The sequence below is a fragment of the Pogona vitticeps genome, chromosome 3 (genome assembly GCF_051106095.1).
Source record: "Pogona vitticeps strain Pit_001003342236 chromosome 3, PviZW2.1, whole genome shotgun sequence".
In the NCBI taxonomy this organism is placed as follows: domain Eukaryota; kingdom Metazoa; phylum Chordata; class Lepidosauria; order Squamata; family Agamidae; genus Pogona; species Pogona vitticeps.
The window spans coordinates 72,978,591-73,114,193 of record NC_135785.1 but is presented as its reverse complement, the minus strand read 5'-3'; the positions used below and the strand labels follow the sequence as shown (position 1 = coordinate 73,114,193).

At 39.7% G+C, this 135,603-nt stretch overlaps 3 protein-coding genes and 1 long non-coding RNA gene across 13 annotated transcripts; 1 reads left to right on the top strand and 3 right to left on the bottom strand.

Moving 5' to 3' along the window:
* Positions 1-27,963: 27,963 nt before the first annotated feature.
* Positions 27,964-45,265, bottom strand: BCCIP (BRCA2 and CDKN1A interacting protein). Its single transcript, XM_020791500.3, has 7 exons — positions 45,131-45,265; positions 42,827-42,901; positions 41,685-41,765; positions 38,882-38,968; positions 37,367-37,554; positions 35,769-35,943; positions 27,964-28,321 (listed from the first exon to the last, which is right to left on the bottom strand). Exons 1-7 carry the CDS (start codon positions 45,263-45,265, stop codon positions 28,151-28,153), a joined length of 912 nt encoding a protein of 303 aa, XP_020647159.3. The 3' UTR covers positions 27,964-28,150.
* Positions 45,264-74,796, top strand: UROS (uroporphyrinogen III synthase). Of its 8 annotated transcripts, XR_013543930.1 has the most exons (11): positions 45,264-45,446; positions 52,041-52,130; positions 53,705-53,788; positions 57,078-57,174; positions 57,726-57,816; positions 59,309-59,383; positions 63,059-63,133; positions 66,814-66,897; positions 69,628-69,713; positions 71,930-72,028; positions 73,602-74,796. XR_013543930.1 is itself a non-coding variant. In XM_020791496.3 (10 exons), the coding sequence occupies exons 1-10, from the start codon at positions 45,264-45,266 to the stop codon at positions 73,725-73,727; spliced, it is 999 nt and encodes a 332-aa protein (XP_020647155.3). In that variant the 3' UTR covers positions 73,728-74,796. The 8 variants fall into 8 exon arrangements, 7 of the variants coding, with proteins under 7 accessions (XP_020647155.3, XP_078247325.1, XP_020647157.3 ...); XM_020791496.3 differs by lacking the exon at positions 57,726-57,816; XM_078391199.1 differs by lacking the exon at positions 71,930-72,028.
* LOC144588390 (uncharacterized) lies at positions 74,376-77,886 on the bottom strand. The gene is made up of 2 exons (XR_013543931.1): positions 75,821-77,886; positions 74,376-75,754 (listed from the first exon to the last, which is right to left on the bottom strand). It is a non-coding gene; the product is annotated as an uncharacterized LOC144588390 (long non-coding RNA).
* Positions 77,887-80,588: 2,702 nt separating this feature from the next.
* EDRF1 (erythroid differentiation regulatory factor 1) lies at positions 80,589-133,703 on the bottom strand. Of its 3 annotated transcripts, XM_020791512.3 has the most exons (25): positions 133,463-133,703; positions 127,102-127,310; positions 125,582-125,648; positions 122,643-122,768; positions 121,547-121,671; positions 118,279-118,438; positions 115,346-115,447; positions 114,921-115,042; positions 113,576-113,687; positions 112,738-112,885; positions 112,319-112,427; positions 111,334-111,445; positions 109,628-109,891; positions 108,445-108,516; positions 108,179-108,329; positions 104,990-105,178; positions 103,679-103,879; positions 101,904-102,122; positions 98,311-98,534; positions 94,236-94,394; positions 91,800-91,949; positions 90,762-90,915; positions 90,414-90,529; positions 90,010-90,176; positions 80,589-81,354 (listed from the first exon to the last, which is right to left on the bottom strand). In XM_020791512.3, the coding sequence occupies exons 1-25, from the start codon at positions 133,574-133,576 to the stop codon at positions 81,183-81,185; spliced, it is 3,744 nt and encodes a 1,247-aa protein (XP_020647171.3). In that variant the 5' UTR covers positions 133,577-133,703; the 3' UTR covers positions 80,589-81,182. The 3 variants fall into 3 exon arrangements, with proteins under 3 accessions (XP_020647171.3, XP_020647174.3, XP_020647173.3); XM_020791515.3 differs by lacking the exon at positions 91,800-91,949; XM_020791514.3 differs by lacking the exon at positions 115,346-115,447.
* Positions 133,704-135,603: the final 1,900 nt, after the last annotated feature.

Sequence of the window (135,603 nt, the reverse complement as noted above, 5' to 3'; positions counted from 1 at the left end):
GTCAGTTGGAGTTGGCCAGCAGCTACATGAGATCTTGGGGAGAGCCCACTCAAAAGACATTGAGCTCACTTCTTCACTGTCTTTTCCCCTCCAGCAAGAGGTAATAAAATTCTGTTTAAATCATAAAACTCATTTCTGATTTTGCATTGGTACATACAGCCCTGACTTTTAGTGATCCATGTCCTTTTTTGATTACAAGGAGTGGACAAGTACCTACACCTCTGTAAACTCCACAATATCAGACAAAAGGAACACAGTGTAGAACTGGGAATTCACTACAGCAACATAGAATATTGCTCACGGGGTATTTAAGCTGAACCTAGGCTGCCCCAGAAGGCTCTGTTTTCAGGCATGTAGCCATGGAAGAGGAGCATGGAGGACTGTCCAAACATTCCTCTGCTTCTCAGTGCACAGACAAACTGCATTCTCGAAGGCTGCATTCTCGAAGGCTTTCACGGCCGGGATCTGATGGTTGTTGTGGGTTTTTCAGGCTCTTTCTGCCCTGCTAGAATGCATATTACTTTTCTGGTAAAGGATGTCATGCATATATAACAACTGTGTTCATGAGAACTATGCCTAACTTTTCATTTAATTACAGTGGGGTCTTGACTTGAGAACTTAATCCGTATTGGAAGGCGGTTCTCAAGTCAAAAAGTCTGTAAGTCAAGTCTCCATTGACCTACAGTGCATTGAAAACCGATTAATCCCGTAACAGGCCGTTTTTGTTCCATTTTGGTTTTTTTTCTGGTCTGTAAGTCAAATCTCAGTCTGCAAGTCAAACCTAAATTTTGCGGCCAGAGAAGTCTGTAACTCAAAAAGTCTGTAAGTCAAGCCGTCTGTAAGTCAAGGGTCCACTGTACGCAAGTCACTCCAACTCAAGTTGTTTGGTGGTTGTCACCGTTTTTATTTTACACTGCTCTTGCACGAATGGACAAATTGTCAAGGGGAATCTTTACCTTTTCCTTTATGGCAACTATTTCCACAGGTTTCTGTGGACGTAACAGGCCCCCGGGCAAACACATTTGAGCTTTCCAACAAAGAGAGCGTGCCATGAGTTTTGGATTACAATGCAGAGCAGAACGGGTATTTTTGTCTGATGATCAAAAAGGAGGCATGAATAGGTGTTGGCAATGTCTGGTGAAATCTAAGAAACCAAAGAAGCTCATGGTGGGGAATCTAAAAATGAATTTCTTGACTCAGTGATGGCTTTTCCTTTCCCCAAACCAGCAGAATACATTCATGCAGGTTAAGAGAGTGTGCATGATTTGGACAGATTGGAAAAATAAGCTTTTCTTTATGTTTAGCAATGTAGCCTTGTTCTTTCCAAGGAGCCCCTGCCCTTTTAACACATTGGTTTAGTCAAAGTCAGTGCAGAAGCAGGTGCCACACATGGGGGGGGGGGGGGGAGAGAGCTTGTGCCTTTTTCCTTAAAAGAACCCAAAGCGGTTTATATCATTAAAAGACAATATTTAAAACTAAAAATATAAGTATATACATACTAAAAAAGGCAAAACAAATACTACACTAAAAACCAGCAAACCAAAGCAACACAATTGAAGAAGTCATGCACAACAATCCACAACACTCAGGCAGCCAGTCACTAAGGGAAATCTTGCAGAAGAACAGCAAAGATGGGGCCAGTCTGGCCTTTGGAGGGAGTAAGTTCCAAAGTCTGGGAGCAGCAACAGAGAAGGCTCTCTCCCATATACTTTATTCTGCTCACTACCATTCACACTTGTTGAAAAACAGCCCTGACAATCCCATATTATAAACCAGAGGGTTTTTTTTTAAAAAAAAAATGAGATCCTATACTGTGGAATTCAAGGAGAGGTTTTTCAGCAAAGGTCTCACAATTGCATCATTTAATGCAGGCTGAAATCCTGCCCTGTTGGAAATATTAATGTAAACAAATTCATTACAGTGCTTTTTGCTGGTAATAAAACATGAAGGATAGATATGGGTTGTTTCACTTTATTTTTAGAATTATTTTACTCTGTTGATGGGAAGGAGATGGACAAGGAAAAATGGTGAGATATGGAGACGATTTAGAGATCAAACCTAATAGATTGCCTTCTCCTTCCATTAACACAAGCGTCTTAAAGGAGAGGAAATTTGTGTCTGGCAAGTGAAATATGCTTTGAGATAAAATCTATATCATCAACATATTGTGATTGTTGCAGCAAATACTATGACTGGCAAATGCTCCAAGTCAGCATTTTTTTACAGAGGACATATAGCACGATAAAAATTATACATATTTTTATTACATGCTTTATGCTGGATTATAAAAATAGTAAATATTTGCAATCTAATTCCAGATCTTTCCTTTTACAATTGTTATTCTATCAGATTGTCATCATGTTAGGTACTCCATTCTAAAGCATTATTTGCACAGTCACATTTTTCTATCACTTATGAAAGTGCAGGCTTTATACTTCACAGATTTTTAAAAAGCTCATGACACCTATATTGGGTGACTCAGTCTAATTTATTTATTGGATATTATGGACTGTGAAGGAGATCAGCATAGTGTGCCGTCCTCCGAGGAGAGCAAACAAGATATAGCTGGATGTGCAGTAGGAGAATTAATCAAAATAGAAGAGGAAGAAATGGGGAGGAATAAAGCTGTAGCAGTTTTCTTGGCAGAGAGCAGACAGAATAGAAAGTGGGAGGAGCTAGATTTAATGAGATGGGATGAGATAAAAGAGGAAGAAGTAGGGGGAGGAGGAGGAGAATGAGATGACAAGGAAAAGGAAGACAAGACTACTCAGACAAAGGGAAAAGGTACAAACATATTGAATTGGTGCAGGAGTTCCCCAACCTCAGAACAGGGGGAGGACTGTTACCTGACCCCCTCAAGTTCAGTAGAGAAGGATAAGATAAAGGGAAAACCAGGATGGAGTATGGTAGCGGTACCACGTGCACAGGATATCAGGAAGAAGGTGACCAATATTGGTACCACAAGCTATCTACCTTATCTAGAAGGAAATTACATGAAGCATCCCTGTTGCAGGATGATATGTGTAGCCTTGAGTTTCCCAACACGGAACAAAGCAGCGTCAAATCTGTCTGGGATGAAGGAGAGAAAGAGGGGGAAAACTAAGGACTTGAATAAGGTTAAAAGTTACTAGTTATTGCCTGAACTGAGTGGTTTAGATCCGTTTGGCACTGATGTTCCAGAAGTTAGAAAGAATAAAGAATCCTTGTTTGTACATTTCCATCTATTTTTCCCGCTGAAAAGAAGGACCTGCCTACCAACAGACAAAGAACCCAATCACATGGACCAATTTAAAATATCAAGATCTTTAAGGTACGGTAATAGTAGGCTGAATTTTAAAATTATGCTTTGGCCTTAGATGCTACCAATTAATGACCTTGGTTAAAGAAGCTAATGGCTATTTTGCCAAATAATGTTAGCATATTCAGTAATTTAGCAATGGAAAAAGACATAGACACAGAATTGGTGTGTTCGTAGAATGTTTTCCATAGTGACTTTTCAATTTCAGCAATGAAGAGATTCTAATTTAATGGCAGATTTTAAGAAACATTAGCCAGATTTTAAGAAACATTGTCTGATCTCTCTGCTGGTCTAGCACAAGCAAGGGCTAAGTTTATGATACGTATAGGAGAACAAGACACACAATTAAAAGCAAACAAGCAGTTCTGGAGAAAAAAGATGAGGGAAAAGTAGAGGTCAAATATATTTTTCATAGAAGAAAAACTATTTGATGGAGCTTACACTGACCCTGTAATAAAGGTCCCTTAAAGAACAAGGAGGTGGCTGGATAGCTCAGTGGCTTAGCCAGATTTTGGGAGTTCGATTCCCCACCATGCCTCCTGTGAGTACGACCAGCCTGTGTGGCTTTGGGAAAGGTACACAGGTCCCAGGATTCCCCCCCCCAGAAGGAGGGAATGGTAAACCACTTCTGAGTATTCTCTACCTGGAAAACCATTTAAAGGGTTGCCATAAGTCATACTGATTGTTAATTACAGTGGTACCTTGAGTTGCGAACTTAATTCGTTCCAGGATGATGGTTGTAACTCAAAGCACCATTTCCCATAGGAATACATTGAAACGTGATTAATCCGTTCCGGCTGTTTTTAAAGGTTTTAAAAAGGACAGGAAAGGAGAGAGGAAACAATGGGCAAAAGAGGAAAGAGAAGGTCATCACAGGGGTACACAGACCCCTCAGACAAAGGTTTGTGCTTTTAGGCACAAAAAGAGAGAGGATACAGAGAGAGAAGACAATGAGGGGGAGAGTTTGGAGTCTAAAACAAAACAAAACAAAAAACCCATTCCAGCATGGACTAAAAATGCTACCCTGCAAGACCCATCAAAGCACAGAAACATACCCCCCCTCAAATCAAACAAGCCCATTCCAGCAGTACCAGGCAGTCCGAAGCCTCTCTCAGAATGCACATTCTCTAACCACTAGGGCAAAGGAGCTACATAGAAGCAGCCTCTTGGCCAACCAATGGTTAGTAGTTTAAATTCCCTGCCTTTTCCCCCTGTGATGAGATGGGTTTTTGAGTTAAAATCTTTTAAGGCATATGGGTTTTGTAATTAAGAAATGAGCCAGAGAGGTTCCATCTTGTTTCTTTGTATAAAGTATCTTTGTTATGCTGACAAGTGTTTTCCAGGCGAGCCGAGAGAATGTTATTCTGAGAGCCTGAGAAAGGACTCTGTGTGATTAGATAGATGGGAATTGTTGTGACTCTTTGATAAACCACAGAAAACCCAAATAACATCTGGTGCGTATGGGAAGGAAGTCATGTGATGTAACAGGACTGTTTGCCTAGTAACGAACTCTGATTGGATGACATCGTGGGAAGGTGCATTAAGCCCTTGCCAGTTACTCTTGAAAAAGGAACTTTTTACCTATGGACATTGTCTTTCCAAGACCGACCTTTCAGTCTGGTGGCCTACCTACATGGACTGGTTCCTATGCTTTGCTGGATTACTTTTGGACTTATGGGATTTTTCCTAAGGACTGTGCATGGACTATTTTCTATGGACTAATACCTATGAAATATTCTTTATGGACTTCTTTTCTTGGAATACTCCATATGGACTATGCTCTTGTAATTTTGTAAGGACTATGGTATATTTACTGGATTTTTCTTTTCTAAGGACTATGGGACATATAATGGATTTTTACTTTTGTTTAGGGGTTTTTATTCTATAGTATCACTGAGGACTATAACCTTTTTATAACCTACTTGGATTATTTTGTTTTTACTAATGATTTCCTAGACTGGAACTGTTTTTATTCTTTTGAATGGCTTTTTTGTGTTTATGAAAGGTTTTTGAACTCTTTTATATTTTTCATGTTTTCTTTGCCTCACTACATCTGTGTAACTAAACAGCACAATGCTAGTTTATTTGTTTTGGTTTAATTTGGCTTTGATACTTAGTAACATGCTTTTTCTTTAATAAAATAAAGATTATAAAACTCAATTGGGTTTCCTGAACAGTACACTTGCCATAGGGTCATCTGAGAGTGCTGCCTCGGCCTAGCTTACCTAGAGTCCTGTCAGTGGTGCAAGTTAAGTCTAAGGACTACAAAGCCCACTTGACCTTTTAACAATAATATCTGAGAGTACCAGGGTGTTCTTATGTGGGCAGACCTGTGAGAAGGAGTGTTGTAGCATGGCTAGCTGAATTGGACTCTTTCAGCCCATTTTAGCATGTGCAAACTCCTGATTGCTCTCTGTCCAAGCTTACACGTGTGTTTTCGAACCCGTGTTTGCGACACCCCCATCTTTTTTTTTATCATATCTCAAAGGTCCGTTTGCAAGTCAAACCAAAATTTTGTAACTAGAGCCTAACTTGATTTGGTCGCAAGTCAGGATGGTCATAAGTCGAGGCACCACTGTATTTTTATTATCAGAGAGGAAGGAACAGGTTTTGTCCCCTGTACATTTTAATTGTTTGTTCATTTTCAAGCCTTTTCACTATCCACAGATTATTGAATCATATTATGTTAGAATTCCCCTAGAAGTGCTAGAGTTACAGTAATCAGTAAAAATAACCTTTCTACTTCAACTGCATTAACTTTGGCTGCTGTTTTCCTGGCAAACAGTCTTTTTGTGCTAAAATGTCTGAGCAAGTTCAGGACTTTAGGCAAGCTGGGTAGGAAGCATAGGCAGAGGATCTGGTCCTGGTCCTGACCTTGATCATCAGTATCTCTCACCCTGGTAAGCCAAGTAAGCAACCTTGTACTCAAGAATGATAAGGTTGATGTCCTTTTCTCCCCAGAGGCCATTCCTGTCACTTCTCTAATATACTCTATCTAATGCAGCTCAGAACAAGAAATTCCCAGAACTGCCTTTCACTTCATGTTTGACCACTTAACTGGCTTGGGGTCTTGACATTTATCCAAGCAGATAATTTCTTTTTATCGAACTCTTCAGTTGATAGTAGCCAGACAGCTAGCAAGCTACAGATGCTCACTTGAGGCAACTCTTGTAATAATAATACTGTATATTTTTTTAAAAAAACAATAACAGCTTGTGCACTCATTTGTGGGGATAGATTCATTCTTCTCTCTCTTTTGAAAGTGAAGTGCCTCAGTGGTGTGCCAAATATTCTCTTTCCTCCTATTTTCTACATGGAGTGATTATATGAATGCAAACACATAAACATACAGCAGTGTGGCTGGCATTAGAAGTAGCTAACAGACTTTCTCAAATGTCTATCATTCTATAGCATCACAGTTCAGTATGGACAGAAAACAAAACTTGTTAAAGGCTGGTGAAGATTAAATGGTAGCTATAATAGCTATCTTGATCTTCCATAGCTCTGTGAAAGAAAATAAAGTATTTGTAATGTGGGGTGTAGCTGGAGGAGAAACCAATCGCTGAAATTATTAAGAGAATGTAGACTTCAGACTTTCTCCTCTCCTGTTTGCCATCACATACTTATGCTAATACTCACGCTTCATGGAAAACCCACAACAACCACTCACACATCCCTTTTCTTTTTCCTCATATACTTGGCTATGTAGAAATGTAAAATATTGCATTTGGGAATACTGATGCAGTGACACTAAAATTGGACACCAGATGTCGCACTTCATTCCTGTACAGGATGCAGTGTGTTTCTCTGCACACACACACACACACACACACACACACACACACATACACACGTGTGTGTGTGTGTATGTGTATTCTTGATATTCCTGTACTGTGTTGTTATGCAGATGCACATCACTTGTCAGCAGCAAGCAATTTTTGGCATCGAGCATTTTCTCAGGATTCTGTTTCCTTAGGATTTCTGTGTCTAGAGATTACAGTGTCTCTGCAAACCAAAGAGTATTACGTAACTAATATATAGAGAGAGTACCAGATAGGGTCTGAAGCATTAACGCTCAACAAAATCCTTACTGCCCATCAATTATCTAGGTGTGATGGTTCTTGGATGGACTCCCTCCCATGTTCCCCCTCCAACAACGGCAACCCATCTTCTTGCTTTAAACAATCAACATTTATTAACAAGGGCCTAACCGGGGCATCTTCAACAGTCAAAACTCTTTCTGCTTCCAACAGGGAGAGGAAAGGACTCCAAACATTTTGGTCTAACCCAAGAGTCTTTACCCCTTCGCCAGTCCATGAATTTAAGTTACCTGTCTTTAGTTTTGGTACGGACCCTGGTGGCAACTGCATTGGCAACAAGGACATTTGAGTCACATCTCCGCAATTTGTCCCCTTCTGAGACTCCCCAGAAATCTTTATGTATTTATTCTATTCATATCCCACCTATCTGGTTCTCTGTTCTGCCCTGATGTAAGTCTCCTTTGAAGGGGTTCTTTGGTCACCTTTCCTCCACCCACCTTTTGCCAACCTCTCCTGGGTTAAGGCTTGCTCTCTCTTCCTTCTCTCCCTCCTTTCTCTCCCCCCCCCCCATATGAGGGTTTTTGAGGAACCTTCTACCATCTCCTTCTTTTTGCTTCTTCCAGGGGGATCATCAACTTCTCCCACTCCCCCAGTCCAGGGGTTCTCTATCCATTTCCCCCTCTCCTGTAGGATTTTCTCTCTCTTTCTTTTGACTCTCTTTCTGCCTTCCTCCTGATCACTCTCAGGCCATCCTGACTCCTCTAGCCCTCTTCCCCTTTATATTCTTCCATCTGAGTCTTCTCCGTCTCCTCCCTTTTTTCTCCCTCATTTCCTGCCTTTTCTTGCTTCCCTGGGTGACTTATTCCCTCCCTCCAGGGAATTTTTCTGTTCCCTATCAGAGGCCCTTCCCCCTTCTGCTTCAACATTTGCCCTCCCTTTTACAGGGTACAAGGAACAGCACATGCGCAGGATGAGGATTTCTTTCGCCCACTTTCTCACACTGATCCCACTGAATTTCCTCCGAAAGCAAAGTTAGCTGTCTGCTTCCTTTTTAGATTCTGTGTGAACAGATAAATTTACATTGAGTGAAGTCCAGGGAAATCTATGCTATTATAAAATGCAGCAGAAAGATTGTTGGATTAGAACTCAAGATACACACGGTCAAATCCCTGAACAGCCATGGAAACTCACTGAGAAATATCAATGGTAAACTACTCCTTGAACATCCCACACATTTCAACAAGTCTATTATGGTTGCCATAACTAGAATGTGATTTGACAGCAAAGAGCAAAGTCTTTAAGTTGCCGATAAAACTTTACTGTTTTAGTTTCATTACTGATTGACTGACTGACTGACATAGAAACTATTTTTCTTCTGTTCTTCTCACTCTAGCCTCAAGTACATTATGACCCCTGTATCCATAGGGGATCCATTCCATGATCTACCATGAATACCCATAACTATGGATGGTAATTAACATATATAGCATACAAGGAGGGGACAAATGCCACAAGATCACCCTCTTCTTCTTTGTATATAGGTTGCAATAAACTGCATATAACTGAAACTGCTGATCCCAGTCCTGTGGATATGGGGGTCCTGCTGTAGTGAATTCCTTTGGAAGAGAGGAAGAAAGGTAGGTCATCTCTGCCAATCATGTAAGTTTTCTTGGTCTATTCCCAATTCCAATTAAAATATAGTCAGATTGTTACTACCAATCAGCTGTCTATTGTAACCTCCTTGACAGATTCATCTCTAGGCACTTAGATTGAAATCTTTACTTGAAATTTTAGAAGAGAGGTAGGCAACCTCAGCAACTCTGGGGTTGAGTTCCATCTCATTGGATTTCACTTTGCCTTCCACATCTATACAGTGTTGGAATCTGGCAATACAGCAGCAACCAGAAATGAAAAAAGCCCCATGTGACTGGGTTCTTGAGAAGTCTTAGGCAGTTCCGATTTTGGCACAGGGATTGAAACAGCTGACTTGTTTAAACTATTAACGGATTTATTCAAATAAACTTGATTTCAGTTGTAAAAACCGCATAGAATTATTATAATTAACATCTCTTCTCAATACTGAGGAGCCGGGCTAAATCACCCCTTGTCCGTTGGATTTCTCATTGGGGCACTCCTCACTGCGCAAATGGTGCCACAGCATGGGTGGTGAGCCCAGTCCCCCTCCGGTGGTGGCTTGTTGTAGGTAGGATCTGGGCGCACCACCCTCTTCCAGTGACCTCATCCCCTGGGAAAGACTACCACCGTCCATTCTGATGTTTCAGTGATTGTCACTCCAGTTGTTCACATTTCTTTTCCTCTCTCTCCTTCTTGTTTGTAGAAATCCAAAAATCCCACTCTCCAGTTTCCTCTTTTATTTCCTCCTCCCACACGTCAATTCTCTGCTCTTCCTCCTTTCCCTTCCCCTCTTCTGTCAAGCAAACCTCTTTCTTCGCCAATCTTCTGCTCTTTCACCTCCCTCTCCCCTTCCTTGATCACCACGTCGTTGCTATCTGGAGGAGATGGGGCACTCTTGTCCACCTTTCCTTCACACCCCAACAGGTTTGGAGAAAACTATATTTTGATAGTAAAACCAGGCATGCAGGAAGCAGACATCTAATTTTACAGAAGAGCATGGTTTCTACAGTGTTTTGGCAATACTGTATACATTTGATAACCTCAGTCTAGTCTTATCATGATTTCCTCAGTCTAGTCTGGACCTTTAAAGCCAATTAAGATCCATGTAGCACACTGAAGATTAACAAGATCTGTAAAGATAAGAAAAAAAAATAGGCAATGGTTCCTTGTCATTCTGAAGGGGAGTGACAAATGCGGTGCCACTGGGTTCTGTCCTAGGCCCACAGTATCTTTGCAAATGACATGGGCAAGGGCATGGAATGGATGCTCATTAAATCTGCAGATGACTCCAAACTTGAAGGGGTAACGAATACATCAGAACATAGAATCACAATGGCCTTAAAAGATGAACAATACTGGGCCAATACATACAAAATGAATCTCAATAAGAAGAAATATAATATGATGGAGGTAGGCAGGAAAAAGCAGATGAATGGAAGCTAGCTTGGAAGTAGTATATATGAAAACAATCTAGCGGTCTTAGTAGATGACAGACTAAACATGAGCCAACAGTATGATATCGCAGCCTAGGAAACAAATGCTATACTAGTGTGTATCAACAGAAGTGTAGTGTCAAGATCAAGGGAAGTAATAGTACCACACTATTCTGCTTTGGTCAGACCTCACTTAGAGCCCAGTATCCATTTCTGACTACCCCAGTTTTAAAAGGCTATCAAGAAGCTGAAACATGTACTGAGGAGAGCAACCAGAATGGCCAGATAATTGGAAAGCAAGCCCTTTCAGCAAAGGTGCAGTACATTTAGCCTTGAGAAGGCTGAGGTGTGATATGATAGCTATCCTCAAGTATTTGAAGGGCTGTCTTGTGAAAGATAGAGCAGGTGACTTTATGTTTTGTTGCTCAGGACTATAGGACAAGAAGTAATGGATTCAAGTTAAAAGAAAGTAGATTTTGGCTAAACATTAGGAAGAACTTCCTAATAGTGAGAGCCAATGGAATTGACTGTCTCAGTGGGCAGTGGCCTCTCTTTGACTAAATATTTTTAAGCAGAGGTTGGACGGCTGTATATCAGGTATGCTTTAGCTGTGGGTTCCCTGCATAGGCAGCGGGCCTGGACTCCATGACCTTTGGGGTCCCTTCCAGCTCTGCAGTTCTGTTATTCTATAAAATATATGGCAGCATATGTTTCAATAACCTGTTTCAAGCTTGTTACAAATTCTTACAAATTCATTCCAACTGATCATTCAAAGTAAGATGAATGGGAAAGGAAATACAAGAAGCAACAGAATGTATCATCTGGAGAACCTGGGAGACTAATTTGGCTTGTTTACAGCTTCTTTCCCCAGAATTAAAACAACTATGTTGATGATGATGTCCAGCCTCCAGTAGAAAGAAACAACTAAAACTAAATAACAATATCCAGTGATGGCCCCTGCTCTGTCTGTTGTCCATGCCAATATATATAGACCTAAAATATTTATAGTCATTCTCCCCCATTTTTACAAAAACATACAGTATTATAGAAACTCAAATAAGGAGGTGGGTAGATGTACTGATCACGGTAGATGTACTGATCATGTGGGTAGATGTACTGATCACATGTCTATGCACCCATGTTTCTTGAGGTAATATACTAGCTTTCCTGATCTTTTTTGCTGTGCTGGACAGGGACGATAGGAATTCTTGTTCAACCTATCTGGAGAGCATCAAGTTGAGGAACGCTACGGTAGATCTTATGATGGTAGTTTTGCTTTCTATATGTAGCAAAAACTGTTGCTAAGAAGGGAAAGGGAGTAATCATCCAGCCCAGAATATTCTGTTTCTCAATATCACTTCAACTGTTTAGTACAAGATGTCATTTGAAGAAACTGAATAGTGAGCAGATGAGATACTTCAGACTTCAGCAGAGAAAAAAGTACATTTCAAACCACACTGCGCTCTATTCAGTCTTTTGCAAGGTAACTGACATTTTTTGGAATGTAAGGAGGCCAATGGCTTAACTGAAGAAAAGCTTCAGAGCTTATTTTCTTTTGTTGAACTTTTATATTTCTGTAATTTTAAATTCATAAACAATTGTCAATTAATAGTTTTTTTAATAACGCCCCCCCAGTTCATATGACACCCAGGGGAAAATGCTATAAAGTAAATTTACAATTCCCCTGTAAGTTCAAATATAATAATAGAAATAAAAAATAGTAGCTTTCGTGCATGGTTTATGGTACTTTTGATACTTTAAATTCTTACTGGCTTAAGAACATAATAGCAGTTTTCGAAGTTAACTAGATAGAGATTGTTCCAAATTAATTCTTACTATTTCTGGGCTGAGTGTGTGGAGAACACTGATATGGAAAATCAAACAGCTGTGCTATAATTTTTCAGTATTACTGTTCCAGCAGTCTGCTAACATATTGTTATGGATATTAGAGTGTCTGTCTGAGAGATTGGTCTCCAGCTATAATGGACTGTCAAATGGCAGAAATCTGTTCAGACAATAGCATTTCCGAAAACGGGCAGAAAAAAAAAGGCCCCTTCTTAGGATAAAATAAATTCCTCAAGAAACATAATTACAACATTATAGTATATGAGGTTTCTATGCATAGTTCTTCTGTTACCGTTTCCCCAATTTAATCAGCGTTATGACTGTTATAATTTTGCCATTGGAGCTTAACATAGAAATAAAATCCATTAAAAAGGGAGAATAGATTTGGAATTGGCATACTGAGTCTGTTTTAATGCTCCCTCACACAAAAAATATCTTTACTGCTCATAAGAAATTGGAAAGGCCTACCAGATTATTCAACAAAAGAAGTCTAATTTAAATGCTGATCTCACTGAATTGGTTCCTCAGGCCAAGGTAAAAAAGCCTTGCAAATATTACAGGAAGAGACTTTGCTGACTACAAGTGTTGGGGGATATTCACTTTGGATCACTATGTGCCCTTTATTAAAGATACAGGAAGAGATAAAAGAAAGATAAATAAAACAGAAGACCTACCAATGATATAAATCACATGTAGAAGATGAAGTTACATGTGCCCTTCTGTTTTAATCATGCAAAATGGAGGTGGCTGGGAGGTCTTTGGGCTTATTTAAAAGATTCTTACTGTCTTCTTTTTTAATTTCTTTTTTTCCAAATTGGCAATACAGTATGTATGTTTTTTTTAAGGGATGTAGGTGGTGCTGCGGGTTAAACCACAAAGCCTCTGGGCTGCAAAGTCGAAAGACCAGCAGTTTGAATCCACTCAACAGAGTGAGCTCCCATCGCTTGTCCCAGCTCCTGCCAACATAGCAGTTTGAAAGCATGTAAAAATTGTGAGTAGATAAATAGGTGCCACCACAGTGGGAAGGTAACAGCATTCCATGTCTAGTCGTGCTGGCCACGTAACCACGGAAACTGTCTATGGACAAACACTGGCTCTATGGCTTGGAAACAGGGATGAACACTGCCCCCTAGAGTTGGACACAACTGGACAATTTGTTTAGAAAAACTGCCCCCAAAAGTGTTATCTTGCATGGGAAAATTCAAATAAATTGTTCCGTTTTCACTTTGACCTTCACGTGGCCTATCCTTTAATAAGTACCAAAACTGTTTTTTGGCTATAGTTTAAAAATAAATTATAGCAACCATGACACTATATCTTGTTGTTGTTGTTTTATTTCTTTAAAAAAATTAAAGTCGGTCACTACCATTATAGCAATCTAGGGCTTAGTTCAGTGTTCAATGAGCAGCAGTTTTCATCATCCTGTTCTCTTCAGGAGCCTCCTGCTTCCTCACAGATCTGTTCTATAGGATCAATATGAAACAAATGGGGGGGGGGGAGAAGGAAAAGGGGAAACCAAGCCCAAATCTAAGAAATTTGTGTGGTTCCAGTATGAATAACAGGGCAGAGCATGCAATTGCCCCTGAGCCCCCACAAAGTAGAGCAACACCACAATAGATTATTTATATCCCATTCAGCATTTGTAGCATTCAAAAGATAGTCAGCAATTTGAATAGAAGACAGGTGAAACTGAAAATAATAGAGCAAAATGAGCTGGTGACAAAGCATCATTGTAGCCTAGGTCAGATAGTTTATATCTGAAGGATTTGAACACATTTGTCCCCTTGGGAAACCTGAGACCTTGAAAACATCTGTGCCTAACAATATCTTAGAATAGTGGGACTTGGAGGTATCCAATTAAAATGTGGGCTGAAGACTAAGGAAAGGCAAGATCCTCCCTCACAGAACATATTTAGACAATTCACTCCCAAATGTGATAGCCACTAGCTTACTTGGATTAAAAAAAAGGATTACATAAATTCATGTAGGATACATCTATCAACTGCTGAAGACCTAAATGGATTATCTTCTCCCACTAATTTATTGCTAAAGTTCCTTTTCCCATCTCTGGCTTGCCCCTCTCCCTGTTTGTTTGCTTTACTTCCTTTGCTTGTTAGTCTCCATCCTTTTCCTGACCTCCACACATGTAGCAGACATGGAGGATGTCTTGTTCATGTGTGGAGACTGACTGTAACTATAGACAGCAACTGCAAGTAAAGATACAGTGGTGCCTCGCTTAACGAGCGCCCCGTTTAATGATGAATCCGCATAGTGATTGAGTTTTTGCGATCGCAAAAGCGATCGCATAACGATGTTTTAGATAGGTAAAAATCGCTTTGCGATTGTCGCGGGGAAGCGCTTCCCCAGGATCATCCCAAAGGCCCCGCCAATCAGCTGTGTTGCGAGGGGTGAAGACAGCGAGCACTGAAGCACAGCTGATCGGCGGGGGGTTGCAAAGATCGCAGGGAAGCCGTCATCGCAAACCCCCGCCGATCAGCTGTGCTTCAGCTCTCTCTCTCTCTCTCTCTCTCTCTCTCAATCTCTCTCTCTCTCTCTCTCTCTCTCTCTCTCCCCTTGCTGCTCCAGCCTCGGCAGGGAGACTGAGGCGGCACTGCCACCCTGGCCGAGAAAGACCTTCTGCAGGCACAGAAGGTCTTTCTTGGCCAAGGTGGCGGCACGGTGCCTCAGTCTCCCTGCCGAGGCTGGAGCTGCGAGGGGTGGAGAGAGAGAGCGCCGAAGCACAGCTGATCGGTGGGGCTTTTGGGATGATCACCAGGAAACGCTCCCCCGGGATCATCCCAAAGGCTCCATTTTCGCACAGCTGATCGGCGGTTCCAAAATAGCCGCCTGCAGTGTTGCCTCACTTTAGAGGCACCGAAAATGGCTGCCCCTATGGAGGATTTTCACATAAGGTGAGTTTTTAAGTCCATAGGAACGCATTAAACGTGTTTTAATGAGTTCCTATGGGCTTTTTTGTTCCGCATAGCAACGAATCCGTATAGCGACAATTTTTTCGGAACAGATTATCGTCGCTATGCAGGGCACCACTGTATCTTTTTCCTTCTACTTAAAATTCTTCTGGAGTGATTTTTAACCTATAAAGCACTAGTCATTGTGAAAAGGAGCAGGGTACTGAGACTTAAGCTATACTCTCATGGTTTCTCTGTTGTTTTTCAGCTGTTGTTTTTGTACCTCATACTCTTCTAACTATAAAAGGAATTAACCAAATTCTCCAATATCAACACCTGTTAGTAATTATAGATAGGTAGTGTGCCACTGAATTGCAGTTCTTGAGGAAGAACAACATAGTGTAGTAGCTACAAGGTCTGAGCAGGACTGAGGATGTCCATTTAGCCATGAAGTTATTATGCATTCTTAGCCAGTCATGGCTTTCAGCATAATGTATTTCACAGAAAGCCTATTCTGGCATTATTCAAGCTGATGTCCTCTATATGTGTAGAAAGGAATACTTAGCTATACTCCCACCATCACTTTCTTCAAGCTTTCAGCACCCAACTGGAAGCAGATTGATTTCTGTTTGTCTATAAGCTTTATGTTTGAGCAAGGGGCAAAATTTTCTAGGGCTTTGTTCAGATATACAGTCTACTTGTACACTACATGCTTTGGTCACGTATAGAGTCTACAGTGAACCTTTAGACTGGAAGTGTAAATGTGGTGACAGAGGAGCAAAGGCTAGGTTTTAATATGCTTACATCATATTTAGTAATATCTGAATAGGCCTTCAGACATTCTGCGCTAAAATGGAAGGGGATGGAGCAGACTAAATAATCTTAAACACAAGGAAAGAATATTAAATTGCACTCCCTTATAATGTTTAATAATTATTTTGGTTTTAAAAAGAGTAAATTTGTGAATAAAAAGAAAGAGGAAAAATAATACTGCAGCAACTGTTGCTGCAAGCCACCTATCATTGATAACTTGAATGATCTTAACCATTTCATTTCAGACTTTCTTTGATGCCACAAAACAACCTTATTTGCTGTCTGTAGTTTTCAGTATTGTCTTTTAATGATGTTGACCACCATTCTATACTCATTCTTTTCAACATTAAATATTGTTGTTCATTGTTGCAAGATGCCTTGGCTCCTTTTCAAGGAGAAAGGCAGGATAAAAAATATGTTAAATACATAATAAATAAACAATCTATTATTTTCCCAAGAATAGGGGGAGGAGCAGGCAGAGTGGAATTAAGAAAGTGCATGATACCACACAAAATCTGAAATTCACAGATTTCAGTCTGAATTTCTATACCCTATTGAGTTATTCTGTACCCAGATAAACTCACCATACTTAGAAGAATACAACTAGTCCTTTTCTTCTCTGCCATCACTTTCTATACATAGAAAATGAGAAATCAGCTTCAAGACCTCCCTACTTGTGTGTTGGCCGTACACACCAGGAGGAACCCTGGTTTGCCAGGATTTTTGCTCACATGTAGAGTTTATCTGAGAACAGGAACATTTCCTCTGTAGACTTGTCACGTTCTCTTTGTAGAAAGCGGTGGCAGACAAGGGACAGGGACTAACACGTTTCCTCTAAGCATGGTGAGCTTATTTGAGTAGGGAATGACTAAGTAGTCTAAAAGAAAAGTGCCATTTTCCTAACAGAAAGAGATATTAGATGTGCTGCCTCACCTGTCAGTAGATTTGTTCTGGCACTAGGTACAGCTCCAGGGAAGAATTAGTGTCATAAATAAAGAAACAAGCAAATAATTAGAAGCAGAAAATGGCTGTTGTGTCCAAGCCTTGCTTGTTTGTTTCCTGGAGGCATCTTGTCTGCTATGGTAGTAAGCAAGATTCAGGATGGTAGATATTATCTAAGCCAGCAGGGATGTTCCACAGTGTGTTGCCTCAATTGCAGCACATCAAAACCTGGCAATTCCAAGGCAATAATTGCTTCAGCCGCTGTTTCTCTGGCCAGACTCCTCTGCAATGTCATTTTAGAGATCCATTGTAGTTATCATTCCACGTTCCAAGTCTACTTCATTTTTACTTTGCAGAAAATTGATTCACTCTCAGCCTTATTCATATACCAATGTTTACTTCCCTAGTGGAATTGCATTACTTCTATTTTTAATTTCTATGGTAAACCACTTCATATGTTCATTCTTGCATTCAGTAACCTACTTCTCTCTCTCTCTCTCTCTCTCTCTGTGTGTGTGTGTGTGTGTGTGTGTGTTTGTGTATGTGTACACACCATGAATATATCTTTTGGTATGTTGATGGAATACTTAGCAACAGAATTTTTACTACAGAAAGATATTCTTTAGAGTTTTCCTCCTCTGAAATGAATAATTTTTCCTTATAGACAATGTCTGAAGTAGGGCATAAAAAGTAGTAGATTTGTTGGGCTAGACTAAACCGTAGGTTTGTGGACTACGACAGAGGGTACTTCATGCTTACATTTTGAGGGGCTCATTCTCCAATCCAGTCACAAGCTATGACTGATATATGTTTTCCTGCAAGAAAATAAGTGGTATAAAATGGATCCCTATAAAAAACATGAAATGACATCTGGTCTCATTCAACTTCTCATTCAACTATTCAGTCTTGTATAGGATAACAATGGTGTAACATTATTACTCTCTCGGTTTCTCTGACCTGAATAGTCAATGATGTCAACAGAGCAAGGAAAATACTTATTTGGTCATCCTTGGAGCTGCTGTCTGAAAACTGTCCCTTCCAAGCACTAGAATGAGGACATTGTGCCACATCTCTTGCGACTTCCAATGAGACAATGATTATTTGTGTAGCCAGGTGTTACGATGCATTTTCCCCAGTAAATGTGCATATTGCTTTGTATATTAATTCTTCATGCATTATTTAAAAACTAAAAATGCATTAAAGAAATATTGTAAGCACTTTTTACAGGCAAAAGTATGCTAACTGAGCATTGTTTTGCTTTTACCTTTGAGGTTCAATGGAGAAAAACAGTGTAGTTTTGACTTGTTTTTAATGGCTAATTTCTTTTCAGTACAGTGTGCCTCTGAGGAAGCATTTGATTCACAAACTCTGCATAACGGCTGCCTTTTAGCTTCCTGTAGTACTGACCTTAGCAATCTAGACATAATAAAAAACAACACTGCATGTTGTTATAAGCTCCTTTTTATAAAACACTGGATGCCTGTTCCTTTAAAGAAAAACCTTTCAGAATTAAACATGGAAATTGCTTTTGTTTCTCTTAGTTACGGTGAGTTTTATTTAAATCTGAACAATCCTGTAAAGACTGAACCTTTACCATTTTTACGATGACTCTTTTATTGGCTGCATTCCTGGTTGCAAATACAGTATAATATCTGAAAATCCTATTCAAGGTTTCCTTTTGTTTTATTACTGTTCCTTCACCTGTATAATCTGCATTTATTAACTTGTCCTTTCCAATATAATAAAATACCAAACACCTTTTTAATGTAATATTGAAGCAAAAGCTGAGTTGTGATTCTCAGTGTCAGATCTACCAGCATAGAAATATAAAAATGCAATGCGGCAAGGTTCTCTAGGGACTAGAATTGGCTGTGGAGCCAGATGCTTTGAAGGACATTAGCCATATATTTACCTCACAATACAATATTGATTTATAGAAATTAGTTTGCCATGATTCCTGGGTAATTACTTTGAAGACTCAGTGGCCATTGTGTCCCCCACCCTTTAAATCTTGCATCCCTATTTTCTGTCACCAGCTCTTGGTTTCTCCCATTCATCAGCTGTTACTTTTCATTTCATGGCTCAGTGATAAAACTCTCAAACTTTCCCTCCTTTAAATGTCCAACCTGTTTTTTTCTCCAGCACTTTGACTTTCTCAAGGACTCATCTTTTATCACATTAAACCTTGCAGGCTAGCTAATAAATGTTCTCTCTTCTTCGTGATGTGGAGGCACCGATTTGAATTCTAATAAAATTAAACCAGATATCTACATAAACATCCAGGTAATCTTTGATGCCTAGTGTAGACACATTTGCCAGTGATGCAAGCTATTTAGAAACAGTCCTCAAATCCAACATGCAGTTCAGCATCAAGTGTGTTTATTTAGATGGTGGTCCCTCTGAATTCAGTGGGGTTTAATCCCAAATAAATACTGCATGCAGAAGTTTGCAACCTTTCAGGGAAATTCTGTGGTTCAGAATTGTGCTTACATTGGTGTATCTATGGTAGGACCAAGTACATTACGGAGAAAATGACACACCATTTCATCAACAACCACTGCTGTCAATCCATAGTTAGCATTAGCAGTACAACCTAGTTGTCCCCAATGCATGGTTAAAATCACCTGTCTTCTCCCTGGAGTTCTGATCAGCATTAACATTTGAAAGGCAGCTGGACCAGATGGAATCATGGGATGAGTTGTTAGGGGCTGCGCTGCAGAATTAGCTGGAGTTTTAACAGATATTTCCAATCTATCCTTGTTGCAGTGTTCTGTCCCCACTTGTCTGAAGACATTTATTATAGTGCCAGTCCCCAAGCAGTCAACTGTGGTATCTCTCAATGATTATAGACCAGTAGCTTTAACATCTGTTATTATGAAATGTTTTGAGAGATCGGTGCTAGATTACATTAAGGCTAGTCTTCCACCTTCCTTGGACCCATGGCAATTTGCATACAGGAGAAATAGATCTACTGATGATGCTGTGTCCATTGTACTCCATACTGTATTGAGTCACCTAGAACAACAGGGAAGCTGTTATTTGTGGATTCTGCTTTTAATACCATTCTACCCAATAGGTTGTTTTTTAAAATGATCAACCTGGGATTACCTCAGAAGATTTGCGTGTGGGTAAAGGACTTTCTGACAGATAGGTCACAGTCAGTAAGGATAGGATCTCACCATTCTTCTACCCTGATAGTAAGTACAGGAGCTCCCCAGGGCTGTGTGCTAAGTCCCTTCCACTATTCCCTGTACACACATGATTGCACCCCACTGTATACACCAACACAATTATTAAATTTGCAGATGATATGACAGTGGTGGGGCTCATAAATAAGAACAATGAGTCTGCTTACAGAAAGGAAATACAAGGGTTGATACTCTGGTGTAAAGAAAATAATCTTACACTTAACATCAAATTTTTTTTAAAAAAACCTCATATTTTAGAAGGAAGAGAAATGTACATTTACCACTGTACGTAAATGGCGAGGAAATGGAGAGAGCTGGTAGTTTTAAATTTCTGGGCACTTACATCTCAGAGGACCTCTCATGGGCTATAAATGCCAACATGCTAGTGAAGAAGGCTCAGAAGAGGCTGTATTTCCTAAGAATGCACAGGAAGTTAAATTTATTTCAGCATTTACTTCTGTCCTACTATTGTAGCACCATTGAGAGTGTCCTAACTTATGACATTCTGGTATGGTTTAAGAGTAGCTCTGTAGCGGACAAAAAAGCTCTACAAAGAACCATTAAAATTGTCCAGAATATCATCGGGCTCCAGCAATCACCCTGGATGACATCTTCACATCCCGCTGTCTGAGGAAGTTAAATAACATCCTGAGAGATTCTTCCCATCCTGCTTACAACTTTTTTGAACTGTTGCCATCTGGCAGAAGATATAGAACAATTAAGACTCGGACCACACATTTTCTGCATAGTTTTTATTCCAGAGCTATAATTGCACTTAATAATGAGCTTAAAGACCACCAGTAGTGAATAGTTGGACAGTGTCACTTAGCCTGCGGTGTAATGTTCGTATTCTTAGTGGAGGATTTTTAGTGCGTGGGGTGTGTCTGGGGATTTTTAATGTGTGTGCATGTGAGTCTGGTCTCTGGGTTTCTGTGTGAATTTTGTTGTATGGTTATATTATGTATATACTTACAATAACAATAAATTTATTTGATTTGACTAATTTTGACCTCATTTTTCTGCCATGTAATAAATGTGGCTGAGACATAGTGACCATGGCTTGGTTTTGCTGAATTGTTTTATATTATTTTCACACTTTTATTATTTATTTATTTATTTATTTAATTTATATGCCGCCCACACTACCCAAAGGTCTCTGGGCAGCTTACAACATTTAAAATACAATATAATTTAGAACAATTAAAATACAATTAAAATATATATAAAAATTGCCATCAGTCCCACAGCTAATATTATTTCAATTAAAAGCCTTCTGGAACAGGAAGGTTTTGACCTAGTGCCGAAATGTCGTCAGCGTCGGCACCAGACGAATCTCAGTCAGGAGGGCATTCCATAGTCTGGGGACAGCTGCCGAAAAGGCCCTTTGTCTACAAGCCGTCCATCTTACCTCCTTAAGGGACGGCTCTTTCAAAAGGGCCCCCTGGCTAGACCTTAACTGCCGGGTAGGTTCATATGGAAGGAGGCGGTCCTTCAGGTATCCAGGGCCCAAGCCGTTTAGGGCTTTATATGTCAAAACAAGCACTTTTAATTGGGCCCGCGCAGCAACTGGTAGCCAATAACTTACACAGAATCGGCTTGATATGTTCCCTGGCAGCTGCACCACTCACCAGCCACGCAGCTCGATTCTGGACCAGTTGCAGTCGCTGGACCGTCTTCAAAGGCAGTCCCACGTAAAGCGCATTGCAGTAATCTATGCGGGACGTTACCAGTGCATGTGTAACTGTCATGAGACTGCGCTTGTCCAGGTAGGGCCATAGCTGGTATAATTTCCGCAGCTGAAGGAAGGCGCCCCTGGCCACTGAGTCCACCTGGGCTTCCAGTGTTAGACTGGGATCCAGGAGCACCCCCAAGCTGCGGACCCTGTCCCTTAGGGGGAGTGTAACCCCACTCAGGGCAGGGAAATGGCCCTCCAGCCTGTCCAGTGAAGCACCCACTACCAGCACTTCCGTCTTTTCTGGATTGAGTTTCAATTTATTAACCCTCAATTTATTATTACTCGTATTCTGCTTTGAGATCTCCAGGACAGATATAGGGCACAAAAGGAATAGGTATTTTAATAAATAAAATTTAGTACTTTTCCTGCCAGTCTTTCTCTGACTAAAGCCGCCTAGAGTGGTCTTAATCGACTAGATAGGCGGGATATAAATAGAATAAATAAATAAATAAATAAATAAATAAATAAATAAATAAATAAATAGTTTTCTTTAGATTTACCTTTTACTTTTAGCAGCTGATGTCTAAACCTTTTTTTCTCAGCTACTCTCTTACCAATTTTCTTTCTCTGGCTTGTTCGTAAAAGTTTTCCTAGTCTCAACAAAGCACTTAAATTGATTCAGTTATTTTTGAACAATTGTAATAACCATTGAGTTTGGGTTGGTCTTTGGAGAGCAGGGTTAAAGTTTGGCTTTGTGAGAATCTATCTGAATCTGAATGTTACGCTAATGGCAGTGCAGTTTCTTCAGCGTTAATTGGTTTTGATGGCTTGGAACTGCAGATTGGCATTTCATAGGACTTGACAGAGGAACGTAAAAGCAAAACTTATTTTACTTTGCCTTAACCCATCTAAGCTTCTGAAAGTCTCACACAAACTTTGGAAGATCTGGATTATATAGCTCCCTTGACAATGATGGAAACCTTTCATAATTCGGAATAATAATGTTGGAACTTTCCATAGATCTACAGCTATTGAAGGCTATTTTAGCTTCATGTGAATTTGATTGTGTAGAAAAAATGCTCACAGTTGTTGCCATGGCAATATGTATTTTCGAAGTATTTGCGGCTTCTACTCAAGTCCGTATAATTAAAAATAAAAAATATATCCTACCAAGTGATTAGCTGATTCTCAATTTGTCTTTTAGACAAATAATAGATATGATTTAATTTAAATTTGACTAACCGATGACACTTTTTGATTGTTAAGTATCTTTTAATAATTCTTTCATTTCCTATTTCAGAAACTCATCTGCCCCAATATAACCTTGAACAAAGGCAATAGACCTGCCCTAAGTTGTATGGTTCAAAAATTAAAATAGACAAATTAATCAGCTAGACATTTTATTGATTAACCGGATTAAATTTTGATGCTCTTAAAATTACTCATTACCAACTAATGAAATGTAGAGTTAGAAGTTATCCACCCTACATTCTGCTTGGCACAAAATTTCAGTAGTATTTCATGCCATTTAATGAGAATAAAATTATATTAGTTATTATACCCTTTCTCTATTACACTGATGTCAAAGCTCCTTTTGTCTTATCACTTGACTATTTATGTCATGGCATTTTAAAGAACCCCAGGAATAAATGTGTTATACTGTATTTAATAATCTTATTTCCTATCTTCCTCTTTAGCTGTCACCAATTTTAGGTGCACCCATGTGTGTGCATTTGCACCTTCACTTAGGCCCTCAGAACATGCTCCACATAACCAGGCCTCAGGTACTGAGTTCAGTACCAATCAGCTTGAACAGAACTAATAAAGTTACCATATTTTTCAGTATATAAAATGACACTTTTCCCTAAAATAATTAGAGGAAAAATTTAGGGTCATTTTATGCATGGCAGGAGGCGGAGGCAAAGGTGCCACCGCGCTCAGCCGCCTCTCATGGCTGCCCACTGACGGCTGCCACTGCCGCCGGATCGCCTCCTCCAACGCACTCATGGGCTCCCTTCAGGTAGGAGACAAGGCGGCAACATGAGCTGGAGGTGAGCCCCAGCAGTTGCACTGGAGGAGGCGATTGGGTGACACAAGCAGCAGCAGCAGGAGACGGAGACAGAGGAGCAGCCATGCTCTGCTACCTCTATCAGCTGTCCATTGACTGCTACCTCCACCATCTGATCACCTCCTCCAGCACCACCACCGGGGCTCACCTCCAGGGGAAAATTAACCATGTCACTACCTATGTCGCTCGCTTTTTACATACCGCGATTCAAATCAGAGAGACCATCCCCCAGGCATAGTTGAATCACTCTCCCAACGTAATCTGGCCATGGCTCTATTACTCGCCACAGCCTTTTATTGATTTAAGATTTGCATTAAGCATTCCTAATCTACATGATGCAGTGGTCTACAACTACTGTATACCTTGAAACTATGTAATGCTTTATTCTGCCCGCATTGAAGCTTTTTGATCTGCTTTTTGATCTCCATCTATCTGAGGACCCCTGCTTGCTGTATGTTTTATGCCAATAAAGGTTATGATGACTGACTACTAGTTTTTTCAAAACGATGATTGAATGGGGTTTTATCGTTTGACAATGATCGGTTCCCTGCTTTGGGAACCAATTTTTCACTTAACGACGATCAAAAGAGCTGATCGTCGGGTCTTCAAAATGGCTGCCCCCTGTGCAAAATGGCTCCCCACTGTGTTTTGGGACGGATTCCTCACATTACAGGCAACGGAAAATGGCCGCCCTATGAAGGATCTTCGCTGGACGCTGAGGTATTTCGCCCATTGGAACGCATTGAACCGGTTTTCAATGCATTTCAATGGGCTTTTTACTTCCACTTGACGACAATTTCGTTCTACAGCGATTTTGCTGGAACGGATTATCCTCGTCAAGCAAGGCACCACTGTACATTGGGTGGTCATATACATGGAAAAATATGGTACAGTGGTGCCTCGCACAACGAGTGCCTCACACAACGATGAATTCACACAATGATGCCTTTTTCTGTCAAATTTGCTGCCTCACACAGCAATGTTTCCTATGGGGGATTTTCACACAACGATCTCCCTTTTCGCTCCTGTAAAAGTGTCTTACAATGTTTGGAAGCTGTTTTAAATGATTGCAATGGTTAGTCCACCTCCCGAAACCTATGCAAACTGATTTTGGTGTTGTTCTGACACTTCGTTAATTTATGATGATTTTTTGAATTTTCTCCATTGGAAACCATTGGATGGTCTGCCTAATGGTTTCCAATGGAAAAAAACAAAAAATCAATATGCTAACAAGTTTGGAAAACTCAACAGTGGCCAGAGGACTGGAAAAGATCAGTCTACATCCCAATACCAAAGAAGGGCAGTGCCAAAGAATGCTCCAACTACCGGACAATTGCACTCATCTCACACGCCAGCACGGTTATGCTCAAAATCATACAAGGTAGGCTTCAGCAGTATGTGGACCGAGAACTCCCAGAAGTACAAGCGGGATTCCGAAGGGGCAGAGGAACTCGAGACCAAATTGCCAACATGCGCTGGATTATGGAGAAAGCCAGAGAGTTCCAGAAAAACATCTACTTCTGCTTCATTGACTATGCAAAAGCCTTTGACTGTGTGGACCACAGCAAACTATGGCAAGTCCTAAAAGAAACGGGCGTGCCTGACCACCGTATCCATCTCCTGAGAAACCTGTATGTGGGACAGGAAGCAACAGTTAGAACTGGATATGGAACAACGGATTGGTTCAAAATTGGGAAAGGAGTACGACAAGGCTGTATATTGTCACCCTGCTTATTTAACTTATATGCAGAATACATCATGCGGAAGGCTGGACTGGAGGAATCCCAAACTGGAATTAAGATTGCAGGAAGAAATATCAACAACCTCCGATATGCAGATGATACCACTCTGATGGCGGAAAGTGAGGAGGAACTAAAGAACCTTGTAATGAGGGTGAAAGACGAGAGTGCAAAAAACGGTCTGAAACTCAACATCAAAAAAACTAAGATCATGGCCACTGGTCCCATCACCTCCTGGGAAATAGAAGGGGAAGATATGGAGGCAGTGACAAATTTTACTTTCTTGGGCTCCATGATCACTGCAGATGGAGACAGCAGCCCCGAAATTAAAAGACGCCTGCTTCTTGGGAGGAAAGCAATGACAAACCTTGACAGCATCTTAAAAAGCAGAGACATCACCTTGCCAACAAAAGTCCAAATAGTCAAAGCTATGGTTTTTCCTGTAGTGTTGTATGGAAGTGAGAGCTGGACCATAAAGAAAGCTGACCGCCGAAGAATTGATGCCTTTGAATTGTGGTGCTGGAAGAGACTCTTGAGAGTTCCCTGGACTGCAAAGAGAACAAACCTATCAATTCTAAAGGAAATCAGCCCCAAGTGCTCATTGGAAGGACAGATCCTGAAGCTGAGGCTCCAGTACTTTGGCCATCTCATGAGAAGAGAAGACTCCTTGGAAAATACTTTGATGTTGGGAAAGTGTGAAGGCAAGAGGAGAAGGGGACGACCGAGGATGAGATGGTTGGACAGTGTCATCGAAGCAACCAACATGAATTTGACACAACTCCGGGAGGCAGTGGAAGATAGGAGGGCCTGGCGTGCTCTGGTCCATGGGGTCACGAAGAGTCGGACACGACTAAACGACTGAACACACACACACACAATATGAAAATGATTACTATATAACATAAAGACATTAAGGACACTGCAAGTTATACCAAAAAAATGGCTGATATATTTATTTTGAATATATTGTAACCCAGCCTTTCTCCTTAAAATGACCCAAGGCAGCTTACATCATTAAACGACAGTACTGCAATATTTGATAAACCCTCAAATATTTCATAGTATTTAAGATAATTTTAATATCCAAATATATGAAAATTATCTTAAATACTTTGAAATATCCAATGTGTCTTCACGTTTTCACCTAAGAGGGATGTAACTTGTCTATTTATGGGCAAACTGCAGCCAGTAGCTCCAACCATTTAGAGTTCTGTGATGGTTTCATTCATGACAGGATACAATTCCTGTATACTATCTTTGTATACTGTCAAGTATGCAGTATTATCTTTGCAAATTGCCGACTGAACTAAAAAAATTAATGCTGCATTAATTAATTAGGAAAAAGCTGCTGTAAATAATACTGCAGAAAGCTACCTTCAGAATGCAGAATAGTCTGCTAAACACTAAACCTGTTTTTAGTGCAAGAAGGATTCAATATGCTGCCCTATGTAGAGTCAGACCATTGGTCCCTCTGTCTCAGTATGACTGGCAGGATGTAATGAGTCATGGCCCTCTTGGGTTAACACACATTCAAAGGAATAGTGATTTGGCTAAGATACACCCCAGTTTAAAATACAATCTGCAAAATATCAGAAGCAATTATTCAAGGATAGGGGAAGCATCCTAATTTGCAAAGATAATAGAATAAGCTTGTATGTACACTTCCTTTGGAAGATTTACTCTCTGCACCAAAATAAGCCTCCCCATAAGTATCTGTTGCATTAGTAATAAAACAGCTATAGAAAATATGAAGAAATATTTGTCTTATTTCCACCTATGTTTATTCTGTTTTTTATCAGATTTGCCAAGTGGGCACCTCACTTTAGTAATTTGCCTGCTAATTAGAGCAAGATTATTCAACATTTATCACCAGTTTAACAGCAAGGGATCTTTAAGGACAAGCAACAAAGAACAAAAAAACACAAGGTGAAGATAAATATATGAAAAATATCCTGAAAAACCTGCTCAACAATGTTGCATCACTGAAAATGTTTCATATTCCAAATTATGTTGAAATAGGTAAGCTTTACATATGATCCAATCCCAGTATCATTTTTTATAATATGGTGACTGGAATCATGTTACATTTGTTAGGCTGGCATAATTCAATCAGCATAAATGTTAGCGGTGAATTTCTGCCAAGAAGTCAGCACAGGCATTTGTTATTGTACAAATCATGTGACCCAACATGTAACAGCAAACACCTTGTGCCAACTTCTTAACTTCTAACAATTTGCAGTTGAGATTTAAACCTACTGGGTTATACTGCCAAATATGTGACCAATGAGGTATTTTACAAGAGAACAAGAAGAGAAGAACAAGTTTTTCTACCATCTTTGGCAATATGGAAATTGATAGCTAAGAAAAGTATTCAACAGTTATTTAATAATCATTAGAATATATTTATTGCACCATAAAGAATTTGCATGTGGCTAGTTGGATAACTGCTTTATTTTACAAAAAAATACAGAGACGGAGGGGATGCATAATCGATAGTCGACTCCAGACGTCCCTCAAATATCTCTTAAAGGATGACTGCACAAAACTATTAGCAGAGAAAATAGTTTAGACAGAAAGGTATTCTTTCAGTTTATCCATGATGGCATCCATCCTGTCACTGGGGATTACCATCACTGTTCGCAAAGGTTTCATGGGTACGTCTTCAAAAGACCATCTGCCTGCCAAACACGAATCACTTTCCTCTTCAACAGAATAACTGAACTTCAGAAGTGACTTCTGCAAGAACATAAGATGACTCTGGTTAAAAACACAGTACTTAATTTACAGCATGCTATCTTAACGCAAATATTGAAGAAAAAGTGTATACAGATATCCTGTGTTATAATAAATGTATATCATACCCCACTGAAAACTAAACAACAAATAGAAACTGAATGGAGGAATTTAGAATCTTATTTATGGCAAATAATTATAAAATATCCGAAGGCATTTCTTATAGTGGGAGGCGATTTCAATGCGAGAATTGGGCAAGATGATAGTAGCTTTTATAAGAGATATAAGTTATGCCCCTCTGAAGGTGGAAAAGCCTTGCTTCCCCTCCAAAGGAAGTCCAAAGATGGTAAGATAAACTACGCTGGTCATATGTTATTTCAGGTGGTAAATAAAATGAGTCTGTGTATACTAAACGGATCTTATCCAAATGACCACCCGGCTGAATTCACGTATTGGTCTGGGGAAAGGATGAGCCTTTTGGATTACATCATAGTTTCAGAAAAAATGGTGGGATGTATTCATTCATTTGAAGTTGGTGGATTTTTTGATAGTGATCATCTGCCCCTCAATATGCTTTTTCAGATACCGGGTTTTAATCCACGTATCAATGTTCAATACAATGAGGTTTTGACACGATGCAGAAATAGAGTGAGAGTGGTTAGATGGAACAAAAATACAGACAGTAGAATAGCCGAACTTTTAGGCTCAGAACACATGACTGAAATCTTAACAAAGGCTTTGGACCAAGTGAATGTGGATAGGTGTTTGGAGGGGTATGAACTTTTAACACAGGATATTTACAGGGTAATCAGCGAAGTGAATACTGCTGGCACTAGACAGGATAGTCATCGAGAGACCAGTTGGTTTGATAAGGACTGCAGAGAAGCCAAAAGAGAGTTGAGGAAAAGCTACCTTACTTATAGAACTAAACCAGAGGAATTTACATCCTCAGTTTTGAAACAACAAAAGGCACAGTATAAATCTCTCCTAAGAAAAAAGAAAAAAGAAGCAATAGGGCGAGCATGGAGACAATTAAGTGAAGCTGTAAGGTTAAAAAATTCCTCCTTGTTTTGGCGACTTGTTGCTGATTGTCCTAATAGCCCCCATTTAGTACTGAATGCACATATATTGCCAGAAACATGGGAATCTTTTTTCAAAACTAAATATACTAAGTCAGATATGGAAGAAGAAGGTAGTCCAGAGATAGGAGAGCTGCCACAATGGCCACCAGTGAGCACCACAGAAGTAAAACACCTGATTCAAACCCTGAAGATAGGTAAAGCGCCTGGCACTGATCTGATTACACCTGAATTAATTAAAAAACATCTTGATTGGTGGGTTCCGGTAATTGCAGCCTTATTTACAGCCATTGATAAAACCGGGAAAATTCCTAAGGATTGGGGTACTGCCATCATAATCCCTATATATAAAAGAGGCAACAAAGACCAACCCTCTAACTACAGGCCTATAAGTTTACTTAACGTGATAAGTAAACTATATGCTAGACACCTTCAGTGGAAACTGAAAGATTGGATTGACCAAGAGTCCCTTATGGCTAAGGAACAGGCTGGATTTAGAGAGGCCCATTCAACCTTGGACCAAAGTATGATCCTGGAGCACTTAATTATGAAATACTCCTCTAAAAATTCAGTGTCTCTGTATGCAGCTTTTATTGATTTTAAAGCTGCATTTGACTCTATTTCAAGAAACATACTGTGGAAAAAATTAGCTAATATTAACATTGATAAGCGTTTATTATTCTTGATTCAAGCTTTACATAATAATACATCAGTAAGAATTAGAGTTAATCCCCAAGGACACCTTACAGCACCTATTAAAACTGAAAAAGGGGTTAAACAGGGCTGCATTTTGGCGCCCTTGTTATTTAATCTTTATATAAATGATTTAGTAAAAAATCTAAATAATATGGACTTTTATCCCCCTAAGTTGGCAGATAAACACATTTCCATTTTATTATATGCCGACGATGCAGTACTACTCTCGAGAACCCCAAATGGATTAAAAAGAATGCTGCGGGCTCTTGCTGAATTTTGTCATCACAATCAATTAGAAGTAAACCATGACAAAACCAAGGTAATGGTATTTGCTAAAAGACCTAAAAAGTATATTTGGAAATTAAATGAGGTACGTATTGAGCAAGTACAATACTACAAATACTTGGGTCTGATATTCCAAGCAAATGGTAAGAGAAATGCACATATAAAACATGCAATAACAAATGCCCAAAAAAGCATGGGAGCTATACAAAAATTTTTCTGGACGCGGGGAGGAAAAAATGTCACAGCTGCTATTCGACTTTATACGATGAAATCATTAGCACAGATGACCTATGGAGCCCCATTTAGTATACCAGCTAACTTGGCTGTTTTGGAAAGACAGCAATCAAAATTTCTAAGAGCTATATTACAGCTTCCTACATGTGCATCAAATTCAGCCATAAGGTTGGAAGCTGGGCTAGTAACTGTTGAGGCCAGGCTGTGGATAGCTGCTGTAACATATTGGCTAAAACTGAATCATAATACCTCAGGGCTAGTCTATTTGACATTGCAAGATTGCTTTGTCCCAACATGGCGGAAAATGCTGGAACGTAAGCTGGGGTATTATGGATTTTCACAACAATATCTACTGTCAATGGATATGATCCAAGCAAAAAATTTGATTAAACAAAGGATCCTAGATATAGAAAGACAACATGATATAAAGAAGGCCAAAGGATTTATTAAAATAAACTCCCTGAATAGATTGCTACCTATGTCGTACTTAAATGATTTAGAGTATTCTGAAAATAGAAGGGCTTTCATGTTATTACGCATGGACTTGTTGCCATCTGCGGTGTTGCTGGGAAGGTACAATAATACCCCCTACGAGAGTCGGTTATGTATATGTGGTGAGGGGACTATAGAGACACTGAGTCATGTTATCCTAGAGTGTAAAATTTATGAGCAGATTCGGGAATGGCTCATAAAACCTTGTATACCCTCTTTGGATGGCAGAGATAGAAAGGAAATCCTTCAGAAGCTTCTGGAAGATAGGAATAAGGAGGTAACAAATAGAGTGGCCAAGTTTGGACGGCTAGCGATAAAATTAAGGGATAGCTGGTTGAATGATAATGATAGAATAGGAGGTACTGGAGATATGCTATAGAATATGGAGCTGATTAGAGTTTATTTGGCTATCAGATGTACAATATTACCACTGTTATGTCACCTTGTTGTGCATTTTAATGTATATGTACATGTCTGTCAGCGGATATAATCATTTTTGATGCTGTGGGAATACCTCATACCCCATTTGAGGACCCACCTGAAGTGACTTGGTTTTTAGAATTGAAATATGTGTACATTTTAATCCTCTTCTATTATGTTTTTAATTCAGCACTTTGTAGAAAGTATGTATTTGTACCTATACTTTTTAAACTTGCTAGTTCTGTGGATGTTCAGCTGGCTCCAAGCAAGTTTATATTTTTATATTTATACTTATGTTTTAAATCTGTGGATGCTGGATGACCAAAGTGGTCAAAACAATAAACAATACTGGTATACAGTGGTGGCCCACTTGACATTAATCCGTTCCGTTAAAATCGCTGTTAAGTGATACAGTGGACCCTTGACTTACAGACGGCTTGACTTACAGATTTTTTGAGTTACAGAATTTAGATTTGACTTGCAGACTGAGATTTGACTTACAGACCAGAAAAAAACCAAAATGGAACAAAAATGGCCTGTTACGGGATTAATCAGTTTTCAATGCACTGTAGGTCAATGGAGACTTGACTTACAGACTTTTTGACTTGAGAACCGCCTTCCAATACGGATTAAGTTCTCAAGTCAAGACCCCACTGTATTGTCATCAAGCGAAAGTAAAAAAAAAAAAAAAAAAAAAAAAAAAAAAAAAAAAGCACTGAAAACCGTTCAATGCGTTCCAATTGGTGAAATACCTCATTGTAAAGTGAAGATCCTCCATAGGGGAAGCCATTTTCGATAGCTCTTCCGGAAATAGGTCCGGAAAACAGCGGGCGGCCATTTTGAAAACCTGACCACCAGCTGTTTTTGATTGTTGGGAAGTGAAAAATTGGTTCCCGAAGCAGGGAACCGATCGTCGTGAAGCGGATTTTCCCCATTGAAATATCGTTTTGCGATCGCAATAAGCACTTTTCGTGAAGCGATTTCGTCTACCAGGGTAATTGTCAAGTGGGGCACCACTGTATAGCTTACAGTACCAATGAAGTAATTTCGTATCCTTTCCAAGAAATCATATTCATAAAGCCCAGGGGGGTTCTGAAAGCGGCGCTTTGCCAGGGTGGGTGGGGGTGTGGCAGGGGCAGGCCCGCCACCCCCCGCCACCCCAGAGCCCCCCTCTCGCCGCTTTCAGAAGCCTGCTGGGGCTTTTTCAGCAGTGAATATGCACCTCTGAAAGCCCCGCTTTGCCGCGGGGGTGGCATGAGGGGTGGCACTAGGGGTGGCGGGCCTGCCCCTGCCACACCCCCACCCACCCTGGCAAAGCGCAGGTTTCAGAGGCTTCCCTAGTGTATTTCCACTGCCTGTTTACCTGCTGGGCAAGCCTGGGGAAGCTTCTAAGACCAGCGCCAATCACCTGTGAGGCGGGGAGGGGCTGGAGCGGAGAAGATGGCTCCCGGCTCTTTTCTGGGACGGATTCCTCGAAAGAAGATCATGCGCCGCGCCGATCAGCTGTGTGAAAACGGGCGTTTGCGATGATCGCTTCCCTCCCCATCGCAAACGCCCCGTTTTCGCACAGCTCATCGGCGGGCGGGCCAATCAGCTGTGCGAAAATGGGGCGTTTGCAATGATGGGGGGGAAGCCATCATCGCAAAGCGATTTTTGATCGCAAAAGCGATTGCAAAATCTTCATTGCTATGAGGATTCATCGTTAAACTGGGTTTAAGCGAGGCACCACTGTATCTTCACTTTTCTCCACAAGACAAAGGACTATACACTTTAGTTTTTAAAATGCAGGTATCATTGTTATCATTTATAACAACAATATGTAGTCAAGTCAATTCTGACATGATTACAGTGGTGCCCTGCATAGCGAGGTTAATCCGTTCCGGATTAACCTTAGCTATGGGAAAACATCGTAAAACGGATCAAAAACCCCAATTGGAACGCATTAAACAAAGTTTAATGTGTTCCAAATGGGCCCAAAACTCACCGTTCTCCGATGTTTTCCCTTGTTCTGGCGGCCATCTTGGGTGTACTGCCGGCCATTTTGAGCATCCCGGCGGCCGTTTTGGGTGTACCGGTGCCCATTTTTGTGTTCTGGCGGCCATCTTGGGTGTACCAGTGGCCATTTTTTTTGTTCCGGCGACCATCTTGGGTGTTCCGGTGGCCATTTTTTGTTCCGGCGGCCATCTTGGGTGTACCAGCGGCCTTTTTTTTTTTGTTCCGGCGGCCATCTTGGGTGTACCGGCACCATTTTTTGTGTTCCTGCAGCCCTTTTGGAGCAGCAGAACAGCTGTTCCCCCATCGTAATGCGAGCGTGCCCTCGCATTAGCGATGGGGAAATCCGCATCGCAATGCGGATTCATCGTTCAACGGTGCACTCGTTATACGAGGCACCACTGTACTCTTTTCAGAGTTTTCCAGGTAGAAAATAGTCAGATGTGGTTTATCATTCCCTTCTTCTGGGGCAACCTGGGACTGTGCAGCTTGCCCAAGGCCACACAGGCTGGGCTCCTCTCCCTGGAGACACAATGGGGAATCAACCTCCCAGTCTCTGGCTCTTTATAGCCAGATACATAAACCACTGAACGTTCCAGCCAGTTAATTTTTATTTATACAGCATCTTATATTTGCATCATAACTGAAGTAGACTAACATAAAACAGCAGAATACAAGTAGTGAATTTATGTTCCTTGGCATTGCTGTAATCTAAGAGCAGTTTTGGAAGTTCTGAATCTACAGAAAGAGTACTGCTTTCTATATAGGAACACCACACTGGAATATCTGATGCATCTACATGTGCTTTACAGCAGAAAGTTACACAATATGAAATAGCACAAGCTGACAAAACAGCAAGCAATAAGTGAAAATATATAATGCTTATAGTAGACACTGAGGAATTTTAAACTGGGAGGGTAAGGTGAGGAGAAAAGGGGACAGGACAAGAAAAAAATCTACCAACAGGACAGATACGCTGTTTTCACAAAAAAAAAAAAAAAAAGAAAAGTCTCTTGCAACCATCCTGAAATTCTTGTTCATATGAATGTCCTCGACAGCAGAGAACAACATGTGGTCTTTTATCAAACAGACACAAGTCCACATGAGTACTTCAGAATGGAAGAGAAGAAAAAATCCAGCTCACACCCCATTTATCTCTAGGAGCAGCATGGCTGTCTTCTGTTCAAGACAGATACTTCCCTACAGGAACAAATCAATGGTAGAAGTAATACTTGTACTTCATATTCCAGATGTATTGGTTGGGATCAGAGAGAAAGTGATAAGATTCCTCCCTTTCTTTGCCCTGACTTTCTTCTCCATATATGCCTTTTTTCCAAAAAAAGTTGCTGGTTGTTTTGGACTAACCTTGAGATGATATTCCTCTATCAGGCCTTGAAATGCTAAAATATTAATTAATTAATGCACAATACTAAAAACACAATCAATTACAGATTAAAAAACAATTACACTACAATAATTTAAAATCCATCAAGTAATTAAAGCATTAGATACTTTAAAAACAAAATTAGAAAAACCACGATCAAGAGACTCAGTAATGGTTATTAAAAGCCTGCCTGAAGACATGGGTCTTCGAATGCTACAATAATGGGATACAATAATTTTAAAATTTATCTAAACATTTAAAACTTTAAAAATACCCTTAAAAGGAACATACACCCAGCACCCATGAGGAACCCAATCTTAGTTTTGAAAAGCATGCTTAAAGAAGCAGGTTTTTAACAGTCATTGGAAGGATAAAAAGGAGAGGCCAACTTAATCTCGTCATAGACAGAATTCCACAACCTGGGGGCATCCACAGAGAAGGCCCTCTTCTATATCTCTGTTGAATGCTCCTGTGATGGAAGTGGGCCCGAGAGAAGCCCTTTGTTAAAGATCTTAAGGGCCAGGAAGGTTCATATGGAGAGATCTAGTCCTTCAGATAGCACAGACCCAAACCAATAGGGCTTTATAGATCATAAACAGCACTTTGAATTGGGCACAGAAGTTGATCGAGGTGAAAACAAATTGCTTAGCACAGACAATAGCCATGACAATGAGGGTGAGATCCTTAATGATGCCATAACTTGGACCCAGCATACATCTGGTAACCCACGGCTTCAGGTGTTAGAAAAGGAACATGTCAACCACAACTTTGCACTAGAAAGAAAATAAAAAGGCCTCAAAACTTGGACGACCCCTACTGCAAGTAAAAGTGTACCAAGAACTTTCAGCAAAGAAAGACACAAACCGACCTCATAAAAGAATTCCTCTTCAGCATTTGAAAACATGAGCTCCTCTTTCTGGTGGGTACTACTTCCTTTTTTCTTAACACCACTCTTCTTATCGGTAAAGGTTTTGCTAATTAAAAGATAGTAGTAGCATCTTCCACAAGGTTTGTTTGTTCTCTGTGCTTCTATCAATTCTTTCCTAGAAAGAAAAACACGTTCACGTGAAAAGTTCCTTCATTCTCTGTTCAGAGCAATGCATAAAGGTCAAGTGTAAAGCGTTTGTATGGTACTCCATCCTCACACTAGTGCATCAAACACTGTCAGCCTATTTCTGAAATATTGGGTGCATTATTATTATTAGTTTTATTTATATGCTGCATTTCTCCCCATAAGAGAAATGCATTAGTACCACAGGGCTGTCTTGTGTGCTGATGCAATTCTTAGATGAGCCCATCAGCATATTTCTCTTCTATGCAAGGTGGGCAGAAAACATTCTGAGCACAAATTTTTTGTTGGGCAGAACATCATTACGGAGCATAAAAGTAAGGAAATACCTGTTTCTCCATCATGTTCACACTTGGAACCAGATTTAGTCAAGTGCAATTGGGTTAGCAGAAGCAGATTTTCCACCCACTCCTCCCCACAACAGCCCCATGGGAGCTCTGTGAGTATTATACAGAGGCTATGGCAGGGGTCCCCAAGGGGTGCCAGTCCATGGTCATGGCAGGACCGGGCCGCAGACAGATCTCCCACGCCCACCTGTGGGTGCCCCTCCCCTGCGTGAGCACATCCCTCCCCTCCACGCACAGATCCCACCCTCCCAACCAGTTCAGAAAAGGTTGGGGACCACTGGGCTATGGGGACCCTGCCGAATAGGATAAACTGTGGATGACAGTTGGGATGGGTATGGAATCCCCCTCCAATTTAGTGGAGGCACATTCTGAATGTAGAGTCCTTCCGACTGCTGGAAGGTAGATCCTACATTGTCTTTCTCCATCCTATCCTACCCTAGGAAATGAAGCTAATTTGTTGAAACAGAATGAAGAACAGAAAACAAATAAAAATCTTTTTTCAGTTGCTTCTAAGTTACTTTCACTAACTTACAGCAAAAGGAGGAATGGAAAGAAATTGTGAAGTTGTGAAGATTTCAAAAAATAATTCAAAGTTTCAGAAATGTTCAAATTAATTTCTAGAATCTCTCTCTCCTTCCAGTCAGAAAGAATAAGTTACTACATCAAAATATTAATGGTTAGGAAAATGTACACTTTTTTTAAAAAAAGAGGGAATTCTGTTCCACTTATAACCTCTCAAAACTGGTCTAAAAACACATCTGTTTAGACCCAATACATTTTTGCATAATTTTAAGCATAATTTTCAGTCTCTGTAAAGCGACCGCATATAAGTAAAACTATCAATTGATATTATGTGAAACAGTACATGTTTGTACCAAAGGCTACTACTTAAGACAAGACTATAATGCTGGTTTCTTCTTCCCAGGTTCTGTTCTTTATATCTACAGTTTTCTTTTATCCTCCCATTTTATACATTTCCATTTAAATAAGGTTACAGAGGCCATCCAAGGTAAAAATTGCAATTTAAAAAAGATCTTGGAAAGTCCTTACTGCAGTTGTTGGTGCATGGGCAGAGCGATCTGGGGAGGTACATTAATGAATCTTTCACTTAACAGTAAGCCCACAGGCTTGGAAGTGTCACTTAGTAGCTTATCCAGCTGTTCGACCACATTCTGTTCACAGTTCTTCTCACACTGGCTTAAAATCAGCTCTTTAATTTGCTCAGCACATTCAGTACCCTAGGAATCAAAGGACAGATTTTTTTTTGCAATATAGAATAATTATTTACATTAGTCAACTTGAGAAGAAAAAGCTCCTGGGCATTGTTTTATGGCACTTTTGGCAATGTCTTGCTGTGCCTTCTAATAATTTGTAGAAACTTGTTTTTAAAAAATTAGTTAATCCTTAGAAAAAGACATGGGGGGTACTGACAGGATGAATAAAATGATGAGCAAGTATCTGCTTTCTACTACTGCTCAGAGTCACAAAAACAGCCACATGAGTAATGCATACTGACCAAAAAAGGCTGAAATCCTGTTGCATAACATGCAAGGGGAGATTTTTGGTAATCAAAAACTACCATGTACTAAAAGAGTTTACACGAGAGTTGGAAAAGCTATGAGATAGACGTGGGAAGTTTTCTATTGCAGAAAATCATCCCCTGCTGGAGACATCATCACTCTTCCACAGGCATAACTTACACAACAGGATTTCAGTCTATATGAATGAACACACTGAATAAATTGACTAGCACAAATAAAAGTGACAAATAAATGCTCTTTAAAATGCTTTTTAAAAATTACAGTACTGCCAACCTGAACAAAAATATAACCCAAACGGGAAATGTATATGCTACTGGTAACAAGAAAAGAGCATCTATTTGTGTTACTGATCAGTTCTTTGTAAACAATACACAGTACTTATGTTTTGCTGTTACAAATGGGAATAAATACTGTACTTTCAAATTTTAAGAATTAAAAAATGCTTGGTTCTACTGAGTTTACTGATGACATCATTCTATTACCATCATAATCTTTCCTCACTGAAATAAACTTCTGTTCATCACAGTGATTTGCACAGCTCTTTTACTTAGGCACAGAAGGTTTAATGTACATTAGCAACATTGATGTCATTAAGAAAACAGTGCCATAATTCATTTAAGAGACTTACTCCAAGACCAAATTATACTCAACCATTAGTTCTTTGCAAAAATAAAAAGCCCATGACTATTTACATTTTTAGAAGCATTCTCTCCCCCCCCTCACTTTTGTAGTTTTCGCTTAACACTATCTGCATATGGTCAACTTCTTTTGTTTAACATACTGCTTTAGACTCCAAGCAAACTTAAGTCTTCTTATCTTCAAACAAAATTATATCTTAATGAGAAGAATTTCAAGTTGCAGAAGTTATATTTTTTAAAAATACTATAATCAGTTTTAAAATAATATAAATAAAAATGCAATATAATTTCATGTGTAAACTCACATATATTTGAAATGACCCATCTTCTGGATTATCAAAATAGGTTAATGATGCTTTTATCAGAAACACATTACTAATACTAACCTTTCTTTCAGTCAGGTTTAAGAGGCTTATAAAGCCAAAAATCTCATCATCATCTTCATCATCACTTTCTTCTAAAACTTCTGCCTGCTATTTAATAGAAGATAAAGGGGAAAAAATAAATAGATATTTATTCCCTTAAGCAGTCTATGAAGAATTTTACTCATCTAAAGAATTTTAGTATCATAACTGACTAGCACACAGTCTTACTTATTGTTATTATTTTTAATCTTGCTTTTACAGTAAAAAATACTGCTAAAGGTGACTAACAAACATCACTAAAACAAACTGAACAATAAAATATTTAAAGTCATCAAAATAATCAGCAAGAGGAACTTATTTTCTTCAGTAACACCTTTACTTAATAAAAGGAGTTAAATGCTATTTTTCCTGGCCATGCCTCAAAAAGCAACATATGATATAGGACCAGTATCTGAAAGGCGTATAATTATTGTGATAAAATTGCTCTCAATCACACTAGCCATTTATACTCTTCAGAAAGAATACAGAACAGAAAGCCCAGCCATGCAAGTAATGTGGGACAGCACCGTTTGTACAAGTGGTGATCCCTGTGAAGAAAACCTATCCAGCACTCACAAATGCAATGGCTAGACGTGATCCTGTGCTAGCATCATGTTTTGTTCAGTGGAAGTGCAACAAAATATTGTTTACATGCTTAACCAAATATAAATCATATTAAACACGGAGGAGCTTATGGCCACGTAAACATACATAAAATGGCACTTTTCTGCCTTCTTGCAGCATATTTCACATGAATAATACCATCTCCACCTTCAATCTTAACCACTTATTCTACAGCTCAAAAGTCAGCTAATATAGATAAGAATACTGTTAAATGCTGAGATAGCCCAGTTCCTGAAAAAGCAAGCTTTTAGAATATTTTTGTAAAAATGAAGACAGTATTTTCTACCAAGTGTTCATTTGTGATTCTACAGGTGCTTCATCAATTTTCTTCTAAACCAGTGATTCCCAACATTGGGTAACCCAGGTGTTCTTGGACTGCATTCCCCAGAAACCTTCACCACCAGCTGTGCTGGCTGGGATTTCTGGGAGTTGCAGTCCAAGAAAACCTGGAACCACTTAACTATATACTACTGTACACTTAAACAAGTGAATGTGCAACACAGTCAACTTGGTCTACTTCAGAACAGTGATGAATTTACCCTATTGTTCTACTAGTTACTTGAAATGGTAAAACCACAACTACATTCTTTACTTATGTAAAATATACCAAAATCTTGGTTCGGCCTCCTTGCTATTAATTGACTTTCTAGTTATCTTGCAAGAATCCCCTCTCTCTGAATAACACAAAAGCAATATAAAAGCAAAGCAGCAGGTTACCTCCTTAAGATGAATGGATATTTCTTATGTGTTTGTTCCAGGTGCCTACTGGACACTGTGTATGATGAGTTATAAGTCTATGCCTAAAGCAGGATGAGGATGGCTCTTCATATTATGTATGTGTGTTTTTCAGAAAATGAAAGTAAGGATGCACAAACATTAGTAGATACTTGAAAGATTGTCTCACCACACACGGGCCAGATGATTAAAGGTTTTGCTCTGTATCCCAGGACGGGTGACTGCTGAGATGTTAGAGGAGGCCTTCCTTGTGGCCACTCCCAATCCATGCCCAAGGGAAGTTTAGTAAGTTCTCTGTTTGTCTTTCACCACCTGGCTAAAACGCTGGCTTTTCTGAAAGTGCTGACCCTGTGGCATTGAGGACATTTTACAAAACAGCCCTTTTTAAGGGCTACTAAGAAACACTTGCTACCATTTATTTCTGCTTTAAAATGCTTTTTAGTGTTACAGTAGTTGTTTTTTTTTAAATATTCATGTAAGGTACACCACCCAACATAATGTAAGCCACAATCTTGAGTTTGCAAGAGATAAGCAGGACTATTAATGTCAGAACATCTTTGAAGCCACTTATTCCTATGATAATGGAATCAATTACCTTGGAAGGTGGTGAGATGCACTCAAGAGAAAATTAGACAATCATCTATCAGATCTGCTTTGATTTGGATTTCTGCACTGAGCAGGTGATTGCACTTGATGGCCTTATAAGCCTCTTCTAACTCAGTTATTCTGTGATTCTATAGGGTTGCCATAAGACAGAGGTGACTTAATGACACATAACAAGTCACTTTAACCACTGCTTAAAAATTAGAAGGGTAGAGTATAAGGGTATATTTTTTTTTGGAAAAATAAAACAAGTATACTTTGTGTTTTCCTTTAATCAATAACAACCTGTTTTCAATTTCCCTTAGAAATTAAAATGGACTAGACTAGGAGTTGTTTGAGAGGTTCTCCACTACAAACTAGTTCTTTGACCCCTAAAATGTGTTTCCACCTTTTATTCTTTGTTTTGCAACAATTAGTATGTTCCCAGTGCAGGATTAAGGCTACGGCTACAGCAACTGCAAAAAGGAAGGCCATTGTATTGTTCCTCAGAATATTTATGTCTACATTTTTTATTAAGATGGCCCCCCTTAAGAGCAAGCAGCCTAGTGTTCTTCAGGTGTTTTGGATTACAGCACTGAGAAGCCCCCAGATAGCACAGCCAATAGTCAGATATTATAGGTACTTGAATCAGAAAAACATAAGAGGGCACTAACTTGCCCACTCCTGGCCTGCATACAGCATGTGTGCTTCAGTCCCAAAGGCTATATTAGGGAAAATAGCGAGTGTACCTTGCTAACTCACCATAGATATGTGCTACAAATTATCACCATTCTACTGTAAAAAAACCAATGTACTAAAGAAAGACAATTAGAAGATAACTCACCTTGATAACACTCCCAATATGATTTTGTTGTATCAATATATCTGTCAGTTCACCTGTATTTACAGGAGCCTTTAGAAACAGCTGGAGGAGGGGAGAGAAGAACTCTGTAAAATTAACAGCGTACATTTTTTGTTGTAGAATACTTAATATGCTTCTGTTGTTTATGATATGCCAAATGTAATTATAACATTCTAGCTCTGACACTTAAAGACATACATAGCATTAAATCCATGGAAACAAAGTATTCACATACATTCTGGCCCAACTTGCTTAGGTTTCAAGTTCATCACATTTAGCCCCTCTTCTTATGACATGAATTCATTTACATTTTCTGCTCCTACAATATTAAACCAGTCACTTCTCTTTACATGCAGTCGTATTTTCTTATAGAATTTTGATTACAGCATTATCATGATCTGTAGTTGTGCAAAACCCATGAAAGATTATCTAGGGAAGATCAAACAATGTACTTCATGAATGCTTTTGTTTGAATCCCATGCTTGGGATCTGTGACATCTTTTTCTTTAGAAAGAACATCAGGATCCCTAATCAGGAGTACTTTCTCAATTTCCTCCTGAAAATCCACCTGCACACAGAAAATAACTTTAGAAGCAAACAGAAGCTGAAGCTGAGGTATATTTAATTTTCTGTGATCCCAGTGGAGAGCAAAGACAAGGTGCAGGGAAATCACAAGCACTGGAATGAAATATGTCTGTGACATGGGAGAGGCGCAACTGGTGGCCTTGTAGATGCTGACTGCAATTGTCTTTTGTCCCTCACTACTGACTACGTTGGTGAGAACTTGTGGGATATAGCCCAACAACATTTGGAAAAGCACAAGTTGTCCACCTTTGTTTTGACATAATGAGCAGTCAATTGTGCAAGACTGTTGAACTAGGATATAGACAATGTAAAGTATCTACTCCCGATAGTTTGTATTGTCTATATCCTAGTTCAGCCGTGGGCATGAATCACCAGTTTGATGGTTTGGTATCAGAACATGTAAATCAGAGTGCTTCAGTGGTTTGGATACATATGAATTCGCAAGAATTCCACCCCAGTAATTCACGATATATCATCTTATTTAATAATATTTCAATGTACAAAACTATAACCAAATGCTAGAAGATCAGACGCTGTACCTGTTGCAGCAATCTTTTAATTCCATTTTTATCATTATCAGATATTGCATGTGCTTCAAATTCAATATTTACTTCCTGTGGACAAACAATGAAGAGAAATTACACACAATTTTGCAAGTTTACTTCAGATGAATTATTTTTAAAAAAAAAGTCTTAAGAGTTATATACTGTAAGACATATGAGATAGATGCTTACCAGAGACAGTGAGGGTAGGTAGAAAATATACTGAACTTAAGTAGATCTATGATTTTCAATTTTTTTAAATAACAGAAACAAGAAGTTCCATCCCCTCCGCACCCCCTTAATATTACTGAAAATGAAAAAGTGAGATGGCATGAATTCACAGATTCTAAGGGGCTTCTAAGTTGGTGCTGAATTTGAGAGACCAAGTAAAAAACTAAGAACATTTTGCAAGTTTATTTTAGTGGGGCCTAAAATAAATGGTCAGCACTTCTGTACAGGCTAGTGAACCAGCTGAGTTCAGTATCTTCTCTCCAAAAAGATAAAAATATCAAAAGTGTATTCAAACAGCTTCACACAACGGAAGGCTCTACAGTTTGCTCTTCTGCTGCCACTGACCTGACTAAATGTTGTTGCTTTATTATCCTGCATCTGCTTTTATATTAGCATTGACGCTTTGATTAGTGGGCATGGTTAAGATTTTAAATTGTTATTTAAGTCCTTTAACTTAAGACTGAACAGCTCTAGAGAAAGGAGGTGGATTTTCCGGAGCAGAGAATGGCTCGAAGAAAGAAAAATAGGGAAATTTATAACTGGGATAGAAACGGATCGTCGTTGCCGTTTAGTCGTGTCCGACTCTTCATGACTCCATGGACCAGAGCACGCCAGGCCCTCCTATCTTCCACTGCCTCCTGTAGTTGTGTCAAATTAATGTTGGTCGCTTCGCAGACACTGTCCAGCCATCTCATCCTCTGTTGTCCTCTTCTCCTCTTGCCGTCACACTTTCCTAACATCAAGGTCTTTTCCAAGGAGTCTTCTCTTATGAGATGGCCAAAGTACTGGAGCCTCAGCTTCAGGATCTGTCCTTCCAGTGTGCACTCAGCATTGATTTCCTTTAGAATTGATAGGTTTGTTCTCCTTGCAGTCGAAGGGACTCTCAAGAGCCTTCTTCAGCACCACAATTCAAAGGCATCGATTCTTCGGCGGTCTGCTTTCTTTTTGGTCCAGCTCTCACTTCCCTACATCATGACAGGAAAAACCATAGCTTTGACTATTCGGGCTTTTGTTGGCAAGGTGATGTCTCTGCTTTTTAAGATGCTGTCAAGGTTTGTCATCGCTTTCCTCCCAAGAAGCAGGCATCTTTTAATTTCGTGGCTCCTGTCACCCTCTGCAGTGATCATGAAGCCCAAGAAACTAAAATCTGTCACTGCCTCCATATCTTCCCCTTCTATTTGCCAGGAGGTGATGGGACCAGTGGCCATGATCTTTGTTTTTTTTTTTTTTTATGTTGAGCTTCAGACCTTTTTTTGCACTCTCCTCTTTCACCCTCATTGAGAGGTTCTTTAGTTCCTTCTCACTTTCTGCCATCAGAGTGGTATCATCTGAATATCTGAGATTTTTGATATTTCTTCCAGCAATCTTAATTCCGGCTTGGGATTCCTCCAGTCCACCGTTTCGCATGATGTATTCTGCATATAAGTTAAATAAGCAGGGTGACAATATACAGCCTTGAAGTTTATTTTAGTGGGGCCTAAAATAAATGGCCAGCACTTCTGTACAGGCTAGTGAACCAGCTGAGTTCACTAGCCAAAAAGACAAAAATATCAAAAGTGTATTCAAACAGCTTCACACAACGGAAGGCTCTATAGTTTGCTTTTCTGCTGCCACTGACCTCACTAAATGTTGTTGCACTTTATTATGCTGCATTTGCTTTGATTAGTGGGCATGGTTAGATTTTAAATTGTTATTTAAGTCTTTTAACTTAAGACTGAACAGCTCTAGAGAAAGGAGGTGGATTTTCCGGAGCAGAGAATGGCTCGAAGAAAGAAAAACAGGGAAATTTATAACTGGGATAGAAACGGATCAGACCCTCTCAAATAGAGAAAGGGAAGCCTGGAGTGGATCTCCAGGTGCCACGGATCTCCCAGCGACATCCCCGCCCCCGAGAAGGGCATAGGAAAGAGGCTTGACGACAGAAAGGAGACCTTTTCACCGGGACAAGAAATTATGGGCAAACTGGGCAACCCTCCTTTTGGGAAAGGAGCCGGAAACAGGGCCTAGAGGAGAAACTGAAGTTACTCCAGAGAGGAGGCGATCAGAAAGGAACCGCGGCCCCTCACTCACCTCGTTAATCTCCTCCTCCCCCTCCTCGTCCTCGTCGCTCTCCAGGTCCGAGTCTGACTCCTCTTCCCCGCCGCCTTCCTCCTCCCGGCAATCGGGCGGGCCACCCGCTCGCCTCCGCTTAGCCCGAGAAGCCATGCTGCCGCCGCGGCTTTTGCCTGGATTCCTGTGCGCATGCGCCCCGGCAGCCGGAAAAGGTAGGCCGCGGCCATCCCGGCAGCGGACAAGACGAACGTGGGAATCGGACGGGGCGGTTGTCCCCCATCGTTACCACCCCTCGCCGCGCCCAAGCCTCTTCGCGAGCGGGCTCTCCGCGCAGGTGAGCGGAGCTGGTGTCGTCATCGAGAACTGACTTCACTCCGCTTCACGGCGGGCGGGGAATCGGATCTCGACACAGACAAGTTTAAACTCCCCCCCCCCCGGATCTTTGCACAGTGATTCCACACGACCCCGCAGGTTAGGCTGGGCGCCCGCGATGGGCTCTGCAGGTGGAGTGGAGCTTTGGCACCGACTACATGACCCATCTAGGAAGGGGTGGGTTCCTGCCCTTGGTTTGAACGCCGGAGTTGAACCCGAGGGTGTAGAGATGAAAGGAGTCGCAGAAACGACATCGGAGTAGCTCTGCCCTCCGGGTTTGTCAATGATCGCAGCCCTGCGGGTTCAAGGGTGGGTGTTCCGTATCCCTTGTGATTCTGTACATATATACAGGGGCTGCCCTGCTTGATTGCCTTTTTAAAATCAAAATGATATTGGATTTCAGCTTTGGTAGATAGTGTTCGGTTTGGGTTAGTACGCTCCTGGTTGAGTTTGAGGGCTCAGGCACCCATTTGGTAACTGAAATTGTCCTTTGATGAAATAGTTTGGCAGATTAAATAGGAAAGTTAAGTAACCCCTGTTATGGATAACTTTTTTTTTACTGATTTCTGAAAGAGAAATGGCCATGTGAGGTGCTGCTTTGCAATTTTTATAGGGCCATCCTGGCCAGCATCGATGAGATTTCCCATGACACACATTATCATATTCATAGTACATTACATACTTCTGAGGTACTTTTCTCACCTGTAGTGCGTACTGCATTGTGCTTTCAGGAAAAATGGTACACATTTATATAAGTGGTAATGTGTTTTCACTCTGGCTATGTCAAAGTTAAGCTGGCTGGATATTTTGCAGATTGAGATATTTTGGTTTTAGAGGCTGCCTTACCCATACATGTACACCACTTACATGCCTCTTGCCTTATTATTACATTGCTTGCCTATGCAAATAAGCCATCACACATTAACATTACAGATGGAAATTCAACATCTGGTAACAATTAAAATACAATGTTCTTGGCATAACTGGTTCACACATGCAGCTGCAGAGGGTACACATGCATGGGTAAATCAACCCACCTATGAAACACACATGTATGGAATCATCTCATGAGATGGTTCTCAGGCTATTTGTTTCAGAACAGTTCTGAAGCATAGTCAAAATTCAAAGTCTTCTACCCTATAAATCTGGGGTGAGAAGCATCTGGTTTGTGAGGTGTGTGGGCTGCACCTCCGTCATCTTTTATAATCCATTGTACTGGCTGGGATTTGGGGGAGATTTGAAGTCTAAACAATCTGTATGGGCAAAATTTGTCAATCCTGTTATAGATGTTAGTAACGGTGAATGCATGGTTATTTCTGTATGTGTTATTTCAAAGCTTTGACTTCAATATGTGGTCTGATAATCTGTGACCTGAGAATCATTGTTACTACCAAACCTCTGCTCACAGCTGTACAAACTATTATATATCCTGTGCTCATCCATCAATTAGATAGTGGAATTGAGAACTGTGCTCTTTCTGTATTCCTGAAAATTTGCATCTCATTGTTATTGGTTGTTTTTGTGTGTGAGTACTCTGCCACAATTTCTCTTTGATGTATACATGAGAAAAAGTGTTCATTTTCTGTTGGGGTCAGGTTATGACCATCTTTGTTAACTCTTTATTTCCTTTGTGCTGTGCACTCTGTGGCACTATTCTGTTTACATATAAATCCCACTATTTTCTGGGGGTTGCAATCCAGTTAATTGTTTAGGTCCAATCTTGGCTGGGATTACTGTTACTGGCTGCTGTGATGTGCAGTGTTGATGCAAGATCCTCATCAACACCCAGTTCTCCTTCCTGGTTTGTTGCCATGCTGTGCCATTCTCATTTCTTGTGGCATTGCTGGGCATCTCTTTTTGCTTGGCCCATCCTTCCTAAACACTGCCATTATGGCCATATTCTGTTTTCTTCTTGGAGATTATGAGATATTTCCCTATGTCTTGACCTGGTGGTGCTTCTTAAATGTGTGTGTGTTGAAGGTATTTATAGAACTTGATGTCAAGACTTCTTGGTTTCATGAGGAGGGTGGGATAATAAGATAGGCATTATATGATAACATTACCATAGTAAGGTCTATAATGCTCTCTTTCTCTGTGTGTGTACATATGCTTGTATCTGTGCTGCTTTTCTTATGGGACTGATACTAGTTTTTGTCTTGTTGTGAACAGCTTTGATAGATAAAATATAGACTCTGGTTTTATGAATTAAATGCTGACCAACGTCACCATGTACTTCTACCATATCCCTATATCCAACCACCTAGGGGCAATGCAAAGTTTTCATGGTGTCACCTAAGCTAAATATTTTCCTGTAGTTTTGATACGCAAGGAGTATCTTAGGTAGTAAAACTATTGAGGCTCTTAATTAGCTCATTATCCTACTTTCACGTGCTTTGGAAGCTCATAAGACTGGACTGGAAAGATTGCTACTTGAAATTATGTTATCATTTGTGTTTCTATTGGTGTACATTTGTATGAAGGATAATAGTGTAGTATAAATGAACTCCCCTTCACGGATTGTTGCCTTGTTGTGGCGAAGGGGCTTGAGTAATTCAGAGAAGCTGTGGGCTATTCCATGCAGGGACACCCAAGATGGACATGTCATAGTGGAGAGTTCTAACTAAACGCGATCCAGCTGGAGTAGGAACTGGCAAGCCACTCCAGTATCTTTGCCAAGAAAACCCCATAAACAGAAACAAAAGGCTAAAAGATATGTATGACACTGGAAGATGAGCCCCTCAGGTCGGAAGGTGTCCAACATGCTACTGAGGAAGAGCGGAGGACAAGTACAGGTAGTTACAGAGCTAATGAAGTGGTTGGGCCAAAGCCGAAAGGACGCTCAACTGCGGACGCACCTGGATGCTGGAAAGAAAAATAGTGCATGGGAACCTGGAATGTAAGATCTATGAACCTTGGTAAGCTGGATGTGGTCAAACAGGAGATGGCAGGAATAAACATTGACATCCTGGGTGTCAGTGAACTAAAATGGCCGGGAATAGGCGAATTCAATTCAGACAATTATCATATGTACTATTGTGTGCAAGAATCCCATAGAAGGAATGGAGTAGCCCTCATACTCAAGAAAAGAGTGGGAAAAGCTGTACTGGGATACAATCTCAAAAATGATAGAATGATTTCAATATGAATCCAAGGCAGACCTTTCAACATCACAATAATCCAAGTTTATGCACCAGCCACAGATGCTGAAAAGGCTGAAATTGACCAATTGTATGAAGACTTGCAACACTTTCTAGAACTGACACCAAAGAAAGATGTTCTTCTCATTCTAGGGGACTGGAATGCTAAAGTAGGGAGTCAAGAGATAAAAGGAACAACAGGTAAGTTTGGCCTTGGAGTTCAAAACAAATCTGGGCAAAGTCTAATAGAGTTTTGTCAAGAGAACAAGCCGCTCATCACAAACACTCTTTTCCAGCAACATAAGAGGCGACTCTACACATGGACATCACCAGATGGGCAATAGCGAAATCAGATTGATTATATTCTCTGCAGCCAAAGATGGAGAAGCTCTATACAGTCAGCAAAAACAAGACCTGGAGCTGATGTCGCTCTGATCATCAGCTTCTCATAGCAAAACTCAAGCTAAAACTGAAGAAAGTAGGAAAAACCACTGGGCTAGTCACAGTGGAAGTGAAGAACAGATTTAAGGAACTGGATTTGGTGGACAGAGTGGCGGAAGAACTATGGATGGAGGCTTGTAACATTGTACAGGAGGCAGCAACAAAAACCATCCGAAAGAAAAGGAAATGCAAGAAAGCAAAGTGGCTGTCCAACGAGGCCTTACAAATAGCAGAGAAGAGAAGAAAAGAAAAGAGAAGGAAAACAAAATGCAAGGGAGATAGGAAAAGTTACAGAAAATTGAATGCAGACTTCCAAAGAATAGCAAGGAGAGACAAGAGGGCCTTTTTAAATGGACAGTGCAAAGAAATAGAGGAAAATAATAGAAAGGGAAAAACCAGAGATCTGTTTAGGAAAATTAGAGATTTAAAGGAACATTTCATGCAGAGATGGACATGATAAACAACAAAAATGGTAGGGACATGACTTAACGACTAAACATCAAAAATAAATGAATATCTGTGTCAAACAAAAGGATTCACCTGACGAGTGTTCAGAAACAGTGCACCTGTATGAGTGAAAGATGTTCGTTATAACATACACTTTTCCTCAGGTATCTGTCTTGTATTTCATGATCTTTATTTTATTACTGCTAAATCACACTACTCTTTGGAAGCAAATCAGATTGCTAAGGGGCACATTGAAGAAATATTACTGGGAGTTAATGGGTGGAAATGAAAGGTCTCATTAATGTTTATATTGACCCTTGAGCTTTTAAAAATTAGTTTTTGATAAGAAACTATGTTAGTGTTATCTAGAAACATATACAATATACTGTATTAATATGTATGGAAAATGTTTCTTTATGCTAGACTTGGAAAACCACAACCTTTCCCCCACTGAATTGTTGATGTATTATTTTTTACATTTTGTGTGGTATTTGACATCTTTTGTATGGTAGATTGTTTTCATAGTTCAAAAAATGAGTGATGTAGCAACAGTGCAAAATAACTTTACAGTTATTTACAGTTAATTGTGAGTTTCGGGTGTGTTAAAATCTTGCACAAAATAGAAATACAATTGGAGAACAAGATAACTATTGTATTGAAAAATATATTACTGTATTGAAAAAAGTTTAAGATGCACCTGTATGTTTCAGTACCTAAGCACAGTAATTGACAGTAGTTTTTAGCTATTCTGGCTGAGAGCTTGCTCACTGAACATGTGTTTTGGCATATTCATAGGTGCTTATATTTATGTACATCTGCTAGGGTGGCAATATGCCCAGAGTTACAGTGCAGTGCTATGACAATTTCTGTAATGTGTTGTTGCTAAGAAAAAGAATTTTGTAGAATGAAGTGTCCAAATTGTAATAGCGCAGAGACTGTCTCAACTGTAGGATAGCATTACCATGTGAGGACGTCAGTGTGTTTGAAGCATTATGCCACTTTGAAATTGCTCACACATATTTGCTGTCTTTCACTTAAACCTGTCAGTGTTTGAAAAAAGAAGAATAATTTGTTCCTTCAGAAGCCTGTCATGAATGGCCAGAGGCAAAATAAATGTTTTGCTAGCTTGTGCACATTGTTTAGAACAGTATTTCCCAACCTTTTTCTAGCTGTGGTCTCCTTTTATAATAGCCAAATAACCTGTGGCTTTACTGCCATATTTGCCTTTAAAAGCATTTTTAATGCGGTAAACATATTTAAATAGACATTTCTGAATATAATTCCAACCTAATATATTAATATTAATATAGTAATACGTACATAATTATGGCGAGCTGTAAATCTTCCTCTAGAAGGAATAAAGTCAATACACAGAGAAGGACTCAGCTGGTATTGGCACCCCCTTTCCCAAAAGGATAAGTTCAAAGCTGAGAGGCTTCTGGATTTGACAGTATATTTGGAAGTCCAGGATTTGCTAGGAACCAGGAGTACCTCTTATTAGCTTTGGCTGATACATTAGTTGCAATACTATGTAGGAAAACCAAAAATAACAGTTATTAGACACAGAAAAATTATGTTGTAGGCCAGTGGTCCCGAACCTTGGGCTTCCAGATATTCTTGGACTTCATCTCCCAGAAATTGTGGCCAGTAGAGGTGGTGGTGAAGGCTTCTGGGAGTTGTAGTCCAAGAACATCTAGAGGCCCAAGGTTGGGGACCACTGTTGTAGGCTGTTTTGGGTTTCAGTTCCAGGGAAAGGCAGGATAAATCAACTAAATGAAGGAGTCTGAGGTGTATATACATTCTCACTGTTGGCCTCTTCCTTCCTGAGAGGTATATACTTGTCTCTATCTATTACTCTGCTTATTCTGTTTTATATTTTGTAAAAGAAAAAACAGAGAGAGAGAAAGAGAGAGATGTTGCTGGATGTGGATTTATCAGAGTTCCTTTGTCCCATGCGTTTTGAACAAAGAGAGGTGTCCCTGGGGGACCTGTTGCCTCTGCTGCAATGGATTTTGAACAAAACGTTACATGCTAACATTTAAGCTGAACTGGAGCTGTGCTCGAAATCCTGGCAGGTGATTCTGTTATGTGCATATCAGGATTGTTTGGATATTCTTTTTGCAAATATTTAAAATCATAGCTGCGTTGGAAAATAGTCGTTTTAACATTTTCACGGATTATTGCAGTACTTCTGCAGGTTTGGCAAAGTTCTAAGAAGGGGCTATCATTTTTAGTATACATTATTTTGTTGTAGACTAGAAGATATTTCTTTTAAGCCACATGTGTTTCTACTCTATCTTATTTGGCAGAGGGACCATATCATTTCAAACCAGCATGTACTTTGTTCGCCTTATCAGGGTAGATGTTCATTTCCAGAGAATGCACATTAACTGCTTACTCATTGAGCAGTGAAGCATTCTGTCTATGCAACTGTTAATTATCTTGTTTCTTGTGATGCTCAGCTGGTATAGCAATTGTACAGAGAAGAGTCCTCTAGATCTAATTTAGATATATTAACATTTGTGTTTCAGTATTCTCTAGCAATTCTCCAGAAAACAATGAAAGTCCTTTTGCTGAAAGATCCCAAAGAAAGTGAAAATGGACCAGATCCATATATAAAAGTAAGTAAACTTAAATAAACTTAGAAAACTTTAGTAAATTGTATTTGAATTATTCTCTAGTTTAAATCTAATTCTGCGTTTTAGCTTAATGGACTCATTTGGCTGTATCTTGTTTCAAAAATACAGTATATAGCTTAAGTAGATGATGTGAAACCAAGATATGATGTGAAACCAAGATATATTTCAAGACTATATAGATATAGATAGATATAGATATAGATATAGATAGTCTTAAGGAAATATATCTTGGTTTCACACCATACTTTCTAAAAGATCAAAGTTTCTAAAATGTGGTATTTTCCGACTTATACCCCTAACAATATCTTAAGTCTGTGCCATTACCACCACCATCATGTTTAAGTACAGAGTGACTGTTTGAAGTGCAGAGTCTCTGAGATGGATAGATTTGCCAAATCTATCCAAATCTTGCCAAATCTACGCCAAATCTTGAATCGGCTGAATTTTTTGAGCAATATCATTGCATGTTTTCTTTGTTTATTATTTATTTAAAATATTTATATGCTGCCTTTCTCCTAAAGGATCCAAGGTGACTTACAGTATTAAAAGAAACAAAGTTATAAGCTAAAATAATAAGATTACAATACAGTATTTAAAAAAAGTAAACAGATATCATATTAAAACTTACAAATAACATCAATTAACAATTGAGAGTCAACAATCTAAAATATGTAAGAAAATGTGCAACTATTTTTTTAACCTGCCAGAACCCTGTTGAAGATTTACACCAGCGTAGGTATAATTGCAGAAACTACAGTAGCAAATTGCTGATAGTCAAAGTGTTATTGCTCACATGCCAGCAGCTTGTTGATTAATTCCAGTTGGCATGGTGGTTTGCTTAATAGTTTAGGTATCTGGCTGCAGAGCCGGAGGTTGAGTTTGATTCACCACTGTGCCCCCCATGAGTAGATCCAGGCTGTGTGGCCATGAGGAAGCTGCACAGTCCCAGGACACCCTGAGAAGAAAGGAATGGTAAATCATTTCTGAATATTCTCTGTCTGTGAGACCCTGAAAAGGGTCACCATAAATCAGAATTGACTTGACAACACATGATTATTTTGTTGTAAGCTGCCTAGAGTGGTCTTAATTGACTAGATAGGCGGGATATAAATAAAATAAATAAAATAAAAAATATGATTATTTTATTTATTGCTCATTCACACACTTATATAAATCTCCAAAGGATTCTAGACGCTAATTTTTAAAACCATTACAGGCATTTTACAGAAATGTTGCGTGTGCATTGCCTTTACCTTTGTACTTGTCATATTTATGAAATACTATCTCCATTATTGTTGAATAAAATGTGTCCATCACTGGCCATGACTCTCTTAATTATGACTTGTTTCAAACTACATTGTTGGCAAATGCCAGTGGAGTCCAATACATTTCTCTTCAGAACAAGCCTCATTGTTTGCTATAGAGCTTTATCTATTAAGTGTACAGCACTGCAACTTGAGTTGTCCTGCTAGTTAATGAAGTGCCAGAAACATTATTAAAAATGTAAATGTCAATGCTCATTGCATGCTACAAAATTGGGTATATTCTGTTCATAGGAGCTGAGCTCACACGGCCTTGAAGCAACTTTGATTCCAGTTTTAGCATTTGAATTTATTTCTCTACAGGCTTTCTTTGAAAAAGTAAGTTTTACATTCTGTTTCTGTTAATAGCCTGGTAAAATTATACAACTGTTTTAGTTTACTCTTGAATACATTTATTTGGTTAAGCAGCTAGCTTCCCCTGCTATGAAGCTGTGATGGTGCCTGTTGGGAGAAGTGGGTGTTACAGACATTCTGTCATTGGAAGAGGAAATTCCTTAAGTACTGAGAGCATGTGAGTGATTAGGCAAGACAATTTTTTCTTCATGTAATTAGGAAATTGGCTTGCTTTTGTTTTGTGATCAGTTTTCAGTACTAAAGCACAGAATCCCTTTGAGGTCTAATTTCTGTGGCATAAAAGTCTGGCTGCTCTAATTCTCCAGCATTCACATATTTTCAGCTCTATTCATGTACTATCTATAGCAGTGATGGTGAGCCTATGGCACGTGTGCTACAGCTTGCACGCAGAGCCCTTTTTGCAGGCACACGAGCCATGTCACCAGATCGCTACTCCCCTCCCCGCAGTCAAACCTGAGAAGGCGGCTGCAGCCGCAGTGCTGGCGCTTCAACAGGCGGTTTGACGGAGCAGCTGGTGCTGGCGGCGGATCGGGAGTGGGGTCTCGAGGCACCTCTGTGCCTGGGATTCCCCCTTCCACTGCCACTTCCGGTTTCACTGCTACCACGGCATGCTGCCCGTTGTTTTTTTTCCTCCCCAGTTTGGGCACATGAGCCCAAAAAGGTTCACAGCCACTGATCTCCAGTGTCTACTTCTGCCTCCATTTCAGAATCATAAAATTGGCATGCTTTACTCTTTTGAATATGTTTTTGGTGTTGCTTTTATTTACCAATTTTTAGTGTGGTATTGCTTGATCCTTTTTACTATTTGTATACTTACTAGTTTTAGCTTTAATATTGTCTATTCATGATGTCACCTCCTTTGAGTCCTTTTTAAGGAGAAGAGCAAGGTAAAAATATTTTGAGTAAATAAATAAAATGCTGGCCACAGTTAGTACTTACTGCTGTTTTGATGTGAACATCACAGAGATCTTTGGGTAGAGTGGGCGGCATATAAATAAATAAATAAATAAATAAATAAAATTAATTAATTAATTCCATGGTGAAAAGGGAATTTACCCTCATTGCCCTGATCACCTGAACCTGAGAAGGGATGATACATATCTGACAGCATTGATGGGGAAAGCTGATAAGAAATTATATCTCTTTGAACATGATTTGGGTTAACCAGCGAAATACTGTAGTTTAAAGCTGATACAGTGGGGTCTTGACTTGAGAACTTAATCCGTATTGGAAGGTGGTTGTCAAGTCAAAAAGTCTGTAAGTCAAGTCTCCATTGACCTACAGTGCATTGAAAACCGATTAATCCCATAACAGGCCGTTTTTGTTCCATTTTGGTTTTTTTCTGGTCTGTAAGTCAAATCTCAGTCTGCAAGTCAAACCTAAATTTTGCGGCCAGAGAAGTCTGTAACTCAAAAAGTCTGTAAGTCAAGCCGTCTGTAAGTCAAGGGTCGACTGTATATAGTTAAGGAATGGTTTCTGATGTCCTCTTGTGTCCCTCATCGTGCCTCAAGGGATACAGGCAGTGGTTTGTTGACCACTGGCCATTTGGCACTGCCATTTACACCAGTGAAAAGAACCAGTAGGATTGATTTTAAATCAATACTTACCCAAGGCCTGTTGATTCAGTGGGCATAACTCTAGTTGTGACTAACAATTGGATTTAGTCCTGTATGTTCAGAATTGCGTCCTAAAACTCTGAGAGATATTTAATGGCTGTTGAAAGGCGTAAAAGCAAGGGATAGGGGGATAATTAGTTACTATTTTGATAATTGTCATTCCTTTGTGGCTTAACATTGTAAATGGCCAGCTTTTTTGTTAGCGTATTTGGGAATTGTTACTCACTGAGGCAGAGCACTTTAAATACTGATTTAATAACAAACTGCAAGTAGGATTGTAATTAATAATCGTATTCCTAATGTTGTCTGTCTTATAAGACTACTTGTTTCTGCCTCAGGATCAAATACATAGGTTTTCTAAACCCGTTGTTTATAAACTGGAGTTTATAAATTTAGCAGTTAAAAGCTCATTACTAGCTGAGTGAGAGCCCCCCAAGTTGAGACAGTATCTATTAACTGCTATTTAAATGAGGGTAAAAAGCAAGTGAATCTTCCCTTGCATTTTGAATGCATGACAAATATTTCATTTTCTTAATGTTCCTGTCAGTTACTCAGGAACAGGTTATTGGTATAACCTTTCTACTGGCACATCTTTTACCTTATCCCACTGCTGCCAAATCAAAGCAGTGGGAATGCAGGGAAAATGCCAGTGTGTGTGGTTGTGCTCAGGGCTGTGATGGTGAGCTTTAGTTGATGGTTGAAAGAACTCTTTTTTTTCAAAATGGAAAGCATCTTCTATGTATATATGATAAATATTCTCATTAATAGGATTTGGAGTTGTTAACTGCATGCTGATGACCATATTAATTTTCCATTAAAATATTCCCCACTGCATACAGTGGTGCCTCGCTTTACGATTGTCCCGCATTACGACGAAACTGCATTACAACAATCTTTTTGTGATCACAAAACGATGGTCTAAATGGGTTTTTTTCGCTTTGCGATGATCGGTTCCCTGCTTTGGGAACTGATTCTTTGCTTAATGATGATTTTTAAACAGCTGATCAGCAGATTCAAAATGGCCACTGGGTAAACAAAATGGCTCCCCGCTGTTTTCTGGGACGGATTCCTCACAAGACAGGCAGCGAAAATGGCTGCCCTATGGAGGATCTTCACTGGACTGTGAGTTTTGACCCCATTGGAATGCATTGAAGGGGTTTCAGTGTGTTTCAATGGGTTTTTTTTTTCGCTTTACAATGTTTTCGCTTAACGGCAATTTTCCTGGAACGGATTATCGCCGTTAAGTGAGGCACCACTGTAACTGAATTATATATAATTGAGATTTTCAAATCCAAATGTGCAAGTTGTGTGTGCACAGATGGAATGCTTTTCTCTCAGAATCTCTGATCTCTCCTAAGCTTTTGTGGGCCCTTGCTGACAGGCCAGAAGTGAAGATGGAACTTTTTTCTGCCCCCAACCCTTGAACAAACTTATTCATATGAGACAGAAATAGCAAGATCATGGTAATTGTTTACCTTTAAGGTTTTGACAAAAGGACTGTCATGCATAACCAAGACCTTTACTTTCAAAAGCATTATATCAAAGATGTCTGTGTTGTCTTCTATTTCTCAAAGTTCATCAATTTGGCTACAATAGGTAATGCTTGATTATTTTTCTCATTTTTTGCTGGTGAATAGCTTTGTCATCCTGAACAATATTGTGGGCTCATTTTTACCAGTCCAAGAGCTGTTGAAGCTGTCAAGTTATGTCTGGGGCATAATTCTAAAGAAGAAGGTAAGTAGGAATTTGAGCAGTCCAATAAGTAAAACAAAATGTGTTGAGCCAATTTTGTGTTTCTTTTTCCCCCCCAGACAGACAGACATTTTAAACTGCATTTTCCAGAATGATTCTACGGCACTGATGAACTGTCTGAATTCTTAATTAAATGCTTGGGAATTGTTAACCTAGTATGTTAATTAAATGTCATTTCAGAAACATGTTACCCTTAATGGAATAAAAGTGGATGGTATTATAGCAGTATAATTTTAAAAACATGTTCATCGACTAATATATGTGCTTATAAATGTGTTTCTCATCAGTAGTTTAATGCTTTGGATATTGTTACATGTCCTGTTTTTTTCTTTCTTTCAAGCTATGTGTTAATGTGGGTCGTTCACTGCAACCCAGTACATCATTAGTAGATGCACAAAAATGTTAATGGCATTAAACTAATTTGGTGTTTACGGTAATGTGGTAGCTTTAATAACATTTTTGAGGATCAGGACTGTTCAAGCAAAATCGTAACTCCTGTATCATGTTTCTCACCTTTCATCTATGCCATTTAGAGCCGAATTGTGAATTGCTGTTGTTAGTCTCTCAGTTACCACGTACAGAGACCCAGAACAGACCCCTCATTCTAGGAGAGAGAGACTTTAGGTGAGGGGAAATGATGTCTGGGGATAGCAGCAGATTTTGCCAAGAAAAGATAGAACTTTGGTTGGAAACAAGTCTGTACTTCCCCAGCTTGTCTACTTGAATTTTTTTGTGGGTGAAGGGTTGGTACAGTCTCTTACTTAAACTTATAAGAGAGTGAAATAATTGTCACATTTGGTTTGTGGCATATTACAGTGTTTCTTAAGTTGTGGTCTGACTCATTAATTGAAATAATATCAACTGTATGTCCTGATGGCAATTTTTAGAGTATTTATTTATTTATTTATTTATTCATTCATTCATTCATTCATTCATTCATTCATTCATTTATTTATTCATTTATTGTATTTATACCCCGCCTATCTAGTCATTTCGACCACTCTAGGCGGCTTACAATTGTATTTTAATTGTTTCATCTTTTTATTGTACAGTATTTCTATTGTATTTTAATTGTTGCAAGCTGCCCAGAGACCTTTGGGTAGAGTGGGCAGCATATAAGGTAAGTCAGTCAGTCAGTCGGTCAGTAAATAAATAAATAAATAAATAAATAAATAAATAAATAAATAAATAAATAAATAAATAAGTTTTGACCCACTTTCAGGTGGGATTCTGTGTTGCAACATACTCTCACTCTTTGCTTGACCATCTCGTGTCATGGCTACATTGCACCTTTTCCCTCTGGAGTGACGCCACCATTGGTAACTCCACATATAGCTACTGCATGCATGGACATGTGTAGGAGCTGAAGTAGTTTAGAGAGGAAAGCTGTACCATGCAAAGTTGGTGGAGGGGAATGAAGAAAGAGAAAATGGACCACAGATGGACAGCATGGCTGGCAAAGTGTGAGGGGATTAACAAGAGAGAATGGAAGTGAAAGATCAAACCAGTTGTACTTTAGTCATTGGAGTGAGCATTTTGATCCAAACAAAAATCCTATCTCTTAGGCAAGAACAAATCATGACTTACGGCTTTTACTTATGAGACAGGAGAGGCAGGCCAGATTTCCTAAACGATGGAAGGAAAGTCTGTTGTTTGTCTAGTTGCTTCGTCTTGCAGTTGGAACCAATGTGGGAGGAATCAAACAATATGCATGAGCATGTTGGGTTCTTCACTGTAATGTCAGAAAAAACATTCTGAAAGTTTTTGTTGCATTTTTTATCATCTGTAAAAATGCAATAAGGAAGACAAGTACTGTAACTTAATCTGCAGGCTTAAAAATAATCACCTATGACTAAGTTTTATTGAACTCAGTGGACCATACTTCTGCATAGTCACTAGTCAAGTTTTCAAGCATTTTGGACTGTTTTTATAGTGAAGAGAAATGTGATTTTGTTTGCTTTGGTTTGTACTGCCGCTGGTATTTACATATAGTGATAGTTGTTAATATTTTACTGAGCTCACCTATTTTCAGAAGAAATAATATTTACAGCAAACATCCAAATTACAATTTTAATATTTATGTATTAGGGCTTACACAAAATCTAATGTTTTACAGTTTGGAAAAATTCTCTGAGAGACCAGTGGAATATGAAATCAGTTTATGTTGTGGGAAAGGCTACGGCAGGTCTGGGTAAGCCTCATTTTAAAAAGAATTATTCAAATATTAATACAAACTATTCAGCATGCTTTGCAGTAAATACACATTTATTTTTCTGTATGGAAAAAGTCTTATTAAAACAACCTCAGCCAACATATTCTGTTCTTTGCTGTTTGTTTGCTCATAATGCTGCAGTATAGTTCAGAATATCTTTTAGCCAACAGCAACATCAGAAGGTATGTCACTAATTAAGCATAAGAAACAATTAAGCTTCAAGATTCTCACTGAAATTACACATTTTGCACTTCTCAGGACTCTCTGTGATGTTAAAAAAAACACATTTTGCCTTAGAATTTGCATGCTTGTGAGGCTTGTAGTTCATTTTCCTATACATGAAATGTCCATATATTTTAAAAATACAAGTGAATTAAAATATATACAATTGAGAAATCTTCACAAGCACTCTTTTAGTCAGTGGGAAAGGACAACAAAAAAAGGCTGTTACCAGAAATTGTGCCTTCTCAGTCATGGCTCCTGACTTGTGGAATGGCCTCGTGGTAGAAATTTGCCAGGCCTCCCACTGCCCCCAATCCTTTAAGAGAATGTTAAAAACAGTGTTGTTCCAAGAAGCACTTAAAGACATCCTCTCATAAGTCGATTCCTGTTTTTGTTTCCTGGAATGTGCCATCATTTGAGGTTTTATATATTTTATGGGTTTATTTGGGGATGTCTAACGTTGGTTTGTTGGGTGGTTGGGGTTGCTGTTTTATTGTGCTGTTGTAAACCGCTTAGAGTAGTGCTTTGCACTAAGTCAGTGGTACATACAATACAATACAATACAATACAATACAATACAATACTATACTATACTATACTATACTATACTATACTATACTATACTATACTATACTATACTATACTATACTATACTATACTAGGAATTAAACCCCATTAGGATAAGAGGAGCTTATTACCAAATGCCTGTGTATAGGATCACAGCCGTAGTGAGTTTGGTTGATATGGTTGTGTCTGCTTATGCTTTTGTTTATACATGTATATGTGTACATAAAGAGATTGGACACTTTTATGTAATAAGGTTGCTGGGCCAAAGGTAGGAGATTTTGGTATAAACCATAAATCATTTACTAGATTACTATAACTAGTTTGGCATTGGCTAGAATCCTACTGGTTATGTCTGCCAGCATAATGCCAGCGGCTTAACTTTCAGTGGCAAAGTGCCACCAGTTAAGAAGTCAGTGGAGGTTGCTGAGGTGGGCAACCGAAGATGTCTCCTCTGACTTTTTAACTTGTAATGCACCACAGGAGGTTACACTGATAGAAATATACGGTAGGATTCTAGCCAACAAGGTTTATAAGGAAATACCTATTTGGATATTTGCAATAAAGGATTAATAGAATTCCATCTGTTTCATTTATTTGTTGTTGTATGCTGTCAACTCACTTCTGAGCTTTCAAGGCATATGAGATATAAAAGAGTGGTTTTACCAGAACCACCACCCCCGGTTAATTTTCATGGCTAAGCAGTGATTTGAACCCAGGTCTTCTAAGTCCTTATGAATTACTCAATCCAATATACTATGCTGGCATCTATTTCGTTAATAATTATGTGCTATCAATTCTATTTCAACCTATGGTGACTCTTTCCAGGATTGTTTAGGTCTAGAATGCTTAAAAGTGGCTTACCTTTCCCTTCTTGTGACTTCTTAACTTTCTGCAGTTTAATATTGGAAGTTACACTGATGGAAATATACAACAGGATCCCAGTCACGAGGACACTCTGGGTCTGTTCATCTTACTCAGGGCTACATAGGCTACCTGTTCTTCTGAGAGTCACAGTTGGGAGTTAAACATGTGACCTCTGGTTCCATCATCAGGGACCCAATTCACTGAGCTATCCAGTCAGCTATAAAATGCTCATGTGCAGTCTAACTTGGACCTCTGTATCGTATATTGTGTCACCTTGGTTAGCTGACAGGGCAGGAAGCTTGATTCTTCATCTGAATCAACACTGGCTTCTGCACAGGCAAAATCAGAATCCAGCCAAGAGGTTTTATGGGCCTACTAATTCAATAAAAGCTGCAGCTCTCAGAGAATCTACATTTAATCATTAGGGACGTGTCATTTGGTTGTTTTAGACTCCCAGAATTCTCCTTGGATTCTTGAGGCAGCATTCTGGGAGTTCCAACCCACAGATGCACACCTACAGACAGGCATATTTTGCTTTCCTGGATCAGATGCAGGCTCAGGCTTCATGCCTGTCTCTCTGTCTACTTCCTGTTGAAAATGTAGGAAAATGTAAGCCACCATGGTGGTTTCTGGGAGCTACTGCTCTTTCTGCTAAATAGAGATTACAGTATCTTCTGAAGGCCAATATATTGAGAATGCACTAGGAGAATCCTGGGAATTGGAGTTAAAAAAATCTGACTAGCACACCCCTATTAATCATTTTTCCAAAGCGATGTAGAGAGCCTACATTTCTAGTGACCAGTTGATTCCGTAGCTGAGGAATCAGGCTGGGTGTGTGTTTGCTTAATCTTTAAAAATCCTACTGTCTGAGCACTGACTCCTTGAAGGCATGCTGCCTTTAGCCACATCCTCCTCCTCCTAATTCAAGTCTTTCCTGGAAGCCTTCTGGCATTATTGTGATTTTAGTGTAGGTGGCATTTTATTTTATTTTTTATTTAAAAATATTTATATTCCCTTTTAAAATTTTCACTCAAAAAAAAGCCTTGAGGCATTAAGCATTAAAAGTGTTAAATATAATGGATCAGAACAGGCCAAAGTAAATGGCCCTCCTGGTTCACACAGATGAATATGTGGGAGGAGTGGTCTAAATAATAATGCAATCTAGATAAATACATGCTTTATGGCTGGCATTATTTCTTTATGCAAGCTGCCCTTAGTAATATTTAGAAGGATAGGTCTGCAAATGAGAGAAAATTAAAGTAATGGGTTTTCAAACACATTAAGAATCTTCCTTCCATCTATTTTTGACTTCCTGGACCTTCAGCATGACATTTTAGTTTTTTCAACATCAATAATAGAAATGAAAGGGTTTGGGGCCCTTGCTTTTAATTTTGTTTTGTTTTGCCCTCCCTCACCCCCTACCAGTTGGATTCTCAGGATCTCCTCAGGAACTGTGGAAGTCTACACAAATGGTTTCACTTACATCTTACAGGCTTCATGTTGCCCATCAACTCACTACTCCCCTGGAACTTGACTGTGCTGTATTTAGATAGATAGTGCATTCTAACTAGAGATAGGGGTATTTGTACATGAATACAAATACCCCCGCACAGGTGGACATAATGAGGGTCTGAACTGTCCACTCACCTATCTGCTGCGGCTTCTGGCTCCACACTCCCTTCCAGTTGCTCCGGAGCTGGTGGTTGACTAGCCACTCATCAACCTGACAGGGAGGCTTGTGTTCCTTCCTTCTGCCAGGAGTGGCTAGTCAACTGTGAGCTCCAGAGCGATTGGAAGGGAGTGCGGAGGTGCTGGTGGCAGTAGCGGATGGGTGAGTGGATGTCTACCTGTGCGGGGGTATTCATATACGAATACGAATACCCCCATCTCTAATTCTGATTTACCTATCATTATCAAAAAAATGCTTTAAACAGAATTGTGAGGTGTCAGGAAGTATTTTTAGAGGACATATGTCAGTGAGCTACTCTTATTCTCTTTTAGTAGCTGCACTGGGCCTCGTACCACAAGGAGAAGACTGTGGAAATGCAGAAAAACTCTCTGGATATATTTGTTCCCGTAAGTGGATAAAATTATTTTAATGACTGAATTATTGCTTCATCATTGACAGATCAAACATATGGTTGCAACCATATTTAGTGCATTCCCCTGCCCCCCCATCCTGGGGATATTAAAGTTCAAAATATTGACATTAAAGTCTACCCTGCCTAGGGTTGCCAGATACATGTGTACGAAAAGGAGGACATTGAAAGCCAAAAAGGAGGACAAAGGAGGACATATTTGGAGGGCTCTGTGCACGGGGTGGGGTAGGGTGGGGGGGCATGTCACTTTTGGAATTAGGTATTAGGGAGAATAGCTCTTTGATCATGGGGCAATACCATAACCATTCAACCTACTCAGTCTTGAAAGGTCAAGACTGGGAAAGTTACATTTTTTGGACTACAAAACTTAGAATCCACTGGCCACTGTGTTTTTGTGTTTTTAAAAATGTTTAAAAATAAAAACAAAACAAAACAAATCTACATATACACTTACTGGGCTCCCAGGACCAATGGAGGCAATCTGTTCCTTCCTTTAATGGAGACCCATCCCCCTTGTTTTATTTATTGATTTTTTAATTTTAATAAAAGCATAATAAAGTGAAATAAAAAGTTTAAAAAGTTGTGTGACAGATTTGAAACACTTTATAAAAACCAGGAAAAAAACAGAAGGCGTGGATTTCTCTCAGCTTGAGAAATGCAAAGGGTGGAGAAAATGGATTTGCAGAAACACACACGCGCACGCACACACACACAAAGCCATTTTCTCCACCCTTTGCAATTTCTCAAGCTGAGAGAAATCCGCTTGTGTGTGTGTGTATGTTCCAGCTCCCGCAAGCATAGGGGATAACTCTGCATATGCTCCTGGACCTGGAAACACACTCTGCACATGCCCCAGGGTCAGGGGAGGGAATCAGGGCAGAAGGGGGAGATAAAAGTGACCCCTTAGGAGGAAGGAGGGACGCGCCCGACCCTTATTTCCCTGGCTTTGAATCGCCACACCCTCCAAACCCCAGACCAGCCTCCCCTCCGGCAGGCAAGCAAGTGCACTCACTTCACTCCTGTCCAGGTTTCCATCCATCCATCCATCCATCCATCCATCCATCCATCCATCCATCCATCCATCCATCCATCCATCCATCCATCCATCCATCCATCCATCCATCCATCCATCCATCTCTCTTGCACCTTCCTGCCTTATTCAGCTCCCAGGCAGAAGCAGCCATCCACAAGCTGGGGATTGATTACCCAGGGCTGTCAGTCCTAAACAATCAAGCCACCTTATCTCTGATCTGAAAGAAGCATAGGATTTACAAGGGCCTCAGGCAAGGAAGTAACAGGGAGCGGTTGGGCTGCAGGGGGTGGAGGAGGGGTGGGGTGGGGGTGGAGATACAAAAGCTGGACATTTTGACATTTTTAGTCTTGCCTGCCAGATGGAGGACATGCTCCTGAAAAGTAGGACATGTCCTCCTTTTGCCGGACGTCTGGCAACCCTAACCCTGCCATATATCTACCTACAATAGCTCTGCACATTCTCATCCAGTTTTTATAGTGAGTTTCAGTGCTTAAGTACTATACATTGTTAACACATTATTCTAACAAGTTTATTTTTAAATATTTACTTATTTATTTATTGGATTTCTATCCCGCCCATCTAAATCAAAGGTCTACCAATATGCAATCCCAGAACACTTTTGTTATTGATGGCAATAATAAAAGTAGTGATAATGTTTAAGCAAAATAATCCTCATGATAAATAAAGTCCATCTGGCATGAAATGTGGACTAGTATGGTTTTTGTTATACTTAAAATGCAAGAAATTAAATATCCATTTTTTTAAAAGGCAGCTGGGGTGACACTTTTAAAAAAAAAGAAAAAGTACAGTGCAGCATGTTGAATATAGATTAGGTTAGCCCCATTGAAACAAAATTGAATTGAAGTTATCCAGCTGATTTCAGTTGGACTAAAATTGCAGTGGGCGGCCTCTAGATGTCTAGGATCTATGTAGGTGCTTCTCCAGACTTTGGAGATCTGTTCCTGCTTCCCTCCAATATTTGTCAGTTGTTTCTTTGACTTTGAAGAAGCATGAAAGCTTCCATTCCATTAAGGAAATAAGCCTCCAGGTCGTGCAGGGCAGTCCTGCCATGTTTGCCCCACAATCCGTTCTGAGCTCAGGGGCTTTCCAAGCAGGCCAGGGTGGGGTGGCAGAAGTCTATTTAAAATTTCCCTCCAAAACACATATAGAGCATAAGGGGCTTTTTAAATTTTAAAAATGATGCACATTCTGGAGTTCTGCAGGCCTTCCTTTGCCCACCTATTCTCATCCGCCCCATGCATAAATTAATCATCAACCAACCTGATTGTTTTTGTTGCTCGAGTTTTCATTTTCTTTGGTACTGACTTTGGCTGAGGTGCTTGAATAAAATATATCATTTGGCTCCTTAATTAAATAGGTAGTTTCAGTGTTTTTCTAAGGACAGACCTTCCATTTTTGAGAATTTAATGCCTGTGTGTTGTTGGCTCTGTAGAAAGAAAATACTGCCAGAGCTGATGCTTGTTATATTGTCCAGAGCTATCAGGCATGTATTCTTTCTTTCTAAACACAAGTCTAAAAGGATTAGTATTAGTTTTCAGATATCTGATTGGTGTTTCAATTAACCGACACAGGCCCTGGTAGGATTGATATTCACATATTCTGCTTTTATCTCCCAAAATACTGCTCTGCGTTCTGTCTCAAATTCTTCGTTACTTCCTGTAATTTATTACTGACATATACATGGTGCCTAATAAAACTTCAGCCTGCAATTAGCTCATTCTGATAAATCTGGGCAGACTTATAATAAGGTCATTCAGTTTGATTTTATGAGATTTTCTTTGCCTTGATGGAACTCAGGAGCTTAAGGGTAAGAAGAAAAACTGTGCTTGTTGCATTTAAAGTAAACATCCCAACCAATTTTTTCCTTCTCTCCTAAAAAAAACCCAAAACCCAGATAATTTTTGGTTTTTAATTCTTTTCTTCTTCCTCTGAAACAGAAGTCACCTCATTCCATGAGCTAGAAATGCTTTGAAAAAGTATACAAAGATTTGACATTTCTGACTGACTTTGCTCAGACCTGCTGTGAAGCACCAAACTGCAGAAACGTATCAGGCAAAGGAAGCATGAAATGTGCCCCTTTCTACCTTTTCAAATGTTCCTTTTTGTGTCTGGCCAACAGAGGACACAAAATGAATTTGTGGAAATCATTTGTTGAAATTTTACTGTGTAGATACATGGATGTAACTTGGTGTTATTTCCTCAGGAGCTTCAGTAGTGCCAAGGCAGGAGTGCTGCCCCGAAAGGTCATCTGCCAACATGGTGTGCAGTTGGTTACAATGGGAACTGCGTGACTGTGTAATCAAATTGTGCAATATGCACTGCTTTGACTGTTATAACATGGCAAAGTTATAAGCATATTATCCTTGCTGAATCTGTAACTGTAGTCTATCCAGATCTTTAAAAACCTATATGCTAAAGAGCATCTGTGATATGAAAAACTTGCATGTAACTTGAACTGTAACTATTTTCCACAGTCTTAAGGATAATACATTTTGTACTTTTCATGGTATGTTTAGAGTGTGGCCATTTGGAAAGTATTTCTTTGTGGTCTTTAACCATAAAATGTCATGGTGAATTTAATCATTTTTAATTTTTTTAAACAGGAGAGTCACCCAATTCATTGCCTCTGCTTTTTCCTTGCGGTGCCCTCAAAAGAGAAACGCTTCCAACAGTACTCAGGGGAAAAGGTTGGATTTTAAAGCATTTGAAAGAGTATTTGCATTTCAACCTTGCCACCAAGGAAGAACATAGCAAGTGAGATGGTACCCACTGTCAGACCAACAATATCTCTCAAACATCCTTAATTTTTCATTCTGTTGAATGAACACTTCTGCCAACATACAAGGCAGGCTAAGTCGCTACATTTTATTCTAGCTTCACCACCACTTTTCTTTAGGGTGCCATTTTGTATAAGGTAGTGTCTTCATGAAATATTCAACAGTTAATGGCTAGAATCCAGTTGTATTACTTTATACTGGCATAACCAGGATTGGGTGCTGCAAAAGTTTAATTTACACTAATTCAGTGCTCCTTATCCCCGTTTTAGATTTTGGGGCTCTCTTTTGCCCTTGGGAAGCCTTTGGGAGCCTTGGGCCAGGGAAAGGGAGGCTTTAATAATAATTTAAAAATCACTACTGGATCACTGGCATTCGTCCCGATCCAAGTGGTGGCAATCCAGTGGTGGTTTCCTAGGAAGCCTTGGAACCTGAAGTGGGTGTGGGATAGGGAACTTTACACGAGTTTAAATAAATTGTTTCCAGTGCCTGATCCAGGTTGTGCTAGCATAAATTTACACAACTTTATGGTATTGAAGAAGGTTGCAGGGTTATAATGAAAAGGGATGCAAGGTTTTAAAATGCAGAAAATACTGATAAAGACCAAGGGTGGCACTCTCATCCTGCTGGGAAAAAATACAGTGCCACTGCATAGTTTGTGCACTAGTATCTGTGAGTCAAGCTGGAAGAAACCAGTCGGTCAAACTCTTGGTATTTATGTGTCCTTGTAATCCCATTTGAACATAATCTGCTATGTGTCAGTTTTGTATGAACTCAGCATCTGATTCTGCTGAAGTCAAAGTGGCTTAGGATGGGGCATGAATTATTTTTCTGCTCTACTGGTATAGCAATTTATCCTTGTCCTTGGTTTTCTGACATTCAGCCTCTAGTAGGAATGGAACAAGAAGAAGTAGATGAATGTGTTGGTACACACCTCTAATTTTTCATTATACTTGATAGAAGTCAAAGCATTTTGTGTGATCTTATGTGATTCAAGAAGTTTATAGCATGTCTGAGTCTTATGTACCATTCTTGATGTCCTAAATGTCCCAGCCTAACTGAAGTCAGTCATGACTGAGTTGTGGTCATTTCCCTGGTACTTCTTCATCTAGCTGCAATTTACTTGTCACACTCATTTCATTGTGACTTAGACCTGACTGACTTTAGCTAGCTTTCCTGAATGTTTAAAGGGCAGCACAAGAAATTAGAGGTAATAAACACTGTGTCATCTACAGCAGTTTTATGCTTGATGTAATGGGAGATTTATCTTCTGTCTGGTGCAGAGGCAGAGCTTTAAAAGGTTGGGTGACCACCCACTATTGAACAGTGAACGAAATATTTCCTCTTAGGCCAATCCTACTAAAAATAGCATCATAATTCAGTTCCATTTCTTCTTACCTTGCAACATTTCCACTAGGGAAAACTATGATACCAAGCTCATACATTTTAAAGGAAAACAATCTCTCCATGTATTCAGTCCTACAGGACATAGCGGTTTCTTCTCTAAGAGATGCACAATGGCAGCACTTTCCAAGCTGCTTGAAATCCTCCCCGTTGTCCCGTTGTTTCTTCCCGTGCCCCTGCCATTCTTCTATGATCTTACTTTTAATAATTTCTTCTGACATTCAGTAAAGCAGTGGTTCTTAACCTTTTTGAGAGAATCGCCCCCTTCAGTCATTGAGGAAGTTAGCATCGCCCCCCTCCCAGTGGCCCAGCAGCAGCGCTAGCCCGACAGCAGCGGGAGGGATTGTGGCGCAGCAGTACTAAAAATCCAATCAAAACAGCAATGAATAGGAAGCTATCTAAAAATCACACATGGGTAGCTGGTTTACTGAGGGAAGGCTTGCCTGAAGAGAAGGGTCTTTGCCTGGTCACGGAAGGAGAGCAATGAATGGAGCCAGCCTGGCCTCCAGTGGCAGGGAGTTCTAGAGGCTGGGATGAAGTTTAAAATGTTTTCAGATAGAAATAAAGGGACACCTTGGTGCCACTGAGTCCTCATACAAAGGGAGTCTAGGGAAGTAGTGACCCTTTCCGCAAACTTTAATATTGAAGGAAAGGGGAATTCCTTGCAGGGGGATGAACGGGGGGGGGGGGACTGGCTGTTGCTTGAAGGCGGCAGGAGGAAGGCAATGAGAAATGGGGTCAGGAAAAGGTTTGGTTTCCTCCTCCCCATTTTGTCCTCACAAATCTCTTGGGAAGTAGGTCAGGCTGAATGTATGTGATTGGCTAAAGAGGCTTCATGGCCACGAAGAAACTAGAATCCCTGTCTCCTGGGTCTTAGACCAACACTCTACATCCCACACCACTCTGGCTTTTTCATTCAACTCCCATCATTCGTCACCATTGACTATACTGGTTAGGGCTGATGGCAGTTGTAGTCCAAAGACACATACCCCTTAGCTCTGTTTTTTTTCCTTTCTTTTTTGAAACTATAGAACGATGTTGAACTTTATCCAGTATTTCATCAGAACTTTCCTTTCAGACTCCAAGAGGGTGATGTATTTGAATTTGGAACATTATACACAAAACTAGATCTCTGTGAACTTTTATGTGAATGTTTGTTTCAGTTTAAATGTACACCATTCATGTTTTCACTTAATTAAAACTGGGAAAAAAATCTGCTCAATTCTTTATTTAATGCAGGAATTGCACTGGAATGCCTTACCGTTTATCAAACTACGCAGCATCCTAGTCTGCAAGAATCTTTGGGGAATTATTTCTCACAACAGGTATTTTATTTTCTGAATAGTAAGAATATTGCAGCCTGTCACTGTCAAAAAAGAAAATGGGAGAGGGTGAATCCTTTTTTTTTTTTTTTCTGGTAATGTTTTGGTAATTTTTTTTCAGGAAGAATTGTGAATCTTGCTGGTTCAGGGAAAAGCCTGGGTGAGATTTCCAGCACAGCAAGATTTGGAAAATGACAGTGAATGAGGGTTTTTGTGAGCATTCATCACATGCTTACTGAGCATGCCTACTGCTACAATTTGAGAAAAACTATCTAGTAAATCAGCACTGTTGTGGCAAAGTGAATCCAACCAACAGGTTCCTTGATCAAATTTTTCCATCTATTGAGGGAGAATATTCGTGACTATGCTTTTAAGTTATCCCAGATATTACACATTTTAAAATTCAAAATGTGAATAAAGCTTACCAAAGGCTGTCAGTGTGTAGGAGTACTAGTGCTTTTATAGCCAAAGCTTTATAAAGCAGATACCATTACCAGTTACTTGCTTGTATCATCATTTAGTGATTATCTGCATTTTAATTGAATGTTCCATGTGAGCCTAATCTGAACAACCCAGTATACTTTGTTGTAAACATTGTTAACTGAGTAATGTTCTTAGAAATTATTCTAGAACTATTACAGCTTTAAAATATGTGAGTTTGGGGCTGCATCCTATGGTTTTCCAGGCAAGACAAAATTTCTCAGTAATGTGTACTTCAGTATTTGCCTTCAGTAAAATAGATGCAGGAATGCAGATATCAGGCAAAAAGAAAAAAATGTATTCTTCTGCTTAGATTGTTATAGTTAAGTGAATATGAAGGATTCTCAAAAATGGCACTGTAAGACTTTTTAGAGACTATTTTTCTTAAATCTCTTTTTATCCCAAGGCAGCCTGCATCATTAAAAAGACAATATTTAAAAGCTAAAAGCAGTAAGTATACAAATATTTAAGAAGAATTAAACTAGTATTACATTAAAAATGGTAAATAAAATCAGTACTAAAACACATTTAAAAGAACAGTGCACAACAATCCATTTAAAACAATCAGTTTCTAGGAGCACAATGTACTGTATTTTTCCGTGTATAAAATGACACTTTTTCCTAAAATAATTAGAGAAAAAAAATGAGGGTCATTTTATACATGAAGGCAGCAGCAGGAGGTGGAGACTGAGGCAAAGAAGCAGCCGGGCACAGCTGCCTATTGCTGCCGGCGCAGCCCGATTGCCCCCTCCAGCAATCGTCTCCTTGTGATTGGGCGGCAGTGGCGACAGTCAATGGGCAGCAGCGAGAGGCGGCCAAGCGCGGCTGCTTCTTTGCCTCAGCCTCCACCTCCAGCTGCTGCTGCCTCCACCGCTGGTTGCAGGCTCAATGACCATGCAGCCCTTTGATCCTGACTTTTCCCTTTCTTTTGCTAAGCCCTGTGGCTTAGCAAAAGGAAGGAAAAAGCAGGGATTGAATTTTCAAATTTGGGGTTAGAAAAGGGGTAGTCGTCTTCTACATCAGGTTGTCTTATAAACTGAAAAAACTGGTAATCTCCATAGTGTATACAGGTTTCTGACTTTGATGTGTTGTTTTCCATCAGGTTGGTTCTGGTGGCCTTTTCTGCATCTAACTAGAAAATCAGACACCATAAATGCATTCTTAGGCAAAGATACCATCTGGTATAGGTAAAGGCATCAGTAGAAAAGCCCTGCATTCACAATGGCAATACATTTTCAGTTTCCACTGCAGCCATGTGTACAAAAGCTAAATGGATTTTTAAACCATAAAGGAGCTTTCCCTTTTCAGAGTACAGTGGACCCTCTACTAAAGGAATTAATCCGTATTGGAATGGTGGCTGCAAGTCGAAAAGTCTGTAAGTCGAATCTCCATTGACCTACAATGCATTGAAAACCGATTAATCCCATAACCAGTGGTTTTTATTCTATTTTTATTCCATTTTGTTTTTTTTCTGGTCTGTAAGTCGATTCTCTGGCTGCAAGTCAAATCTAAATTTTGCAGCCAGAGAAGTCTGTAACTCTAAAAGTCTGTAAGTCGAGCCGTCTGTAAGTCGAGGGTCCACTGTAAGAACGTCCATCGCATCAAAACCCTCCTCTTGTTTAGCACAGTGCAACAACCTGAATTATAAAATATCCATTCTCTCTCTCTCTCTCTCTCCCTCCCTCCCCCCTCCCCAATCCACCTTCCTTCTCTGTCTCTTTTAAAATACTTTTCCACAGGGCATTCCTGCTAGTATTACATTCTTCAGCCCTTCTGGTGTCAGATATTGTCTGAAGCAGATTCTGAAATTATCTGGTGATCTCATTTCCCAAATAAAGGTAAAAGATATGAAGTAGCTAGAGCATTTATATAGAAGGATGGTTTAAAATTCACTCTGATTCAATTGGGGTTTTTTGGGTTCTCATTCATTATAATCAGATCAGTTTCTTTGCCTCTTCACTGGGATGGTGAGAATAATCAGCCTTCATTGCCAGTTGCTTTAAGATCCTATGGAGATAGGCACTGGAAATGTTGGGAGAACTGGTTTTCTGCACATTCTTCTTGTGAGGGTTTGAACCTTTTAATGAACTCAGAACCAGTCTTGGCTGTTCCGTTTTGATAGCAACGAGGTCACTGGAGATTTTTAGATCTGATTGTCACATGATAACTACAGGAATAAGAAACAAAGTGGTACCAGAAATAAACACTTTGTATCAGAGTCTCAATACTAATGTTTTTCCTAGAATTAGGATCTGTTTGCAGGCTAGTAGCTTTTCATTTGAATTCTTTCTTCACTTTACTGTCAGTAGATGATAGCAAAGCTACATGTGCCATCATAATCATCTTAGAATTGCAGAGCTGAAAGGGACCGTATGGACCATTGAGTCCAGCCCTTCTTAAGGAGGTCCAGTGGGGAGTTGAACACCCAACCTCTGGCTCTGCAGCCAGAGACCTAAGCCACTAAGCTATTAAATGTGTGCTGTGTTTTCTGCTATCATTCTTTTTGGCCACATTTGTGTGTGGAGTGAATCTACTGTATAATAGGATTGTAATACAAGTGTTGAGTTACCCTTTCTATTCCTGCTGTACTCTCTCTCTCTCCTGAAGCTGCTGTTGGCATTAGTAACTACTTTCCTACCGGGTCTCAATCCTATAGTTTTGATACTATAGGATTGAAAGGGTTATATATATAGTCCAAATTTTGTAGTAGGAGGGCATCTATACGATTTAAAAAAGACAAGCACAAACATGCAAAAGCAAATGAGCTTACATAGCTTGGCTTAGAATTTCATGCCCAAACTGGATGTAATAGCTTTAATACTACTGTGAATGTAGTTTCAGAGTTGCTGTTGATATCAGAGACAAGAAAGAAGTGATGAGTTTATTTCTGTTAGTCCAATCTACATTAGTGAGAACATACAAGTTTGATAGATTTGTAGCTGCAACTCAACATTAGATGCATAAGTATACAATTTTAACTCTTGATCTAACACAACATACATGACATTTGAACACTTTTTTTCAGTGTCAGGTTAAGCTGATACTCTATGAATAATAATGTTATCAGAGATCTAGCAGGACAAGAGTTGATGCCAGTACTAAGGTTACCAGTTGTGGTGGTACTATTGGGCCAACCTGCTGTCAGCAACAAAAATTCAGCTTTATAGCTGTGGTAGGGGGAGGCTGTAGAACCACCAGAAAATATTTGTTTTAAGAGCATTTTCAGTTTGCCACCAAAATTTGATGCAATTTTTTTCCTCTTTTAAAAGAATGATTTCCTGCTTTCTGCCAGTTTGCCCATAGAGCTTCTGTGGGTATATTTTTGTATGGGGTTTGGCAGCCACAAATTATCATGTCTACCACATGTTGCCCACTCCTGGTGTACAATGTGTAACACTGCTGTTCTTTCAGTTTGCTGCTATAGGTCCAACAACAGCTGAAGCTATGACAGCTGAAGGAATCTCAGTGAGCTGTACTGCCCTCAGCCCAACCCCGGAGGCTCTTTCTGATGGGCTTAGGATAAGTCTCCAGCTATAGAACTGCTCACAGGCAAATGTTAAGACAGTGTGTGTTTCAAATTATGCAATTATGTATTATTATCACTAATACAATTTCTGAACTGAATGACGCCTCCTTTTGAGTCATATGGTTGGGTAAAACCTTTATTGGACGCCTAAAAAGTTGCAAATAAGGCAAGCTTTTGAGCTGCCAAGAACTCTTCAAGGAGAGAAAGTATAAAGTGTGGGACGAAGATAAACAGTCCAAAAATTGGGCCAAGTGCGATGTCCTTGGTTCTTCAAAGGAGATTGTTTGCAAAGTCACGTGGAGTTGTAAATAACATGCTCTGCTTGGAACAAGCATCACTGCCATGAAGACTTCTGTTCACTGGGGATTCTCTCGATTCTGAACACTGGATGTGATGATCAGTGTGTGATTTTAACCTAGTCTGATACCTGAATTTGCTCTCTGGTTTTCTGAAGTAAAGACTGTTACCTTGTTCCATGTTTTTGTTTGAAACCTACAAAGAAGTCTATAAGTCTCCCCTTAAGGCAATGGATAGAACTATAAAGGTCCAAGCAAGACTTTTTTCTATGTAAGAGAGGAGAAACTGTACACTGATATCTCAATCCTATGTGGAATCTACAAAGCTCCATCAGACTTTGCAAGCAGTCTGATATTTGGAGCCATGGGCATCACATATGGCCTAATTTTTGGCCTGTTTACCTGAACACCAGATTTTATGCCATTTTCGCCTGGCTGAAGAGTTTTGAGAGCTTACAGATAAGCTGACAAGTCAACCCAGAACTTTGTTTCTGGAGATGGATCACGCAACTATTTTCCGTTTCCTTTTCCATTTTTAATGTATGGATATTTCTAGTGTTTGCTATGATTAGAAGTTGTATTCAACTGATTCTGTATATTCTTTCAACTGTGTTAAAAGAGTTATTGATAAATTTGTTAAGCTTAGTTGGTAAAATTGACTGTAACAGCCAATTTCTCGATTATATACTTTACCCTAACAAATGTGAATCTTTGCACTATTTAATGTTTATGAAATAATAATAAAGATGTTTTAGATGCTCTGACGCCATCTAAGGAAACTTTATATTTGGTGGAAGTTCACTTTTTAATTATCTAAATAAAGTTTGTAGAATCATAAAATTGTACAGCTGGACAGGACTGCAAGGGTGATCTAAGGCAGGAAATACATAGTTAAAACTTCCCGTACAAATGGTCATCCAACCTCTGTTTTAAAATGTCCAATGAAGAAGTCCACTACTTTCCAAGGTAATCTATTCCATTATCAAACAGTACATTGTGAAGAGAAAGACCAGAGACAAGAGGTCTTTCTGGTAGAGTTGTCTCTCCTTAAGACATCCAAGGAGACTCAAACCACCCCTCCTCCTACCCACCCCGAAAGAAAGACCAGGGAATAGACACCCGGGATTTGGAAGAGAAGAGCCAAAGGGAAGAGAGGATATCGCATGTGGTGGATACCAGTAATTTAGAGAAAGAGTTAAAAGGGTTAAGCGTGGCTGCCCCAGCGAGGATGGAAATGGCGGGAAAAGAGGAGAAAGGGCAGGCTCTAGAGGAAGGGGGATGGGGAGATATAAATACAGCCCGGGATAATATCCCAGGTGGTTGGGAAATGGTCTGGATGCAGGATCCCTGGACCGGGAAATGGGAACAGGTTCGAGTGCCCAAGGCTGAAGCAGAGAGCCGGAGGCAAAAAGGTTTACCCCAGAGACCTTCATATTGGGGTGAGTCTGAAACGAGGGAATGGAGGAGAAAGCTTAGAGAGGAGAAGGAAACCATCACCAGAGAGAACGAGGCACGCCGGGCATGGCATCTCGAAGAGCTGCAGAAGATGGGGTGTTTCCTGGACCTTGGGGTGACTCACAAGGAGAGGGAACCCTGTTATGGGGATGGATGGGGGTTGAAGAGACCCTCCCACTTTTAAACCAGACTGAACCCGAATTTGAGACAGTTGATACAGAACGGGTGATCGCTGGACCTTGGAATGTTACTTCTGTTAACCCTTTTGAAGAGAATTTATGGTTACCCTTGCCAGAGGGTCGAACACGACTGGACAAAAATTGTCAAGGGGAACCTTTACCTTTACCTTTTACCTTGCCAGAGCCGTTGCTCGAACAAGAGATTCAGACAAAATACCATATTAATGTTAATACCCCATTGGTTGAGTTAATAAACAACACAAATCCGTTTGATTCTAATGAGTCTGGTGATTTGTTCAAGAAAAGGGAAGCCCACATACATGAACCTTCACAACATGGAGTTAGGACTTTCTTCCTACTGTTTAGTCAAAATCTCCTTTCTTGTAATTTGAATCTATGAATTTGGATCCTAACTGCTGGAGTTGCAGGAAACAAGTTTGCTCCAAGCCGTTACACCTTTGTATCTTCCAGAATTAGACTTCTCAACATCTACTTATCCCATAATATGTTCTGTACAACGTTTGTAATGGCTTTCTGTATGTAACTGCTTCTACAAATTTTAATATTGCATCAAAGCCATTTTGCTTTAGAATGAGTGAGCAGATATGTGTTTAGTCCCATATCTTTGTGACAAGTGTTCTGTAAACCGTGTAATTATGTGCTTTGATTTTTTAAAAAATGTAAAGCCACATTGGGAAAGTCCTTGCCCTGTCTAAGTGGCAAGGTGTCCTCTAAAGATGACAGAACTAACGTTTACTCTTATTTGGAATACTGCAGTTAATTTTCTTGTTTCTGAAATTGTAACCTAAATATTGGATACTATTATAATTATCCTTCTATTAAAGAGGGGGAAACCTCCTCTAATGGAAAGATACAGTGGTGCCTTGCTTAGCGACGGATTTTTTGCAATCGTTTTTGCGATGTTTCTAATGGGAAAATATCGCTTTGCGATGATCGGTAAGCTGTTTCGGTTACCGATTTTTGCATAACAATGTTTTCCCAACAGCTGATCGGCGGTTCCAAAATGGCCACCGGGTAAAAAAAATGGCCACCCGCTGTGTTTTTGCGCCCATTCCTCGCTTACCGGGCAGCAAAAATGGTGGCCACATGGAGGATTTTTGCATTAAGGTGAGTTTTTTGCCCATAGGAACGCATTAAACGGGTTTTAATGCATTCCTGTGGGCTTTTTTATTTCGCATAGTGACGAATCCGTATAGCAATGATTTTGGCTGCACAGATTATCATCGCTATGCGGGGCACCACTGTAATTGATTTTTTTTTTAAATCACTGATTCTATCAGGACAGCTCACTGTATGATATTCTGACAATTCTTTGTTAAGATCTGTCTTACAACAGAACACGAGGCCATAGAAGAGTAAACTTATTCCTCAGTATCACCTCCTAATTTGCTCAGACAGGAGGCATGATGGCTCACTACCTCAGCAGAGACCAAAGGAAAGGTACATTATACCAGTTATTTAGTGCTTTGGCTTGGGCACTGACAGTTCCTGCTGTGTAATATCTCTCCGACGCCAAAATGCATTAACTATGAGGCTACAATGGGAGAGAATTGCTGCTTATAAAACATAAGGAACAGAATTTATTGGCAGTACAATAATTCAACTCTTCTGCAGTCACTGGTCAGCATTAATGGTGTGATCCACACACCTAGAGTTAGGCCTCATCACAGACTTTCAGTCTCTACTTCCATAGTCAATGTTTGGTGTTTTTTTAAAAAAAATCTTAGTGTCAACAAGGCCTTTTTCTCTTCAAATGGAGACTCCACAGCTGAGGTCTTCTTGATTCTTAATCAAACAGAAGGAAAGACCAGATATGCACCTGGGTGTTTTCCCCAGAGATTTGAAAGTTAGGTCTGAAAACAAATAAATTTCCTCTTTAGTATTCTTGTTAAATGTTATCAACATGTTAATATCCACCTGCTATGCTCTTGGCAGAAATCACATGTCACTCAGTAGTCTCTATCGCCTGTGTTTCCCTTAAGTAATTCAGTGTTGGCCACATGAATGCATTTGGATTATAACATCCTTCACCCAAGCCATAGTTAGGAAGTTAAAATATATATTGGGTTTTTCTGTGCTTCACAGAGCCACGGTCCAAGATTATCAGATGTTCCGAAGTTGGAAACTATTACTCTGCAAAGAGCCATTTGAGCACTTCCAGCTTCAATTCTTTAGCATAACATTACACAAAGATTTGGCTGAAAGTGTACACCTCCCCAGAGCCTGCCTAAGTCATGCATGCAAAGCACTACTGAGATCATAGTGACTAGTTCCAGCAGCACCCAAATTAGTTCAGCATGACTGTTCAAGTTTTTTTAAAAATATATATATATAGTGGCTTCAGTTTCCAATGACTGGGAAATAATGTAATTTGGAGCAAAACTGCAGCCTTTATCCAAGATGAAATTGGGAAGATTTGCAAGGTGCCTGCATCTTTCTCTGAGTGGAACAGAAATTAAATGGAGGGGAAAATTCTCTGTAGGCACAAGCAAGGGCTCTCTTTTTAGTTGCAAAATTAAAGGGGTAAAGTGGATTAGGGCTCCACATATTATTCATTTCACCCCTTACTCATAACATGGGGATGGCTCTGTAAAAGGGTGGATCCTGGAGAATGGCAGGCAGCTTTAGTGATCTGAAACACAGTGTTATGGCTTCTATAATAAACTCTAGATCCCACTGTGTAACACAAATATATAATAAAGCAAACACCCAAGTCTACAGGTTGTTGGCTTTAACAGTGCCAAGATGTCCAAATAGTTATTCCTGCAATTCCAGAATGAAGCTTTCTGAAGTGGAAAACTGAAATGTTACCTTGGAGTGTGTGTGCACGTCCTGTGGCATCACAGAAAAAATGGTTGCTTTTGCCTGATTTCCAGACTACTAATAACCTTATAATTAAACAAAGGGAAATGATAGAAATTTCTCATGGTAAGTAACTGTTTAAATTATGAGTCAGGACCTCACAGGAACCAAAGAAGTTTCATTAGACTCGGGGGTTTTTTGGAGCAAATAAAATAAAAGCTCAAAAAAGAGAAGCCCATCTGGTGGGGCTGGCTGCCCTGTCATGTCATGAGAAAATAGTGAAAGAGCTTCAAGGCAACTCAGATTCAATGTTTTGCAGTATTTTGACAAAAACAACTCCAGCAAGAATTAGCTATTGCTATTAATACTCTTCCAACATAGGTTAAAGATCTGTCAGGGCTAGTAAATACTGCTAATAAATCCTTTGAATTGGGGACTGAGCACCAACAGTCTTTACAACTTTTAGCAGATTACATGACAGATCTGCAAGCCAGAACTGAGCTCCAGAAAAACAAAGGGAGACAAAATGTCAGCTCCTATACAGAAACAACAACAAAAAAGTTAAGAATGATGTCTGCAATATTACTCCTATTGAAGAAGGAAGACTGGTTCACTGTGATAGACCTCAATGAGATCTATCTCAATCTGAGGGGGACATCATTGTTTCCTCTGCTTTGTTATTGACAACAACATCTACAAGGTCCTTCCTTTTGGTCTACCAAAAGTGCCAGATTCTTCACCAAATGTACAGTCACTGTAGCTGCAAACCTGACTTCAGGGTTTCAGTATTTTTCTCTGTGACTAGCTGATTGTGGCATATTCAAAGATAATGGCCAAAAATTATGTCAACTTCACTCTAATTCTGCTGTCATATCTCAGCCTGAGTAAATCTAAAAGTTGCATTAGAAACCAAGGTGTGTGATCCAGTACAAAGATGCCAGACTAAATGTGAAAACAGTGAGAGCTTATTGACCCCAAGAAAGAACACACCACATCAAACACCCCATAAGTAAGTTTTGGACAAATGCCCTAGTGACAACATGCATAGCTTAGAAGCTGCTTGGTTACATGGCCTTGACCACAATGGTCATCTCCTATGCAAAACAAAAAATGAGGTCTCAACAAGCAGGATTCCTTTCAAACTTAGCATCAAGAACAGTGATCAAAAGAAACTACAACCCCAGGGCTAGCAAATCTACTTGTCCAGAGATCAATCTTTCAAACCAACCTAACCCTCAGCTTTCATACCAACAGTTGCAAGTCTCATAGGATGGAGCACATACTGCATAGTTACGCAAATTCATGCCTTATGGTTCCAGGACAATAGGAAATTACACATAAGCATAGAGATACTGGCAGTAATCAAAACTTTCAAATTTCTACAAGGGAAGGAGGTGCAGCTAATCTCAAGACAACTCTACAACCATGTTTTACATTAACAAGCAGGGCGGTACACATTTGATTACACACTTGTACCTTTCTGTCCTCATATGCGAATGATGTATTCAAAAGCATATATATCCCATTTTTGTTCATGCTGCAGGAAAGAACAACCATATAGCAAATTTGCTGAACTGGGCGAGTGCACAAGTGGAAATGTATGTGATGGTTGTTCATGCAGAGAAAGGAGTTGTTTAATCGTTAAATCATGTTTGACTCTTTATGACTCCATGGACCAGAGAATGCCAGGCCTTCCTGTCTTCCACTGCCTCCCGGAAAGAGGTAGTTGGGTGTATTTATATTCTGAATGTAGATTAAGGAATGTAGAGTAAGAATTGTGAGGGTGATCTTGAACAGGACAGAAAAGTTGGCTCTAAGAAAGAGCTTGCATTATCTTGTAGCACCCAGCTGTTCTGAGATGGTACCTATAATGCACTGAAAAGCTATAATATGCTTAGTAGCATGAGCAAGTTAAACTGCAGTTCTATACAAAATATATTTTTCTGTGCAGATACTAGTTTTAAAAGGTGTTAAGCATTTAAGGTATCATACGATTTTGTTTTAACTGCAACCAGGATAATGCAGCTAATCCACCTAGAATATATATACACTGTTAAGCCTGAGTTTTAGAGGCAGCAACCTGACACAAAAGCACTGAAATGCAGAGTTAGAGGACACATTTTCAATTTTAAAAAAATTATACATTACTTTTATTCACATTTCTGAAAATAACAGTGATTAAGACAGAAAAATTCCATTTTATCCTTTATCCTTTCCTAGGATAAAGTCTATTATGAGTGTCACACTGAAGTGGGAGAAGGCACACTCACACAGGAGTATGTTCGATGCTACAGTACAGTACAATGTTTGCATATGTAATGGAATCTTATGGTTTAAGTAAAACTTCTGGCAGTACCTTACAAAGACGATTGTTTTGTAAATAATTTTTAAAAAAACAACTAAGCAAAATTTCACTGTAATAGATTACAGTATTAGCAAAACCACCCTGCTTTACAACTCAACAAAGTATATTATGTTTCAAATAAATGAACTGTACATTTCTGTTTTAGCACTTTAAAATACAATAACAAAATATATACTAACTGTATCATTCTTCAAAAGATAGCAATAAGGTTTATTTTTCCAGCTGTACAATCTTATAAATATGTAATAATACAAATAAAATCAAGGATCTCTATAGAACAGAAACACAAGTCCATTTTTGAGCAAGGCACTGATTAAATTGCTGTGATGTCTATCAGGTACTGTTAGGTTACTGAGGTCCCAGATTACTGCCTTCATTGTCCTGAGTCAGCTGTTCCAATAGGTTTAGCACAACTTCTGTTCTTTCCAGCAGCGTCAGGTTCTTCTTTGCTACAGATCGCAAGAGAAGTGAGTAAACATACTTATTGGACTTAAGAATTTCTTCTTCTTCATTGTTACCTCTGAGGAGAAAAAGGGTGGAGTAAATTAATCCATTGCCACATTACATTAATACTGAACTTTGCAAACAATGGCTTGAACACAAGAGTAAAAGCATTAACAGAACATATTTTTGCTGTTGCAAGGGAAATACTTCCCTAAATTGACACCAACTCCCTATAATTGTTCTGTCCTATATCACATCACATCTCAGGCCACTAGCAAACGTCACCCAAACTCTTAAGAACAGCTTTTCAGCAGGTACACAGGTTTCATTCTGCAAGCAGAACTCTAGTTAATTTTTGCAGACCATCTCATGGCCCCTGTATCAGGTAGATGCAACAGGCCATTAGAACATTTCTTCTCCTGCCTTCACTTTAAGCATATACAATCAAAGAGTCCAGAAATACTGTATTTTTCTGTGTATAAAATGACATATTTTTCCTAAAAATAATTAGAGGAAAATTTGAGCATCGTGTGCTCAGGCGCCTCTTCCTGCCACCGCCACTGCCCAATTGCCTCTTCCAGAGCTCACAGCTTGTCCCCTCTGGTGGCCCTGAGGCAGCAGGAGGCAGAGGCGAAGGAGCATTCACATGCGCTTTGGTGCCTCCTGCTGCTGCCTTCCCTGCCCGCCTGATTACCTCCCCCAGTGCGACTGCCGACTGCTGGGGCTCACCTCCAGCTCATGTCACCCGCTTTATCTCCTCTGGTGGTGGAGGCAGGAGGAGGCAAACAAGCATTCACGTGCGCTCAGGCGCCTCTTTCTGATGCCACCGTCAGATCACCTCCTGCCATGATCTCCTTAGGGCACGGGACAAAGCAGTGATGTGAGCTGTACCCAGCAGTCGGCAGTCGCACTGGAGGTGATTGGGCGGGCAATGGAGACAGCAGCAGCAGGAGATGGAGGAGCGGTTGCCCATTAACTGCTCCTTCGCCTCCATCAAGGGGCAAAATTAGGGGGTCGTTTTATACACTGGGGGGTCATATACATGGTAAAATATGGTATATTGCTCTGGGTAGAAATAGGGAAATTTAGCTGAGCTCTAATCCAGTTCTATTCCCTATCTGTCATTATATTACCCTGTTCCTCAGGTTTTCATTAATGCAACTCAGCAGTATGCATTACCTGCACCTTTCTGGATGATCTCACATGTCTCAGAATTAAGCTCCTTCGTTTATTTCATTATTATTATAGGTTTTCCTGCAACTACTTGGCTGATTCCCCATGGAAACTCAAGCATGTGGAATAAGCTCAGACTTTCTTTCTCTGTTAATGCCAGTTTTCAATTTTTTTATCAAGGACTTCATAAATAATTTTAAAAAAAACATCAGAAATTAGCAGTGTCAAAGCCAGAAGCTTTGTAGCATACGTAAACACACAAGATGTGTTGCCAACTGATTTCATTGCAAATATTTTGATCAAGGAAAGCAAGAAGCAATTACATTCCTGAAATTTGGCAAACAGAAATGACAGGTTCATTTATTACACATTACATTTATCAATTAAAGTTCCAATGAATTCTGTAGGAATTTCCATAATTAAGCATTTCTATAATTAATACTTAAAACGGTTTCCACAACCGAATAGAAAGCAAAAAGGGATAGAAACTACACGAAAGAAATACAAGCAGACAAGAGAGAAAGACAAACATTTTGAAGTGTCTCATTTAAAAGCAGTTAAACTTCATGTTCATATTAATGAGAGCTCTCCCGAACTGCCACATCCAAAATGAAGACTGTGGAGAACTACATGCTTTCGCTCTCCCATGCGAAACAGATTACTTACAAGTAAGACTAATAATTTAAAAAACTTTATTCCAGAAGCAGGAAATTGCTAAGAGAGGTCAAACCACTGGATGCAAGAGGCTCAATTCCTCTTATACCAAATTTGGGAGCCAAATTGACATTTGGCAAATGAAAATGTTTGTGTCCACCAAGAGAAATACAGTGCCCATCCAAGTATCCCTAATAAAATAACCTGTGCAGACTGGCTAAACATGAATTCTTTACAGTACCTATGTATTTTTTACAATACTATATCAATTTATATATTCAAACATTACAGACGCCATTCAGGTCCAACAATTAAATCCATCGGGAAGCCTCTACAAGAAGTATAACTTTTGGGGTGCATAGGAAATGCAATCCACACAACGACTGCCTTCCTTACAGCTCTTCTGCTATTTTCTGCCTGCCTTTAAATTCTGCTTTTCTGCTAGTCTTATGCTTCTTTCAGCAACTGCCTGCGATGCATGTTTTTGATATCAACATGCTGTGGCTTGACTGTGTGAATGGACACCCACAGAGAGCACTTATTTATTTTGCTTATATCCTACCCTCTTCTCAAGACAGGGATCTCACATGGCTTACAAAATGTTTTTTTAAAAAGACATAACTATGATAAAACTAAGTTATAACTAAGAACACAATTTAAAATGCAATTAAACATATAAAACACTACTAACTTGAAAATATGAAAGAGTAAAAAGTGCAGCATTCATCCACTGAAAGATCCAACAAGTGTTAAGAAAAGTTCCAACTGCCTAAGAACTGGAGATTATAGGGCCACAGCATAAGGTGGTGGCATTGCCTTGTCACAAAAAGACAGAACTGGTGACTGAACACAAAAATTCATTCCCAGCTATCAGCAGATGCAGCTCTGCTTGGCAATCCTGGCATTACTACAAAGGTGCTGACTCTTGCTAGCAAATAATAGTCTTACATCATGCCTTGCTGACAACATTCTTCTTTCAGCAGTATCACATGTGGTTAACAAGGTTCAGTAAGACTATATTGTGTTATTCTTTTGTAGCTCCAGCTACATTGAAGTTGCTCTTCTGCTTTCATTTTTGAAGAATTTGAAAAATATATAATATAGTTAGAACTTAACATGTTCAGGCTGTGGAAAAAGCTAAAGATAATTATGAATCATTCACAGAGCAGAATAAATGAAAATTCAAATATTCTGCCCCGACATTATCAGCCTCTCCAAACCTGTATAATATTCTAGTATAAGACTGGAACAATTACTGGCACAAACAGATGTAAGAAATGAGTTGGCTTTGCAACAGAAATTGCATCTGGGTCTTCTGTATTTACATTGCCATCTTGTGGAGACCCAGAAATTGTAATGCAATGACCATAATGGTCTAGTTTTTGCCAGGATGCTTTTCAGTTTGATTTTTGAGAGCTATAGACTAGAGTTTAACACATATATGGTATGTACGTTAGAAAGTCCTCCAGTTTACTATTCCATGTGGAGAGGGTGGCCAATGACTTATTTTAAAAATCAAAATTCCTTTGTCTTCCCTAGGATACAGCAAACCTTGAATCCTGTCTACCAGCACTAACATATAGACCACCACCTGAGAACAACAGGCTTCAAACAGGCCCATGTTTGTTTACATGTTTACATTGTTGTCTCTGGTGTTTATATTATCCTATATAAACCCTTCTGCTAATACCAGCAGAGTCTTTAAAGACCAATGTAGACTGGTGGGCCCCCCCTTTTATCTCATCTATTTACATTCATTAATAACACCGGGCAAATTCCACACTCCTGGTTAGAGGCAATAGTGATACCAATCTATAAGAAGGGGAACAAAGACGAACCCTCAAATTCTAGACCAATTAGCCTTCTGTCAATAGTGGCCAAGCTTTACGCTAGATATCTTAATAATAGATTAATCACATGGATTGAGGAGGAGGATATCTTAGGGAATGTATAGGTTTGCTTTAGGAAGAACCGCTCCACTTTTGACCACTGTATAGTACTGAATCACCTTGCAGAGAAGTATGTGGGCTGTCATGGGAATGGCCTGTTTGCAGCTTTTATCGATTTAAAGTCTGCCATTGACTCAATACCCAGAGGAAATTTATGGGAAAAACTCTACTCTTCCTTGATTGGTAAGAGGCTATTGTATCTTATCAGAAGCCTCTACCAACAGACCACAATTAGGGTGAGATGTGGAGTCAATGGGAATCTATCTAACCCCATTCAGGCAGAGAGAGGGGTTTGCCAAGGTTGTATTCTGGCACCTACATTATTTAATCTGTACCTAAATGACCTCCCTAAAAGCTGCCCAGCACCTGAATTTCACCCCTCGAAACTGTCTAAAATCAATGTGTCCTTACTACTATAGGCAGATGACGCAGTTATCATGTCAATATCGGAAGTTGGTCCTAAACATATTCTACGTGCATTTATGGGTTACTGCAGGAACCACCTATTAACATTTAACTTCGAGAAAACCAAAATAATGGTTTTCTCTAGGCATAGTAAAGTGAAAGAAAGGGTTATTGAGGGCCAGTATATAGAACAAGTTAAAACATTTAAATACTTGGGAATTGTCTTCTCACGTACCCTCTCCTGGTCTCACCATAGACAAGCAGCAGTGCAGGTGGCTGACAATACAAGCAAAGTTCTTAGACGATACCACTATGTCCAGGGTGGGCAGTTCACCCCTGCTGCTCTACAGATAGCTAAGTACAAAATTCTTGCTCAGCTCCTGTATGGTATTGCAATTTGGATAAATGGTTTCAATCCCTCAGTTGAAAGCGTCCTGTCAAACTCGCTGTGAATCCTATTTGCCATGCCACGATACATTTCTTCTGCTGCCGTGCATTTGGAGGCTGGCCTTCAATCGGTGGAATGTCAAGCTTGGTTATATGCATCCTGATTCTGGTTGAAGGTGGTATATGCTCCCACAACCAGCGGTTATTTATACTATTTACAAAAAAATGTCTTTGCTAGCTCACGGCATAAGGGATTTACTGATAAATTACATCTTTTAGGCTTCTCTATGGACTTCTTTCTGAGTCAGCATTATGATAGTACCAGGTCAATGGTTGCACAAAGCATTAAAGACATAGATCTCCAGTATTCACTAGCATATGCAGACAGGACGTGCTCACCAATGTACATTGGTTTAAATTTTAACTTCCCCAAGTTAGCAAATTATCTATATCGAATCACAGCACCAATGTATCATTTTGTCTTCTCAAGGGCTAGGTTTAATTGCTTTTCCTCAGCCTTGTTAAAAGGGTGCTTTAATGACATTCCTTATGGAGAAAGGATATGCCCCTGTGGGGAACAAACAGTTGAGTCCTTGGCACACACCATTCTAGGATGTAGTTTATATAGGTCTGAACGTATCCGTTACCTCTACCCAATAATGTATAAATGTACTAGTATAGCTCCCACAGACTACCTGAAGTTTCTGCTGTCTGGAGAGAACCAATTAATATCACAGTCAGTGGCTAAGTTTTTATTCTAAGTTTTAAGAATTCATAAAATGTTATATTAAGACAACCATACAACTCAAGTTTTATACTGCTGGTTTGTTCTAACAACTTACTTATTCTATAACATCTTATACAATGTTTTTATCTTGTATTTTCAGGTCTATGACCGTATAATAATAAAACAAAACAAAGTACCGTATTTGCCGGCGTACAAGATGACTTTTTTGGCCCAAAAAACATGCCTCCAAGTGGGGGGGGGGCGTCTTGTACGCCGGGTGCACTTCATTTGGCCCAGGAAGGAGCCGCCACCGCCATTGAGTGAGTGACGCGGGGCCGCGCTGGCCGGAGAGGAAGGCAGGCGGGCAGGCAGGCGGTCGGTCCCGATGGAGGGAGGGAAGCAGAGCCGGCCATGCCTGAGCTGCCAGAGCCCGCCGCCCCACGCCGCTGAGCCAGCTCGCCCATGCGCCACTGGAGAGCTGCTTCTCCTTCCCCTCCTCTTCTGCCACCACCCGCTTCCCTTTCCTTCTTGCCCTCCTCGCAGCTGAGCCCGCTCGCCCATGCACCACTGGAGAGCTGCTTCTCCTTCCCCCTCCTCCTCCTCCGCCACCCGCCCACCTGGCTGCTTCCCTTTCCTTCTCGCCCTCCTCATCGCCGGCCATGAACTTCCAGGGCGGGCCCGGGCAGAGCCCCAGGCAGCCGCCGGCGGCGCCGCAGCAGAGTCGTCCACTCCTTATTTTGAGTGGAAATGTTGGGGAGTCATTTAATACACCCAGTCGCCTTGTACGCCGGCAAATACAGTATATACCCATCTGAGTGGCAGATTGACAGAAAAGTGGGAAAAGAGTTTAAATTTTAAATTTAAATGTAAAAACTCTCAAATTAAGAGTTTGAAGCATTAAAAGCAGCTAAGGGGAAGAAAAGCAGATCCCTGATGAGAAGCCTAGAGAAGGGATCCATGTAGACAAATGCAAGGGCTAATAGTTTTCCATTATTGTAACGGTCTGGTTATATAATCTGTATTTCTGTGAATTAAAGGTGGACAGCACACAGAGGCTTGGAGGTACAGCGAGAGACAGTGCTCTGAATATCATTTTTCCCTCCCCCTTACTGTTTTTATGCTTCAAACTCTTAATTTGAGAGTTTTTACATTTAAATGTAAAATTTAAACTCTTTCCCCACTTTTCTGTCAATTTGGCACTCAGAATGGCTTATATAGGGTAATATAAACAAGGTTCTTTGGAAGAAAGTGGGCGGGGAATGCAGGAATTGCTCTGATGAGTTCTGCTTTTCCCCTCCACTTTCTTTGCAAAAAGTGGAGGGGGAAAGCAGAAATCAAAATGCTTTTATGATTCCTGCTTTCCCTCTCCACTTTAAAATGGAGGGGAAAAGCAGGGAGGAAAGCGCTTTGATCCCTCCCCCTCCTTGCTTCTGTGTATAAGACAACCGTAAATTTTTAATCTAAATATTTTAGAGAAAAATATCATCTTATACACGTAAAAATACGGTAACTAGGATTGCTGTTGGTGTTAATTCACCTTGCTACCTAAAAGCACTCCTAGCTGAGCACAGAGCTGGAGATCAACATAGACAGTTCTGTGGTTAAGCTTGGGGCTTCATGGCCTTCATGATAATCACAGATCTATCCCAGTTGGTCATGGGTCCTAGCCACAAGACAAGGCAGTTGCTCCTGAGTGCTCTATTCAAAGCAGTAATGCTCATTTTGCACCCTGGTTCTTTGGAAATTTCTGAAAAATGAAGCAGGATGACTGCCAGAGCACTAGTCACATAAACTCTGTATGAGGATGGCTGAACAGAGTACCTAGATGTACTGACCTGTTGTAATGAATGATAAGAAGGAAGACATAGCTACTTCATCATTTTCTCAATCAACCATCCAACAGAGCCTTTCAAGGTAACATGGAAATTAACATCTGGACAAAAGTGATGCGGCAACCCATAGAAGCTTGTTACAAGGCTTTTTCTGAGGATGAAATCCCTTGCCTTTATAGTTTTCTTAATACTGTTCAAACAGGTACAAATAACGTGTCCAAGTGGAAATTATTTCTTCTTCTGTGACCCAAGGACATGTACGTGACAATTGGACAATTTCATGTGTCATCTCAATAGTTGTACATCATGGTTAATCTGAGCTACCTGAAGAGGTCTGGCTGGATTAGTCCAAGGAGTGGTGAACCAGAGGTTCCAACAGAGGTGGGGGCAGTTTATGCCCCTCAAAACCTGTTCTGTACAAATGAGAAACCCTTTGAGCTCATTTTTGGATGCAGCAATTTTCATGCTGCAGTAAGGAGACAAAGAAAACATTTTGCAGCACTGGTAACTGGACTATCCAGGGAAGATTTTTTCAGGACTGCTAATGTCTTTGCCTCCTCAAGGCCAGGAAAAACTGTCTCTTTACAGTTATATGTTCTTTCAGTGGAAGAAACCTGCTGAATCTTGTCCACTAACTATAAGCAAGAACAGCCTCCTAGGTACATGTAAGGATGTCAAACAGTGGCAAAAAACCCTCTATATTAACTTCAAAGCCACTTCTCTATGTGTAGCTGTAAATGTAACACCACCACAAAAAGGCAATCATTTCAACTAGCATTCAAATATGAAAGTAACAATAGGTTCAGAAGATAAATCACATTCCTTGTTGATATCTAGACCTCCCTTTCTGTTAATGGAATGGTTTTTCTGCAGTTCACACTAGATAGTACTATGAGAAAAGAAAAATAAATCAAAATAGGGTCTGCTTCTGCAAACACCTATACAAACTTCTACACATGCAGAAGCATAACTACTATAACATTACTGTGGCGATCACCCTGCTTTGGCTCAGGTAGAAGATTATTTGCATGTGCCAATGAAAGCTGTTGGGATGCGGAACCACAGCAGCTAGAAGGAAGGGGTAAGTCAGAGTCTAGTTAGTTTAGTCATAGACAGAGTTTTGAGGGGAGATAGTTTGGGTTTAAGGTAGAGAGAGAATTTAAGTAGTGAATAGTCAGAGTGTTATCTGTATTAAGATAGAAAATGTTAAAGGAAACTACTGAAGCTTTGTGTAACTTTAAGAATGTGCTTGAAAATTACGTATTCCTGAAACAACTAGTAATCAATAAACCTGTTCTTATTTCAAAGTTAAGTACTTAATGGACCTCAATCTTTCATGGGAAATATAGTTGGCAAAGAGATCAACTGGTGGCAGCAAAGTATGCTGGGATACCTTCGTGAGCTCTGCGTTTCGTGAAACAAGCAGAGGCCATGGGGTAAATGTTACAATTACATACTGTAATACTAGGTCACCTCTGTATTGTCTACAAGACAACATAACTGGCTATTTTCTTTTCATTCAGATTTGTTTGGATTCAAAGCTCAATCTATTAATGCTGTAAGAGGGCACAGGAAAACAACACTAGCTGCTGCCACATACTTACCCCAGTTTCTTTTTGGTTGATGTAAGCAGTTTGATGGACTGAAGGAGGAGAAATGACAATCTAGATTCAAATATACCGAGGAGCTTTGATACTTCTTCTTTATTGAGGCTGTTTGAGGAATCTTCAGTAGTCATTCTCTCTACATTCTTCTTGTTGTCCTCAAGGGTCTAAACATAATATATTTGTGGAAGAATTAACCATTCTAAACCATGAGTTACCACTTGTATGAGCTACAATTTCACATTGGTTTCAGAATACTTAGCAACTATATGGAGCTTTTTAAAAGCACATAAAGAAGAGTCATGAAATATAGGGATCATTTATCTAGGCCTGAACCTATACTGATGAGCATATGACATGCTTGAATTAAAGGTTACTTGAAAATAATAAATAACAATAGTTACCTGCTCACAATCAGCAACAAGTTCTTTTTTGATAAGCTGAAACACAGACTGGGTCTGTTTCATTATATCCAAGGCCCCTGATAAGGTCTTTAGCTTTCCCCCATTGCTGTTTTGACCTTGAAATAAGATAAGGAAGGTATTAATAAATTGGACACATTCTCACTTATTTTCTATTCTATAATATTTTAAGAATTTTAACAACCCACACAGCTTTGTTAAAGACGTATTTCCCCCACCCCACCTCATTCCACTGTATTCCAGGAAACTAGTGATCATTTAAAAAAAAAAAAAGAAGAAGAAGAAACTTGAAATAAAACAAGGCCAAAATAGAAAAACCATCCAACTTACTTGCCATCTGAAATTCTGCAAATGCTACTCTTTCCAATTGTACACGAAGAAGCTCACATGGTGCATCCTTCAGGAGTTGAAAAAACTTCACAGATTTACTATAATGAAGGTCAACTAGTACTCTGTGCTGTTTACGCTGATGCTCATCACCAACCTTCAAAAACAATAAAACTGTTTACGTTATAAAGTTATAAAGAAGAAGAAAAAGGCCAGCTATATGCGATATGAAAGGGAATAACTCCATTCAGTTTCTACATCAACAATCTTCTTAAATATTCACAGAAAATAAAAATTAAAAAAGAAACCTATGAGGAATCCTTTTCATCTTAAGACTGCTTACATGACTAATATTTAATAGATTGATAGGAAGATATTAGTAAATCGAAGAAGAGATATCAGGGTGCCATGAATTACTGTATAGGACTGGCACAGAATTATGACTAGTGCCATTATAACACAAAAAATAAATAAGCCCGGAAATTCACACTAGTAAAATTTGTATTATAAAATTATTGCCTGGTGCTTACTACCCTGTTTTCCCGAAAATAAGCCCTAGTATGATTTTTCAGGCTGCTCATAATATAAGCCCTGCCCCAAAAGTAAGCCCCAGTTAAGTGAAACCCCACCCTCCACCCTTGTGCAGCAACCAGAAGAAGATGACATTGACTGTATTTGAATAAATGTAGATTGTTGTACATGAAGAAAATAAAACATCCCCTGAAAATAAGCCCTACAGCATTTTTTGGAGCAAAAATTAATATAAGACCCTGTCTTATCTTCGGGGAAACACAGTAGTAAGATGTAACTAGAACAGGCTCACTGTATATGTGGGATTTGATGAGAATGTTTATTTATTACTTATTTAAAGTATTTCTACTCTGCCTTTCTACTTAAAAAGGACTCAAGGCAGCTTTGATTTCAGGATATACTGTAGTAATTATGTTTTTAAAAAAACCAAAACAGCCACTGTGCCTTTTTTTAGTGAGCCAAGAAAAATACAGAAAGATATATTAGCATAAAACCCCTTTGGGCAAATACCTGGTTTCTCAAACAGCTATGATACATGGAAGCCAGCCTGTGGTGTATTGTAGCTGCCCGGTACTGGCAAAGGGGTTGCCGTGCAGAAACTGTATTAACATCACAGTATTTCAAGGATTTCATCATTGACTCACTAACTTCTTTTTCTATCTAAAACACATCAAAAAGAGGTTTTCAAAGTCTACAATATTAAAATCCATTTACTTCATAATCCCTCCCCCCCTCTTTTTGTGTGTGTGCTTCAAATACAGGAAAAGGCAACTAAAACAATCAATGGTTGTAAACTGGATTCTGCAAGTAATTGCATTACCATGGATCACTCTCATAGCTTCAATTTTCTCATGGAACACAGAAATAATAGCTTTTATAACATAACAAACTGTTACAAGTATAGCTTTTTTAATTCTTAAAATTATGTGATTTATGGATTTCAGACACTGGAGGGACTATGATCATTAAGCATATGTTCTACAATCAGGGAAATTATCAAGGTGGTAAGGTCAAGCAACAAGGACAAACTTGCCACTATCACACCCTTTAAAACTACATAGGTAAATGTGATAGGCTGACACCAAAGATCTATACACCCAGCATCCTTCTGCAATGGAAGTTCTTTTTGATGCATCAGAGATTTCTGTTCAGAAGATAGAGAAATGGTGAGAGAAATTAATTTTGAATATTCCCACAAATATTCACAAAAAAACTGTTCCTGAGAACTGGGAAGATGAACTCAGAACAGCATGACAAGTGTTGAGTGGGCTACAAGGACGAATTACTGAAAATCACCTCCCTTCTTTTCCTGTTGTCAGATACCTCTGTTAGATAAGAGAGCAATGCATCAGCAATACTACTACTACTACTACTACTACTACTACTACTACTACTACTACTACTACTACTACTACTACTACTACTACTACTACTACTACTACTACTAATAATAATAATAATAATAATAATAATAATAATAATAATAATAAAAAAGAGAGAGAGAGAGATGCCAATTGGACATAACATAGTGTTTCATAGGACTGAACCTTTGTTCTAAATCTAGCTAAACAATCTTTGTGTTCATGAGAAATAGGATTTGCCATCCATATTCTCTGCCATCCAACCAGAACAACACTGCACAAAGATACTGTAATCCATCAGTGTCTCCAAACACAAATGCACCCATTGCACTGTAGAATTTAACAGAATTCTCAGCTTCAAAGCGCTTTGATATCAGTTTGACTAGTTTTAAATACTTTCCTATCACACCTGTGAAACACACATCTACACTATGCCACAAAATACTAATGGTTTACCCACAGGGCTTAATAAACATAACTATTCCCAAAGTGAGGGTTTCAGAATCTATAAAGGTCAACATCATAGTGTTTGCTCAGGTTAATTAAACAAAGCAGAAAAACAAAAATAATAGGAAAACATTTTACTACACCATTACTGACAGCAATCAGCATAATGCATATGCAACTATTTAGTTCCTGATTGCCATATTTTTCTGTGTATAAGACACCTCCATGTATAAGATGCCTTCTTACTTTTCTAACCCAAAATTAAGAAATCAATATTTTAAACACAAAACAGAACACATTTTTATTTAGTAATTAGGTAACATTTATATACCAATGCTGTCATATTATGCATCAGACTTTAACGTTATTCAGTCTCTGGGCTCAGAACTCTTGGATAGAGATGGGGTGTTTGTAGACAAATACGAATATGTCCCCACAGGTGGAAATAACGAGGGTCTGGCCCTATGGAGCTGGACCGTCTACTCACTATTTGGCTGCTGCTGTGGGCACAGCAGTGTCTTTCTATCACGCTGTGCTCCACAATGGATTAGCCACTGTGTGACCTGGCAGACAGGCTTGTCATCTGGCCTTCAGCCAGGAGTGGCTAATCCATTGTGGAGCACAGCATGATAGGAAAATGCTGCTGCGCCTGCAGCAGCGGCCGAACGGTGAGTGGACAGTCCGGCTCCATGGGGCCGGACCCTTGTTATTTCCACTTGCAGGGAGATATTCGTACTTGTCTACGAATACCCCCATATCTACTCTCAGACATTAGGAGTCCCTGTTGCATGTGAGCGCTGTTGCAGTTGGTTTGTTCAGCATCAGCTGACGTCAGTTACATAAGGCTCGTGATTGGAGGAAGCTAAGCCTTCTGATTGGAGGCAGCCTGTTTGCCGAGGCAAGGTATGGGTTGTTCTGTTCTATCCTCAGCTTACTTCCGTGTATAACACAACCATCAATTTTTAGTCTTAACGATTTTAGAAAAAAGTAGTGTCATATACACAGAAAAATATGTTATTCAAATGCTCTCTTTGGTATTACCTTAGGGCATTATCCCCTTCCACCAGCGGCACCAGTTAGAAATGCCAGGACAATGGCCATTTCTCAACAGAGGATATAATAAACTCAAAGGTGTTACCTGCTCTTGAGCCTTCCTGGACAAAGGAGCATAATCTTGCAGCAGAGTTGCCATAGTAAAATAGGTAGTTGACAGTTCCCAGTTGACAGAATCCCAGACAGCTGGATGAACTTCCCTTTCACCAAGTGATCTTAAAGCTTTCAGGTAATAGTCAATAGCCTACAGATTTTTTTAAAAAAAGAACCAATGTGTCACCAAAGGGAAACATGAATAGGTTTACATCAGACACAACTGAGATGCAATTGGAGTGCAGTCTTTCATCTTTAATTCAAGGGGTTGAACAAAAATATCATATGAAATGTTTAGGAATTGCAACCATGTTCATGGTCCCATTATTTCAGGGGCTCAAATGTAACTGGACAAATTAACACAATCATAAATAAAATGTTCAGTTTTAATACTTTGTCAAGAATCCTTTGCAGCCAATGACTGCCTGAAGTCTGGAACATCACCACAGGGTTTTCTCCTTTGTGATGCTTTGCAAGGCCTTTACTACAACTGTCTTCAATTATTGTTTGTTTGTGGATCTTTCTGCCATACGTTTTGTCTTCAGTAAATGAAATGCATGCTCAATTGGCCATTGCAAAATATTCCACTTCTTTGCTTTAAAAAAAACTTGTGGGTTGCTTTCACAGTATGTTTTGGGTGATTGTCCATCTGCAAAGTGAAGCACCATCCAATCATCTCTGCTGAACTTGGCTGAATATGAGCAGGAAACGTATCCGTATACAGTGGTGCCTCGCTTGACAACGTTAATTCGTTCCACCGAAATCACTGTAGAGCGAAAACGTCGTCAAACGAAAAAAAAAAAAAAACCAGTGAAAACTGTTCAATGTGTTCCAATGGGCTGAATACTTGCTCGTCCAGTGAAGATCCTCCATACGGTGGCCATTTTCGGTGCCTGTAAAGCGAGGAACCCGTCCTAGAAAACAGCGGGGGCCATTTTCTTCAGCCAGTTGCCATTTTGAAACCTGATTACCGAAACAGGGAACTGATCATCGCACAGCGAAAAAACCCCATTTAAAAGCAATCACAAAAACGTCAACGTAAAGCGGATTCGTTGTAGAGCGGGGTAATCGTCCAGCAGGGCATGACTGTACACTTCACATCTGGCTGCTTCTATCTTCTGTTATATCATCAATAAACACTAGTGACCCACTGCCATTGGAAGCTATGTGTGCCCATGCCATCACACTGCTCCCACCATGTTTTAAAGATGTGATATGCTTCGGATTATGAACAGTTTCAAGCCTTCTCCATACTTTTTTCTTCCCATCTTTCTGGTACAGGTTGATCTTTGTTTCATATGTCCAAAGAATGCTGTTCCAGAACTGGGCTGGCTTTTAAAGATATTTTTTGGCAAAGTCTGATCTGGCCTCTCTATTCTTGAAGACTATGAATGGTTTCCACATTGTGGTGAACCCTTTGTATTTGCTCTTCTGAAGTCTTCTCTTTATGGTAGACTTGGATAATGTCACTTGGCTGGATGCTGTGAAGGGTTTGTTTGTTTTTTTACCATGGAAAGGATCCCACAATCATCCACCACTGTTGTCTTCCATGGATGTCTAGGCATTTTTGTGTTCCAGAACCCACTAATGCATTCTTTTTTTCTCAGAATGTACCAAACTGTTGCTTTGTTGTTGTTGTTGTTTAGTTGCTGAGTTGTGTCCGATTCTTCGTGACCCCATGGAACAGAGCACGTCAAGCCCTCCTGTCTTCTACTGCCTCCCAGAGTTGGGTCAAATTCATGTTGGTAGCTTCGATGACAATGTCCAACCATCTTAACCTCTGTTCTCCCCGTCTCCTCTTGCCTCCACACTTTCCCAACATCAAGGTCTTTTCCAGGGAGTCTTCTCTTCTCATGAGATGGCCAAAGTATTGGAGCCTCAGCTTCAGGATCTGTCCCTCCAGTGAGCACTCAAGGTTGATCTCCTTCAGAATTGATAGGTTTGTTGCAGTCCAGGGCACTGGTTCTTAACCTTGGGTTACTCAGGAGTTTTGGACTGCAACTCCCAGAAGCCTTCACCACCAACTGTGCTGGCTGGGGTTTCTGGGAGTTGCAGTTCAAAAACATCCGAGTAACAAAGGTTAAGAACCACTGGTCCAGGGGACTCTCAAGAGTCTTCTCCATTGCCAAACTGTTGCTTTAGCCATTCCTAACGTTCCTGCTATCTCTCTGATGGATTTCTTTCTTTCTTTTTCTTTTTGCAGCCTAAGGATGGCCTGTTTCACTTGCATTGAAAGCTCCTTTGAACACATGTGAGTTCACAGCAAAAGCTTCCAAATGTGAATGCCACACCTAGAAACAACTCCAGATCTTTTAATTGCTTAATTGAGAATGAAATAATGAAGAAATAGCCCACACCTGTCCATGAAAAAGCTTTTGAGTCAATTGTCCAATTACTTTTGGCTCATATTAAAGAGCTGTAATTCCTAACGCTTCCTCTAATCTGGATGAGAATGCCCTCAAATTAAAGCTGAGAGACTGTAACTGTAACCATATTCATTATTTAACTGTAACTTGAAATTCTTTTGATAAACAGCCAAAATAAGAAAACTTGTGTCAGTGTCCAACTAGACCGAACTATATGTGCTCTTCATGTGTCTTCCAATGAACCCAATTAACATGATTGTTACCTCCACCATGCTATTCCTTTTACTAGGCTAATGACAAAATAAAAGTTACATGTCCCCTAACCATAGCCTCATGGCCCCAGTCATGCATCAAAATTCAGAACGGGAGAACCATGCTTCTACCATTCTGATTTGACTGTAGCTCCCTTATATGAAGGCCATACTCTTAAGCAAGCAAGTTTCAATAAACCTGGTGAGGCAGTGGAATTCTGATGATCCACCAGCTGGCTTATGAAAGTAGATTATATACATAAGCATACATATATAGGCATTTTACACAAATGGCTACTGTAAGATCCAAGTAAGATGTTTCAGTAGCAGCTTCTACAAGGAAAGTCACTGAGGACTTTTAAAAAAATCTTGCTTACAAAAATGCTGCCACTTTCCACACTTTCCTCTTCTCTGTAGGTCAGTAATATGAGCCAGTGGGAAAGCAATATGAAGTGATTTTTCTGATTAAGATATCAAGACTCAGAATGGAAGAATTCACTCCTATTCTTGTAAATATGAGGGACGTGGTGGCGCTGTGGGCTAAACCGCAGAAGCCTGTGCTGCAGGGTCAGAAGACCAAGCAGTCGTAAGATCGAATCCACACGACGGAGTGAGCTCCCGTCGCTTGTCCCAGCTCCCGCCAACCTAGCGGTTCGAAAGCATGCAAATGCGAGTAGATAAATAGGTACCATCTCGGTGGGAAGGTAAACAGCGTTCCGTGTCTAAATCACACTGGCCATGTGACCACGGAAAGATTGTCTTCGGACAAACACTGGCTCTATGGCTTGAAGAGCGGGATGAGCGCCGCCCCCTAGAGTCGGACACGACTGGACAAAAATTGTCAAGGGGAACCTTTACCTTTTACTTGTAAATATGAGTTGAATTCTAGGGCTTTATTGTCACTTCAGAGTATATTGCATGTAAACTGCTTTACAATTTTATTTCTGTGTGTGTGTGTGTGTGTGTGTGTGTGTGTGTGTACATTGCTGCATCATGCGACACAATGATGGAGTGTGGGGTTTCACTTAAGTGGGGCTTATTTTTGTGGTAGGGCTTATATTAAGAGCATCCTGAAAAATCATACTAGGACTTATTTTCACGTTAGGTCTTATTTTCGGGGAAACAGGGTGTACACACACACACACACACACAGAGAGAGAGAGAGAGAGAGAGAGAGAGAGAGAGAGAGAAGCCTTGTGAGTAGATAATAAAACAATCTTGATATTACAAAATGTATTTGTGTATATAGGCAGATAAAGTGTATAGCCTAAATCAGATACAAAACTGAACAATAAATATTAGTTTTAAAACCATGTTTTTCATAAAAATAATGGTATACCACATGATTATGTTTATGCATACATTTCAGTAGAAAACAATTACACAGGTGTATTCTTAGACCTATGAACTGCAATTTCTTAAAGTGTTTGGATAGTAGGCAATTGTTTACCTTATTATAATAAAGTGCCTCTTCAGGGGAAAATTCTCTTTTAAGGTCTCCCCCAGTAGGACAATGAGCATGAGCACAAATTCTCATCAGTCTCCCCATATTACAAAGAAGAAGAGCAGCATTGGTTGCATCATCAATCAATTCAAAATTTTGAATTCCCTTTTCAAAAAAGGAAAAGCTTTTCTTCCAAAGCTGCTGTTCTGCTGCTGATGCAATTTTGTGGTCTACAAAAAAGCAAAAGAAAATAAGGCCTCTTTCATTCAAGCATCTTACAAAAAAGGAGATTACTTACCTGTAATCATAGTTCTTCTAGTGGTCCTCTGTGAATTCACACAAATGGGTTGTTCTGCGCCTGCGCTGAACGTCTCAGAAGATTCTAGAGCTAAAAGTAACAATTTTAGTGGGTTGGTGAGGAAGAGTATATCGCACATGTTTTGGCTCCTCATGAGAATGTCCCCGACAAGCTCCCATCTAGTAGGGATCATAGAAAGGAAGGCCTCCCTCCATGTCGAAGTGAGGATAACATGGAAAAATGGATACTGGTAATATTGTCCATAGGGAGGCATATATCGAGGTGGAGAAATATGCTTCCGTTTCTCCCGATGTTTCCAGGGAGAGTGTTGAGGGGACTCCAAATCAGACAGTGGGATTTCAATCGCCCGCCCTGATGCAGGGCTAGAATGGGCTGAGGCCCGACTGGATGGCAATTCAGTCATTAAATGGCCAGTTTGTGGAGATAGGCTACCAGTTGATACCGGAGCCTGTGCCAACCTCTGTGCCTTTCAGAGGTTGATGCTGGCGACTCTCTCAGAGACTCCTCCAGAACTGGGGATGGTAATGTAGTTTGTGGAGGTTCAATGTGGACTGATTTACTCCTCTTTGCCCTTTTAGTAATCAATTTCTCTTTCGTTTTCCTAGGCACCTCATGGGCTCGAGCAGTCTTCGATGTCGATGCCGACTTTTGTTTGGATGTTGACCCCTGTCCGCACCCTCTTTGGATTGAGGGGATGGAGTCATCTGGTCAGGAGCAGACAGAGATTTTGTTTGTCACTCAACTGACCTATCTGGGGATTTAGTTGTCTCTATCGCAGTTGTTGGAGGATTCATGGCAGTTTCCCAAAGGTGAGACCGGAGTCTTTGAAGCCTCTGCTTAAGTGCCAGTTTGGTTAGTTTTGTACAGGCTGCACAAGAATGGTTTGGTGCTGCTCGCCCAGGCAGAATAGACAACGTTCGTGGCCGTCTGACAATGGAATTTTTCAGAACAGCCAACACACCTTTTAAATGCGGCTGGTGATGCCATAAAGAAAGGGAAAGCAGAAGGCAGGACGGGTTGAAGAAGTGAGGGGGACAAGAAGCCAAAGGCAGGAAAGGCGAAAAAATGGAACTAATTTACAGGGGAATGTTGATTAATAGATTAGAAAATAAGAAGGTATCAATTTAAGCGGTAATTAGAAGAGGAAGTATTGAATAATAGCTGTAGTCTATTTTTCTAGAGAACCGATCAGCACAGCAGGAAAAAGGAACTGAGGGGAACCTTGGGGTGGGCCGAGCATGTGCTCCAAGGAGGAACGTTCCACTAGAATTGTTACTTTTAGCTCTAGAATCTTCCGAGATGTTCAGCGCAAGTGGAGAACAACCCATTTGTGTGCATTCACAGAGGCCAGGAAGAAGACTCAAAAGTAATGATCCCTTTACTAAAGAAATGTTTGTCTGTCATTAAGAATGTTAGTGTTTTTAAAAAAAAAAATCATTAACTTAACAAGAAATATAAATCTAATTTATTTTTAGAACAGACACAGTTTTAACTCAAAAACAATGAAGACCAACTAGCTCTCTTTGGTATGAACTTTCCTGATTTCCAGCCTTTTTTCCATGTCAGCTAAAGCAAGAATTACACTACCCTGTTTCCCCAAAAATAAGACCTAACCTGAAAATAAACCCTAGTATGATTTTTCAAGATGCTCGTAATGTAAGCCCTACCCCAAAATTAAGCCCTAGTTGTGAAAGCGCACCCTCCACCATTGTACAGCAACCAAAAGATGACATGACTGTATCTGAATAAAAGTAGATTGTTGTCCATGAAAAAAATATAACATCCCCTGAAAATAAGCCCTAATGTGCTTTTGGAGCAAAAATTAAGACCCTGTCTTATTTTCGGGGAAACACGGTATTGTTATTTATGCTGTCTGAGAAAGTGACATTAACATAAATGTAATTTTAGAAATTGTAAGAACAATCACATTCATGAAAGCAGAAAGCTTCCAAAGACTGCATTTTTTCCAATTACTCCAAACATGTCATTACGAAATAGCCATGTTAGCTGTTCTTCCCAAACCATAAACTTCTAATATTCAAATTTAGCTTACTTCTAAGAAGTTCAACGATAAAAAAAGAAATCACCTAATCTTACTCTGATAATGATCTTCTAGAACAATACACTATGGAGATGGGAATGACTTAAGTTGTGCCGCATCACACTACTTGTGTGGTGCCACAGCTGCCATTTGGGATGGCACGCGGAGCCTTGTGAGTATAACTCGTGTTGCACAGTGCCACAGCTGCCACGTGTTCTCTCCAACCACCTCCCGGCTGGCTGCCCCACTCACAAGTTTTCATATGTGAGCCATGAGGTGGTCGGAGGGAACGTGCGGCAGATGTGGCACTGTGCAACACGAGTCATACGGACAATATTTCGCAGGCCATCCTCTGTCACTGACTGCTCAGTCTGCGAAGAAGCTTGGGTTGCCCTTCCCCAACTCCTCTGGCAGCCAACCACTAGGTGAGGAGGCGCGAGGAGTCTCCCTGTGCAGCTGTTGAGTGGTTGGCTGTGGAAGGGCAGCCCAAACTCCTTCTCGGACTGGGCAGCTGACAATGGAAGACAACCCAGCCAGCTCATGGAAGCTTGTGAGTGGGTCAGCAGGCCAGGGAATGGTTGGAGGGAACACACCGCACGTATGGTGCAGCTTGAGTCATTCAATGCACCATAACTAAAGTTATGTCCATCACAATACACTAATAATATTAGTGGTATCCAAGCTTACAAACCTATTATCCTTTTCTGCAATAACTGGGAGCAATTTTCTTCCCTTCCACGAACTGAGTGGAGGAACCATGCCAAATCTGCTGCCAAGATTCAGCAGCACAACAGAGAACAAGTGGTATTTTTCCTTAAATATGAGTCCCTTCCTGAACAAGATGTTCACTGTCCCTCCACCTTGTTTGCAAGTTGATTTGTGTTTCCAAAACAGCTCTGGGAACATAAACCGACTTGTAAACAAGCCACATCAGGACTGTGTACCTTATTTTGGAGAGAAATTGGCACCTCTGAAGTAAAAGCATCACTTTAAAGTGACAGTCCTCTTTAGCCTCCCAGATATTTTGGACTTCAGCTCTCAGAGTCTCTGTCCACGATTCATGAGCAAAATATCTGAAAGGCCAAAGGTTGAGAACCATTAGCTCAATCACCACTACGGTATCTCCAATATTCTTTTCTGAAGATACTGCACTGATAATTAATCTAGTGGTCCTCTACTGCTGAAGTCTCTTGTAAATAAAGTATGTTCAAATATATATATATATTTAACTATACTTGCCGATTCTTTCACTCTGTAAAGCAGCGGCTTGGTTCATGTAAAACACTCCAATTTCGTTCTGAATGTTTCCCATCCTCTTCACTACTTGTGTATATTGCTCGGGATACTGCTCTCTTAAATTACTGAAGAGCAGGATTTCATTAGCTGCCTCATAGCATTTGCAGCTAATTGAAAGCTGGTATTCCAAATCTGTAGACAGATCAGTAGCCCAAGAAAATACTAGAGAGAAAAAAATATACATATATATTAGCTGTGAATTCTTATCATATTGGGTAAAATCTTATTCATAAAGGTGTAACATAAAACTACACCCATGTAAATGTGTCAGGTGTTATGCCCAGCAACAATGGTGTGATCAGTTGTGCAATTCCCGTTGTTAATATTGCAGAATGCACGAGTGGAAGTACTTTGTGGACAGTACTTCTGCCTTGATGCTACTGACACTATCATATGGGAGTTTTATCCTATTCAATGTCACAAGCGTGGATCTGTGGATCCCATTCAAGTCTTACATGTTATTTAATGTGTATCTCCCATTCTTCTTTAAAATGCATGTAAAACTGCTACAATTATACTGGTGGTATCTTGATAACACCAGTATACAGTGGTGCCTCAACTTACAAACATTTCAACAGCTCCAGTCACAACATTTTGCTTCAACTTGCGAACGGAGCTTCCACTTACAAACTGAAACAGGCAGGGGAAAAAGACCGGCAATTCAGATTTCTAACTGTAGGTGGTGATGAGGCTGCTTTGTACTGTAGCTCTTTCACAGTTGAGTGTGTGTTCTTGTCAGAGGCTTGGGAGAGCCTCCTTCTGCTTCGTGTGTGTGTGTGTGTGTGTGTGTGTGCGCGCGTGCGTGTGTCAGAGGCTTGGGAGAGCCTCCTTCTGCTTCGTGTGTGTGTGTGTGTGTGTGTCTGTCTCTCTCTCTCTCTCTCTCTCTCTCTCTGCAGGGACGTAAGCTGCTGTTTCCTCCTTTTAAAAAACTGTTCTGGGTGGGTTTTGGCTGGGGCGGGTATCTTTCTGTGCTGTGTTGTTGGTGGCTTTGCTGTTTACTTTTCCAGTTTTTTTCCTTCTTAAACCTTAGCAATGGAGGTGGCTTTAGTGTTTGTTTTTGGAGTTTTTTTCTTCTTAAACCTCAGAAATGTAGGTCACTTTACTTTTTGTTTATGGAGTTTTTTCTTCTTCTTAAACCTCAGCAACAGAGGTGGCTTTAGTGTTCGTTTTGGGGGTTTCTTCTTCTTCTTAAACCTCAGCAACAGAGTGCCTGTTGGAGGTGGATGCAAGGTTAGCCTACACAGCCTAGAATGCACCCACTGCTCCACTCATATGTTTCCTGAATGCAGGGGTAGGGTGGGTGGTCAGCTCTGTTCCCCTCAAATTGTGAGTCCAAAATCAGTATTCAGATAGACAAGAAATTCTGCCAGAAACAAACTCATTATATTTCAGCTAGTTTAGTTCACCGTCCTCTGCCTCATCCACACAGTGCCTCTGAAACAAACTGCTGTCAGAGAATAAAACCAACAACAGCTTTCTTTGTCCCTGTCTGAGAGTGGTAAATTTTAACTCATACAACGATTCATGGACTCATGGAAAGAATGTGAAGCCCTTCAAGGGAACAAAAGAAAGATGAGGTTGGACCAGCAGCATGCTGACGTCCTGCAAATGCCTATTCCCCATTTATTGTAGATTGGACCTTGTAGATTGCAAACAGAAAGAAATTACTGAAGAACCTTCCTGAAAAGACTCGAATTAAGACAGTAAATCATCATTACCTTGGCAGGTGGACTCTCTATGAAGACTATGCAGTATTTCTTGATCTTCTTTTGTTTGATAGTTATACTCTTCAAGATATGCAGCTCTGTTGCTTGCATTCTGGGCAAGCATTAGTTGGATGTCACCACAAAGAGTTAAACTCTGACAAAGAAACAGCAGTACTTCTGAAAGCATGTTGGTGCAGAGGCAGCAATATGCATCTAGTCAGGAAAAAATTGAAAGGAAAGTGATGAGCACTGGATGCCAGAATGCATTTTTGATATGAAGCCACATAAAAATAAATAAGGCTTATGAAGCATCTTAATCTTCTAAAAGCGTTATGAAACATATACCTATCATCAAAATCTTAGTAGAACTTCAAAAATTGCCAACTTAAGCATCAAATACCAAGAAGAATTCTGTTCTCCAATCCTTTGCTAATGAGAACCATGAGTTGGTAGAAAAACAGTTTGCTCCTAGGTTCCAGGGCTAAATCCCCGCCTCTCCAGCTTTCTATTCAAAAAGGGGAAATGCATTAGGAGACAGCCATTGCAGTCTCCCTTGACAGCACCTGAATTCTCAAAACAGTAGTTTGAGAGCCCCAAACATCTGCAAGATGTGCTTTATGCACACAGAAACTGTTTCAACATTTGAGCAAATGTTATCATTATTTAATGAGGCTTTATGACTATTGTAAAACGTTTAGTTCCAAAAAAGATAGTGATTGGCTCTTTGGGATATTCTGGAATACCATAAGATTTTGATATGTTAACTGAATGGAAGCTAATCTGGCTGCTTTAAAAAAACAGTGCTAAGTAAAACCAGTTTTATAACATATTTGGTCATTAGTAAGCGAAGGCTCAAAAACAGTCTGAACACTAAAAAGGAGAACCAATATTTCAGCATCATGCAATGAAATCTCGTAGTGTGGAATCAATACAGGTGTGAGAAATAATTAACCCATCATATTACTCAGAAGAAAAATTTGTGCTTAAACCAAAAAATGCGACTCATTAAACATACACCTATAGACATTACCAGAGGGCAGCCATGTTAGTCTGTTGCAAAGGAAACAATGTGGAACCTCAAAGATAAACAATCTTTAAATTGATGTAAGATTTGTGGACTTTGACCCACTTCTTCAGCTACAATATCACTGTACTTGATGAAGTGGGCTAAAGTCAATGAAATCTTACCCTATCAAAAACCCTTATTACTATTTACGGCGCCACACAACATTTTCTTGTGTGAGCTATAGCCTTTACGAGCACTGGAAGCTAGCATGAAATTGCTATGTGTTTAAAACGTGCATTAAAAATATACCAACTTACCATGGCACTGTAAAGCTAGTTTTATGTAGCGCAATGCTCTCCCATATTTCTGAAGACCCACAGCAGCATCAGAGAGAACATAATATGCCTTTGAGGATTTCAAAATCAGTTGAAGCTTCATTTTATATTGCCAGGATCCAGGGATCATTCCTGACTGACTAGAATGTTTAACTTCCTGGAATGAACCCACTATAACAAAAAAAAAAATAAACATAATTAACTCTTAGTAGCCATAAAGTTAAATTCAAATGATTTGCACTGCTAAGTTAATTAAAATTCATCAGTTCTCACTCAAATTAAAACTTTTCTGTCCTTCTGTCACATTTCTATTTATCAATAACATGAGCTTGTGGCATTCATTTTTAGCTACAAGGAGAGAGAAAAATCCACAATTCAGCTTTGGCTTTTAATAGGACTAGCCAACATGCCACAAAAATGTACATTTTAAAATTATCTAAAATTCATCACGATAGTTGGAAAAAAAATCTGATGAAGGAAAGAACTGAAAAGTACAAAATTAGCTTAGGTGTTCTACCCATGATCTGCTATCACATAAAAACTGTTGGATAGCTGAGTAGTTAAATTATCTGGCTGTGGAGTTAAATTCCCCACTATGTCTCCCTGAGAGGGGTTGGATTCGATGATGCATAGGGTCCCTTCCAGCTCTGCAGTTATAAGATTATTATTGTTTGGTCTCAAGATGGAGACTGCAAAATGAATTTTTTGTTGCTTAGTCATTAAGTAGTGTCCGACTCTTCGTGACCCCATGGAATAGAGCACACCAGGCCCTCCTCCCTTCCACTGCCTCCCGGAGTTGGGTCAAATTCATGTTGGTAGCTTTGGTGACTGTCCAACCATCTCGTCCTCTGACGTCCCCTTCTCCTCTTGCCTTCACACTTTCCCAATATGAGGGTCTTTTCCAGGGAGTCTTCTCTTCTCATGAGATGGCCAAAGTACTGAAGCCTCAGCTTTAGCATCTGTCCTTGCAGTGAGCACTCAGGGTTGATTTCCTTTAGAATGGATAAGTCCATTCTCAAGAGTCTCCTCCAGGACCACAATTCAAAAGCATCAATTCTTCGGCGGTCAGCCTTCTTTATGATCCAGCTCTCACTTCGATACATCGCTACTGGAAAAACCATAGCTTTGACTATGTAGACCTTTGTCAGCAAGGTGATGTCTCTGCTTTTTAAGATGCTGTGTAGGTTTCTCATCGCTTTCCTCCCAAGAAGCAGGCGTCTTCTAATTTCGTGGGTGCTGTCACCATCTGCACTGATCATGGAGCCCAAGAACGTAAAACCTGCCACTGCCTCCATATCTTCCTCTTCTATTTGCCACGAAGTGATGGGTCCAGTGGCCATGATCTTAGTTTGTTTGTTTTTTGATGTTGAGTTTCAGACTGGTTTTTTTGCACTCTCCTCTTTCACCCTCATTAAGAGGTTCTTTAATTCCTCCTCACTTTCTGCCATCAGAGTGGTATCATCTGCATAACTGAGTTCGTTGATATTTCTTCCGGCAATCTTAATTCCGGTTTGGGATTCCTCCAGTCCTGCCTTTCACATTATGTATTCTGCATATAAGTTAAATAAGCAGGGAGACAATACAGTGGTCTCTCACAAGACAAATGCCTCACAGGACAAAAAAACTCACAAGACAAAAGGGTCTTGAGAGGTTTTTTGTGGGGGGGCACTGCCCCCCCCACAGCCAGCGCCGCTTTCAGGGGTTCCCCACCAGTCTTCCGATGGTGCTGGGAAGACTGACGGGGGACCTCTCAAAGTGGTGCTAGCTGCAGGGGGGCGGCGGAGGGCCCCCCGCGGCAAAGCGCTGCTTTCAGAAGCCTCCCAGGGCTTGCCCAGCATGTAAAAAGGCAGGGTAAAAGCACAATTTTTGAATTTCCCGCTTTCCCCCCGCCTTTTTCCATGCTAGGCAAGCCTCGGGAAGCCTCTTAGACCAAGCGCCGATCAACTGAGAGGCGAGGAGAGGGGGGGCAGGAGCAGAGACAATCACAAAATGGCTGCCGCCTCCCTGCTGGTTGCCAACTCTCAGCTGTTTGGTGCTCTTTTCCCGGCTGTTCCGGGGCTACAAAGGCACTGTGAGGAGCAGGGCTCAGTCCATGCACCTGCTAAGTGACTTTTTGCTGACCTTTTGTTTGTTTGTTTGTTTCTGACCTTTTCCCCCCATAGGAACACAATAATTAAATTTCAATGCATTCCTACGGGAAACCGCGCTTCACAAGACAAAGTTTTCGCTAGACGGCATTAACCATGGAGCGGATTAATTTCGTCTTGCGAGGCACCACTGTATACAGCCTTGTCGTACTCCTTTCCCAATTTTGAACCAATCATTTGTTCCATATCCAGTTCTAACTGTCGCTTCCTGTCCCACATATAGGTTTCTCAGGAGAAAGATAAGGTGGTCAGGCACTCCCATTTCTTTAAGAACTTTCCATAGTTTGTTGTGGCCTGTAGTCAATGAAGCAGAAGTAGATGTTTTTCTGGAACTCTCTGGCTTTCTCCATAATCCAGTGCATGTTAGCAATTTGGTCTCTAGTTCTTCTGCCCCTTCGAAATCCAGCGGCCAACGTGCCTGCATGGCGGTCTTCCGGGGATTTCTTGCCTCTGGAGGATTTGGAAGGTGGGGTTGAAAGTGAGTAGATCTCCACTCACTTCTCTCTGGCCCAAAAAGGAATAACCCAATTCTAAATTCCTCTTAACATTTCCAAGCACAACAATACACCCACAACAAGACACACTAATCACCCATCTACAGAAAAAGACAAAAGCCTATCTCACAGCCATAAATACTGCACTTCCAAGCAAACTACACCAGAGCACAGAGTGCTGTCCTCTGAAGATGCCGGTCACAGACTCTGGTGAAACGTTAGGAAGAACAACCTTCAGAACACGGCCAAAGAGCCCGAAAAACCCACAACAACCATTAGATCCCAGCCGTGAAAGCCTTTGAGAATACAATAATATGATTTTTAGAACAGCTTCAGAAAAAAATGCAATAAGAGAGACATGGAACACTAAAATAGAAGAAAGAAAAATAAAAGAACATTAAGATACAATTTATTTAGCAATTTAAACTATTTCAAAAAGATGCATGCATTTATGCCTCAGGAGACCTCCAACAATGGCAGGATATGATCATCCACAAAATATTATTAGAAAGGATGCAATAAATGCTTACTTTTGTGTAAGAACAAAGCCATCTGTTTTTCAAGACACTCAGGACCAACATTTGTTGATTCATCTTCATATTTTAATGGAATTGGGGTACTGGGGTCTGCTGCAGGAAGATCACCCTCTTTCTTGATGCTACTGTCAATTGATTTCAAACCCTTTAAAAAAAACCCAAAGACTTTCAGTCATCTTTTATATTTTGAAAAGGATGCTGGAATAAAATGGTTTTTTGCGAGGAAACAAAAATGCTAAGACAATCAGTGAAAAACTTACCTCAAGAACATAACTGAGTACTAATCTGCATCGTTCTTCAGTGTCATGGCAAACAGGAAATGCACAACTAGGCTTCAGAGAACAGAAACAAGAAAAAGGCTCATTAAATAGGTAAAAATAGGCAAAGGTTATTCTTATTGGAACTTATAAATAAATCTTTTATTTTCAATAAAATTGGCCTTCAGATGGTTCCATTGGCCCAACTTTCAGTATTTTTATTTGGCTGATGTCAAGGTTTCCTCTAAGGTGCACAACTGTGTGACTGCATGCAAGTCTGTCACCTCTGTGCAGTATTCCTCCTTCTCCATGCCCCCACAGTGAGCATTTCCAGCCCCTTTGGTTCTGGTGGCAATAGAACCCCCGAGCCATGGGGGGGGGGGAAGAGTTGTGGGGGGGAGCCCTGCCCAGCAAAGCTCAACACTAGAGGGAATGTTAGCTGAAACTAAACTAGCAACAACTGCTGAAAAGCACAAAAATGAATTCAATATAATAGTTTTATAGTTCCAGTGTACGAATAATATTACACACTAGCTGTTTTCCTCATGTATCTAGCCCTGATGCAGTCCACAGACGTCTTTGCTGCCTTCACCACTAACTCTTGGCGGCCTTCCAATGGGCTCTAGCCCATGCTCGGTCAAATTCACTCCAGGTTTTCTACTATCATCACTCTAGTCGCCATCCCGCTCATTTCCTCACCCCCAGATCCTCGGTAAAGTAGAAGGCCAGTTTGACTCTGCTTTGTGGAAGATACATATGGAACACAGAACAAAACGTACACATAAACTGACGGAACATCTCTAATGACACACTTAAAATAGGATTTACAAGGCCTCAGAAGAGTATCGTGAACAATCCTGTATTTTGACATGAAAAGCATTTTTACTGATTACATTAGTCAGCATCTACTCGAGACAAGAACCAAAACCAACACAGATATGTATAGTTGCAGGGCATGGGAGTGAAACTCGAATAAACCAATCTCATGTAAGAAGCATTAATATATGTTCCACAGGGGGAACTAAAACCATACGCTTACTATTAACTTTTCCAGTCGAAGAGAAATAATTCATTTTAAATAAATTACTTTTATACGTTTAAGAAGACAAATATATATTTTTATATATGTCTTCTATATTTTATATCTCTATATATAGAATATATAATTGAGTTAATACCAACATACACGGACTTGATGAGTAGATTTATACTTTTCAGGTACTGAGAGTTCTCCAACAGATTTGATTACAGCAACAGCTTTGTTGTCATCAGGAGGATCTGAACTGGTGCTGTAGGAACCATTTTCATCACTATCAGGCATTTCCTCCTCCTCCTCCTCACTGTAGCTCTCATCAGAGTTACCATTTAAAGGGAACCCACCACTCTCTTCTTTTTTTGGCTCATCTAGCTGGAACAGTTCTGAAAGCATGTAGTTTGCTGATGCAATAATCTTATTAGAGAGAAAGAAAAGATAAATGTGAGAGGTTTTCCAACATTCATTTTTTATTTTTATTGTATTTATTTTATTAGATTTGTATCCCGCCCATCTAGACTACGTCTACTCTGGGCAGTTTACAGTAAAAACATTTAAAAAATTAAACAATTAAAACAACAATTTAAAATGACTATTTAAATCAATGATATTAGTGGCATTCAAGTTGGAAAAGAAAAATGGAAGTTAAGATGGAAAAGAAAATCAAGTAGTGACTGGAGAGAAGGCCTGCCTAAAGAGCCAGGTCTTAAGTTGACTCTTAAAAACATCCCCTCCCTGTGAACTGGGTACTCAGTTTACTGACCTCAGAAAGATACAAGGCTGAGTGAATCCTGAGACAGTTACCCAGGATTGAACCCAGGCCATGAGCAGAGTTTTGGCTGCAGTACTGCAGTTGAACCACTGTGCCATGTTTTTAATAAATTAATGTTCATAGCTGGAGTTACAGGTTTTGTTCACCTTCTGAAACTATAGTGTTGTGTCTGCATGCAGAATCTAGTCAGAGTGCTAAACTATAGTTCATTACTATGTGAATAAATATCAGCTTCCTGTTTTAAAATGAGTTTGCTAGTACACCTTAAAAAAGTAACCTAGTGCTTAGTTTAAACTATGGGTTTACTGAAACAGGCCAGTAGTTTATAGGGTTGATTCTCCCCCAACAATTTATATTGTAAACAAAAACGTAGGCATCCTGGCGCTGCCAGATACTTTGGATCACACTTCTGATCATCCCTAATTTGGACAGCCAATGGATGAAATTAATGGGAGCTTTAAACACAGAGGTACAGATACTCACCTCTTACTTATACTGAATAGAATTCCTCAATAAAATAGAGTAAGAAACACTAGTAAGTTTAAACCATGAAAAAGATTATTCTACCCTGTTTCCCCTAGAATAAGACCAAATCTGATTTTTCGGGATGCTCGTAATAGAACTCCTACTCCAAAAATAAGCCCTAGTTAAGTGAAACCCCACCCTCCACCATTGAGCAGCAACCAGAAGATGACATGACTGCATTTGTATACACGTAGATAGTTGTACATGATAAAAAATAAAACATTCCCTGAAAATACTGTAAGCCCTAATGCGTTTTTTGGAGCAAAAATTAATATGAGACCCTGTCTTATTTTTGGGGAAACAGGGTACTCTCACAGCAGAAGAGAGGGGAGGAGGGAGTGTAGATGTCCAAGGCTGCTCATTCACATAATCCATGACTGTGAAGTATGAACTGTGATTGAGTATATCCCAGAATTGTACAAGTACTTTTCTCAGAAACTGGTATTTTAAAACTGGTGCCAAAGAAGGCACAATTCATTAAATCGACTCTTTTTCTCCTATGAAATACTTTCCCCTTAGCACTCACAAACACATGGGAATTATGTCAGAGTACTGTTCTTACCTGAGGATGTTTACCCTTGTCTAATAACTTCACACAATTAAGGAGTAATGTTCTAATAGTACCATAATGCTTCCTGTTTTGATTTTTCTTTAACATCATATTGCAAGCAACTCTAGGAGAAAGTGAGATGAACAGGTTAAGAAACCACAGAGGCTCCCTCATGCTGTGCACACAACACCTACTGAAACAGCAAGTTTTATTTTGAATTTATCATTCCAGAAGTCTGGAATTGTCAGCATTTTAATAGCTGAAAAATGCTGATGTAGTTAGAAAGAGGGTATTTTCTTACATGAAGCTGTCAGAAAGTCATGACTTAACTTCATGCTACATACAGTACATTCTATTTTTGCAGACAAGCTCCATTCAATACAACACAAATACATTATATTATACTTTTTAAAATGCACTCCTCCAAAAAAATAATTCTGCCTCTGGAGGTTGGTCCTAATCCCATGTTACCAGGTGAAAGGTTAGGGTTTAGCGGAGGTCCTCCTCTTTGCTGTGCACTCATAATCATGGGTGTAAGTTGGAGTATTTCAGAGGTAATGCCAATCCAGCATTGCCGTCCCCCCACCCCCATATATGATTGGTTTAGGCCCCTTCATTATGCTAGACTGGAACTTCCTTCCATACATTGATTTTAAAAGGAAACATTTAAACCAAAGAGATTTACTAGGTTGAGACATCTACCAAAATCCTGCCCACCCCCCTCATGTATCTCCTACCTAGGCCATTGTCCATGGATGTAGTAGCAGATCTTCCACATTGCTTCTACCCAGAATAGCTCTACTATTTGCTTCAAGGGTTGCCACAAATATGCATTTACTAATGCTGTCATTGAGGTCATATATATTGCAAAAAAGTCACCATTTAATGATCTACTGCTAAGAGCAATGCATTGGTTTGAGCTTGCATTCTCATGCTCAATATTATCAGCTGGACGTTCTCCTATGTCTGTATACTAAATTCCATATGGCATACTTACTTATAGAGAAGAATTGCCACTGGCATTGTGAAAGGGTTTTGGTATTTATCTTCTGTTTCTTCACACAAAGTGGTAAGATCATACAGCTTTACTATATCACTTCCGCTTGCTGAAAGATAAATGTTCATCAGTGCACCGGACACTGTACAGGAGATCACATGTCTTACCCCAGCCTTTTAAAACATTTGGCAGTAACAACTCCATCTATGTACATAGCCAGCTGCAACAATATAGGGGGAAATGGAAGAGGAAGTCTGGGCACTGCCTGGTGCCTTTCTACAGGAACCTTCAGCAAAGCAGAAACAGCCCTGCACCTCTATCTTTAGCATTTTCTGTTATCCGCGGGCCCATCCTACCATCCCAAATCATTGTTTTGTCAATCTATTGTTTTGTTTTAAATTGTTAATGGAAATACTTACCTTTAAAAAGCCAGTATGTATGCCCTTCTTTGGTACAGTTGGATTTCAAAAAAGACAAAATATTTTGTGCAATATCTTTTATTACTTTGGTAGAAAAATTTGAGTTTTCCAAATTGGGAATATCCTCTGTCTTAATCATTTCATATTTCTACAAAAGAAAGACAACAAATTCCACAAATAAATAAATAAGATATCTTAAGTAAAATAGCTGATGCCTCCCATGTACAGTATTCTGAATGTTTCTTTGTTGGGTTTAAGAATTTCAGTAACATGGATAGCTTTCATACTGTTCAGCAACATTTTCACTGGATTTTGGATTATATGTACACTAATGTCTCATTACAATACTGCTGAGTCTCAATATGCTTATATGAATAAATAAATATTGGCAAGATGCTTGTTTCTGTCCATATCTAATACAACAAGGCTACCTGAGTGCTAATTCAGAGGCCACATCTTCCCCCTAGAATTCAAAGGGCTGCCTTCAATTTCTAATCCTGATTTCCCTTCTTTTTTCTTTATCGTTCTCCTCAGCCTGTTTTAAGACTAGAAGAGGTTCCCCCCCTCCCCATATTGGAGATGATTTGTGGTCATTTTGTCTGAAACTCTGCCTTACAGATCTAAGGAAGGTGAAAAACATCCTTGATGGAAGCAGGGGTATTACATTAAAAAGAAAATGGGTTCAGGGGCATGGGAGGCCACATTAGACTTCATTACAATCTGTAGGATGCTCTTTGCCCACCCTGTGCTAAATAATGTTTTAGCACTACAGCGTAAGAGTCCTAAAATATATTCTACTGACAAGAAATGAGAGTAAAATTATCAATCTGAAATTTACCTGAACAATTCCATTGACATGGAAGCACATCACAAGTTCTGGCACATTGCAGATCAAGTTGTCCAACCAATAATCAATGCCTGTTAGCACATTAATTGGCTTATTGTTATCCCTGAGAATAGAAATGCTTGAATGTTATTTTGAATAAAATAAATTAGCTTGTAAATTCTGCAGGACTTTTTATCAAACTGGTCATTATACAGCTGTGGGATGCAGAAGCAATATAAAGGTTCCAAAAACCACGGCCAGATGTAGAGACCATGGTCCAAGTTCCAAAATGGAGTCTGCAACTTTGCAAAATCAGCTTAAGGTAAATGTTTCAGATTTCACCCCAGACTATGAAGATACAGGTAACTGTCCTGCAAGATTTTAATGATTTAATAAACATATCATCCACACTTAATTTCAGATAGGACACAACTTTTCTCTTTTTTCCATTTCTTAGATTTTCCTACATTTTGATTTCTACAACAGAATGGACTATGTTTCAGAAATCAAACCTATGAATTAGAATATGTAAAATATAGGAAGCTATTCTAGAACTGCTCTTCCAAAACAAGACAATTAGATGATTATCTATAGTGAGAAAGAAAATCTCTTAAGTTAGGTGGAGAGGCCAAAAACTGGAAGGTTCTAAGCTGCAGCACTGCAATTCTGAATTTCCCCGTAATCGGGGGAAACATGGTGATATTTGCAAGCTGGGTGTAAGAGAATCCCTATCTATGACAACTGAATTTATTCTTAACCTTTTTATTTACAAAAGAAATATACACACTAATACAGACTAACAAGGGATTTCTCAACTGTGACCCTATTGTTAAGTAACACACCAGCTTCAGAGGTGTGTCAGGTATCTTCAGTTGCATACTTATGCCAGCATAGTGCCAACAGTATACATTTCAGCACAGAAAGTTTACAACATTGGAGTTAGGCTGGTTGGCAAAGTAATGGGGTCCTCATCTCTAAACATTTTCCTTCTAGTTAGAGCAACAAATGTTTCCCTTATAAATGGCAGCCTTTGCATTTTGTATTTTTATATGTAAACCACTAAGCATTTCTTATGAAAACTGGCGTATTCACTTAATAAACATTACTCTGCTAACTAGGAAAATAAAATAGAAATTAAGATGCTGTCTTTTGCAAAGATTTGTCTTACAAGTCAACAGGAATTGCATGAATTTGATTCTTATCTGGAAGAAAATTCATTAAAACACCTTTTCAGAGAACTGAAATGTGTATATCCCAATTCACAAAACTGTATGATAAACCATTATGGTAGATGAAAAGTATGAATGGAAGAGATAGTTCACATTATAAAATAGGTGATACATAATGAGAAAATCACCTGAGACGCAAGCTCACAGCAGGGTATCTTCCTCCTCCAAATATAGGCATATTTGAACCAACCAACATGTGAATATCTTCAAATGTCCACAAGATGTTCCGAACAAAATCATTTTTAAGACCCTTGAAATTCGAAGACAGCGTTTGTAAAACAGTTTTTTCTCAAAGAAAAAACAACATATTTTGCAGACTTATGAGAAAGCAAGAAGCAAGACAAGCAAATATAATACAGCAAATATAATGCTTCATGACCTGCTTCATAATACATGGTGACTATACTCAGACATTCACAATAAAGATTAAGATCACTGATTTCACTAGGCAACTGAGAGAAGCATTTTTTTTCTTTTTCCCCTCAACTGCACTGGAAATTAAATTGAGCAAGGGAATCGTATTTCTCAGCTCAAATGCCACATAAATTCATACCTGACTGTTTTCCCCGTCACTGAACAAAGTAGTTAGGTTTTGTTCTTTGGGGGCTGAGGCCACATGCCCCACTATATATGAGGGTTCAAAAGTCACACTTCCCTGTGAAAAGCACAAGGATATAAGAAGTGATTCCACTGCTGAAATACAATCATTTTATATAAAGTATGTATTTGGCATACTGACCAACCAGAGCTTTGAGAGGCATCATTCACTGAACAAGACATACCTTTGCAAAGCATGTTCAACACAGTTTAATATTTTTGAACTCTAAGGACACTAATTAAAAACTTTCCACATGGAAAACAACTCTTCACAAGCCATCTACTATTATATATTTGGTAACAGCATTTTGACCCATAAAAAATAATGTATACAACAAGCAATGTAGTTTCTACTCCAGGTGGTTTATAATAAACTTGAGATAAGTCAAAGGAGAAAAAAAGAGAACAACGACTGATAAGTCAATTGTGTGCAAAGAAGAAGAAAAAACGAAGAGGTAGTGAAAAATAACATCAATATCCAAGAAGAAACTAAGCAGGGAGAAACTATCTGTTGCATAATACTGAGGATCAAATGGGAAGGAAAACATCAGAAAGAATACTGTAGTTCTAGACATGCAACCAGATGAAAAAATAAGAGAATTCAACTAAAAGGCATAGTATTATATAGTCCATGATTACAGAAAAAGTTTGTAAATCATTTGGGTTTCATGGTTTTGATAATTACCTAACAGGAAAACAATTCCACCTTTACTTAAGCCACTATTCACAGGTGTTTCTGAACATCTTGTGTTTGTAAGCTCTTTGTTAAACAATGTCTGTATGTATCTAATACATATTGACACTCAATCCTTCCTTCAGACCAGAGAAATGTTCATGGGACTTTCTCATGTTCCTCAACGATTTTGTGAAGCAGCTTGGCTAAGAATGTGGCTGAGCAAAGATGCAAACCAAAATTCACCTAGGCCAGAGTCCAATCAGCTTTAATCAGAAACTGCAAGACAGGGCCAACCTTTAATTGTTTTACTGAACATCACTCTCTAATGGAACTGCTTTCATCCACGCTTTTAGAAAAGCAAGGGGAACACTGATGGTCTTCAGCTTCCCCAGCTCCTGGCAGAATAGCAATGGTAGTAGCAGATAATGACTCCAGGAACATCTGGAGGGCCATAAGTTACACAGCCTTGTTGTAAGATTACGAGAAGTAAAGGAAATTCTGCCAGCTGAAACATTAATTTTTATTTAATACATGTCTAATCTTTTTCCCACTAAAAATAGTGCTCTAGGCGTATGTAATAATAACAAGAGTTCTGCCCAGTACATCCTGTCACCTGTCTCTGCTACTCAAGAAACTCCATTTCATTACAGGGTATTACAGAAGTAACCTTATGGTTAATAAATGCCAGCAGATCAGAATGAGAATGAGTATTCTGTAGAGTATTTTGCAAGATAACACATGAAACCTCTTCAGCTGAACCATGTGCTACCCCTAGTTTGCCAGATCATCTGTTTTTGACTCCCACTTAAACACTCTTGGATTTTGTACACATATAATGTCTCAGCTTTCTCTCTCAGTATTCAGCAACTTTTACAGGAAGAATTGTGCAAAAATGGATTACAAAGAATCTTACAGAATAAAAGAACTCAATGTTAATCAGACCTGTAACATCAGGAACTGTACTTTTGTATGCCACTCCTGCATTAGCAGGGCAGTCTGAACTTTCAAGAAGGTGTTTTGATGACCAACCAACACAGGCTTTATCAACCAAGATGAGCAGAAAAAAAGAACAGCAACAAATCTGAATTAAGACTGATAAAACAAAGAATGGAACTACTGTTCCAGCTTTCTCATTTATCTAGTGTTAGTGATTCAAACACAAAGAATAAACAGCACATTCTCAGAATGGAACAAAAATGCATTACAGATACTGCCTGGAAGCAACAACAGAGAAAACCGTGTAATCAAATACAGAGACGTAAAATTTCAAAATTTCAAAATATTTTCTGGAAAAAAAACAAGAAGTGTTTTCATTTTATATTTTCTTATTATAAGAACTCTGGTGTTCTTTGGAGGTGTAACATTTCCAAACATTTCCATGGTTTTTTTCCCCAGAAAAAAATGGAAATTCAAGAAATTTTGACCCAAGCATAAAATCATTACCTAAATAAGAAGTCTATCACAATGTTAAAAAATAATAAAATAGTGTCAATTAGACTTCAGTAAACCTTCCCTCAGAATTTTTTTCTCAGTGAGCAAAAGACTGATCATTCAGATGAGCCACATTCTTTGAGATTAGTTTTGAAACACATTCAAGACAAGTCAAACTGAAATCCTAGCTATGTTTCCTCAAAAGTATGAATGAAACTTATCTTTTAGAACAGGGATACACAACTCTTTTTGTTTCAAGAGCCACATCCAGTACATCTCCCTAACACTACCGCTTGAAGTGCACATGCATTTCCAAATGCAGATTTTCCACAGCCATCTCAGACAACATAACTTGGAGATGCAAGAGGTGAAAACCTCCACTGCCACCCAACTATTTACACCAAGCTCATTGTTCTGCCACTACAAAACAGTAGTCTTGAATTGCTGTTGCAATGCTTTGAACACAGTACAGGAATAAATGAGGTACAAGGAAAAGCAATTGGGGATGTAATGGCAGCAGCTGAGGACCACATGTAGGCCACATAAGGTAGGTATCTGCAACTACTGCATCCTGTGTAACAGCCACCAAAACAGGTAATGGCAGTAAGTGCTGTAACAAGACCTCTTGCTCTTATCCAGAGGAAGAAAGCATTGAAAAAAATTAGTGCTTCTCTTTTTTACCATATTATCACCAACCTTTCCAACAGGTCTTCAAAATGCCAGCATTATTTTACTTAATGCTCAATTAGTTTCCTTGATTAAGTAATTTATGCCATATTAACCTGGTCAGAAGCAGCTGCATCTTCAGAAAGTGAGGAGGGCATTTCAAAAGGGGCTGGCCAAGAGACCCGTCCTGCTCCATCAGTTTCTTCCTGAGTTCTTTCTTCTTGATGCTGTTCTTCAGGAGTAGGAGCAGGCTGAGCAGCTTCATCACCATTGATGCTAGCAAGACATGGATTGATGTTCCAGTTAGAATGTTCTTTTGAATCCTACATTTTAACTTCTTAGAGGTTTGAGAACTTCTATTATTCAACAGTTAAAGCTAATACAGAGAATTATCTTCAGATCTTATTATATCCTGATTTCAAAGTACAATTCAAAACAACAACACCTGAAAACTAAAACAGTACCACTTTTAGACAATCAAAAATATGTCACTTTTGATTATTTTAATTGTGCAAGGGTACACAAATATTGGACAGTAAAGGTATCCACCATTTAAATTATATATGCATCTATTAATAATTATCCACAACCTCATAATGTGGAATAACACAAATGTCATCCTGCAAAATACATTATCAGTGCTATAAGTATAACGACGAAATACCTTGTGGTAAAATGGAGGCGAGACAGAAAGAAAAGAAAAGAGAAAGAAAAGAAACTCAGTAGCTACATTATATCTCTACACATCAGTACAGTTGTGCCCCGCATTACGACGAAACCGCATTATGACGTTTTTGTGATCGCTTTTGCGATCGCAAAACGATGGCCAGAATAGGCTTTTTTTGCTTTGCGATGATCGGTTCCCTGCTTCAGAAACCGATTCTTCGCAAAATGAGGATTTTCCTACAGCTGATCGACAGTTTCAAAATGGCAACCGGGTAAAAAAAATGGCTCCCCGCTGTTTTCTGGGACGGATTTCTCGCAAGACAGCCACCGAAAATGGCCGCCCTATGGAGGATCTTCGCTGGACTATGAGTTTTTAGCCCACTGGAACGCATTAAACGGGTTTTAATGCATTTCAATATGTTTTTTATTTTCGCATTACGATGTTTTCTTTCTACAGCGATTTCGCTGGAATGAATTAATGTCGTACTGCGAGGCACCACTGTACAGCCAAAGGCATCACCAGCAAATATATACTTAACACAATTTTCCTGCAAGATTGGTCTTCGATGTACCAAAAAGTGCTACACAAGCATAAGAACTCAATACAGCATATTCTGAGGTCTTCCTTGCTGCATTATGACATTTCTTTATGGTGGTCTCCATTTTAGTGAGCAAGGAATGTATGGCTTTAACATGTTACAAAGTAACACATTACAGGTAATAAATTAGTGAAAAACATATGCGGAATACAGTCATTTTCACAAAGGAACACCCAGAAATGTAACTAGTTCAACTTGTCTGTAGCAGTATCAGCATTTCCCTCCATTGCTCATTAACAATATAGAGGGTGTGATATGCCACAGAAGACAACACATCGACTGAGGGGAAGGATGAGACACAAACACAAATATCTCTGCAGAGAGAGCATTTTCAAAACTATAAAGGCATCAGCAACTATTGTGCATGTGGCCCTGCAGGGCCAGAAGGATCAAGAAAGAAAGGCAGCCTGAGAAGATCCATCATGAGTAGGATTGGGGCCAACACTGTGAAAGTAGCAGTTGCTTCCTCAGACAGAGCACTCAATAGCTCAATGAAGTAAGAGAAAGATCTAGCACTGCAGGATGGCCTTCTGAATGGTTAGTGTCAGGTGTGTGAGAAAAGAAGTGGGGACAACTGAGTAGAGGTGGATGGAAGAAAACATAAGGCAGCATCACACACATCTGAAAGACAGACAGAAACTGACTAATGAGTTTTTAAAGAAAAACTATAGAAGCAACTACAGCTGCAGTACATGGCCTGCAAGAATCAAGAGTACAAGAATAAAGACAGAAAGGGGAAGAAAAGAGAGAGACATTCAGGCTGCATGTCCTTCGTAGCAAAGGAGAGGCTGGTGCCTATGAGGGAGAACTGGGAAATGTGTGTGACTGGGTAGGGGAAAGTGAGAGATACAAGCTTTACTTGTAAAGCTGCCCACAAGTCCATTGTCTGGCAGGAAAGCAGCTTGAGGTCCATGGGGGGGGGGGGGAGAGGATGACTGGAATTCAGGAGAGGTACGAGAGAGAAACATGAGATACTGGTGCCCCACATTGCTACTGAAGGAATTAAAGCAGTAGCAGTTATCATGCACATGGTAAGGCATAGGCTGGCTCTAAGAAAGGGATGAAAGGAAAGATCACAGTGTTTCTCTAAAAACTGTCTGAAATCTTTAAGATCTTAAATCTTGTATACAACATTACATCAATAGTAACATTAATATATCAAAAATGAGTAGCACAACATGTTCCTTCTTTGAGAGGGGAAAATGATAACTATAACAGCTCTATGGAGCAGTAAAGTACCAGATAATGTAAGAGTTCCTTTTCAAAAGTAATATTGCAAGCTCTGTAAATAAGCTGTTCTCTGAAATTCTGTATTTGAGAACATTCATTATGATGTATATGATTTAGAATAGCTCTGCAGTGAGACAGAAAAAAAGAGCCATTTAGCCACGAGTCATCTCCCTTAAAGGAATCTTTCTGTCTTTTGGAGAAGTGGTCCAACCTGAGCATGGATCAGGGTTGGGTTGAAGTGCTATTGCCTGTCCATTGTGCAGTTGATGGGAAATAACCCACATTGGGCCATGTCACATGTGGTCCAAAATGTGATCTATTTCTCCATCTCAACGCACCCTTAGTTGCTAACAGAAAGTTCTATAGTACTTTAAAGACCAACTAAGATAATGCAGCATAAGGTTTGAAGTTCATGTTATTCTGGATATACCATATTTTTCCATTTATAACACACACAACTCCCAAAATTAAGAAAACTTAGCTTTGAGTATTCAGCCTCTGAGCTCAAAACGTTGGACTGTTTGTCTCTGTTGAATCTTGAGCCTACAGGCTCCACCTTCAAGGAGGTGTGTTCCAATTGGTTTGTTCGGGGTCAGCTGACATAAGTTCCATAAGGTTCCTTAGATTAGAAGAAGCTAAGTCTCCTAACTCTAGGAAACTCAGCCTCATAGCTAAAGGGAGTCTGTTTACAGAGGCAAGGTATGTGCTGTTTTCTTCTCTTCTCAACTTACTTCTGTGTAAAAGACACCCCTCAATTTTTAAGGAAATAATTTTAGGAAAAGGTAGCATCTTACAGATGGAAAAATACAGTACATTCTGGAATATACCAGTAGTAATAAATTTCTAACATCAGCAGAAATGAATTCAAGTTAAAATTACAAATAGATACCTGTAATACAAAAATTTGGAAAGTATAGCTTTCTGATACCAGTGTTCCTTGCTTTTTTTCTTTCGTTGCCATTTCTGATCTATTAATCTCTGGTAGAATTCTTTCAACCAAGTCCAATCTCCAGTCTAAGTGACACAAATAAAGAGCAAATTATTTTAAAAAATCAAGTCCTTTGGTTCACATACTGTTTATCGTGCCTGGAGGAAGAACTGTGGGAAACTAAAAAACTGAAACATCTATTGCACATTGGCTGCTCTTAATAAAGATATTACTTAATAACAGCTCCTGTTTTCATTTATAGACCAACATGACTGCCCTTCATTTTTATTATTTGTTCATGGTATGTTTACTCTCTTTTACAGAGAAAATACCATATCCCAAAGTAGTTCAGAGCAATAAAAAGAGAAACGAACAGACCTTGACAGCAGTCTTACAAATGAAAATGGTAATGCATGAGAGAAGCGAAATAGTAAGGGAGTTGAATTCTATAAGGCAAGAACAACGTGGTGATCTATAGTATAAGCAGACATTTATCTCCATTTCATGCTGATCTTCCTACCAACAAATGTGACAAGCTAGTTTACCTCTCACACTGATGTTATTCTTGGGAGGTAAGATTTGTAATCCTGTCTTCCCTGGTCTCTGCAGAAGCAAGAATTTCCTTCCCTTCTACACTACTGTCTTGAAGCCACGGCATTAAATGATACTCAGGAAATTATAAGTTGCATAAATCAAAATATTTTGTGTGTACTTAAGCTGTTATACTGTTATCACCACCATATCAATGTCCAAGCTCTGAAATAATTTAACCATATATTTCAACCTATTCATCATGATAAAAAAACCTGCTAGATACACTGAATTTTAAGAAAACTACACTGCGCATGAAATAGTTTAGCAAAAGCAAAATCAAGCACTGGAAGACATCTTCTGTTCCATCAGCCAAAAAATATCCAACGCTTTAGACTGTATACTTATTTTCTGTTTAGCTAGTCATGCACCTACATATTCCCTGTTGCTCAGAGTAGGGGAGGGAGACTATTACAGACTAAAAATTAAAATACCATATGGTTAAAAAAATTTACTGGTTTACCACCTGTGATGATCTCATAAAAAGTTCCTGAATATCCAGATCATCCAATAAAAGGGTTCTCCCAATCCGATGTACTGCCATGCTGACATGTGATTTGCTGTAAGGTATCTTAAGAAGCTTCTTAATATTCTAAAGCATAAAGAAAAAGACAAAAAAATTACCAATCATTTTAGAATATTTACAGGCTAGCTAGCCCTACAGACTTTCCACATGGGTCAAACTGGACAGTGTGATACAATGTGTAAGCTTTAAAGAATAGCAAGTAAGTCACTCATTTCAACAGCAGCCAGAAACCAGCTTAAAAAATGTTTTTGACAATGACAAAATTCAGATATCAAGCCAAACCATGGTTAAGATAGCTGAACTTTATTTAGGCTGAATCTACATTAACAAGTCAATATTTGTAGAATGTTGACAAACCTGAGTCAGAAAATGTGGTTTGGAAGATATGTGAGTTTACAAACCACTGTTTGTGTTATTGTTTAATAGGATATTCAACTTCATAAACTACAAATACGGACTCTGCTTATTTCCCAGAGTCACTGTATCTAGACCTCAGAATGCTGAGCAGACAAAAACATGATGTAAACAAGCAGCTCAAAATGGCCTGCCTTAATATTTGGCACACCAAACAATGCCTTGCAGGAAAGATAATGTTCGAGGTGCAAAAGTTATAAAGCACTTTTTTACTGCATCAGGAGGATATTTTGCACATTTATTTCCAAACTTATCTTCATTTGTTACCAATCATGTATGTTCACCTAAAATACTGTTTCCTCCCCTTTCCTCATCTAGTAAAATACTACTCTAGTATGAAAATTACAACATTATTTGAGTTACTACTGTTTCTTTTAACAGAAAAACAGGAGTTAAGACAGTTTTTAATGTTTACCTGCTTTTAATTATATAATTGTATTTTAATTTAGTGTATAATTTAATTGTTTTTTGAAGTTTTACTTATTATGCTTTTAGTACTAGTCTCTTAATATTGTGAGACGCCTTTGGTCCCCTTATTGGGAGAAAGGCAACCTATAAAACAAACAACAGAACAAAAGGATTGGGCCACCTTTGACTAACTTGTCTATTTAAGAGTTGTCGTTTTAAAAGAGGCAGCTGTGTTAGTCTGTGCTAGCATATCAGGCCAAAAAGAAAAAAGAAAAAAAAGATAAAAACGTGGCACCTTGAAGACTATATTGCAATATTTTAATGTGAGCTTTCATGGACAAGTCCACTTCCTCAGACATAAGAGTGGTACCACATGACAATTTATACATTTGCACATGGCCCCAAAACAAAGAGACTGTTTCCTAGACACAAGTTGTTGATAATGTAGCATTTCACACCTGGCAATGACCTTTAAGACCTCTGTTAACATTCATTTCCCCTCCCAGGAAGCATTTAAGTGTGATCTCTTGTGGATTACAATCCATTTTTAAAAGATACGCACCCTTAGAGACATACATCAAGAACCGTTTCAAATTTAATATTTTACACACCAGCTACATTAAAACAATAGCTAATACAAGAGGACCCCTATATTAACTGGGGATAGTTCAATGCTCCCACTGCAGATGGATGAAATCATGGATATTAGCAAACCCATTAAAAAGAGCAAGAGGTGGGGAACAGTGCAAGGAAGAAGAAAGTGCATGTGCACACTGTGGGCTGGGCTGCAGCAGCGACAATGACGGATAGCTGAAACTGCAGATACTGGTTCTGCAGATATGGGGGTACTACTGTATAACACGAAAAGAGCTTACAAAAATACAAGGAAATTCCAGAGAGTAAAATATACCATTACAACTGTCACATATAATTCTCTACCCATTTTCATGCAGGTGATAAAGTTCTGCTTTGTATAAAGAGTAGTGAACCCTGCAAGTGGGATCTGAAGACCTTAGGAATAGACCTCAACAGATGGGAAACTTTGACATCTGAGCATTCAGCCTGGAGGCAGGCAGTGCAGCATGGCCTCCCCCAATTTGAAGACACTCTTGTCCAGCAGGCCGAGGCAAAGAGGCAGTTCCGAAACCAGCAAAATCAGGGAGCTGGACAGGGGACAGTTTGTGTTTGTCTTCAGCGTGGAAGGGATTGTCACTCTCGAATAGGCCTTCTCAGCCACACCAGACGTTGTTTCAAGACCTCTATTCAGAGTACAATACCACAGTCTCTTGAGACTGAAAGATGCCTACATAGTGAACCCTGCATATTTCCACTCAGAAACAAAATATTCCAAGGTGTTAACTCTCCCTTTTTCTTTTCTTCCCCCTGAAAATAGCACAAGAGGATGGCACCATGGCTTTCTGGAATAGTACAGGAGGTAACTTCTAGGGTAATAGGGAAAGGAAGAATGATGAAAGTTTATCCCCTCACCCCATCCCATTCATGAATGTTCAACTGAATCCAAGCCTTTTCTCCAAACAAAAGAGCAATCTTCCACTGGATTTTGCTTTCAAATACAGTTGTATTTTTATTTAGAATTAAAATGTAGAAGTGTCCTGTGTTATATTAAGATTTACTACTCCAGTATCAGGAAATTTACACATTTAATTATGTCAAAAATAGAAACAACTATCACACAAAAATACATTACGAGTTCATCACCCTCTGATATCATGAGAGTGGAAGCAGCAGAAGTCAGACAGCTGCTAATGTGCCTGGACACAGCTTGAGCCAAAAGTACCTTTCTTCCAGCTAACAAAAAACATTGGAAGTCCTTTCCCTGAGAGTTAGCACATGTCTAACATCAACAAATAAATTTACCATATGCACCTCCAGATAAAACTGATTAAAAACAAAACAAACTCTAAGTCTCAAAATAAGGATTTGTTTCTTTATGGGTAATTTTAGCAGTAAGCTTTCTTAAGGGTAAGGCCAACGAAATGGTCATGCTAACTATTTGAGGTTATGTCCTTCATTATGTTACCACATAATATACATACCTCTGAGTCAGATACAACATCCACATCATTTCCTATTGAATCGATAAAATCATACGCCATACCAAAGCTATTATAAATTAAAAAAATAAAAATATATCATGTACCATTTGAAGTAATTATCAAGTACTAAACTTTATCCAAAGCAGTTTTACTATAATAGGCAAAATCTTGATGCCTTAGTTATTCTGGAATAAGCTAAATAAATTGAAATCTTTCTATCCACTTTCAGGTTCCAAGGCTCCCTACAGTTCCCATTTGCTCTGGTGAAGCCTCGGGAGGCTTGGGATGGGGGAGGAACCTTTAATAGTCAAAAATTACTGTCAAATTACCACTGTTGGAATCAGGATCACAGGCAGTGATTTTTGACTATAACAGGCTCCTACCCCCATGTTGAGGCCCCCTCAGAACAAAAGGGAGACTAAGGAACTTCAGGACCTGAAAGGAGATGAGAGGAGAAGAAGCTTTCAATGTATTTAAATTAATTTCCAGAGCCTGTCTCCAGGATTTTGCCCATTATCAACATTAACCAACATTATAATTACATATTTACTCACTATTACAAATCATTTCAACAACATAAATATAAATATTAAGATGGAGGGCTGGATCATGTATGACATTCTAATAATGGAAAGAAAGAGGCTGTTTGTGCTGCTTTCTCTTCTGCCTGCACCATTAGGACCCTTTTGAAACACTACAGGGAGTGGTACAGGAGAATCAGGTTGCATTTATATATTTAAACAAACAACACATACATGATTTCCCTAATGAACATAACGTAAACAAATGCTTAGATCATGTTTTAAAAATGCTGGATGAAATCCTGCTGCTTAATTCACTCTAGAGTAGGCCCACTGAATCAGTGGGGATTTGATGAGTCAATCAGTTGCACTGATTCAAATGGGCCTACTCTAGTTGCAACTTGCTAGCGTTTGGGTCTACTCTAGTGTGACTACACTAAGCAACAAGATTTCAGCCCAAGTGTCCAATGGAGCCAGGTCCAACAGTAATTGCCTGTACCATTAGTTATTTATAGAAGATGACTCACCAAATCCCCACTGATTCAATGGGCCTATTTTAATGCAATTTATTATGCCAAGCAACAGGATTTCAGCCACTTTTGTTCACAACCAGCTTGGCCTTTCTGCTACATTTCATCATACTAATTATGAGCACATGATTTTCTACTATGGATACAAAGCAGACTTAAGAAGCTTTGTTTTACTATAATCTAACAAGGTTTTTGTGCTACACTTCTATTCACAGCTGATTGCTATGTCAGGACATTAAAGCTACATACAAACTTTTTATGCACATACTAACAAAGTAACTCCGCAATTTAAATATTTCTGAAATGAGCCAAATATTTGCTAGCTTCACAAAACTATATGAGTATATAAATAAAACATAATTAACACTGTCATTAAAAATAATTAAGTACTCTGAAAATCCTACAATGTATTTATAACACATACTATATGAGCTGCCTTTTATCCCACCTGAGTATCTTTACTACTTACCTTGAAAATGGTTTGCTTTTCTTGCTGTTTCCAAGAATAGTAGCACCTGCTGGTCCCAGTTTGGCACTTTCACGTAACCAATTTGCAGGAGGAAGTTTCAGATCGGTCTTCTCTTGAAGGCGAGCAAACGCTGCTTGTGGTGGAGCAGATGAATATTTTACAACAGCACTGCTTTTTACTTCATTGCCTCCAAGAAATAATACAGATCTCTAATTCACAAAATACGAAACATTTAATTAGCTAAGAGATTCTAATTCAATGACTTCTATTACAAATGTCATTACATACAGCTTACATTAATGCAGTTTCATTCCAAAAAAGTCACAGAATGTACAGTAAAAGATGTTGACACTTCAGATCTAGGAACTAATTCTTTCTAAACAAAAGATAACCCCAAAATATAATATGGCTAAAATTCTCACCCATGAAATAGTTTGGGCAACAGATAATAAATTTACTTACAGCAACAAATTATCTAGTACATTCCATAAATCCACAACATTTACTTGTTTAGGTAAAGAGGAAAAGAGCAGAGAATTTAGGGCAATGGTATAATTAAGAGAAAGGTAACTGTGTGTCCCTCAGAAAGCAACTGGACCACTGCAACAGTGCTTATGGATACGGTGGACCCTTGACTTACAGACTTTGAATTACAGACTTCTCTGGCCGCAAAATTTAGGTTCGACTTGCAGCCTGAGAATCAACCTACAGACCAGAAAAAAACCCAAAATGGAACAAAAATGGAACAAAAACAGCCAGTTACAGGATTAATTGGTTTTCAATGCATTGTAGGTCAATGGAGACTCGACCTACAGACTTTTAGGCCTGCAGCCACCGTTCCAATATGGATTAATTCCATAAGTAGAGGGTCCACTGTACCTAGCACTGCCTGGATTTCACCCCCAAAATCTGTACACCAACAAATATATAACATTGCTTATTGCTAACATCACCTGAAAACATACTGATGTGTAAGAATGGCAGTAGCATCATCTTTCCCATGTTTTATTTCATTACGTTTCAAGTGAAGGAAAAAATAAAAGATTCAGATAGAAGCAGAAGAAGACAGGAAGACATACAAAGCAAATAAAAAAAGAGGAAGATCAGCAGTGATACTGAAAAATTCAAATTGATCTTATATTAAGGCTAAATCCTAGATCTACAAAGTTTGAAAGACTACTAATATATCACTTGGTGTCAGGAATGTTGCAAACTACAAGGTAGATAAATAGGATACAGCAGTGGAGATATACATTAAACTTTCTGGGAATCTAATCCCCAATCTACTATCAAATACTGAAGCTCACTCCTCCCTTCCAGCTTTCACAGCTAAATTAGTATGGGCCAGAAACTACATAAACAGGGTAGTTTTATTTGTGGACGGGAAACAAAACTAAACCTACCTATCTCAACATGGGAGATAAAACAGTAGCCCTGTAACAAATGCATAATACTTCCTGTAACCATAAGGCAGGGTAAGAATGCATTTTTTCAGTTACAACCAAAACATAACGCCATGTCACCCCTAACACGTACTACAGTAAAGATTTCCAATGTATCTCAATATCTATTTGAATAAAGAGGAAAGAGTTTCTTAGTACTGTATGTCATTAACTAATTTTGAGGGATCAAAATACATTTGTTCAGTGACAGAGAAGATAGGGAAAAGCAATTTGAGAAATGCTCTGGATACATGTATCGTACAATTGCACTCATTTCACATGCTAGCAAGGTTATGCTCAAAGTCCTACACGGTAGACTTCAGCAGTATGTGGACCGAGAACTCCCAGAACTACAAGCTAGATTTCGAAGGGGCAGAGGAACTACAGACCAAATTGCTAACATGCGCTGGACTATGGAGAAAGCCAGAGAGTTCCAGAAAAACATCTACTTCTGCTTCATTGGCTATGCAAAAGCCTTTGACTGTGTGGACCACAACAAACTATGGCAAGTTCTTAAAGAAATGGGAATGCCTGACCATATTATCTATATCCTGAGACATCTATATGTGGAACAGGAAGTAAGAGTCAGAACTGGATATGGAACAACTGATTGCTTCAAAATTGGGAAAAGAGTACAACAAGGCTGTATATTGTCCCCCTGCTTATTTAAATTATGCAGAAAAAAATCATGCAAAAAGCTGGAGGGGAGGAATCCCGAACCAGAATTAAGATTGCCTGAAGAAATATCAGCAACCTCAGATATGCGGATGATACCACTCTGATGGCAGAAAGTGAGGAGGAATTAAAGAACCTCTTAATGAGAGTGAAAGAGGAGAGCACAAAAAATGGTCTGAAGCTCAACATCAAAAAACAACAACAACAACAACAACAACAACAACAACCTAAGATCATGGCCAGTAGCCCCATCATCTCCTGGCAAACAGAAGGGGAAGAGATGGAGGCAGTGACAGATTTTATTTTCTTGGGCTCCAGGATCACTGCAGATGGTGACAGCAGCCATGAAATTAAAAGATGTATGCTTCTTGGGAGGAAAGTGATGACAAACCTAGACAGCATCTTAAAAAGCAGAGACATCACCTTGCTGACAAAGGTCCACATAGCCAAAGCTATGGTTTTTCCAGTACCGATGTATGGAAGTGAGAGCTGGACCATAAAGAAGGCTGATTGCTAAAGAATTGATGCTTTTGAATTGGGGTGCTGGAGGAGACTCTTGAGAGCCCCCTGGATTGCAAAGGGAAAAAACCTGTCCATTTTGAAGGAAATCAACCCTGAGTGCTCACTGGAAGGACAGATCCTGAAGCTGAGGCTTCAGTCCTTTGGTCATCTCATGAGAACAGAAGACTCCCTGGAAAAGACCCTGATGCTGGGAAAGTGTGACAGCAAGAGGAGAAGGGGACAACAGAGGATGAGATGGTTGGACAGTGTCATTGAAGCTACCAACATGAATTTGACACAACTCCGGGAGGCAGTGGAAGTCAGGAGGGCCTGGCATGCTCTGTTCCATGGGATCACGAAGAGTCGGACATGACTTAATGACTAAATAACAGCAACTGGATACATCCATAGAGTTATAAAAGGGCAGGATAAAAAGCTGAGTCTTAAAAATAAATCTGCTTAAATTGCCCAAAATGTAACCCTGTTAGCATGCTGTAGGAAAAAGATACCCTGTATAATTTTAAAGGTTGCCAAAATTATTATAGCATAAGCTTCTGTGATCCACACATGCATTTTAACAGAGATGAATACTGTCTTAGGACAAATATGCAAAAATGGACCAAATCAGGGGTATCTGAATAACTCCAGAGCAACCACAGAAGAAGTAAAAATCCACTGGTAGCCAATGGGGTGGAGCAACATTCACACAAATATTTTATGTTCCATCCAGCATTTGATTAAAAATCTTTCAGCCAAAGATGCTCAGTGATCTGAACTAGAAGAGACATTAACAAGACAACGCTTCAGGCACCATAGAAGAACACAAGTGGTAGATGAACATCACCATGAAGCTAAAGAGCTACTCGGGACACTTCAGTGAGGCACTATGATGACTTAAAAATGGGATCACCATGCTCTGTATATCCTGTTGCAGCCACTTCTACAGCCACTTTGTGTAGATGCACGAGTTGAAATGCAACATCACTGCTAGTTAGGATTTACATTCTAGAACTATCTTTTCCTTATTATCTATCTTAGTTAATCTAGTATTAGTAGTATGTGTGACAGAGTTTATGGATGAAGGGCTGCATGCCACTTGTACTACAGTTGTGTTCAAAATTATTCAACCCCCAATGCTGTAAAGGGGTTTAGGGACTATAGTGTACATTTGGAATTGTATTCAGAATGAAATCCTACAAGGACGTTTTAAAGAACCAAATGCAACTAAAATAACATCAATTGTTTATGTAATACAGTAGTAAATGTTTCTTTTGTGGTTTCTTCATTGCCACAATTATTCAACCCCTTAAAGACTACCACTCTGAAGAAGAGAGGATCATTCAGGTGTTTTCGATCAGGTATTGAAAACACCTCTGGATGTCACCGAGCACCAATCAAGCATAATAAGCACCAATTAGGCAGCTTTAAAATGACTGTGATACTCAGCTCCTTCTAGACATTTACTGGTGTGGTTACAAACATGGTGAAGTCAAGAGAATGGTCCAGGAAGACAAGAGAAGAGGTGATTTGTCTTCACAGAAAGGGCAATGGCTATAAGAAGATTGCAAAGAAGTTAAACATACCAAGAGACACCATAGGAAGCATCATTCGCAAATTCAAGGCAAAGGGCACTGTTGAAATGCTACCTGGTCGTGGAAGAAAGAAGATGCTGACTTCGACTGCTGTGCGCTACCTAAAGCGTAGAGTGGTGAAAAGTCCCCGTGTGACTGCTGAGGAACTGAAAAAAGATTTGTCAGATGTGGGTATAGAAGTTTCAGCTCAGACAATAAGGCGCACACTGCGTAATGAAGGTCTCCATGCCAGAACCCCCAGGCGCACCCCCTTGCTGTCTCCCAAGAATAAGAAGAGTCGACTGCAGAATGCCAAAAGTCATGTGGGCAAACCACAAAAGTTGTGGGATAGTGTTCTGTGGACTGATGAAACAAAATTAGAACTCTTTGGGCCCATGGATCAACGCTATGTTTGGAGGAGGAAGAACAAGGCATATGACGAAAAGAACACCTTGCCTACTGTGAAGCATGGCGGAGGGTCAATAATGCTTTGGGGCTGTTTTGCTTCTGCAGGTACAGGGAAGCTTCAGCGTGTACAAGGTACCATGAATTCTCTTCAGTACCAGGAGATATTGGATGAAAATGTGATGCAGTCCGTCACACACCTGAGGCTTGGGAGACGTTGGACCTTTCAACAGGACAATGATCCCAAGCATACCTCCAAGTCCACTAGAGCATGGTTGCAGAGGAAAGGCTGGAACATTTTGGAGTGGCCATCGCAGTCACCAGACTTAAATCCGATTGAGAACCTCTGGTGGGACTTAAAGAAAGCAGTTGCAGTGCGCAAGCCTAAGAATTTGACTGAACTGGAGGCTTTTGCCCATGAAGAATGGGCGAAGATACCCGTAGATCGCTGCAAGACACTTGTGTCAAGCTATGCTTCACGTTTAAAAGCTGTTATAACTGTAAAAGGATGTTGTACTAAGTACTAAGATTGAATGTCACTTGGGGGTTGAATAAAAACTAATAATGATGTGAGCACAGAAAAGACATTTGTGGTTATTTCATTATAAACTTAAGGTTATATTTCTCTGACCTACAAGTGCCTCTTTCATGTAAATGTAAGCAAGATGACTGAATGATCAAAATCAATGTCAAAATGGCCAAAACATTCAATTTCAGTGGGGGTTGAATAATTTTGAACACAACTGTAGCTCTAATTGGCTAGGTCAGAACTTGGGTACTATGTCTGTTTTTCTCCACCTTTTTATCCTATTGCCTACTGGCTTTGGTACAGCCACTAAAATTCTTCCTGTGGACAGAGTAAAATCCTTCTAATTCCCATGTTGCCAAAATTGATGGCACTGTGCAGCCGGCAACCAAGGTCAGAGCCATTTGTACCTTCCATGTTTGTGAGAATGGTTTTTTTCATGGAAATCTGTTGTGTGTGTTATGTGTCATCTAGTTTGAATCAAATCCTAAATGTCCCTAATAAGATTTTCAATGTAAGTGAGATATTTCAGGAGAGGCTTTAGCAATGTCACCCCTCTATGAGTTTCTATGGCCAAGAAAGCATTCAAACCTAGGCCTCCCGAGTCCTAATCTGTCACTTTGTCCACTATATAGTGACTACAACATCAAGGGTATAGAAGTGCACAAGGACAAAGATCAGGTCAGAGGGGCACCAGGAGGACACAGAGTGGGTCAGGCACCTATCTGTGTTTCCTTGTTAGGGCATGGGGCAGGTCTGGGGCTGCATCCCAGCGTTTTAACTTAAGATCTCCGTGCATTCCTTTGAACCCCCACCTCAGAGCCAGCTTCTTCACGACGCTCCCTTCCTTTAACACCTGGGAAGAATAAACTGAAACCAAACAAGCAACACGTGGGGCTGGGAGAGAATAAGAAAACACGTCAAGGATGGAGGACGTGAGAGGCCAAATCCCTGGTTTTGTGTACAAACTCTGGATGGGCGTCTCCCGCGGTCCCAGACTCCGTGGACAGAACCGGACACGCGTGCGAAGAGACCAGCTGCTCAATGGTTCCCTGCTTCGTTCACACGTTACCAAAAACCCTTTCCCCCGAAAACTAGCATAAGGCATACGCGAAGACGCGAGTTTCACGCCGATTTGGCAACGCGTGAAGCGACCCTTAAAAGAAAGAGGCACTGAAAAGGAAAGCGTGCCACTCTCCTTGACAGCGGCCGCCAGCCGCTGTTTCGACTTCTCTCGTTACCTGTTTCGACTTTTCTCGTTCTCCTTTCAGCGACTCTGGCTGAGGCGCACTAGCTGCCGGGTCGCCTTTCCCAGCGACGGGCCCCTCGGCCCCTGCTCCCCGAGGGTCCCCCATTCCCTCGGCTCGCCTCGCTGGACTAACAGGAGGGAGAAGACCGCCGTGTTCCCTTCGGCTGACCGGGCGGCTGCGTCCTGGAATCAACCGGAAAGAGCTCGAAAGAACTATTCCCACCTAGAACCCGCCCCCTCCAAGGCTTTGCTCTGTTTCGTTGGCTCCTTACAGCGTCCCTCACTTAAAGTCTCGCGTGGGGGACGGCAGAGTCTCGCGAGAACTGATGGAAATTGCTTGGGGGCGTGTAAAAGTTGAATACAAGGCTGGGAACGCAAATGTCATAATAGTCCAGGTGTGGTGAAAGAACGGCGTGGTCCGGCTCGCAGTGATTGCATTTTCGCAAAGTAACTTAAGTGAATGGCTGTACTAGCCCAATGATGATGTTTTCAGGTGTCTTGCCGTGCAGTACAGCCCAGCAGAGAAGTCCATACCTTTTCACCCGAAGAAATGCACAGCTGAATGCCATGACACGGGGGGGGGGGGGGGGAAATGCCTGTATGCTAAAAACATGTATGTGATTAGAATGAACGTGGGTTATTTGTATTTTTTGTGGGTACGTGAGAAATTTCATGCCAAAAGTTGCTGTTTATTTTATTGTATTGCTTAATTCAGTGGTTCTTAACCTTTTTGAAAGAAACGCCCCCTTGAGCCATTGAGGAAGTTATCATCGCCCCCCTCCCCGCAGTGATATCTTTTTTTATTTTTTATTTATTTATTTATTTATTTATTTAAGACACTTAAATCCAATGACCCCTGAAAACAAAATTAAATTCCAAGAAAATGAAATGCCCCCCAAAAAGTAACATTTAATGATTTAGTTGCAAGTGAATTTTAAGACAAAAAAAGGAATATAAAAAGGGCATAAAAACAAATGCAGGAACTAAAAATTTCAAGACAAAAAGTCTGAAACTAAATTAAAATTGGAGGAAAATATATATTCATGCACACTGTAAAAAGGCTGCAGCCATCTTCATTGTAAAAAGGCTGCAGCCATCTTGCTCCAGCGCCCCCCTACCGTCCCCCTTCTGCTCCAGTGCCCCCACACCGCCCCTTTTCGCTCTACCACCCCGCTGAAAAATGAAATCGCCCCCTGGGGGGCATTATCGCCCACGTTAAGAACCACTGGCTTAATTGTTTTTCAAAACAATTACTGCCTGAGAAAGAGACATGCCACTAAGCATAAAAATCCATTAAAGGCTGTGGTGAAGGTCACGTGTATACATCCTCGGTTGTATATAGGTGTTATATTGGTAATTTCATTCGTTTCTTTGACTCCCGTAAATAAATTTCACATTATTTTTAGGGGTTCCCCCCCCTTTTCCATCAACACTTTGTATTAGTAGCCTTGTATGGAAAACATATGGTGATTACTTCTCATAGGATTGTGGTGATAAAACATGTTCTCTGAGGTTTTTCTAGAATATTAATTTTTGATAAATACATTACGATTTGATTTGTTAACCACTGAAACACATAATTGTTCATTCTTTTGAGGCACTGAGAAAAAAATAATAACTTAGTAAACTCTTGAAAATCTCTGGCTCAGAGCAGTGAGGTCTGTGGTCCAAAACAATGATAGATCTCTGCCAACACTGGGAGATGTACCGTTGAGTTCTTGAAACCCAGAAGAGTCCAAGGAATCTAACAGTAGACTCCCAGGAAGATGTCTTCTGTACCCATGCATCTTGAAAGGTTTGAACCCAAACTACTACAAAGGTAAAATGGCTCTCCAGTCTGCCAGTTTGACTGTATGACATCAGGTAACAGGCTGTATTTTTGTCTTCCAATACTGAAGGAAGATCCAGCTCCGAGAATGTGAACTGTCTCTGGTCTGCATGGCATGAAACCATTCTGGGCTTTTAGACTCCCGTGCCTACATGTTAGGCTTCAAGCAGTGAACTCTTGCTGGCTTTGTTTTATGCTCTACTTGTTTTAAAGTAGATAAAGCCTTTTTCTTATCTCTCTTTGCAACAAGCACTAAAATGTGCCCAAATGGCTTAGAACCAAAGAACAAAAAGATCAGCCTCTCA

Coding starts and splice junctions, on each gene's coding strand:
- UROS (XM_020791496.3), top strand. CDS start 45,264: ATGCTGCCGCCGCGGCTTTTGCCTGGATTCCTGTGCGCATGCGCCCCG. Junction 52,131..53,704: donor GACCAGATCCATATATAAAA/GTAAGTAAACTT, acceptor TTCTGTTCATAG/GAGCTGAGCTCACACGGCCT. Junction 72,029..73,601: donor ATCTCATTTCCCAAATAAAG/GTAAAAGATATG, acceptor CTGTTCTTTCAG/TTTGCTGCTATAGGTCCAAC.
- BCCIP (XM_020791500.3), bottom strand. CDS start 45,265: ATGGCTTCTCGGGCTAAGCGGAGGCGAGCGGGTGGCCCGCCCGATTGC. Junction 42,902..45,130: donor GGGAGGAGGAGATTAACGAG/GTGAGTGAGGGG, acceptor GTTTGTCCACAG/GAAGTAAATATTGAATTTGA. Junction 37,555..38,881: donor TAAACCTGACTGAAAGAAAG/GTTAGTATTAGT, acceptor TTTGATTCCTAG/GGTACTGAATGTGCTGAGCA.
- EDRF1 (XM_020791512.3), bottom strand. CDS start 133,576: ATGGGGGACCCTCGGGGAGCAGGGGCCGAGGGGCCCGTCGCTGGGAAA. Junction 121,672..122,642: donor TTTTTATGAGATCATCACAG/GTGGTAAACCAG, acceptor TGTGTCACTTAG/ACTGGAGATTGGACTTGGTT. Junction 108,330..108,444: donor TACTCAGTTATGTTCTTGAG/GTAAGTTTTTCA, acceptor TTTTTTTTAAAG/GGTTTGAAATCAATTGACAG.